A 144,179-nucleotide genomic window follows, 5' to 3' on the forward strand; every position below is an offset into this window, starting at 1 on the left:
ATGGTATGAAGCTATGTAAACTTAAAACAGCTTCAACTTCAACAGGGGCACAGTGGATTTTTTGTCAAGTTTATATTTTGAACTGGCCACCAAATAGGACAAAAAGTAGACAGTAAACAGCACATCAGAGTACTCGGGCTGGCTGTGGCTCCAGTGTTAAGTGTCTGCGTTGCTGCAATACATGACATGCACATGGGGCCTGAGATGATTCCCACCCACATCACATAGACAGGGCATGTGCATGTGGAAGAGGATCTTTTCACATTAATTCCAAACAGAATCAAAATCCCTTTTCACACATGCACTCCTGACAATTTCCCTAACAGCCAGAAGCTCCCAAATCTTTTCATCTCTCTCCAATTTGCAGACATCTTTGTTGTTGTCATCCTTTTTAACCTCATGTTTTCATTCATCCTGCTCTTCTGGTTTCGCACCAGTCACATGATATAAACGTCATCATGGTGAACTATTACCTGCTCCGTTGACACATTAGCTAACCCTGACTTCTTCCTTCTTGTTTGATTTTACTAGGAGGCTTGCAGGCAAAAGCCTGCAAAGTGGGGATGAAAAATCTAGCCGTTTGCCTTCACACACGCAGCCCACCTGGACAATGTCGGGGAATTTTCAGGAGTGCAATGCATGTGTGAAAGGGGCTGTAGTGATAAATCCAACCTAGTTTCAGCTATACGCCTATCTACAGGATCTGCTACAGATTATATGAGTTTATATGAGTCATAGTCTGACATGTCGAGCAGCTCAGTGAGACCTTTACCTGCTTCAATAGTAATGAAAAGATTAGATTTTGTGTCATGCAGGAGCTGAAATTGAATTTAAACTCAAGACTAAGTTCTCAAGCAAAGCTGACCTCTCTCAGTGAGTGTTATTGTGGCCTGAGCTCCCCCAGTCTCACTCTATGTGTCTCTATGTCTATCTATCTCCAGCTGTCTGAAGCAATGAGTTACCCAAGCTCATGTTCCACTTCTCGGGACAGATTCATTATTCACAGATGGCTGCAAGGTTGAGACCTCCAACAACCACATGTCACACTTTTGCAGCAATGTCACACTCAACACATATAAAGAAACTGATGTTTACAACCATCTGCATGTATGCTCAGCAGGGGCAAAAGTCAGTGTAGTCAGTTTCAACTTTAATAACTGATCTGACATCAGATCCCTTTCCTGAGACTTTGCAGACTTTCCTTTAAAAACTACTGTTTAAGTTCTGATTATTATAGATTTTCTTATTCTGTAATCATTCAACTTTGTCTTTTTGGTCATCGTTTTATTTATAAAACCACCTGCACTGTAAAATCACACAAAATTATTTGAAATTAAATCAAAGAGGAGATGTGTTTTCTGAGCTTGCTTTCAACAAGCACCTCTATAAATCCTGTAGGCTCCTAGTGACATAAGCAGACTACACATGTAAAGTAACAAGGCTGCAGACTCACTCAAGTCAAATAAGTTGGCACTAATTATTCTCAAAACCTAATTTGTCCACAGCAAAACATCCAATTTGACCTTGTAGTCCTGTTGAGGCTTTCTTCAGCTCATTTACTGCAATTCATACCATAAGGTTGGATGGATGTCTAATGTTTTATAGGCAGCCATGAAAATCATCCTGTAGAGCATAAAACTTGATTGAAACATTTAATAATCGCAAGAGTTTTTATTTTCACACTGCACTCAAATCAGAGGAAACCAATGGCGAGAAAGAGGTAAAAATAAATAAAAATCAACAGTTATATAAAATGTTCATGACTTGAGTGGATATGCTCATATTTCGGTTGGCCTCAAGGAAGTTCTGGCAAACTGTTAGACAATTCAGGAGGGGGAAGTAGGGATCGGCTGAAGCTGTTTTCAGCAGGGGTGGAGAACTGCTGACCCAGAAAGGTGGAATGAACATTTCCTCTTCTCACGTCCACTCCTCTGATGAGGAGGCAGAGTCTGAAGATCCAGGGGAAGCCTTATCTATATCCTTGGCAGAGGTCGCTATGGTAGTAAAGAAGCTCCTCAGTGGCAAGGCGCCTGGTGTAGATGAGATTCCTATGGAAAAATGGGGGACTGAAGGGTGTTATCAGGGTTACACTTCTCAGCCTCCTGGGTAAAGTTTATTCCAGGGTGCTGAAAAGGAGGCTCTGGCTGATCGTTGCACCTCAGATACAGGAGGAACAATACGGATTCCGACCTGGCCGTGGAACATTGGACCTCTTTAACCCATGCAAGGCAGCTTTGGTGGGCATGGGACTTTGCTCATCAAGTCTCCATGTGTTTGGTGGACCTGGAGAAGACCTATATGATTATGTCCTGTAGCGGGTACTGCAAGAATATTGGGTACCGGGGCCGTTGCATCTGGTCTCTGTATAACCAAAGTGAGAGCTGTGTCGGTATTCTTGGCACAAAGTCAGACAATTTCCTGGTGTGTGTTGACTTCCGCCAGAGTTGTCCCATGCCACCTATTCTGTTTGTGATTTTCATTTGCAGGATCTCAGCATCAGCTGGGGGAAGGAGGGTTTCCTGTTTGTGGACCTCAGAATTTCATCTCTGCTTTTTGCAGATGATGTGATTCTGTTGGCTTGATCAAACTGACCTCCAGCAGGCATTGGGGCGGTTTGCAGCCGAGTTTGAAGCAGTTGGGATGAAGGTCAGCACCTCCAAGTCTGAGTCCATGGTTCTCTGCCCGAAAATGGTGGATTTGGGTGGGGATGGGTATCTGCCTCAAGTGAAAGGCGCTGTACCGGACCATCGTGGTGCAGATTGAGCTGAGCCTGAAGGAAAAGCTTTCGATTTACGTTCCAACCCTCACCTGTGGTCAAGAGCTTTGGGTAGTGACCAAAGGAATGAGATCGCAGATACAAATGACCGAAATGAGTTTCCTCTGAAGGGTGGCTGGGCTCAGCCTTTGAGAAAGGGTAAGGAGCTCTGACATCCGGAAGGAGCTCAAAGTAAAGCCGCTACTCGAAAGGAGCCAGTTGATATGGTTCAGACATCTGATTAGGATGCCTCCTGGGCGCCTACCTTTGGAGGTTTTTTTGGGCACGTCCAACTGTGACGGAAGAGTACTTTCTTGTGATACGCAAAAACAGATGATGAAAATAAACATTGGTAGAGAGTTGTTTTTTTTTTATTACAGTTTCAGGTTACTCAAAGCAAAATCTGTTTTAAAGCAACAACCATAAATCAAAAGGAGAGGGAAATTCCCTGGAGACAGCAACAAAGACAAAGAAAAAACAGAGAGGGTTTGCTGTTGGGTTTTAGTTTTGTTATTTTATAACAAATTGAATATACAGTTTCAAAAACAGCTTGGATGGAGACATTTATTGAAACCATTGCAGAACTTGTCAAGCATATTCACCTGAAGACATGCCTCATCATGGTCAAAATGTCTGTAATGCAACATGTGGATAATATGATAATATGAGAGGGTAGAGACCACATGTATAGACAAACAAGTCCATTAGTTAATAATACATGTTTTATTATGATACTTAAGCTACATTCACCTGCCTTATACCAGATAACAGCTTACATGCCATTCAACTGATCAAACTGTTTCTGTGTAACGCTGCCAGATATACAGATCAGCTGCTGTCATTGTTTTTGGCCAGTTACATTTACTTTCATGCTTTCTTTGGTGAAAAACATCCTTTGTGTTGTAGCAACAGGTCCGGAGGGAATTTACAGTTATGTCATTGATACCGACCACTTTTCCTCAGTAAAGGAGAGTTGAAGCCTCTGTCTTCAAACAACATGATTCAACTTCCACTCCCTTCTGTCTGCGGTCTCTTGCCCTGTCTCTGATCTTCCTCATGGCTAAATAACCCACACTGGCAATGTGTTTGAACTTGTGCAGCTACTTATCTTAACAGCCTTTTTCACAGCATGATTTGATTTATTTTAGTATGAGAGTACTTGCTACTATTAACATCATGAAACACAGGATTATTAAGGAATAGTTGTTTTAAAAAGTGTTTGTTTGGTATTTGTTTGCCTGGATTCTGTAGCTGCAGTGTCATTGCATGCTGTCCACACCCTGACAGTCAGCACCATGGACAGAGCCCTCTGGGGCTTTGACTGCAGTTGGAATTTCCCCAATTTTGGAAATCATCCAACTGACTGTGTGTGATTGCAATTGCTGCCTGCAAAATCATGTCTTCTCAGAATGATTCAATACTTGTTTCCTTTTTTTCTTTGCTTTGTTTTGAGTTACAGAAAAAGGATTAATGTTGATGCTGATTTTGTTCTGTCAAAAATGTAGAGAGCTGTGGGAATCATGTAATGTATATCATGTTTGACTTCCTTTTTCAGAGAAAGGGTATATAAAACATTAATCCAGTGTTATTAATTTGCACCAATTAGATTTTATTATTTATTAAACAAAATCGAAGGCAGGACAGGCTCGTAATAACAAAGTCATTAATTTCTGTAGTTTATAGTACAGTGTTATTCAGACCTCCCAGAAATGGACACCAGGTGTTTTTCACTGGAAACATGTTTCTTTAGGTTTAGTGGGAAAGACATTTTTTATTCAAATATTTATTGTCTCCCACTGTTTCAAAGAAAAAAGATACACATTTCCCACTACTTTAAGATGGAAATCTGAGCGGTTACGATCACATAAGGATCAAGAGCTAAATTAAAAATGGATACCTTTTGATGAACTGTTTTAATTTAAGTATATTCTACTTTTGTTTTAATTCAAATACAAGTTTACAAAGTTACATATTCCCATATGTTAAGAAAATAAAGATCTTGTTGATGTCATGTTGAATTGGACGGAATATAAGGCCCTGTTTACACCTGATATTAACATGCGTTCTGAGTGAACCGATCAAGTTCACAGCTCTAAAGAGAGCTGTTCACACCTTCCATTAAAATACGTCTTCATGTGCGTGTCCAGCTCTCACTTCCCCACTCAAACACCTTCTTTTACGTTCCCCTGAATGGGCTAGAGCATGAGGGGAGTAATAAATTAAAACCCAAAAGACTATAGACAAAAGACTATAAACCAAAACTGCAAATAACAATAAACACTAAGGCCTTAAAGAAACGCCTTCCTTCCACTGAAGGAGTGAACCCAAGCACGAAAATGTCTGTCACACACACAGCCGAATGTCCCACTGGCACTGGCCGTCTCCTCTCTGCTGCTCTTTATACTCTCTCCTGATTGCTGAATGTGAAACAGGTGAGCTTAACCACCTGCAGTGAAGGGAGAGCAGCACCTGAGGAGCACACAGGAGAGAGACACACACACAGAAACTACAACAAAAAACTACGGCATGTAACACCTTCATTAGCCTATACAAACATCAAGTGAGAAAAAAACTTCAATGCAGACAGAGCAGCACAGAGGGGGAGAGAGGAAGCAGGTGAATATGGACAGACGATGTGATATTAATCTTTCTATGAAGCCTGATGCAAGTCAGCTCTAATGCAGACATTACTTTTGCACATGTTGGGAATTGAAAAATTGAAAAATATTAAATCATAAAGATGTTTACAAAACACAACAAAGAAATATTAAATCAGCCCTGATCTGAACTCAGATAACTTTTTTGTTGTAACGAGTAACGTACCGTGTTACTTTTGCAATTCAAGTAATCTGTTACTTAGTTACTTTTTCATCAAAAATAATCTCAACAAGCGAGATGGCAGAGAGGACAGCATTTAGCGTTGTGGAAATATTCCCATTATTTTTAATTTTTGGGGAAGGGCACAAGAACAATATGACGGTGAAATGTAAGTTGTGCCTGGAGGATAAGAGCTTGTCAGCTGTGAAGAGCTCTACTTCAAATGTGAAGGAGCATCTGTAGCTAAACACAGCTCCACAACACTGGTGGAACTAAGAGCCTGTGTTGTATTGTTGTCATGGAAACAGCTTTGCATAATACTGAATGCCTCTGCCCATCTCACTGTCAGATTGTTAGCAGAATATAGAGCTGTAAAGATTAAATTGCATCTGTCATTCCTGTTATTAGGCTGCAGAGTTACAGATTATGGGCTGTAAACAAGGTTATGCAATGACGGTAGTCAAATTATTCAAAGGTTACGTCTACTTGTAGGCTACTCACTGTCCTGATAATATAATCAACCTAAGTAAAGAGTCGCAAAGAGGTCACTTTTAATTATGGGTACAGACACTTGGCAGTCCTTCAATATGGTCCTTGCATACACACTGTCAAACGAGTATGGACAAACATGTCCCAGAACACCTCTGAATGTGGCCTGAGTGATCAGATCTCAGTGCATCCTCAATGTGTCCTGGGTGTGTTTATACCTGTACATATGGCTGTCCACTTGTGATTGTATCATGTTACTGTTGTATCAAGTTAATACCAGTAAACAGGGCCAAATGTCACACCTGTCATCCTGTTGATTAATATAGTGTATAAGTGAACAGCAGTCACTGATCTGGCTTCTCTAATTAGCCCATAAGAAACAGCTTGTGACTTTTTAGTGCACATGAACCAGAACTTTTTTCCTTACTGATTTTCATTAAAGAAAAAGGCTTCTGAGAATGGATGCATGTGTGAGACACGGTTCAACAGTTCTGCCCTGTTCATCACTATTTAAAACTCACTCCTTCTGCTCCCCTAAGGGCAAATTACACACATTTATGCCTGACACATTTTAAGATCACTGGCTAGTTGTCAGTAGACCTGATGATTTTTTATGCATGTGGTTATTTGTTTTTATTTGGTAACTCTTGTGTTACTTGACTGATTTTTAAATTCTGTTTTAGTGCCTCATGAAGATCTGTGTTTGACCTCTGTGCCCCGTGTGAAATATCAGGCCATAATTTCCATTTCCAAGCCCTAGATAATGATGTGGCATTTAATACAGATGGGGCTGCAACTATGCTTGTTTTCATCAAGTAGATCTGTATCTGTAGTTGTCTGTTGTGTTTAGAGCAGCTCTTCTCATAACAGATTTAGAAGGAGCCCTTAGCATCGAGGGAAAGATCGGGGGGGGGCTGGAGCCTATCCCAGCTGACACATGGAGACAACCTTTCACACTCACATTCACACCTACAGGCAATTTAGAGTCACTAATTAACAAGCATGTCTTTGGACTGTGGGACGAAGCCGGAGTATCTGGAGGGAACCCACGCATGCACGGGGAGAACATGCAAACAGAAAGGCCCCCTACGTCCAAACCGGGATTTTAACATGGAATCTTTTAGCTGTGAGGCGACAGTGCTAACCACTCTGAAAGTGTTTAATCAGGAAGGAATTTCTTTTACCACTTTCGTCAGACCTCAATGATACACACAATGTTTCACAAGCAGATTACCTTGAGGAGGCATAGTACATTAAAAGTTTGACTGTTACAAATGTATTTATGCTTGAATTTGCTCTGTTAAGCCACAACAGGAAATGTACTTGCGAAGCTGTTCCGGTGAGCTTATTCTAATATCTGCAGCTCGTTTGTTTTCTGCTACTGAGCCACCATGGCAAATCTCAGCCCTACTGGGATGATCAGAAGCAATTCGGACTTTTTTTTTTCAAAAACACAATGAAACATCTCAGTATAAAACCAAAATCTGGAAGTACAGACAGTCTACTGACTATGATTCAAACTTTTAGCTGGATACCTGTGAGAATACTGTGTACTGAGTTTTTTTTTGTTCTTTACTGGGGTCAAAAGCTGCTGGACGGATCACAGGCAGTCAGTCCTATCAGTGTTTGGCCATCATACTTTCACAGATGTACCCTAAACGAATCAATCATTCCTGTGTTTTGGACCTCCCTAATGTTTTGCGCATGGACCTCAGTGCTCAGGGTCACGAGCACATGTACTGGTGGCAAACAAATTAGGTGATACAGAGTGTGTTCGGGTGCTGGTTTGCTTGAAATATGCTCTAAATGCAGGGGATCAGCTAATAAAATTTATTTTTAACTTCATTCTGAAGGCAGCGAGTTACCCGAAAGGGCTGCAAAGGAATCTGATTTTTTAAATGATTCAATGCTCTCAGCAGTAACCACTTAGCAGGTAATTAGTGGTCTGAAACAGATCAACCTTTGAGGAAAGAATGGCACAATATCTGGTACACTTCTTTTGGCTGAAGGAATGAAAGGTTGACCACCAGTATTTGCTGATCTGCAGAGACTTGTGGTCCCAGAGTTTTTCAAAACCAAAGTCTAAAAATCAAACTTGTTGATGCATAAAATGTTTCTCTGCAGACTGTCTTTTGTTTCAGAGAAGAATTAGTGAGTTGTCCCTCTCTGAGAAATGCAACTGAAAACAGCAGGCCCTGAAGTTGTGTGCCTGTGTGTTGCTTTGACTAGATACATGCGCTCCAAAACACGCTGAGATTGCACCATTTGTCTGACATCAGGAATAAATCACAAGATAAATAATACAGTTAAAGCAACAGGGATGGAACAATATAAGAAAATACTGTTTGTCATCTATACTGCCAGAATACGTGGTGACTATAAAGCCGGAGCCTCTGCTGGTACAGCTTGAGTCACGCAGATTCAGGCCTGAGTCTGGGCTCCGCTTTTATGTGGTTGACATTCTTTTCGTTCTCTTTCAGTCATCATTACGACACCGAGGAGGAGGCCAGATTTTCCCCAGCTGTCAGAGGGCTTTGGAGTAGTGACTCCTCAGAGGAAGTATCCATTTCACTAGATTAAACATAACGCTTCCTCTAACCACAGGCACTTATCAGACTACTATTTTATTTGTCAGGGAATCCGGCAGCTCTCCGTGCATCTGTGTCAGAATGATTTAGAAACATGTAACATGTTGTATTTAAAATGTTTTATTTGATCGTTGTCTTTCTTTCACTGATTTGACTTTGGACTTTAACAGAATTTCCCTTAAATAGCTCTTTGATGTTATCTCCAAGAAAAATTGAAGAAAACACATCATATGTTTTCATTATCTGATTGCTGTGATTTAGAAACTGCTGTGTCTTTGATATTCAGAAAAACTGAATATGTAACATTTTTCCACAAAAACAAACCTTACTCGCCTCGATAAGTTTCCAGACTTTGTTAAGCACTCTCCCTTCAGCATAAATTTCCTCTTTGATCAATTTTCCACGGTCATAAGAGCGTGTGATTAACAATGGCAGAGTCATAAATCTTTTTAATTATTTAACTACTTAAGTTATAACTTACAAGCACATGTTCCCAAAATGTTCATGGAGAGGGTTACGTAAGCATGTTGTAAGAGCATGTACAGAGTTAAAAGAGACACAGCAGCAGCAGCACAGGGTAAAAAAGGCTGTGCTTGGCATAAATTAGTTTTTCAGCTGCAGACAATCAAAACAAGTTTTTCAGAAGTTTTTTTTATTCCTACCAGCTCCTATATGGAAAATAAACGATGTGAATCAGTTAAGAAGCATGGCCGTTCTACTAAAGCACCAAAAATTAAAATGGTTTAAAACTTAAACTTCCTTTGTGCTTAATGATGAAAAGCAACTGTTAGCATGCTAACATGCGAAAATGAGAGCACGGGTTGTGTCCAAAATCTTTCCCATATTCTCTACTCCTTCTCACTATGTAGGCAGGTCTGTGTAGAGCACTATATAGTGAGCTCATCTGCAAAACACAAACACTTTTGGACACTACTCAGTTCATTTTCTCTGCACCTTTAATTACATCATTGCTGTTTTGTCTTTAGGTGCTGTGCACGATGGGAGACAGCATGTCCGTTGATTGCACACTACATTTCATTGCATTGTGGAAAACTTTGAGTCAACTATATTGTATTATATTTGTCACTTAACATTTGGATGGCATTAAAAAATGGCAAACTCAGTATACAGGGAGTGATATCAGACACAGCCTTGGTAAACATACTGTAGCGTTGCGGTGTAGCTAGATGGACAGATAGAGGAATAATGAGGAAGAGACAATGGGCTTCATTTACGAACAGTGTGTACGCACAAATCTGTGCTTGAACTGTGCATACGCACATTTGATGCACAAATCTGGGATTCATCAATTTGTTCTCACCTAAATTTCTTCGTACTCTGTGAACAAATGTAGAACTCAAATCACAAATGATGAAAGAAATGTCCTAGGAAATGTTAACACACACCCTTTTAACTAAATGCATACTATATTAAAACTTCATTTATTGAAAAAAAAGGCTTTAATAGACAACAATAATTGAATTTACTAATGTATGGACCAAACGTAAATGCCGTGTCATCCTCATAATTCATTGTCATATAATTCAAATCTTCAATGATAGCAGTTGAATTAGTTTATTAAGTTTACATTAGAGTAGACCATATGAAAATGTTCATATTGAAATGTAACACTTTTGTCACAATTGTTTCTATTTCTGCTGATGTGAAATTTTTCTCTTTACCTTTTGAGGCCATCTTTCAAGTTCTTTCAGCTTCTCCGTAACACCGCTCTCTTCATGCGGCACCAAACAGATGCCCTTATATAGAGAAAAAGAGGCGTGGCAGTATGCTGATTGCAGATCGCGGACACGCGCCTGTCAATTTAGAATGGTTCTGATTTGCTAACATACGCACGGTGGTGAGAACAAAATTGGCCGGTATGCACGTGTCATAAATCCGGTGATTTTGCGCAAGTACTTATTTTTTGCGGAGAGTAAGAACATTTCTGCGCAGATATTAGTGAATGAGGCCCATTGTGTATTGCTAGCTCAACAGAGCCAAGATTTATTACCTGGTTGCAGCAATAGCTAACCCGAGGTTGAGGTGTCCCTGGAAAAAAACCAACAGGTTAGCTTACTGCTTTTCTTTCTTAGCTCTCGCTTGCTCAACTTGCGTCTATTTTTATAACAATAACTCCCTCTTCCCTCCCCCGGAACTACTCAGCCATTTACACACTGCAGTGGACATCTCTCTCAATAAACAACTGCAAAACAACAGCCTTAAACAGCCTTAGACTTAAACAGTAACTTATACCCAGCGTGACAATACCTTCTAAACGTCATCATTGTTATTGTTAGCATGTTAGCATTTTGAAATGACCTAGCTTAAAGTGGAGCTTCTCAGCCTGGCTAAGGTGGCTTGACTCTCGATCCAAGGTAGCATTTTTAAGTTCTTTTTGTTGATTTGTCCAAAATATGTGCATGGTAACCTAGTAAAGGATGGGGGGGAAATGTGCTCACGGAAAATAAACTATGGTTAAGGTTAGGCAAAAAAACAAAGTCCTGGTAAGGAAAAAAATGGGTCATGGTCAAAATAAAAACATATTAATTATCTATGACAGGACACGACAGGGGCGTTTCAGGAGGCTCTGCCCAGACCATCTGGGCCTGAGGTCAGGGAATTTTTTTGGGTTGGTCCCTGCTGTTTGGCCTGGAAAACTACGGCCTAATTTAATTTTACTGCAGTGCATGACTACTGCATTACATCTTATTTGAAATGTGATGCTTTAACATGTCTTTTCGGTGCCGCACTACACACGTTAGTTAAAGACTAAGCAGGGACAAAAGGGTTAACAAAGCTTTGCCTTAACACAGTTCAGATTGCTACATCGAACATACAGTTCTTTAAAGGTAAACTTGCCCCACATGTGGAAGGTGCTAACAGACCCCAGTAACATTTCAGTATGTTTAATGCACATTTCTGTTCAGCTGGACACCACCATTTTGGACACCACTTACAAGACTTATTCAGCCTTCTCCTAGAGTTACTATTACTGGTTCCTGATGATTTGTCGTTGTTGCCTTTCCCTCTCTGTTCACAGGACGCTCAATTGTATTTATAAGGAATGATGTAACCCCTCCATCGCACAACCAATGGGTGAAAGATGTGATGCACAAAATCAAGCTTGGAAAAAAATGCAACTGGTCCATTTAGAGATTGTACCAAACCTAGGACCAGTTAATAAACTGTGAAGCGTTTACCTGGTATGAACTATGTGGTCACTCCTCTCCATCTTTGTTTGTGTGTGAGACCGGTCTGTTTCGGATGTTGTCAGTTTTGGTTTTTGCGTCCGTATTGTTGATTTCTACCTTGAGGACATACATTATATCACAATGTTTAGTGAAACATGGGACAAATCTCTGTAAATAAAGTGTTGGAAAAAGCGATGTTGCAACGATTCATGACAAACCGCTCAATGTTTTCTTTATTTCACAATGACAAAAGGAAGTTATGATACATCCCTGTAGGGCAGACATATTGATCCCATCAAACCATGTGAGTGCAAAGAGAGCGGGTCAGCAATAATAATACCCCTTTCCCACAGAAAGTAGCGCGTTGACACAGGCTTTTCAGACCTGGGAAGTCCCGCTAATAGATGCCGATTTCCTCTGTTCCCATTGCCAGTGGAGTATACTCCTGTTGGTCTCTTTTCTGCTGCGTGACTGTCTGACGCCACGAACGCGCCCGAAACAGGTTTGGTAAACAGTGAAGATGTTACGGTGGTTAGGTCTTTATTGTATCTACTACTCATTCAGTCTGTTTATGAAACTCGGCGCCGACAAATCTGGTACGGTGTTTGAGTGCTGCTAGGACGGAGACGGGTGGAATTTGTAGCTGAGAAGACGAGGAGTCATAGAAGTTACCGACGGAGCATAGCATCGCACCGGAAAGGGGCCGGAGATTAGCGTTTCCACACAAGTTTTGTGTTCCAATCAATGCCGATCGGAGCTGAGGCGTTATAACCCGGGTCTACTGCAGAGTCATTTGACCCGGGTCTGAATGCCTTTCCCAGTAAGCAAAAAAGCCGGGTGTTTTTTTTTACCAGTGGGAAAGGGGCTAAATACTCTCTCTCTCTCTCTCTCTCTCTTTCACACACACACACACACACACACACACACACCAACACAGAAGTCTCCTCTCATTTCTCAGTTTGTACCTCCTCGACTCCTTTCCCCGACTCCTCTCCTCGCATCTTAGTCCCTCCCACCAGAGATGCGAGCGGAGGAGGCGAGGAAGAGACACGAGGAGAGAGGAGTCGAGGCAACAGACATTTAACAACATGAGACATCCCTGCTTCAGAGCAGTCATTTAAAAGCGACGTCAATTAAATATGATGTTTGGCACAGCTGCATCATCTGTTACAGCCTGCTGTTTTTTATGATCTCTGCCAGCAGAACAGTGTTTATGACAAGTTTAATTCACTTCACAACGTGGCATAATGTCTCGCGGGTGTACGGATGTCATACATGTTTATTTTTTAATTTAACACACACATACTTACACAACGAAGAGGTAAATTTATTATAATCCTCAAGCATAACTACGTGGCAGCAACAATCATGCCCACAGATATTAACTGTCCAGTGTCCATTTTATGCACGCGCGTGAGCATACAGTCTGCAGATTTAAATAATGAATGAGTTATCTGCTGTGCCTCGCGCGAAAATGTTATGTTTTGTTTCTGCTCAAAAACAGTCAATAGAATACCTGCTCAGACGGAACAGGTGTCCCAGGAGCAGAGATATGTAACAAAAGGCTCCCGCCGTGGACAGCCTCTGCAGACGCTGCTCTGTCTGCTCTGTCTGCTCCACCAGCTCCTCTTTTCTCTGCTGGAGTCCTGCTCACCTCCAGCTCAAACAGCGGAGGGCCCAGGATGTCTTTAATGATCCTCTGTGCCCTGTCTGAGCGTGAAAAGAATGATTCACACTCACATCACTGTGCGGTTGTGGTGAACTGTATGTTTGTTGGAATATTCCAGCAACACAGGAAGTGATTCACTTCCGGTGAAATTTGAATCCCCTATTACTGATTTTTTTGTGAAGCTGGTCATTGAGAAATTATAACTAATTCATAAATATCATCACATTTCCCCCCGCATAAATTCCCTCTAAAATTGAATAGTTTTTGTGTTTGCAGCAGACCAAGCTGTAGCCATAACACTGGCATGTTATCATTTACACACACAGCAGATAGAGATAGGTAGCAACATTAGCATTAGCATTATGTGTAGGTGACAAACATAGGTCTGCTATCCAATCTCCTTTTGCCTCTGTTTTCTGCCTTAACCAACTCCTGAGGGAAATGTGTCTAGCTGCTGAATGTTGCAGTCTGTCAGCGCTTTACTGTGTAGTTATCTGATCTGATTTCAATGAAAGCAGCTTCTGGCAGAGTCTGAAAACGTTGCAGATGAGAGTGTTGAGTATGGACCACAACATTAGAGCTGCAGGCTGACACTTAAGGGGGACCTGTTTTACATTGAATGTCCTAAAGTCTCTTAAAGTAAAAAATATAAGGCATTAGTCTAAAATCCAAATTCAAAATCTAGTTATTTCTGTCAACGTTTCTGATACTGGGTTTGAAGCTGTGTTAATACTGCTAAATTTACACAGTAGCTATTCTGCTGTTCACACCAGAAGTTAACCTTGTCTGCAGGCCAAGCATTGACGGCCAAGGGTGATTGCTAACAGCCCTCAGTGTTGAGTGTCGGCTGCGGTGGTCTATTTTCGGCTGTAGGAGTTTACTTCAGGCTGTTGATGATCTGTTTTTGGTAGAGCAGGGTGTTTCCTATGACATGGAAAGCAAAGCATTTTTCACCATTTAGTGACCAGTTGAAATAACACATTTTCAGATGTCAGGGCTTTTTCTTCCTCGTCTGGTTTGCCATTGCTGTGCAGATGATTCAGGCAGTCAGTCAGAGTGGGATCAGCCACGCACACACATCCTTGTGAGATGTTCTAAACTGCAAAATGAGCAAATTTGATCCAGTTATTGATGTTTATTTTCACTCAGACTTCGTGGGATGTTTAATGAAGCTCAACTTTGCTATCATACATGCATTTAAGCCAAATTTCCAAAGTTAAATAAGTATGTGATGTTAGTGTCTTTGGAGAACAAATGTGAGATTTATTGAGCCCTTCCTTAACTTAGAAATCAATGTTGAAGTTAATCCTGTAATGTTTATTTCCTGGTTATCCCTGGTGTTTTTTGGACTTTGTTCTCCTGGCCTGTGTCTGTTTCAGGACTTTTATTTCTTTCCGCCTGTGAAATAAATGTGAAAGTTTCTCTGACTGCACACATCAACTGTCTTATCTGTCTCAGGTCAGACTGCAGGCTGAGCTCAGATCATCTCACTCCACCCGGGAGCTGAAGCCCTTCAGAGGGTCCTGGCTCCTGCCTCCTGCCAGGCCAAGTTATCTTTTCCCACTAAGTCACAGATGCTGAGGGCAGTCAGCCTGCAGAGAGGCCTGTTTTAACTTCGCTGAATGTGTAATAACAATAAGAGCAGAGTAGAGATATGTAGACAGTAACACAGTGATGCTTTGAAAGAAATGCAAGGATGCTCAGAGAACATTTTCTAGAAGTATCTGCCAAGTTGCAAAAAGTTGATACTGAATTTATCAGATGTTCATCAACATTGTTTTTAATTGTTTTCCAACAATAAGGCAACTTTAACTTTCCCCTGACCTTAACTGTTGTGCTTTTTTAACCTAAACCCAATCTCAGAACCTATTGGCTGTCACCTGATGTTCATAGCTTCTGGGAATCACAGACAACTTTTAGCTCCTTTTACACTGCCAGTTCAGGGCGGGATTGTTACGCCTCTCTTACATTTTGTCTTCTATTAAAGGCACAGAGGCGGAATGGTGGGGCGAAGTCGTTCCGCCTCTGAGCCGGCACCGGAGGTAGTAACAGAGGCGAGGGCGGAACAGCGCCGTGTTTGTGTATGTGAAGCTCGCACTGTTTGTTTACACCTTACATTTTGCCTCACACAGTGTAAAAACACACGCTGGGTCGTTGCTTGGTCCAATGTAAAATGGCAAAGGTGGCATAACAGCGAGCTTCGTTACGACATTGTGGCGGAGCTGCAGCGTAAAAAGGGTCATTGGGGCTTCTGGTGTAGCCGGTGGTTAGCAATTAAGGACCTCTGGCCAAGATTGTTCACATTCGGACATGACGTCTAGCAACTGATTTTAGCTGCACTTGCATGCAGATTTCTGTTTATAATTAATGGATGTCCACTCCCCACACCCACTGTTTCGCCTGCACGCAACCAAAGCCATAACATAACCCAGCACATTTACTTTTGTGTGTCATAAGTGTTAATATTACTGCACTCTCTCATCATCAACCCCGACCACCTCTTTATGACTTGCGTGCTGTACATACTCTACATGTATTATGTTTAGCCGCAAAGCATGCAGAAGTCAAACTCCAGACATCGTGTCAGAAGAGACTCTCTTTACACACACTAATGAAGGACATTCAGATGTTTAGTAGATGCATCCTGGAGCATCACTTTAACCTCTTTCACACAGAAAAATAAACCTTAATGGTTTAAACAGATCATGTGTGTGAGTTTGTGTAAACAAATGACCCTGGCATCTCAAACATGCTGCTGTCAGCTTTGAAGTCAGCGTTTCTGCTCAGCTGCCATAAATTGACTTTCACACCTTATTACAAGTGATGGGGTTATGTCACTTTTTACTGCTCGGTTGATGGTTGCATGACGCCATGTATATTCTGACTGAATGAGCAAACACATTCAGATCCAAACCTGATCCCAGCACAGATCTTTGACCCTTGGAGCGGGATGCTGTTCTGATACAATCTGAGAGGAACATTCGTATTTGAAAAAGTAAAGACAAGAACAAATGTTAAAAATCATTGTCTGTCAGTCATGGGGGCGAACCTGTGGAAAACTTGTTCTGAAAATATTAAAACATGCAGAACACTAATCAGGCTCAAAAAACTTTATAAGAACAATTGCATCATGCAATACACTGTAGAAAATTTAAGTTAATGTAAGTATGTTAATGCCAGTAGTGGCCAAAAATGAAAATACTCATTTATCTGCTTTGCTGCTGCCATTCCTTGTTTTTGTGATGATGATGATTTTGTAAGGTAAGAGGGGTAGGTGTTAATAAGCTTTAGCTTCTGCCTACAGCCTTTCGGTTTATCTTTGTATTTTGTTTTGTCTATTGAAAATTAACCAAAACAGAACAGACCAGAATCAGTGTTTCCTCATTAAGGTTACAGGATGCATCATAAAACTTCATAGACTGATATAAGACCAGGATATCTTTGGAAAGTCTCCCCTTGGTTTTACAAACATATTCTTAGTTGTGTTGACAAAATAAAACCTCTGACATGTTCCACATTATTTTATATCAAATTCATAAAACCCTACAACAATATGAGCCAAAGAAGGTCTACAGTTAACAAACATGGATCCTCTTAAAGGAGAAGTTTGGTATTTTTAAACCTGGGCCCAATTTTTTTTTTTTTTTTTACAAATTTGGGTGTTGAAATGACTCATAGGAAGAAAAACTTTTTCAATTGGTCCAGTAGATGTCCTCCGCTGTAGCTGCGATACGGCCGCAATGGCTGCAACATAATCCCCTGGGGCAATTACGGAAATTATCCCCACAAAGATCGTCCTTGTTTTAAAGAGTAAGATCTTTTTTGTGTAACCAGAAACATAAGTCTCGCTCAAGGTGAAGTCTCTGAAATCTCAGGGGGGGTGAGATGTTACTGGAACAGGACGGTGGAAAGTGAGTTGAGTTGGAGAGAGGATTTGTTTACGTAGAGACTGCCGGCAAGAATATATTTCAAAAGCCTTGGCTGAATATTTACCTGTTCGATGATGAAGATGAGGGAAGATGAGAGAGAAAGGCAACAGGCTCAGGATCAAACAAATACACTAACCTACGCTTTCTGTCCAAACACAACGATCTCTACCAAATTCTCTCTCCAACTAAAACTCATGTTTCCACCGTCCTGTTCAGGTAACATCTCACCAGACGATCTTTGTGGGAATCATTTCTGTAATGTTGTCGGACACCTGGAGTAACAATCTGAGCCTGTTGGTGGAAAAAACAAGCACTTTTAGTGGACGTGCTTTAATCGGGCGCAATTGGTTGTTGGGGATTGGATGTTGTAGCCATTGCAGCTACGGCGGAGGCTATCTACAGGACCGATTCCAAAAGTTTTTGTTCCTATGAATCATTTCGACACCCAAATTAGTAAAAATAGGTCCCAGGTTTAAAAATACCAAACTTCTCCTTTGAATAGAAGCTGGAAAGTTTATTTGATAAATGCAGCTCTGTATCCTCCTGTTGACAAAGCATGTCTTGTTACCGGGACATGCAGGGAGGACAGTTAAAGACATGAAGAACACTTGACTCTCTCTCTGTCTCAGAGAACATTTCTGCTATATTTAGACGACTCATTGGATTTTCCTCTTAGCTTTAAGGGTCTCTGCTGCAGTGATCCGATCAGTGTCTTTCATTCATATATGAGCTCACTGCCTGACTTCATTACCAGTGATGTGTGCTGGTTCTCACAAAATAAGTACATGTGAATTCATCAACTTGCTCATGCATTTAACTTTGTATGGATTTAAGACATAAACATCATCATCATCATTATCATCATCACAATTTTGGTCGGTGTGTATTATTTGATGTTTGCACAGGTGCAGGGGTTGGAGGATTGTGGTGTTGATGTGATTGATCAGTAATACAGGAGGGATCACAAAGCTTCCAAAAAACAGCTCATAGAGGAGGATGTACCTGTGCTCGCATCTGAGAAACATTAGACAGTGATTGCCGTATTCCAAAATGGAGTATGGCAGGAAGTTCTGTTGATACTGATAAATAGCTGTGGCTGTCAGAGATATAAAAAACTAACAAGTATGATTAATAATTATTTACTTTTCCTGCTTCTAAAGGGGACCAAAAACGACAAGGCAAATCAGCGACTCTGACTTAGTTATCACTCACAGCAGAATAAAGTTTCCTCAGACTATGAAAGCAGTTGAGGGCAGCCGGAGCGGCTGTGGCTCAGTGGCAGAGTCGATCGTCTCTCAATCGGAAGGTTGGTGGTTTGATCCCTAACTCCTACAGTCACATGTCCAAGTGTCCTTGGGCAAGACACTGAATTGCTCCCTGGTGCATAGCCATCGGGTATGAATGCATAGATCCTGATTGGCACTTAGGCCTTTGCCATCAGTGTGTGAATGGGTGAATGTGACATGTAGTGTAAAAGCAGCTTTGAGTGGTCAGAAGACTAGAAAAGAAATATGTAAGTGCAGTTCATTTTAAGACAAACAGAAAAGTTTCGGCTCATTAAACTCTGTTGTAGAAATAAGAAACACCTAAACGCTTTATTGATGGATTCTGTTCCTTCAGTAACATTAACAAATAATCAAAGAGGAGTTCCTCAATTACAAACAAATGTTTCAGTTTCATCCGGAGGCGATAAACGTGCATTGTGGTAGTTTTGTGCAAGATGACCAGCTAACATATCTATTCAGACTTCACAATCAATAATGTAATGAAGAAGAAGCACTTTATAGCTCGTCCACCCTATAGGCTGCTGTGAAACATGTTTACAGCTGGTGGCTTCACTTTCACCAGAGAAAACCTCATAAAAAGCTTTTAGAAATCATTTGTTCATTTCTGAATGGATATTCTCAGTTTCTTATTCTCGTTCAGTAAATTAGACAAATGTTTTGTTATCCCTCAAAAACCTTTTCAATCCTGGCGACTCTCTCTCAAACCAAACTGCAGTGAATTGCTGTCAGCTGGTTTTACAGGTTTAAAAACTTTGAAAACTTTGTTTCAAAATAGTATTTAGGGTTCACAGTAGATATCAAATCTAGAAAAACAAAACAAAAGCTCCAGGACTCACAGAATCATGGATGACTCAGTTTAATGTGGGTAACGAACGCTTTTCGGCTCTAAGCTATAAAACATGCTTAACTCTCTATTTCAATCAACAAAACACAAATGCAAAGAACAAATACACATTTTTTGTGTGCAAGGCGATATTTGTTTTTTGTAATCTTGCAATCCTGCAAGATGATAAGCACTCAAACAACTCTCTCACATGTACTAAAAACTTGTGGAATTGATTAAATACCTTAGAAAAGTGCCCATGTGTCTGAAAAACAAACTCCTCTTTGTATTTATATGTTTATAAATTATGGTAAACCAAATTCACTGGTTTATAAGTTTTTTAAAATGTTATTACTGAGCCTCCTACAACTTACATCAGTAAATATCTATGTTTAAATCTTTATGAACACTTAGACATTTGGTGATTTAAACTCACGGAGGGCTGAAAAGAAGCTGTTTTAGGACCTGAAGGTGAAAAGCTAACGTGACCTGCTGGCAGTGTTGTGACCAAGTCATCTTTGCTCAAGTCTCAAGTAAGTCTCAAGTCATTTTTTCTTGGGCAAGTCAAGTCAAGTCGAGTTTTTTCCACCCAACATACAGCACTCTTACCTGTAGTATCCGGTCTTATAAAGAGAAAAGACAAGGTATTAGTAGCTCGTCTAATTAGGATATTATTGGCCAAGTTATATAACCTGTTCAAAAAGTATGACAGTGAATTGTATCTGTGTTATTTTGGCACAGACACAGCCATGATGATGGTCTGCTCTGAGACCGTATTGAGTAGTAACGAGTACGACTGATGAGGCTTCTCTTTGGGGTAAAATATCAGGTAGCGGGGTTCTTTGATGTTGTGTGTTGCCATAGCGAGGAGTTTGACTGACAGCCATTCATCCAGTTGTGACAATCACATACTGGGGAGCTTTTTAAGTCGTCCAATCATGATTCCCAGTTTGCGCTGCGTACATACTTGATAGTTAGACAGAAACTTGACAACATTTAATTTGATCATTTTATATTTAACAGCTACCATTAAAACTTATGAACACACGCAAGTCATCCGAGTCATCATGCCTCAAGTCAAGCCAAGTCTCAAGTCATTAACTTGCGAGTCACAACTCACAAGTCGCAAGTCATCAAAACAGTGACTCGAGTCGACTCGAGTCCAAGTCACCAAGTCTCAAGTCCACATCTTTGCCTGCTGTATTGTTTCTTCTTAATTAGTGCACAAGATGCCCAATGAGGAGACAAATCGTGATATGATGGACACACTTGAAGTTTATTAATTCGTAAACAACATGATGTAATTTTCAGACCTCCAACTCTCTACTTTAACATCCTTGACCACATCTTGAGATCCTATGCATGGCAGTCGAGTGATGAGGCACACTGGTGGTGTTGTTGGTGTCAGAACAGATGGTGTTCCTGCAGCTTCCTCCTTAGGGAGTCAGAGGTACAGATAGGGTCATTTGGTCCACAAACACATGTAGACTGGATGTGCATTCTCTCGTGACCCATCCCATGTGTTCAATGAGTAAAACCACCAGCAGGAGTTCTTGTTTCTCCTGTCTCCGGTCTAAAGATCAATAGAGGCTGGAGCATCCTCTTGCAGGCACAATGTTTCTGTCAGGCTGAGAGATGTGACCCTGCAGTCCCAAAAACCGGAAGCTATACGCTGTGAACACCTCTGAGCAAGATGAGCATCCGCTGCAACAGTCCAACTCCATCTGATACCGTCAGCCTATCACCCACCTCTTGCACATTGTCTCTGCAGTGTAACATCCACTTTCAAGAACCCAAGACATCTGGCTCAGCTTCATCCACGAAGGGCTCAGTTCACGTGCTCAGGACTCCTCAGGGTCATTCTGGATTTAATGAAATGCCAAACCAGTGTCACCTGGGAGCAGATCGTGCCTCCTCTCTCAGACTCATCAGATGGATTGCCAAAACCTTTTGGAGGCTGAATCAGAGTCCTTCTCTGTGTTCTTCCTTGAATTCCTCCCACAGCTAACTTTTGAATCTTGCGACCATGGAGGCTGCAGTTGTTTGGGGCCTGGTACCTTTCTTTCGTGTCAGGTCAGTTCTCTGGGTTGTGGAGCCTGAGAGGCCTCCTCTTCAACCTGACGCCTTCCTCCACAATAGATAGTTCACCAGCAACTTCAGCTGCAAAAGCGTCAGGCCGTTGGCTCCGAGCATCTGCTTCAACAATGGTGGAAAATGCATTGAACTATGGATTACACAATGGATTAAACATGGTTCCTGGGGTCTCTGTGTGGCTCACCTGCCCAGGATGGATGCAGGATAGGTGGGATAGGGGAGAAAAAGAGCTCCAAGCATCATGTTCCTAACTGACCATGGCTTCAAGTTTTCCACAGGTGAGGTTTGAATTTGTATTTGTATTATTGAATCAGTTATCCATTAATGAACGCTCCACTACCGAGAATTAAATTGTGTAGCAATCAAAGGGTAGTTTATTGAATTTCAAAACAAAGCCAGTTTCATTAAATCTGTCATCGACTGTCATTTGAACTGGATTTGGAGAAGTGGACCACTTTAAATTCTCTTGGACTTTTTCTATTGAAACCTAAACTTTTCTTTGGAAAACTAGAATTTCAAATGGAAAAATTTCAATAAACAATCAATCAATCAATCAATCAATCAATCAATCAATCAATCAATCAGTTCATTCAAATAACATCACTGTACAGGCAGGCTGGCTGCACAGACTGTGTAACCTCTGAATCATGTTAGAGGGACAGTCAGGAAGCCTGTTGCAAAGAGACACGGTAGATAAAAAAATGATCAATTAACACGGACGATTACACGCACGACTGTGGATAAGATGTGATTTTAAGCTTCTGCGATCCGTCTTCATTAGAAGTGTTACAATGAGCACACTGTGAAAGAGCAATGACATGAAGAAATGAGAAATTAAGTTCATATTTAAAAAGGAATAAAATATTTGTAAATTAAGGATTTCATTGCTAATTGAATTAAAATGTTGTGCTCTAATTACTATGTAGGCTAAAACAATTAGGAGACCATTAACAAAGTTAATGAAAAAATTATGCAGTTAAGATGTAAAAAGTTTATATATAAAAGAAACACAAACAACATAAACAATTAAAGTAAAATACAACATCAGAATAAGCTTAGCTGGAACAAAACCGATCATATATCATTGTAACATTGGTTCAGACAATCTGGAATATAAAACTCAACAGAAAACAAATAAATCGAGGACACATTGCCACGAAATCAACACAGACCTAATAGCAATGTATTTATTGATTGATTAATTGAATTACAAGTTCTGCACATTAAATGTGGTCACTGGTTCTTTGTGTACTCAGCATTGTAGCTAAAATCTGCTTCAGATCGGTTCTGAGGCTGACAGCTTCCTAAAGATTTAAGAGATCTGCTGGGTTTACAGATGTACTAAAGTTACAGTGTTGGCCCAAGGATGAGGTAAAAGGCTGATATTATAGATATGAATCCTGTTTGAGTCCATAAAGACTTCTTGATTTCTGGTTCAGTTTGTGATGTTCAATATTTGGGATCCAAATAATCCAACACATTTCTAACTCATACTTTTTAGTGCAAATGTGTCTGTTCTGTGGATTAGCTTGGCCATTAAATCTCCTGGGTAGCTGGCTATATAATAATACAAACTGCAATAGACAGGCAACCCTCTGATCCTCTAACCTTGTGGGCCGTTGAGACACAACACCTCACCTCGGGGCACTCGTGGCCTTTTTACAGCCCCTAACTTAACACTGTGTTCAAATGTTAAACTCATTTACTTGTTTTTTGCTCACTTTGTGTCTGGTATTTGGTTACCTTTGAAGTGCTTCACTGTAAATATATTATTGCTCCTTGCAGAAAAGACTTAAAGTACTTGAAGTAAGAATAACAGAATGTACTGTCCTCCATGGTGGGTCCAAACATAATCACAACAACACATGACCTCCTCCTTCACAGGCAACAAGACGACCCGGCTGAGCCTTATCCCAAGTCAAACAGCAAATTTCATGTTTTTATTTGCACAATTAAATAATGTTATTGCCAGCAGGAATTAATCCAATAACTGTTTATATTTCCTATTTACTCAAATAAACCAGAGATTTCTACTATTACTTAACGTTCAAACTGTAAATCACATGCTTTTGCCCTGAGATATCTGAACCCACAATTGAATTTTCAGCACAAAGCTCTTTTGTCTTGTTGCTAAAATTAGAGAGCAGAATAAACACATCAGACTGTGTCCTTTTGTTCTTTGGCCTCAAGTACACGCGGAGCTGCTCAAAACAGCAACCAGGTTTGCGAATGTGTGCATTTGCATTTGGTGTGGCTGAAACGAAAAATTTCAAATATGAACACTGAAAACTAAAATCAAAAAGCAGTTTATGAAAAGATAAAATATCATATCTCTCTAAAAGCACACTGACATGCAGGACTCTCTGTAATCTAACAGTGCTTTTGAATCTCTGAATTTCCAGTACAAGCAGCACTAAAGGCCTGCCGGGATGCTGCACGTATGCTGGATGTCCTCAGTGACCTAGATGCTGCCAGGGGGACGTGAGGACAGACCAGTAAAGTCTAACTAAAACTAAACCAGACTGCAAAGCTCCAAGGTGGTCAAACTCTCCCCTCCAGGTCACACACATCATAAACAAGACGTCATTAAGGTGACCTGTCAAAGCACGTTTACGGCAGTGAAAGGTGTCTAAGATTACAGTGAAATCTGATCGGATCGGAAGAGGACATAAATTACGGGTTTCATAGGTGAAATGCTGTTTTAGAGATTGAGTGGGGCTGTTTTAACATGCTGAACTATGGCGCAGTATTTAGCGTGTAGAGACTCTTGTCATTAGAAGGTTGAAGCCCTTGGAGTGCTGTTGTGGCTGTGAATCAAAACATTTTTATTTAAGAATCTAATGTTGCAGTGATCAAGGTGTTATACTGTCTGTGTGTACACTGAGTTTAATAATTCAAGTGGAGTTTTTTTTTCTGTATGGTTCTTATGATTGGTTTGTCTGCTACTGACTAGATTGGCTATATTACAGGCAGAAAAGGTCGAACCTGCAACACTGTTTGGTTACATTATCAGAAGTTAAGGATTTGTTTTGAGGATCTTGACAGGGATTTAAAGCCTGCATATATTTGCCTCTTCTGCTCTGATTGTGGCCACTTTCTCCTTTTTGCCTGTCAATTCCAAGTGCCCCAGCTTAATGTGAATGCAGTACTGAATTTCTATGTCATCATGACCCTGATGAACCCCAAGATCTTTGCACCATGAGGTTAAAATGTCTCATCAACTCTTGGATTGATTGCCTTGACATTCAGTTCAGACATTCGTGTTCTTCCGGTGATAAGTCGTTTGTCCTCCTGTGAACTTCTGACTTAGCGCTGTCGCCTCACAGCTAGAAGGTTCCTGGTTTGCATCCTGGTTCATACATATAGGCCTATAGGGCCTTGGAGTTTGCATGTTCGTGTTGAGTTTGCGTGGGCTCCCTCCCAAAGTCTGAAGACATGCTCATTAGGTTAATTGGTGACTCTAAAATAGCCCCTAAACTTGAGCATGAAAGGTTGTCTCATGTGTTAGCCCTGTGATTGACTGGCTATCAGTCCAGGGTGTACCCCGCCTCTCACTCAATGACAGCTGTGATAGGCTCCACTGATAAGAAGAAACACACATTAGACAAATGGCTTTGTCACCAAAATGGTCCCAAAAACTCAACTTCACACAGTCAAGATGGCAATAAAGCACTAAAGTGCCTCAGAAGCTCCCTCATCTATCACATGGATCAGTGCAGGCTGTGAGGAGCAGTGAGAGGAGGGTGATGGAGATGCAATGGAGATCCTGCTGTGTACATTCAGCTCATGGGGATCACTTTGGTTTTTCAAGTCAAAAGTTCCTCATGTGAGTTATAATCACTCTGCTTTATTGAGAGTTGGAGAAGCCGGTGTCTACAGCTCTGATTAGTCTTGCTATTGAAGTAGTTATTTTTGAAGGAGGCTGCTTATATGCACATTAGTGCTGGCAGGGCAATAAGATGAACAGTATCCATCAAGAAGGGGGAGAGTCAAAATGTTTGGAGCCTAGGATCTTTGTTGGGTGAATGTCAGACAATCACCTGATAAAAAAACATACATTTTCATAACAAAGATGCAAATAGGATCGAAACTTTATGATTATTAAATCATTTTTGTGGCACAGTGTAAGTGTGTGTGTTTGCCTTTTGAAATAAAATCAATTTAAGGGACATGTCATTATCTTCAGTTAATCACTTTTTCTATGTATATCGCCAAATCACAACAAAAAACAAATGTGTCCTTACATTGATTAAATCTTTCATCTTTGTTTAAGTAGGCTAAAAAATTAAAATCCCACCCCCAAATAGCTTATTTATGTCAGTGTCTTGGCAAGCATGTATGGGTGCATCAAGTATCTGCAGAGGCCTAAGGCGTGGTCTATTACCGTATATTGCTAGTCAGTTTCAGATTATTTTTTCATGTTTTATGTCTGATTCAAATGTCGAATGTCTGCTGGGCCTTTTTGATGACTGCAGGTATGTTCCACATCTACATGAGGGTGTCAGGGTGTCAAAAATTCACATTTTTTTTATTCATATAACACAAAATCAGTTATTCACAGAGACCCAACTTAATTCACCATTAGCAAACAGAAGGACGTCCTTTTAACAGGCTGAAAACCTTGAGCAGAAATAGACTCATTGACGAACAGTCAACCGCCCGGACTGGGAGGGCAGAGAAAGTGGGATAGAGGAAGAGGCAGAGAGAGAGATGGATACAGGCAGGCAGGCAAACAGGCAGACAGACAGACAGACTAACTGACAAGAATAATTGCAGCAGCTGAAGTAAAGCAGGTCCATGGCAGCAGTAATCCACAACAATTCACAGGAACCTGTGAGACAAGAGAGCAACTCCAGGGAAGATGTAAAGTTAGTAACATGTAGTCATGGGACATAAATGTATACAGATAACATAAATGTATACAGAGAGAGACAGAGGGAGAGACAGGAGCTGTGTGTCAGGTCCCCCGGCAGTCTAAACCTATAGCAGACAGGTAGATGATTCCAAAGGTATTCCAAAGTACCTCCCATAATACTCTTAGGGCCCTATTTACACTGCGGAAGGTGCACAGTCTGAAGTGCAGGGGGCAAAGGGTTTCAGGGTGTCGTGGCGCAAACCGAGGTGCAAAGAGGTTGGCTTAAGGCCCTGGATTATTCATTGCGGTGTTTTCGGCATAACATAAATCTAACCAATCAGAGTGTCAGCTCTCATTCCCTTTAAGAGTCTGGTGCGCCTGCAGGCAGGTGTGTTGCTATTTGCATGGCTGATTTAAGTCATTCTTCTTATATAAACCGGACTCAGACCGGCATATTTAACTTGTTTCTTTCCACTGTGCCCCTGCACATGCAGAACACACATAGGTAACTGTACACTATATGTCAAAGCACGGAATGATGTTAAAGCCAGTGAAGCAATCCCACTGCCCAGCAGAAACGAAAATGGAGAGAGACGTATGTTTATGCTGTGTACATACAAGCACGAGGCACAGCATTAATTATTTCCGGACGACAGGATCTTATGTTTATTCTATAAAGTTCTGTGTGGTGACCATCAAGGTATTGTTGCTGCTGGATCACATGACTGTATTCTCCATTGCATGCGTAACGGACACTGGACAGTGTATTAATGTCTGTGGGCACGATTATCAGTGCCACAGGTAGTTACGTCTGAGGATTATAATAAATTTACCTCTTAGCTGCGTGTGTGAGTGTGAGAGAACACGCATCAGAATGAAAGCGCAAGATGGAGAGCTTGGTGTGGCATTTTGGCCCGTGCGTAGCTCGAGCAGGAATCTCCCTGAGGTGAAGCCGGTGTGTGAAGCAGGTGAACTTGCCCACGTATTCCGGTGTCACCAGATCGGTAACAAACCGAAAGCAGTATCATGATTTAAGGAGACGAGGAAACAAAAGCTTGACCTCACAGTCCCATAAACAACGTTATTTGATTGTATCTGTGAAAACACTTCTTTTTCTTTATGAGTAAAAGCGCTGCTGTGCATCCCTGTGTTTGTGACAAGCACAGACTTCGCTTTCTGCATCCTCAAGATATATAATGCGCCACCCGTTTGCCTGACCACACCTCATTTCAAAACCAACATGCCCATGGGTGCTAATGGTGGCGCAAGATCACTTGCTATTTACACTATGTGGGCACTGGGTGTGAAAATGACGACTGTGCTGGGTGAAAAATAGTAATGACACTGGCGCCGCGTGCTTTGGCGCTTTGCGCTGGGTGTACAATAGGGCCCTTAAGAGACTTTAGGTATCAAAAGCAGGCCTGCATCCTGGGAGTTCAGTGTTGTTCAGGGGTAATAGGGCACTATGAGCTCTATGAGATATGATGGTGCCTGAACATTAAGAGCTTTGTAGGTGAGAAGAAGGATTTTTAGTTCTATTCTAGATTTTACAGGAAGCCAGTGCAGAGAAGGTAAAACAGGACATCAGATCTGTTTTCCAGTTCTTGTCAGTACACATGCTGCAGAATTTTGTTGCTACATTAAGAACATGTTTTCAGCTTTTCAGTGCAGTGTTTCTATGCTGCTCTGATTGTTTCTGGCCTGGTTGTAAAGGATTCTGTTCTCACTTCCACAGGCCTCTTCCTCCTTCGCCTGACAAAGCCGCCTAAGTTTAGCTCAAACCAGGGTTTGTTTTTGTTGTACATGCAGAAAAATTTGGTTGGCCCACACGTTTTCACCAAAGCTGATATTGAGGTCACAGAGTGAGTGGGTTCATCTCAGTTGGTAGCTGCAGCTTCCTTAAAACACTCCAGTCAGTGCAGTCAAAGCAGGCCTCTAATTCAAGCTTTTCCTCATTAGACCATCCTCTCAAAGTCTTGATCACCACAGGCTCAGCAGATTTATGTTTCTGCATTTAAGTCAGACGGAGATGAACCGGACAGTGATGAGAGTGGGACTGCACCGAGGACAGATAGGCAACCCTTTAATGTGGTGCAGCAATGGTCCAGTGTGTTTTTATCCTGAGTGGGAAACTAAATATGCTGTCTGTGTTTCAGTGCATCATGACTGAGGTTTGCTCTCGGACTGTGGTCGGGTGTAAACAGCGACCAGGATGAAGGAGGAAAACTCCCGCAGTGAGTAATATCTTGTAACTTTTCAGATGGACCGGCCTCAGGGCTGTAACTCCTGCACCGCTGAGGATGCTGAGGTCACATCCCTGGTATTTAGGAATTTGGGGTTTTCTTGTGTAGAAAAGGGAGTTTACATTAAGGAATAAAAGTTTCACTTGGGGATAAATATATATATATATATTTTATAAATTAATACAATTACATTTTAATTCTTTCTGGTCAATTTAAATAAATAAGTATTCTATCATCAATGGCCAATGACCTTTATAACGCTGCCCACACAGACACTGCTACCTGTTTGTTAACCTGTGGTTTCCCCTCACTCATATTCTTAGTCCATGTTTATACAGATTTAAAGTAAAGTTTTTATTTATTGTTTCGTCTCTTTTACATAGAGTTTGTAGTTTTTCTACTCAGTCTATAGTTTATTTATTATAGTATTGTTTTTTTTTTTTTTCTGTTAAAACGGGATCTGAGTTTTGTCCTTTTTTTTATACTAACATGCTCTGGAATGACAATAAACTTTATTGAATCCTTGAACTAAAACTTTATGTATGGGATGCTTTGAACCAGCATGTTGACCTTAAATATATGGACGGTAGGGTGCAAATAAACTTAAGAATATATATATAAAAAAATCATTTAAAAATCTTAATACAATTAAAAATTTGTGTAATGTATACTTTTTGGTGTCTGGATAAATTTAATGGGGATGGAGGTGAAAGGTAGAACTCATGACCTCAACATTGTTCAATTGTTGGCCCTGACTGGCCCCCTATTAACCAACTTTAGCTTTCCCTGCATGGCCTAATAGCTCTGCTATGTACTGTGATGCATTTGTACAAAATCTGGTAATTTGCATTTAATTTGCAATTTTGCTGCATTCAAAGCTATATTAACAAACCTGACCTTACGTTTACTCCTTCCCATTTGACCCAATTCAACCATGACTTCAAATTTAATCAGCTGTCCCCTCACTTTTATTTTATTTTTACTTTGAAGGTGTCCTCTGTTGGGATAACACACATTATCATAGGTTTATAAAGGCTTTATTAATGGTTCATAAACTTTTAGATTAATACTTTATTGATCAGTTATAAGACATTAATATGACAACCATTAGGTTGCCAGGTTCTGAAAATCTGTCTGAACAGTCCACCCAATAATCTAATCAGCTAAAGTTTGTTTTCAGAAACTGCCAACAAAATGTTTCATTTATTAATTAAGAAAACATTTATTAAGCTGTAGTACTATTTTAGCCATTGATAAATCATATGATTTCAATGTATAACCCCTTAATATACATCCTTTTTAGAAAGTGGCATCATTTGAGGCATGAATCAACCACTCTTGTCTACTGTGTACTATTTTTTTTCTTGAAAATAAAACTGTCACGCTTAAAATCTGGTACAAAATGATTTTGAAGGCGGCATCGTGACTAAATGGAAATATCGTGAAAAACCCTGCCGAGCTCAGCTGCCCATACCGCCGCTCTCCTGCGGGCTTCCCCCTCTGAGCTCAGCAGCCAGTCTGGAGCGACACATGCGGTTTGTGGTGGAGGTTTGGCTCTGAGTGATTTGGAGTGTGATCATCTGGCTCTGGTCTGTAATGATGCGTAATGGATGTGAATGCGCGCAACGCAGCACATCCAGCAGCAGTGAAGGTGAATGAAAAAAAAAACCCTGCTTCAGAGCGGCCGACGACCCGCAGGGGTCCAGGCATCATCTGTTGTCTGTTAACGTGTTTTCACCGTTCAGTCAGATGACTTACAGCACCCACATTTCCGGTTGAAACCTTACTTTCAAAGTAAAATTCTAATTGACGGACACCTTGCTTCTTAAATAACAAAATCGCAAAGATATTGAAGGGAAGATGTGAGCGTGGTAAGTAAAAGCACGTGTGTGAGGTGAAGTCAATATGTCCACGACAAAGCCGGGTAAACCCTGATCATTGACAGCCTCACACAGACAGACTGTTCACTGCCAAGTTTATTCCCCCAGGCCTCTAATGACAAAACAGGATTGTCAGGGTAAGAAGGTTATGGCTGAGGTTGGTTAAGTAAACACTGTCTGCAGGTTAAGGTTAGGGTCATTGTTAGAAAAGTAAACAACAACAATGGCGACAAATGGCTGACTACCACCTTCTCCTGTCTTTGTTTCCAAGAGTTGAGTTGAAAAATAAGTTTCTTCTTGTGTAGGTACAGCGGTAATGTTTCATTACAGTATATTTCATTATCATTATTATTATTGTTCGAGAAACTATTTGATCAACTATTTGATTGATTTTTTTTGTTCAAAGGGAGGATATTTTGGTCATGCAAATTGAAATGGTCGATTGAAGTAATTAGCTAAAACTGGAAAGAGAGAGACACTGAGAGAGAGAGAGAGAGAGAGAGAAAGGGGAGGGAGGACTGTTAGACACGCTGTCAGGCATCTTGCTGCGTACTCTTTTATTTTGAAAGCAGGCTGTATTTGTGGCGTGTCTGCGGCTTGAAGTGAACGGGAGGGAGCTGCAGGTCAGCCTGTTGCGCACTTGGCGGCACACACGGACGCAGCGCACCAAAGCGGCGTGAATGGACGGAGCCAGAAATGGACTTTCCCCAAAGACTTTTATGATTGGATTCATATAAGACCTGCCACTTCTCTTACTTAACAAGGACTCATTGCAACGTGCCACCTCTGAGCGGATACAGATTTACGCATCCAAGGAGCCGGGTAAAAGGGACTATCGAGGTGCGTCTGTGCCTTTTTGTGTATGTCAATTTTCCACTTTTCAAACTTTACACTTGGAAACACAGGTGCTTGCTGCTGCTGCTGTTGTTTGTGTGTGATTGTGTTTTTCTGCACTTTTTTGTGCATGCACTAGGTGGCCTTTAAATGTCCAGCGTTACTTTCACTTTCGCAAGGTGCGCTCGATATTTATTGCTGCAGTTGACGCATTACTTCAGACAGCGAACAGTGATGACATGCGCCCGCCCTGCAGATCAGGTTTTCAAGGCAAATATACTTTCTGGCTCAACCTGCATGCAGTTATACAACCAGTCGCTTAAAATGCTCCAGTCAAATCAGCGAGGTGAGACCTTATTGATCCAAAAAAGGCGAACTTGTCTCACAGCAATTTCACAGCCATTTTTACTCCAGAGTAAGTGCAGGAGAAGTGTATGAGTGAAAGGTTGACAAAAGTTCAGCAATGTTACACAACGAAGAAGCAGCCAGGCTGGTTGAACTCAGTGAGACGAGACTGTGAAGCGCAGCATGACACAGGTGAAGACCATACACAGATTAGATTCTCTGATGCGGTTTATAAAGTGTAAATCTACTAAATCAAGATATGAATACAGAAAGCAAGTGTGCAATGTGCATACAGGTTTTATTAAAACTCTCTTCCCCAAACTGGCAATATAAACTTCTGACTGACATTGTGAGAGGTCATGCAGATCAATGCTGCTCCTTTGACCTCTAATCTCAGTTTCTTTGATGCAGTTGAATGCGCAGTATCTTTAGTACCAGCAGGTCTCTCTGCATCATTTCATCTTGGCACAATATAAAGTGGACCGTGATTATTCTCCTCTCAGCCTGCAGGGTCTCTCCATGCAAATTCTGCCGGGAAACAGCATTTTTTTTCTGATTGTTAAATGGGCTGATGAGTTACAGGGAAAATTTACTTTGAAAAATCCAGTGACAACAGAAAAGGATCAGAAGAGGGTAAAAGAAAAAAGAGGAAAGCTGTGGTGATTCAGCCCAGAAGGTTTGTGTGTGTGCTCCTATACTTTTATCCTTGTGAGGTCCGGTCTGAGGTTTGGACCTCCAGTGATGACTCTTTGGGGACAAGTCTCACGTCATCACAGGCTCTTTGAGGGTGGTTTAGTTTAAAGGTTTGGTTAAGAATTTGGATGATGCTTTAACATACTTTGCTGATGGATCAGGTCAAGGTCAGAGTGAATAGATGGGGAAGGAATGTAGTCTGTTGAGGCGCAGGAATACTCGATATACAAACAAGTAAATAAATAGTATGATGGCCCGGGAAATAACAGTCAATAGTTCAGCTTGTATAGGCCTTTATGATCTGGCACATATATTTCTAAAAATATACATATTATGTCGGCCTGTGTCAGTACAGTATGTCATTGAAAGGGAAGAAATCAGAGAGCCTGTAATTTTGTCGGTGCACACTGAGGGCAGTTTATGGATGCAGCGTTTACGCTTCACTGTCTGTGGCTGCACAAAGTTTGGACTAGAGCAAACATGTTGTAACTTTGGGTTTGGTTTCTGGTCATGTGTTCATAATGTCTATTATCATAGTTTATTGTACTGGTCAGCAGATGGTAAACAGCTTTTACTGAATTATTTTTGCTCTGTTTCATGTTCAAACCTGGGATCAGTTTTTAGAGTGGAAGGGTCTGATATGACTGGCCAATGTGCTGCCAACTATAGCATGCAAAGAGAAGCTGCAGGTGACATGAGCAATGTACAGGACACGCCAGTAACATCTGTGAGGGACCATATTCTAAGCAGATGAAATATATTCTTTGAATCTACATCCTAAAATAAGATACATATTTTTAATATATGTGAAATCATTGGATTAAACCCCTCAGAAAATGCCCCAAAAAACCCATCCAAATATATCCTCATTTTCATTCATGAGACATACATGTCTCCATTGTCACACCTCAAGAGAAGTCATTCCCCCGCCCCCCTGCCCAACTAAAAAACAGTTTCCAGTTCAACTTCAGACTATCTCAAAGTAAATATACTTCCCTGCCGCCCCCCTGCTGTCCCAGGGGTGAAACTGTGGGGGTACCAGGTCTTATTAAGGGCTCCATGAGCGGTCAGGGAGAAACTCTTCTTGTGGTTTTGGTCCTGATGGACCGGCCATCTGTTTCATAAAGTTTGCCTCCTTCTTGCTCTCCTCAAGTTCCTGGGAGTGTGCGAGTTGTACAGCCAATCACCTTCTCAGCAGAGTGAATGATGGTGGTTTTCCGCAAACTTAAGAAGATTCATTACTGAAGTTTTTGTTGGAGAAGAGCAGAAGGGAAAGGACACAGCCTTTTGGGATCCGGTGCAGATGGTCAAGGAGTCAGAGTTTGTGATCAACCTGCAGTCAAGTCAGGTACACTCGGCTGGGAGAGCTTGTCCTGCACCACAGCTGAGATGTTGATGAGTCTGTTTGATCGGACGTGGAGATGGTGTGAGGACTGTTTCCTTGTCGTTCAGTTTGTTTGCCTTGTCCAAGTCTTTAACGAAGTGGTGGTTCAGGGTTTGTTATCTGTGTGAAACCCTTCCAGAAAGAACAACACTAGATGGTTGAGAAATCTTTTACTCTTTACGTCCGTCCTATCCCCCCTCCTTCACTCCAAAATAGACTAATTTGCCCTTAAGTACATATGAAAAACCAGTGACTTTTACCAGTGATTAAACAGTTTAGCCTAAAACATTGTCTTGACAGGGCACAGGAAGCAGATGGTGTGTGTGCTGCCCTGATAGTCTCTGAATCAAATAGGGATTGCCTCTGCTCTCCCTGGAATACTTCAGATATCCTGTCCAATATACAAATGATAGAAACACATTTAAATATGTTGCATGCCAGAAAAGAGACAAAACAAACCACAGCCTACACTCGACTCATCGCCTCTCTGACAGTGTGAAGATGTTACACTCTTCTCCATCTTAACATCTTTCTCATCCTTTCTGCTCGTGCTGAAATCCCTCACAGTTTGTCAGAAGATATGAGATTTCCTTAGTGCCTAATTTGAGAAGACAAACAGTTTGTTGTGCTCACAAATAATGATAAATGAAACTGTATTAAGCATAGAGTATTACCATGTGGCAGGCAGGCTGGCAGGCAGGCCAGCGTGACTAAATGAATGAAGAGAAACTATCTGCTGCAGTTAGTGGTCTCTTTGATTCTCTTTGTCAGGCTGGAGTAATAAACAGAGTAATAAAGGGACAATGAGCCAGCTTGGTGTACTTAAAGTGCAGGAGTCACTCTCATAAGCAAGTAGCCTTGCATCTATATGTGCATAAAACATTCATTCTTTGGAAAATTGTAATGAAATGTGAGAAAAATCTAAATTTAAACTATTTTCTAACATTGTATAGATTGACTATTAATCAAAACAGAAATAAGAATCTACAGCCATGCTACTTTAAGACAGCTGTGCTTTGAGCTAAAGGCTAAATATCAGCATGCAGACACATGACACAACAGCAGTGCTAACATGCTGAAATACTTTGCCATTTTCATCACTTTAGTTCAGCATGTGGGCACGCTAATGTTTGCTAATTAGCACTAAACACAAAGTAAGGCCTGAATGTGATATTGGATGTAATGAGTGAACAAACAGTCTGACATAAAAACCTCTTAAGAATTCATGTGGAGAGACAAATATCTGACGAGGAAATGATTTTCCTCCAAGAGACTTTATTTAAATCAAAATGAACACTTCTGTGCAGCTCTCCAGGTCAGATGCTGAATTGTGAGTTTGTAGGGGCTGGTACAGGTCTGATATAACTTCTTATGGACTGCTAAGGTTGTTGGCAATGGTACCATTCGTCTCAATGAGCAGGTTACTGGCTTCCCCAGTATCGATAAATACAGTAGCAGACTATTTTATAATGTCAGAAAAGAGTTCCTATAGATATTTTGTCTCCAGAGATGTGTCTCCATCCTTTCCTGATATGGATATCAATATCATCTGAGACTATAAACTGCATGTAAACAGAATTTCGTGTGAACTTTAAATATTAAATATTTAAATATTTCAGAAGTTTTAACAGATGTTTCAGCTTGAGCTTCTTCTCTGTTTGGATTGACTTCCAGCTCTTCTCCTTGTCAAATCAATCAATCAATTAATCAAATTTTATTTGTATAGCGCCAAATCATAACCAAAGTTATCTCAATACACTTTACAGAAAGAGCAGGTCTAGACTGTACTCTTTGTTATGTTGTTCAGAGAGACCCAACATAAATCCACCATGTGCAGCACTTGTTGGTACAGTAGCAGAAAAACTTCCTCTTAACAGGAAGAAACCTCGAGCAGAACCAGACTCATGTTGAACAGCCATCTGCCTCGACTGGGTGGGCTGAAAATGGGACAGAGGGAGATGCAGGATAGAGACAGGCAAAGAGAGAAACAACAATATATGTTCTTGTTACAACAACAACAGCAACAACTTGTGTCTGTTTCACTGTCGTTTTTCTTGTCTGGCTTCCTGACTGGTTTCTGTCTTATTTTCAGGCTGTCAGCAGCAGGAGGCAACAGAAGAACAAGAGCTATAAAAACCACTATCCGTGTGCAGCATGTTTCAGAAGAGCTCAACAACGCAATGAAGCCTTGAAGACAGTCAGCCTATGTGCGTCCCGCTTAAAACACACTCTGAAAGGTTGCAGTCATAGTTGTTGTAGGACTGTGTGAGAGTGTGTGTTGCCGGCCCTGCGAGTGTGCTTACACACTGTGCCGAGGTTAAAAGCGGAGGACTTCAGCTGAAGAGTATGGTTCACCCGTCCACCTCAGCCTACCTGCTGGGAGGCCTTCTGGGTAAGAGCATCTACACATGTTTGTGTTTGTTTGTGCATGTGTGATCCTTGCTGCGGTTATTGGTGCTGAGATTGTATTTGTTTGTGCCCCAGTGTAAAAAAAAGTTGTGTGTGTGTGTGTGTGTGTGTGTGTGTGTGTGTGTGTGTGTGTGTGTGTGTGCGTGTGTGTGTGTGTGTGTGTGTGTGTGTGTGAAAGAGACTTGATTGTGTGAGATGCAATGATAGTGAAAGATTGAAGCAGAGATGTTCAAGCTATTAACTTTTTTTTAGTTTCATGCCCGACCTTGGCTGATATTTATCATCATGTCCTCGTATTTTGGATTTTCCCATGTTTTCAAACAGGGCCGGCTCAATAGGCCAAATATAATCTGTCTCCTATGGCGCCACATTCTGGGGGGCGCGACTTGAGCCTCACACTTTTTGAATGTAGCTCTGGTATGATGTCGAATATAAGCTGTCTGCCAGATCGACACCTTCACTCCCAGCCTTTCTCCCCACTCACATTTACCATCAGTCAGCCGCTTTCTCTCTCTTACTTGCTTGACCACTCACTCACTGTGCACTGCCACACAAGGTACAAAGAGAGGACAGAAGAAGAATTATTTTACATTTTTGGGGAAACGGACAGGAACAACATGACGGTCAAATGTTGTGCCTCGAGGCTAAGAGCTTGTCAGCTGTGAAGAGCTCGACTTCTGAAGAAGCATCTGCAGCTACTATCTGCAGCTCTGCAACACTGGTGGGACTAAGAGCTTGTGTTGTATTGTTGTCATGGGAACAGCTGTGCCTAATACTGTATGCCTGTGCCCAGTTCACTGTCAGATTGTTAGCATAATAAAGAGCTGTAAAGGTTATATTGCATCTGAAATTTCTGTTATTAGGCTGCAGAGTAGAGGTCTTCACGGGTCCAAAATTTCGTGCCTGAACCCTAACAGACCTGTCTATTATTTGAAAGCTGGGGCGGAGTTATGTCGGACCCGACCCCGGCCGGACGAAACAGACCCGATCAGCACCGACTTCACAGCTGATTAATATTAAGTTGGCATAAGTTGCTGTTAGTCAGCTGTCAAAACAAACCTTTTTGCAACGCGGCCTTCTCCCCTTTGCCTCCATATCCATGTCCTGTTGATAAAAACAGAGATGCTAATCCACTAGTTAATTCAGATTAAAAGTCCACTTGCTGTCAGGCAGACAGATGACAAACGCGCGGCTCGTTATGAAGCTACACGTGTTACACGTAACTGCGCATACTTTCTTCTCGTCTTTGTCCATAATTTACATAAACAAGGTTTTACCTCTTTATATTCATTTTCTTTTAGCTTTTTTGTCCACATCAGCGAGGAAGGTTTCCATCATTACCGGCTTTGGCTTCAACTTTTGTCTGAACCTGCAGTCACATACATGTCACGCAACTCATTGCTGTGCTTTCTTATGTTCTTTTCCACTTTAATTCCCACACGTTTTCATGCAAATGACAGATTGTTGCAAGTTAAAATACACACACAGACACACACAGCACTTTAATCATGAACACTTTCTAATCACGGCCGGGTCTTCCGGGATCCATTCCGGTATTACACATAATGTTGAACAGACCCGGAATCGAGGATTATAGAAGTCCCGACCCGGACCCGTTTGACCACGTAATACGTAGACCCGAACCCGTCCCTGTCCCGGGTAGGGTCCTGGGTCCTTGGGTTCTGGTAGACCCGTGAAGACCTCTACTGCAGAGTAACAGATTATGGGCCATAAACGAGGCTCTGCAATGACCGTAGAGTCAATTCATTGAAAGGTTACGTCTACCAGTAGGCTACACACCGTCCTGATAATATAACCAACATGAGTAAAGACTCGCAAAGGGGTCATGTTTAATGTTTAATGTTGTCACATTTAATGGTCATAACCTCTTGTCTCCGGGCTTAGAAGAGGTTCATCTGATTCAGTTGTCACTTGAATATCCGGCACAAACACTGTTAACACATGAGCTGTCCTTATCAAGGGACCATCAGTCTGCTGTTGATCGTTATCGCACACAGAAATACATGAATGTGAAGCCGTTCTTTGCACATAATCAACCTAAAAAGTGTTTTCTTTTTTAATCAAAGTTTCTTTTAAGATATGAAGAAGCCTGAAGCTTTCACCCTTGTTTTGGCAATAAAACATTTTCTGCAGGCTCCCACGCTTATAAGAGCCATAACAGTTAAAATGAAATTACTGCTACAACAGCTAAGTGGTTAGCAAAGTTGGCAGACGACCTGAGGCCCACCTCAGCTGACATAGGCTCATTAGCTTCAACACATTACAACTTTTGCCCCACGATTTGAAGCGTAATGAGAAACTGTGTTTTCAGAAGTGGACTTTTACACTTTGAATTAAGAGTCACAATGTACTTATTGCTCACCAGGACATCCCTGTCTTACAGAAATACAAGAAATGAGTGTGACCATTTAACGCTGCATGTAATGGTTTTGTCATGGACACAGTCACAATGCCACCGACTGGTGCACATAAGAGAAGAAGAAACTTTTGTTACACGTAGTTAATGTTGAGGAAAGGATGCAGTATGGTTAGGTTTAGGCTCCAAAAGTCCCTTGTCAGTTTTGGTAAGAAGATCGAGGTTAGGGTTGACGTAAGTAACTCTTGCACTTCATGTAGGATTGTTTTGTTGGCAGTTATGGTTTGAAACAACGGTTGAACTCTGATCTTCATGGTGGATGTCCTTTGTTTGTTTGACCCTTCTGTTAGTATTGGCCACCACCCCAAAGTGATATTTTTTTAAGCCTTTTATGCTACTGCACCTGAAAGTCCCAACTGCCTTTTCCATTTGCAGTTAGGTGCAGTGGTCGAGAGGTTAAGAAGCCACCTTATTCTGTGAAACCAACCTGCCGTTATGCATTGCTACACTCATTACTGTTACTTATATAAAACTGAAAGCAAGATGCGTCTGCTCTTAACCTCAAGAAGCCTCACTTGTGTGACACCACCAGCACCTTTTAGCCGCTTGACTCGTCACTAAAGTTGTTCACAAAAGGTGGTTTAAAATACGATTCTCTCTTCCCATGGCCTTTTGGTGGTGCCCTTCATTTGAAAATTGCGTTACAAAAATTGAAAGCAGCATAATTTTTTCAGTAACAATGTCATGGTTAGTAGTTGATTGATTTCAAGTATTATTTAAGCTTTGGACAGCAGTAATACAACACAATTTACCTCTTGTAGTGGAGGCAAAACCTTCAGAGAAAGACATCTGACAATGTATCAGAAAGACAGCAGAAATTGAGTCATCTGGCTTTCTAAATGTTAAACTCAGCATCTGCAGTACTACTGTAACGTATACAACATTCAAATTATATCAAAAATATTGCTAAATGGTGCATCCACTGTTGTACATAGTTCATGACCGTCATTGGCATATATATGCAAAGACAAGCAGTAGCTACATAGAGCCCAGGTCACATGTTCAGAAACATTCCCTGATGGGCTCTTGCTTCACAAGCTGAGCTCATTTTATAACCTTAGGTTTAAATGTCAAACATCTGCAGCCATTTGTACAGCCTGAAGGGAACCATCTTAAAGGTATAATAAGCAGGATTTTTCCTTGCATTTTGTCAACAACAAATTTAAACTGAGCCCCTGCTCCTCGGCTCTTCGTCACCCGAAGCTCATTCTCACTCTCTCGTGCTAGAACACGCCCGCCCCGCCGAGCCAACACCGACAGCATCACAGTTACCTTTGCGCTAGCATGCTAAGCAGCAGTTACCATTGCGCTAGCATGCTAACTGTCGGTTTCCTTTGCGCTAGCCAGTAACAGCCAGTTACTGTTGCGCTAGAATGCTAACTGCGGGTTAGCTTGTCCTACCCAGTTTGAGGCACCTACTTGTCCAACAGAAAGAAGGACAACTCAGCTCAGGATTTACAAAAGTGAAGGCTCTTTCTTTCCTGTTACTCCCATTACGCCACGTGTTTCTACCTACAATACCTTAGATAAACTTTAACAATATAAATCATTATTCTAAGATGTGTTTTTTAAACGCACTTCATTTTGAGAACTTTCCTGATACAAGCCAAAACGTAACTACACCGGCATTGAATTCTTCTAAAAATTGAAAGCCAGTCATTTTCTTAGAAATGTTTTAAATGAACCGAACAAATAGCTATATTGTATTATTTCAAAATTTCAAAGAATCCGGATCAAAGCATTACACTGAGTGGAAAAAAATGCAGACACAGCGTAATTCTACCTCCGCACCAGTGATTGATTTCAAATTTCAAGAAACAGTCAGCTTACCAAAAACGCAGCTTGACATCTGTTATGTGTGTGTGCCAGAAGTCCCTACAGTAACATCAGAATACAGAGGAGTACAAAGAGAATATCCACATGTTTCCTGATCACAGTAAAACACCCCAGTCGAGTGCTGAAGCATATGTGGGCTAATTTGGCACGAATAAACTTCGACCTCAATCCTTGTAAATTGATTTTATACATTATCCAAAGAGAGACGTTTTTAGACCTGCATGTTAAGCTGCCCCTTCTTCTGACTTTGCAGAAATCAGACATTGTGTCTGCTCTTCATGACACCAATGTCCTCTTGGTGTGAGAAGTGTGAGGGCCAGTGTAGCCTGTCAGTTTGTCCTGACACTCAGGAATGCTTTGTGGTGGTAATATACAGTATGGACTGTCAGCAGAGTCAAGAATGTGTGGGTTTTTCCTGAGCAAATGCAAATGTGTTCTCATATATGCAATGTGTTTTTAATGTACACTGTTGCCCATCTGCGTTTAATGCAAAGAACTGTAAAATAAGCTCTTTTTATCATCAGAGAACATGTTGTAAACATTTTTCCTTCCCAGTTTGAATTCTGATACCTAGACTCGAGTTTTGGCTGATACTGATACTACCCTTTAATACTAGCATGGTTAAAACTAATATTGACATATTACAGTCTCTGCTAGGACCAAACTGTTGTTGTTTGTTACTGTGACATGATCATTCCCCTGAAACCAGTTGATTTTTTGGGCTAATTGATTATGGTATCTGATCAGTGTATTGACTCTTATACTTGCAGATACACGATTCTGCAGTTAAGCCGGTATCAGAGGCTCTCTTTGACATCATTATTAAGTGTTGTTACGAAGATGGAATAAGTTGTGAGGTTCAGATTAGATCACATCATGAAAGACAGATGTAACAGGAAAATGGATTTTAAAATGCTAATCTCGAAGATCTCAGTTTTGTTCTCTTTGGCAGCACCTATGGCGATAAACGGTTGGAGCACACTTCCCAGATATCCAGACAGTGTTGCATGTTAGACGTCCACGGTTGGCTCTGGTTGTGCCTCTTGCTTTTCCTCGCTGATGGTCGCTTTCCTTTTTAGAGGAAATTTTCACTTATTTTTGAAGTTGTATCTGTAGTCATCGATCTTTTCTATGTTTGTTCAGCCATAGTAGATTGGGCGCCGCTTGTGATTTTTTCTGTGAAAGTCGGCACAGACACCCAGTCCACAATTCTACAAATGCAAAGGCTTTCATCAGTGGGCCACAGGCTCAATCACCATTGTGTTACCTCATTTGGTGATAGATAGTGATATAACAGACATTTATTTTAAACGAAAATCTTTGAGATTACTATTCTAAGCTAAATCCAAAAGGCAACTGGACTTTGTTGAAGTTCTTGAAGACGTATCACCTCTCATCCAAAAGGCTTCTTCAGTTCTAAACAGTTCTACAGTTGGCTTTTGGATTAAGCTTAGAATTACCATGACCTCGATGACTGAGAACCTTCACAGACACTTCGAGATTATTACTTTAAACTTGACAGGAAATCAAAAGGTTATAGTACTTTCCTACTCACTTGAAGTTGCCTCACAAGAAGAGGGTGCTGAATGAGAACCAGATCTGAACAAAGTGGGGCTTTTCGAGTTTGCATGTTCCCCTTGTGTGTCACAAAGTTTTCCTCCCAGAGTCCAATGACAATGCAGGTTAGTAGAACCGGGAACTCTTGCCTAATATGAGAAAATGAGTGTGAATGTGCTGTCAGTCTTCGTGCGTCATCACTGTGATATATTTATGCGTTTCCTGGCTTCTTTGTTAGTCGGTGCAGCAGCCCTGAATATTACAGTTGTTGTAGGAAATGGACGGTTTAGTAAATATATTATTGTCACAAACTGATAACAACAAGTGTGATGAGGTTGTTTAAGAATATGCCAACCACACATTTGGACTCTTTCAAGTTCAAGATTTTGGCTTCCTCTTAGTGTCTGTCAGCAGCAAAATGAGAAGTATGGAAGCAAGAGGAGATTGAATGTAAATGCATTGGCAGAATGTTGATGTGTAAATAAGTGTTCAAGCATCATACATGAAACAAAATATACGCTCAAAACAAGAAGAATTGGAATGGGATTGGGTTTATTTCTTGGCAGATTACACATAAAGTGATCTGTCTTGCTTGTTTTGAGGCATAATAATGAAACATAGAAATAGTAATAATCATGTGTGCAGGAATTTTGCAAGATATTTCCCAGGGAGTGTGCAGAAGTTTCCAGTTTGGTAACTTAAGTTAAGTTATTACTAATATTTAGCTCGTATTCTCTTTAACATTTTTTTCAAAAAACAACAGCTGCAGTTTACTCTTTTTGGAGGTGTTTCATTGAACATTTGAAGTAATCTTAATTTCAAAGTTTCTAAAGTTGCATATTGATCAGAGATATTGCATATTATTGTGTTAAGTTGTGCTCCTAAAACATATCAAACAGCTGTTGGTATAAAGGAAGTATTTGACACTTAACACTGGTTTATTAACATGCACATACTCTAAATACTTTGGTATAATAATGATGCTCAGGTCCCCAAAGGCCCCCTCCCCTCTCATCAGTATTAATGTAAACACACTGCAGAAGAGACGAAGAGGTCATTCCTCTCTCTTTGTGTACTTTCACTGCAGCTGATCCAAAGGAACATTGTGTTGCAATGAGGTGCTGAAGACAAATGACTGCAGCAGTGTGGCACACACTGCAAGTTCTGTAACATGAGTCAGATGTTTATGCTGAGTAACCACATAGATGGGAACAGATTTTTGGTGAAGGATTGTGAAGCACTTATGTTTACACATACATTTCCACCCTTGGTGTGGGTTTTTTACATTTGAATATTGAACAGTCCACCAGGCTTTGGTTTCTCCTCTGCTCTGCAAATGTAGAGTCACATGTGGCTTGGTACACACTGAGCCTGCTCACTGTCTGACCTGTCTGATGTGTCTGACATTTTATAGATACAGTTTCCTGCAGTGTGCGTGTGCGTCTGCATAAGTTTAGAGGGATTGTTTAATTTAAAGGATTTTGTGAGAATGTGAAGCAGAAACCTGAATCGATGAATAAATCTACAAACAGATTGGTTTGTGTGCAAATCAGAGGAGCTTTAAACTTTCGACAGGCTTTAACAAAGTTGATCCAAAAATCAAAACTCTGCAGTGGCACAACTCAAGGAGCATCCTCCATGTGGTCACCCCACAGTGGCCAAACACATGAGACAAGTGTGGTTGTTTTACCACAGAGGGTTTCATAGATGACACATCAGGGTATGACGCTGTTCATGTTTCCCTCAAAGTATCCACAGTTTACTGGAAGTGCTTGCATACTGAATCACAACTGATCAGATTCACAGAATCCAAACAAATGATGTTCGCCCTTAATAACGTTGATGTTATTAACAAGGCAGATCTCTGCCTTACCACACAAGTTTTCTTCATGTGTCTGTCTGTTACAAACATGCCTGTCAACAGTTGAATTAACCTGCAGTCTCTGTTAGATCTCGCCTTTAATGTCTCACACTCTGATAAAGGAAACTTAAAAGTAATGTAACTCGTGAACACATAATGGAAGAATGAGAGAATTAGTTTAATTTCTGACCAGCTAGCCTTTACTGTCATTGAATGAATTGAGCTCACATAGAGAGCTTTACTTTTCACAATACAGTTCTTGTAGTACTGCCAGGAAATAAAAAAAATGCAAGTATGTTTGATGGTGTTTATCTGGAGAAGCTTGTGTCTGTTAAATGAAAATGACTTTAAAATCCCTCTTTGGATTAGGGTCTGTTTATAGATGGATTGAAGTCAGATTAATCATGTTGAGTGGTAGCAATAGTGATATTAAAGAGTTAGACTTTGGAATAAATAATACGTACTTTTGAAAAATGACAATATTTAGTCCAGCTTTTATCCTGATGAATGTGACAGTGTTCTCTAAGTTCAGTTGTGGGTGCTCAGGATCTTTTACAATGATCAGTGTGGTGAGGCTGTAATTACAGGCTGTAATTGCTTGTAATCAGGCTGTAATCAGAACCCTTCCATCATCAATCTACACTCACACCCCATAAAGACATGAAAAGCATGATTGTGGAAATGTTTGCTAATGTCTGAAAAAGCACATTAAAATAGGTATTCAGAGCCCTGACAACAGCCTGAACTCATGGGTATAACACCAAACGATTTGGATCTTGATTTTGGGATTGTCTTACTTTCTCCTCTGCAGAGCAATCACAATGTCTCTAAGCTACTTTTGCTTTGTCTTGGTTGTGTGCTGAGGGTCATTGCCCTGTTGCTCAGTCTGAGGTTCTGAGCTCTCTGGACCAGATATCTGTAATTTTCTCCATTTTGCTTCCCCTTAAGCCCGATTCATCCACCATATCCCCACAGCTCTTTTACCACCAACAGTGACTCCATCCTCTCTTGGCCTCAGGCAAAAAGAGCTGCCCTTTTCCATCTTCACAGCAGTTGCACCTGTATATGAGAGATAAGATAAGATAACATAACATGACATGACTTAGAATTTACGTTGTCCAGCAAGGAGCTTTTTCTCCTGAGAAAATGCATGCATGTGCTCAATTCTGGCACATTTACACTGTAAATATTGCAAATACATACAAAGTAGTTGCAGCCATGATAACTTTCCAGAGTTAGCTAATTCCATATATTAGTATTACAGCTAACATCACTGACAGACATCTTCGAAAAACAAACCTTTTTCTCAGAATTTGACCTAGCACGATTTCACATATTTGTTCCATTTCCAAAGGCCGGATTCATTTGAATTAAGTAATGTAAATCAAGTCTTCAAAATCAATAAAGTAAAATGTATTTATATAGCACAGATCATCGTCAAATGCAACCCAGAGGGTGAGTCCTTACCTCAGCAGCCTTTTGAGATGTGACTGAATGAATAATTCAGGCCAAGGTTTCTAGGTCAGAGGGGCTTTACACACCTCGCAGGTTAAGACTTAATCTAGGCATATAAATATTGTGCATGCAATGTGGTTATTTCTGTCCTTTTAGTTAGACTAGACCATCATTCTCCTACTTTGGTTTTATATACCTTGTGTAAGGAACATGGCTCTTGTTTATTGTCAAGCAACTATTTTGGGCTGCTTCTGTACGCCAAGCGCTGTCATCTTTCATTAGCTGCATTGGGGGAATAACCCTCTGTGTTTACAACTGGACTTCTGGGGTCTATATGTTTCATAACAATGTGGTCCAATCAGTACCTTGTGCTGTACAGTACCCTCTGCATGTTTGCATGTTCTCAGCTTGTTGATAATGATTACAGTTAATGGAGGCCATTACCTGCAGGCTACCGTTCACTGGATAGGTAGTGTTACATAAAGACTGCTTGATTCCTACTACACCGGGAAAAACCTGGTAAATGAAGCTCCGCTGGCTGCGTGGTTGTGGGCCATTCTCATCCAACAGACTGTGACACACTCTGAAATGCTTTTACAGAGTTTACAACATCACTTATAAACAGATATCTGCATATGAATACAGAATGTGTAGACAAGAGACATGATTTTGGAATTTGTGTTCTGGTTTCTGTTTGGAGTAAAGACTAATCATGTCTGAGTGTGCTTTAGTTGCACGCAGGATAACAGTCCATGGTCAAAGCAGAAGTGATGGGGAATTCGCTGAAATGCAATCTCAGAACCAATCAGCTATTATTGACAGAGATTTTTGCTATATATATTAATTTATTAAACAGATATCTCCAAATTAGTAGAGATAACAATTCCTTATTAGCTGTCAACTCAAACACCTTTCTGCCATCTATTGCTAGCCAGACTGTAAAAAATGATCAATGAACAAAACGCTAAAACGACTTGACTCCGACATGTAACATATCCCTTATCCATGCCTTGACCTTTATTTGTAGGTTCAGAGGCTTACTGGGGTTCCACAAATGCACTTCCCTAACAAAAATGGAACTAAATCTCTGTCACAAATAAATCTTTTCAGTCATTCACAGTTTTTCACAAACAAACACACACAGGCTTTTGCATATGTGCTTAAAACCAGGTTCAGAAACACATTTTATGAAGCATCAAACTCTACCTGAATCTTTCACTTGAATAGTGCGACGTTCGTTTGCAGCCAGCATGATGGACTGTAAAGCTCCCACATCAAAGTCCAGTAATAATGCTATATTGCACTCAAGAGCCGTAATCTAATGTGACTTATACTGTTTTACAGGGCTAATATATTTTGAGTTTTGTGAATCAATCCAATATAACACATCTGAAGTGAACAGCTGTGTCTATTCACACTAAAGTAAAGGATGTTCTTCCCTCTGTGTCTGTTTCATCTTAAAGTGAAGACTGTTGTGAGTGTCCTTTTTACACATAAAGACTTCCAGATGGTGCAGCAGCACTTTCACCTCAATACTCTGAGAGAAGAGACTTCACATTCACATCATGTGGTGGAGATAAAAGGTAGTTTTTTTATAGGAAAGGGGGGGTTTGTAGTCAGTGGTAATTTGTCATATTTTAGACAGTAAAGAATCCCTTTTGTAATGTTGGCAGTGGCCACTTTGAGTTCGATTACCTTGAATGAGCTGTTGTTTCTGCTGTTGTGTTGTTGAACATGACCGTGATACAATGTTTTTCGTGTATGACCTCTGAGTCAGACTGCAGATTGTATGTTTTCATAAGACAATATTTGGGACAGAGTGAGAGCTGCAGTTTAGTCATGGCGGGTGCATTCATTTCCGCTCTACTCCAAGTGTCAAAATAATTAATGAAACACTGTAAGCTCCTTAAAGAAGTGTAGCTACTGTATACTGTGAAAGTGTGATTTTCAGCTGTGATTCATTTAAGATAAGAAGCTGTAGGTGCATCAGGTCATATCAGGAATAAACTTTGGTATGTTAATGAAAAAAATAATTCAATATATATTAGGTAGTATTTGCACGCTTCACAGGATAAAGAAGTTGCATTTGTACCTGAATAATTCTTAAATGGAAAGAAAAGCACATGATGAGTCTGCTGTTGAAATGTAATTTGCTCATCCTCCAGCCCTCATTTCTCAAACCTAAAGTATTCCCAGAGCACAAAATGAACTTTTTCTTTCTACAAGGATCTTTCTCCCTCTCACATGTCAGTGGAGAGCTGTACATTTCTCACCTCATGCTGAGCGCCTCTCTGGGTGTATTACCTAACCTACTGGTTTTCCCACCTAAAGTTTCCTCCCAATATTACCCAATGAAGAGAAATGTTTATTCACCATATTTACATCTGCCGTTTTCCTTTGGTGTTTTGCTCATGGTGGAAAGCTTAAATGTATAATTGTATTTATTTATTTATTTTGGTCAGTATTAACAATAGCTCTCCCCTTTTAAAGAACCACAGAAGTTATGTAAACATTACAAATAAATACATTTGGGGATAAACCAACGGAAAATGTGTAGGCTAAAGCTAGGGCTTAAGTATACTGTTGTAGCCTATTGCTGTATTTTAGGGTGGCAAAAAGTGTAATAAAAAGGAATTTGACTGATCATTTTAAGTGATCAGTAACTGAAATGTCAATGACTTGTTAGGCCATATTTATGGCTAAAACAACATATTTTGTAACATGTTAGCTACCGACAGCTAAGTCACAACATCCAACTGTAGTATTCAGCAAATTCCTAGCTAATATTAGGCTACCGTTAGCAAGCTAACATTATCATTAACATTTATGCCTTTATGCCTATGATTTATGCCTTTCCTATTGTGTTTTGTAACAATATCACAATGGTAATGTAAGCTGAGTGGTTTATTGCTAATGTTAGCTGTTGCCTAACAGTGGCTAACGAGTAATTAAAAATGTCATTTTATCTTGAAAATTGGCCCACTATCCCTCCAGAATTTTTGTCTTTTCAGTTGCTGTAGACTCGATTTGTTGACCTGGAATAAAACAGTACATCTTTATAACTGCATTTGAACTTCCAACCCAGAGATTGAATCTACAGTATCATTAATCCACCAGTCTAACTCCTCAATAAGTTTGCCCCAATGACTGTATATATAGATGGACGACGCGTCTCCATCTGCTGTCATTGTACGAAATTGATGCCAAAATACCCCGGCGCTGCCATCTTGTGATGGTGACGTCATTTGGAGCCAGAGTTGCGTCGTAGAGATCGGCAAAGACACACTTAACTTACCGAAAAAAACAGCAAGGATCCCACATATCGACATGTTACATACAGGTCAACATATTTAACAGCATAACAGCTTCTTTGTGTTGGTCTGAGGTTAACGTTCACAGATATGGGAGCTTCAATGACTGGAGTGATTGTTTTAGTTACGTTTCCTCTCGCCGTTCCTTCTCTACTCCACTAATCCGGAACAGATCGGCTGCAGGAGCCGTATTTGTCAACAGAGCTGTCAATCATCCTTTTTACAGCATCAAATAACTAATTAGAAGTATACTTGTAAGAAAAATAAACACTTGGACATAAATTAGCATGATAAGAACTAACTATAATGACAGAAAACATTTTTGAGAAAAATTTATTTGGCGTGTATTTTCATGTCCAATCTGTTAACATGGAGGAGGCGGGCTTTATGACCTATACTACAGTCAAGTCAAGTCAGCAGGGGGCGCTCGAGATGTTTTGGCTTCACTTTTAGGGAGCTGACATGTCGACCATCTTTTTTATGCAGTCTATGGCTTGTCCTAAAGCGAGAAGATTCAATGACACGGCTCAGCCTTGCTAAGTTTATGCATTCCACCTGTTCTTCCTCCACGTAAGATAAACTTGTTGACAGACTTATCTAAATCCCTCCTGACCAGGTACTTCTCTCTGGGAATTTTCAGCTGTTCCAAGTTAAGAGCTTTCTGACCCTCAAGATGTTTATGGATATATATATCCTGGGGGTTCAAAGTTTCTTTTTTATGGCACAAGTTCAGATTGACAGAAGGATAAATCTCTCAAATTACCGTCTTTTGGTCTCGATTTAGTCTTTTTTCATGCATGATTTCATGCACTACAGTCATTGCTGAGGGGGAATAGAGTCTCTTTGGTGATCAATCCCTCACCTTTTGTTTGGAGAACTCCACTTAGTAGTTGAACCCATGCAGGAATCCCCCTCAAGTCTGACGAATTGCGAGATGGTGACATGATTTGGATTTCTAAAAGATCTCCAAGTTCTTGACCTGGAGCTGGATCCCAGTTTGTGCTGAAATGACAGCAGCGACAGCCTTAATACTGACAGTAATGAGATGCTTGTTTAACAGAAGTCAGACTAAAAACAAAAAAAAGTGAAGTGAAAAATTTAAGCAGCCAAAGACGGCTGATTGAGTCTGCAGGGCAAAGTTTGCGTCTATTAGAAGACAGCATGTAGAAGTAGCTACCTGATTAAAGTACTGAAATGTGCAAGTATTTGTATTTGTTAAACCGACACTTAAATCACATGATTGTACAGTATGTCAGGCAACTGTTAAAATAATGGCTGTTGATTTATCCGCTGGTTGAGTCACCAACACTGGATGTTTGACATATGTTTTTTTCCCTGGGACCTTGTAACAGAAGGTAAAAGAGGCCATACAAATATTCAACAAGCATTAGCCATATGTAAAAACTCCATAAAATAAGCTGTTAATGATTTCCTGTCAAGCAAATATTGTAATGACAAACAAGGTAAATGGTTTTTGTTCTTCAGCAGCACAGGCAGAAGAAACGTGATGATGTTAGAGCCTTAGAAGAAGGGACAGGGTTTTATTTTAGTGTTTCTGATTTAAATAATATCCAAACAATGATGTTGGTTAGACCACCACTTTGGTCCAGACTGGAACAACTGTTGGATCTAATGTTTCCATCAGACCAAAGTTTCCATTTATTCAATTAAATATTTCAACATCGACTTTACTGAATGGCCTCCTTTTTTGTAAAGACAATTGTGGTTGTTGCAGATCTTTTGACTTTTCCTTCATGACCACCATGAAGTTGACATATGTGGTTTTATGTAAAATGTCTCTTCAGCTGATGAATAGATTGCAAATCATTTTGTACATGCTGGCATTTGGATTTAAAGTGCAGCCTCAAAGAACTGATTACGTTTTGGTTTTAACTATTTGTTGTTATTTGCAAGTTTTGAGCTTGAGTTGCATGTTGCATCGTGTTGAACCCTTTTTAGGATAATGAGAATGTGTAACACACAGCTCCAGAAAAAATAAGAGACCACTCCAAATATTCCTTTAATTGGCATCTCTGTCTCTTAATGTCATGGCCAGCCCAATCCATATCTGAGCCCCACTGAAAACCTCCTGAATGTGATCAAGAGGAAGAGGGACGGTCACAAGCCATCAAACAAAGACGAGCTGCTCCAAGAGCGGCCTAGTGTCACCCAACAGCACTGTGACAGACTGGAGGAGAACATGCACAGATGCATGAAAAATCAGGGTTATTACAATAAATAAAACAACATTGATTTATGAACTCTTCCTGAGTGTTAGTCTTAAGATAAGATAAAACATAGTACATGTATCACCTGTTTTATCTGATGTTTAACATGAACATGAACTTGTTTTCTTTGCATTATTTGAGGTCTGAAAAACTACTTTTGTTTTTTTTAATGAGTCGGCACTTTCTGCAGATAAATAAATAGAAACATTTTAAGAATATTTTATTTGGAAGTAGGAGAAATGTTGTTTACAATACAACAAGAGTTCATTTTACACAAACACAAACCTGTAAATATTAAAACCAGAGAAGAACTTTTTATTTTTTGCAGTGGTCTGTTAATTTTTCCCAGAGCTGTATTTATTCTGCTAAAATGCATCTCTATCCAGGAAAAAAAAAGATTCATGTTGCATCTTTGTTAGGTCATAATAGTTTTCATGGTGAACTTTGGTATTCTGGCTCTACTTTAACTTTCAATGGTCATAAATCCATCAGGTGCACTGCAAACACTAAAAGCCTTTACACAGAAACACACACAAATCATCCACACATGTATTTCTGAGTCCGACCCTGTAGAGTAGTTTGGGCAAAGAAGTCAAGTCAGTAACTTCTCTCTCTTTATGTATAGAAGCCAGACAGACTAATGCACATCCTGTACATAGAATTTTTAGTCCTGTGTTCTGTGACACGATCATTTGACATTGTGTCAAAAATGACTGTGCAGCTCTGTGTCTCTGCAGGCCTGTTTCTGCTGGTGCCTGTTCAGGTGACCCCGACACCAGGCAGCATGTGCAGACCCCTGCAGACGTTCAACGAGAAGCTCAATCACAGGCGACGGTACATGGTGAGAGGATGGCGGCACCCTGGCAAGCATGGCTTATAAATATAGAAGCACAAATACAGCTGTTTTGTCTCCAGTAACATTTAAAGAGGCATTTTTAGACTTAATAATGCATTGCATTGCAAGATAATTTGTGGATTTCTTAGATTCTCTCTGTCTTTAAAACTCCGGCCCGATGGATTCTGTTTTTCAAAATTTGTAGTCTCCAAACCAAACTTGAGATAAACCTGACCATCATTTATGGCCTTCTGTGGTATATTATAACAGAGTTGGTTTGCTTTAGATTAATAGTTTTGATAGTAAATATCACAATCTTATCTATATAGTCTATGGTCATAACTAGTTTCTCACATGAACTACTGTTACAGCTCCCTGATTTATGAAATGCACGTGTTTTTCTCTCTCTCTTTTTTTCTCTGCTCTACAGAAGCACAACTTCCCCATCAACTACACGATCAGGGTTCATCATAACGAAATCTTTAAAGTGTCCAGCATCAGCAAAATGGTAAAAGTCACAATATGGCTCTTTATATATCAGCTGAAGGATTCTTTCATGTGCCTCAAATTGCAGACCTCAGGTCTGGGCGGGGCTGGGTTATAAAATGTTGTTGATATGGGATCATGATCAAATTTTACAATAATGATGATAAACCTTTGGATTTCCTAAAAGCAATGATGGTAGATAAAGATGGTCTCAGAAGTTTTTTTCAGTCTTTTAATTGTCTTTTAATTGTCTGTGTGTTACACCTTCAGGGCATGTAACAGCGTTTTCTGCACTGGCAGCAGCTATTTTATAAACAAAACCTATGCAATTTAGTGTCTTCAGTGCTAAAACACCCTCGGCATCAGCTGTATCCTCAGTGTCTCTCTCACAACCAATCAAAATCAAGAAGGGGCAGGACTTACGATATCAACTTTGTGAACAACAATGGCGGAGGAGAAGCTAATCCTTCTATTGCTGCTGCTAATGCCAGGACAAGATACCTTTTTCATTGTTTTATGTTTTCTTTGTTTAATTTCCTTGAATAAAAGCAACTATTAAGCATACAGAGTGACTTAAACGGTCAGGGGAAGCGATACAACTTTCCTATCCCAGCAACAGTAAGTGCCGGTGAGAAACGCTCTGAAATTGAGGTCCTGGGTGCAAAAAATGCCATTGCAGGACACAGACCCTAAACTATATTCTAAAGTTCAGCATGTGAACCCCCTGGTTTTTCATTTATATTATCAGGGTAATTTCCTCAAACTTGCAGCAAGATCAAATTATATATTGTGATAAATATTGATATTGATCAATATAAAATATAAATCATTATTTTGCCATATTGCCCAGCCCTACCTTATGGCACCATTAAGATGTTATCTGTTCCCACTCCTCTTTGTTTTCTTATTTATAAATGTTTAGTACAATATGGTGATATACTGTACATACTCATAAATGTCGAAATCAGTTTGTCAAACTTTGTTCTTGAACATTCCTAATGTTGCACGTCTCTCCTCTCCTCTCCTCTCCTCCATCAGAAGTCATATGTAGAGGGGCTGGATGAGCTGGTTCTCCAGAGGCTGTGGTTCCAGGTCAACCAAGGCGTGTTAAAAAAGGTACAAATATTATCTGCTTTTAGAACAATTCAGTCAGATTTTATTTGCCACGTGTAAACAGTTTTTGTTGTTTGTTTACTATAATCCACTTAAGTTGTCATTTCCGCTCTCTCTGTACTGACTGAACATCTGTGAACTGTCAAAAGGATTGCAAAAATTTGTTTCTGGCAACTCATTTTATTTTCCTTCAGTTTCAATTTCTAAGTTAGGAAATTGGATTCTAATCAGCCACTTATCAGCTACCAGGGCAGAATCACTTTGTCCACTCTGTATTTAAACTTTTTTGGAAACAAGGAGGTATGCAACAAATCACAATGGTCAGACATTTTGTTCCAGCGTGTTCTCGGATTTCAGTAAAGTAATGAAATTCCTAGTGTTTGTGTTGTTATGTGTGACAAGAAACATGTGGTTTTATAAGCAAATCTTTTGGTTTCACTGACAACTGCAGTCAGTTAAATACAGAGTGGACAGTTGGCTTTGGGCAAATCCTTCAGTCTGCAGTAACTGTCAGTACATCAAAGCTAAGTCTGAGCTGAGATACATCCAGTGTCTCACTCTCTTCCAGTCTGTGTTTCACTAATGGAATCTGCCAGCACCACCAAACCGCAAGTGATGTTCACCAAAGTGCTATTAAGAGTTTAGAAGCTCAGTTCATCAAAGTCTATGGCTACACACCAGCACAGGTGTTGGCAGCAGTTAATCTGGTTTGCTAAACAGCAGTAATCAACAAAGAGTTAAAGAGCAACTTGCAGGTTGGAGACCCCAGGGAGTCAGTGCGTAGGAAAATGATGTAGTAATTATATTTTCAACAAAATATTTGAATGAATACACTACAGTGGCTTCTGGAGTCAGTTTTCTTATATTTACGCATCAAAACAGCCGTAACATGAGGGAGTCCCGCCTATAGTGACTTGTTTAACATGAATAAATATGGATCTAAATGCCAGTCTTATCGTTGAAGATGAAGAAATTGTTCATTCATTTGCATACGACTTATGATTCTCATATGATTATGAGCCTGTTAGGCATCAAAGAGACCAGGAACAGGCCAGGATGAAGAGAAATAATGGCCACAGGAGAGACATTGAGCTGTAGTGTGATGAGAATCAGTAGAGAACTGGGCAGGTGCTGGGATGAGGGACCGGTGTTAGCTAGCGATATCTAACGCTGTGCTCACATCACAACATTGAAAAGTTTATCACACACCAAAGGCTATAACAAATCATGAGTAGTAAGTGGGAGCATTAATGCTTACCCATTACAGTTACTAATGGCCGAGTGTCAGCTTGTATCAGTCGTATTTTATATTGCCTTCTTTAACGGTAAAGCTGTACGTTTGACGGTGCCACAGCTTTGTGTCTTGTAAATAATATGAAATTCCACAGCCATTTTCAGACAAGATTGAGTATTTATATAGTAAAAAATGTAATCTACAAGTTGCTCTTTAATATCACCAGATTGTTCATGCCAGCTGCCTTTAATGCAAAAATCACAGCAACTATGAGAGCTTGCTTTGCATAAAGGCATTACTGTGCACAAAGAATATATTAAGCTGATGGGTCAATAAGTATGTAAGGCTGACACCTTTAATGGAATAACATTCATTGAGGACAAAAATCAAGCAAAGGGGCTGGACTTCCTCCTAAATGATGATTTAAGTGTCAGACTCTTAATTTTCTGCATGCTGGTGAATTTTTGTGCAACTTTTTATGCATCCCTGTCAAATCCTGTTCTACTCTCAACATGAATGTAAAAACATTAAGAGTCAGTCAGAGTAAAGCACAGTTGCATAAATTCTATTGTGGATTTACACATCAGATCAAAGCCACAAAAGTGTATATTTGCATAATAAAACAATGCCTAGCCTAGTCTCAGACACTTATGTCTACTCAGTACATATTTATGTATAACATCCCTCAACTTGCGCATCTGGAAAAATGACACAGTGTGGCCTGCCACATGATGGCTTTATACAACATGATCCCAATAACCACAGTAACCACACACATCAGCCAACAAGAACAGAATTCGCCTCTTGGGAAGTCTCAGTATCATAAATTGAGGGACTTTACTCATCAGCCTCTGTCGTTACTTCTGAGCTGCTTGGACAGACGCAGGCTTATGCTGTCTGAGATAATTGAACACATCATATTTTGCAGAGCTGTTGAATAAAGGAGTGAGCCATCTCGCCACAGACTGAATGCATGATCCCCTCTAGGCTTAAACCTTGCAGATATAACAAGGCAAGCATGTCCCATCTCAGGTGTCTTTAATTAGTGGTTAATTCAAAGTCACACTTTAGACAAACACCCTGATTTAACAAAATAAAAGACTGTTCTGAACCGAGTAGGAACTGCTTCTCTTAATCTTTTCATACCAGTAGTAATTTGTATTACTGTAATTTGTTAAAATCTGCAAAGAAAATGTCTGGGACTTGCAAGCTGCACATACTGTACTGACTTACATACAAAAGTTACTCTACAATTTTAGTTCTTTTTCCAACACATTCAGTCTCATCCATGCACAAGAAATCAAGGGTTTGAATGAAGAAAATACTCGAGCTTGTTGTCTGTCCTCTTAAACTAAAGACAAGTTGAACTTTCAGATCATCCGGGTTTTGCCCGAGAGACATCCTTCGCGCCCGTACACCGCTGAGCTGGAGACACGCTTCAGGGATGTGGAGGGAGTCTTTGTACAGTCACATCCTGCTGAGGTAAGATAGAGTTCACACATTTGTACCATAACTGAATTCAGTTCATCTTCAAATGAAGACTCTCTGTTAGTGAGGGAATTTCCATCTGACTGTTAGGGTCAGAGGATACATGGCAGGAGACAGATGTCACATTGATGCAATTGGGAATAAATATCCTGATCATTAGAAAATTAAATATAGCTTCAAGTTACGATCCAACCAGAGTTACGTGACGGTCAAATTGGTTCACTTGTTGATCATTCAGTGCAGTGCGTATGGGGGATTTTCTGTGTAAAGGTTACTAGGGCAGTCTGCTTAACTTAGTTTTGTCTGTAGTGGTGACTAATCCATGTTGGTATTTTATCTACCATCAAACCTTCAGTTCATTAAGTTTGAATATGAGTCCTTGTTGACCTCTGTGCTGCAGTAGCAATAATTCTCCAGTTTTAAGACCGCTTTCTGAATGTCAGACTTCATCTGAAAATGTACCTTCATTTCAATCAGGAGAGACAAGTTGATGAAGCATGGAAAACATGTATATATATATATATATATATATATGTATAACAGTTAGTTCTGACCAAGTAATCAGATTGGACAAGAGGCATTCCATGAGTGGCAATATAGAGAACAACCTCACTGGGACTTTTCACTCTGTATCACTCCGCCTCAGCCAGGTGTTCTGAATATTGTTGATTAACATTACAGCAGACAGTGTATGTTTACATTGATCAAGCTGGTACCTCTGAATCACACAGCAGAATCTTATTTCACTGGTAGCTTTATAAATTACATCAAACAGATAAATATACATCATGCAAAGTAGCTGATCTGTGGTAACCTCAGAAAGTTTGGGTTGCTTGGCAACAACAGTCCTTTTTCAGTCAACAGCCTTCTTTGACATCTAAATATCTAAAAGCATTAAGAGCAACCCATTATAGACCTCGGATCACTATAAGATAAGATAAAATGTTGACTGTTGTTGAACTGTGTCTGTAAATGTAACAGCTGGACTTACATGTAGCATATTGTAGCCATATTTAAAATGAATGTGATTGTGCAACTGAAAAGGGAAAGCAAAGTATGCCGAAAGAACAGCAAAAAATATTAATATACTCACTACATTTTGTGACTCATATGTCTTTTAATTAACGTCCTTGGCTGGGTTGGTGTGGGTTGTGAGCACCCACAGCTGGAATGAGCAGACTTACAAAAAAAAGGAGTCACAAAGAAACACTTGTAAATGCTATGAAATTCCTCCAAATGTGAATGGTGGAAAGATTTTGTTGCTGAGCCACACTGCTTATTTATTCCTTTTGAGAAATTTTTGGATGCGAAGTACCTCAGAGATCCTTTTCCATTAAGCCGCTCACATTGAGCCAACTCCGCTTTCACTCACATGTGTTTCTGTGTGTGTTTTGGGGCTTGTGTAGGCTTTCCAGCAGGAGCTTCCAGAGACCATTCAGGACACGTGGGATCGATTAACAGAAGAGCCTGACAGAGTGCCACCGTCCAGCTGGCGATACGCTTCTCCCAAAACCCTCCTGGACAACCTCTGTCGCACCATGCACTGCCTGTTCAGAGAGTGCTTTGCCAGCACAGAAAGGCAGCAGGACTGTGAGTTTAAAAGCGGTAGATGTGTTCAGACATCCAGTTTCATTGCAGGCTCTAAATAAAAACATGTTCTGTTATCTTTGTAGAAACATTATTACTGTAAAGGAGACAATAGCACAGGCTGTGTAGGCCAAAGAAAAACAGAACTCATTTTAAATAATCATTAAAAAGCCAGATGTAATAAACACATTTGTTAGGATTGTAACTTTAAGATGATAGTAACTCACTAGTCTAAACTCCCCGGGCAGGGCTCCCCAGTATGCAAGATCCTGATGGCAAAAGATCAATTAACATTTGTTTTTCATCCTCATGTTGGATCAGCCAGAAGTACAACAATGAAGTCCAGATCTACCTCATGTCGTAAACAGTGTTCAGTTGACATTCAGAACATTCTTCTGCTGCCTCTCCTGACTTCGGAGGAAGGTGTACCTAAATGGCATTTTAATTATCAGTTCCACAAAAGAGTTGTTAAATAGTTCCAATCTGTCAAAAATCATGGGAATTTAGCGAATCATAATTATGCATAAAAAGAATACTTTTCAAATGAAGACATTACATTTTAGGGCAAAATTTTTCCCTGAAGGATTTGTAGCCGTCCTTGACCAGTGAGATAAACCTGCTTAATTACAGTCCTGAACAGCACTGACAGCATATCAACAAAGATTACTGTGACACACAACTTTGCACTCATAATTATATAAGTATAAGCTGCCTGGGCCATGAGTTTATGTAGCCATGAGTTTGCCCCCCCCCTTTCAGGGTGACCCCGTCAGGGTTCCATTCTGCAATAACGACCTGATCACTATACACTGTCCCGCTTATTACATGGCTACCTACTTATGAAATATATTATTTGAAAACAAATATTGATTTGGAAATTATTTTTTTAATTGAAAAATTATGATATTTCCGTTTTCTGTTTAAAAATTGTCCGTTATACTCGAGGTGCGTCCATAGCAACGGTTCACTCTGTAGCCGTCTTAGCATGAGCTAACCTAGCTGTTTCTATTCTCATTAAATGGAAACATTTCATCTGATGGTGAAGTAAGGCAAGTTGATCCAGACTGCAGGAATCAGCGCAGCTGATTGAGGTTTTCTGTCTCGTCACTGTCAGAGTCTGTCAACATTTTCTTTTCCATTCACCATCTTTAAACAGCGGCGTATCCTGTACTGTGTTTTGTTTCATGTTTACCTCTGACCCATCTTCAGTTTTGTAGATCTCTCTGTCATAGCCTTCAGTTTTTGCATCATTTAATCTTTATTGCTTTCTCTCCGCTGTTTTGTCTCTTTTCTTTTTTTCCCCTCTGTAAACAGACTGACGTCAAATTTAATTTGATTTTTTTTCGGTGGATTGTGTGATTAGAGCCGAATCTTTAGCAACAGTCTGTTCTTCATAGCAACGGTCTGTTATTGAGAGATAGCAGACCTTGGAATACTGTGATTAACCAATCGAAATCAAGTATTTAACACAGTGGCATAATAAAAAAAAAAATCCATTAACGTCTCAATGTTTCAGCATTCAGTGACACTGCTTTGTTTGATAACAGCACCACATTGCTTTGTGTCTTGTGGGTGTTACTGTCTTTTGGGCATCAAATACTCAGCTCAGTGAGGCCCAGAATGATGGTCTTGAAAACTTTATGTTTTTCTCCTTTGCAAAGCTAAAACCCAACTTTTTTACCAGAATAAAGATAAACACACCACCTTTATTACAGTTCTGTAGGGGATTGAATTAAACAGCTGTTTGTCAAAAAGCAAGTGTTTGAGTGATATGCCAGAGGGCCAGTCAGTTAGCCAGTGGAAATTAATGCATACAGCAGGAGAGGTTGGACTATAAATGTTTATTACAACTCAAATGTTTGTTGTGAAAATGACAATTTGCTGGACTATTTCTTGGATGGTAGTTGTAGTAAGACTCAAATTAGTTTCTAGTGAAGAAATAATCATGCACATAAGCGCCCTTTTAAACAGACTCTAAATTTTACACTTTGTTTTAGGGAGTAAAAACATTACATATAATACGTAAAATAGGTAGCATTAGAGGTGAGGATAGGTGGACTTTGACAAAGCCAGGCTAGTTTTTTCCACCTTTTCGAGATGTGTTATTATATGAATAGAGATCAGTTATACAGATCACTTTTATACCAGAATATGCTAGCAGGCTGTAGGAAGTGGCTTTATATTTAACATACAGACATTGGCTTGTCGTCCGTATTGTATTAACCAAAATGTGGAGCTATTCCTTCTAATCCTTTTGCTGCAGCATGCAGAAAAATATACAATTTCGAGTATATTGCAGAGTATCTTTTTAAATATTCTTTATTCTTTATTCTAAACCTCACCCTGCACGTATTTTGCATGAACAAAAATATACTTTACTAGCCAATGAGAATTGTTAATGTGATAAAATGAATGCCTCGCTCTTCCAGAAAGTCTGTGTGGTTTAGAAAATTTGGCTAGTTATTATTAGTTATTATTGCTGCTACAGTGCTACAGTGCTACACTGCTACAGTGTGCTGCAGTCTCTGTGGTTTGCCCACAATCATATACTGTATATAGCACCAATACAGTGCATCTTAAGAAACACACCTGTAACCACTTTGTAGGTGACACCTCAAAAAGGTGAAAGCTGAGAGTGAAGCTGTCCATGAGTTGGCTTGCTCTGGTCCTTGGGCTCACACTGTAGATCCAGTTTCATAATGTGTCAGTAACACAAAAGAAATAACGCAAAAGACACCACATGATGAATGTATACGAGTAACTAAACCACACTCCCAGTGGGTGATGAATGAAGGTTTAATGTTTAATGTGGTTTCTCTTCTCATATTCTTTGCAGACTGTGGAGTTCCCCATCGGAGGAAAGGCAGGAAGAAAGACTTGAAGCTCAAAAGCTGAGAAGAAGCCAGCGGGGTGAAGTTGTCCCTGTTGATACTGATAAGGGATTGGTATCATTATCTCTCCTGAGCTATAGGGAGAAGATTAAAAAGACAGTCCACACTGAAACAAAAGTTCAACTGAAAGTTCAGTCCTGATTTGTGAACATTAATAAGTCTTTCCCAAATCTATGTAACCAAGCCAGGATTGTCTCAAAGATAAGATAAAGACCTAAACCCTGCAGCGCCTCTATCAATCACAGGCTGAAATTGTAAAAACAGTAGCAGTATTTATGGGGATTTCATGAGAATATGAACTAAAATGATGTTTATTTGGGAGTAAACTCCAACTCCTCAGATCATTAAGATGTCCAAAGTATTTGATTCATGAAGGCATCTCAGGCATGCTGAGAAACTTTGGTTTCTGGTTTTGGAAGAGATTTGTTCATGTTCACATATATCGATTTAATTGGTGCAGGATGGATAAAAATAGGTAAAGGTGGATACTTCAAGAAGAAGGGTGTGGTGCAAACTGCTTATTCCTCTTCAGCAAGGGGTTAACTTCACCAGCAGTGAGGACATCATTGTGGCTTTGCTAAATCTCTCCAAAAAGCCCGGGATGTGCTCGAGTTGACCTGCATGCTTCATCTCAGAGACCAACAATAAGAAGCACGAGAGACAATTAGACATTAGACTGATTTTATACTGACAAACTTTAGCTGACTTTGTATCATAGCCGGACTTCTCTTCATGAACGCCTCTTTGAAACTGCAATGAAGGACTGCAGCGATTTACATGAACTGAACTTCAAACTTAAAGGCAAACTGATAACTACTGTTTTCTCTTCCCTCAGTTGTTGGCTATCCATTTTGTACCTACAGGCTACATTTAAAGAGTTATATTTAACTGTGCCATACGCCCAAAATGCAGATTTAGAAGCAGTCAAAACATTTATGTTCCTTTTTGTCCCATTCCTTGTTTTTCTTTCTATATGTTTATCACACACAAAGACAGAGAGTTGAGCATCTGAGCTGCATTTTATATATACTGTAGATTGGTAAAGGATTTTGTCCTCCAAGGAACAATTAAATATTTTCATATCTCAGTTACATGTGCAATGCTTAAACAGTGACCATCAGCATGTTGAAGTATGAAGTAAGATCAAAGTCAGAGTTTGTTTTTACTTCCAAATATTGACATAAAATAAATATTTAATAGTGTTCTACAGACAAAATAATTACAAGAGACGATTTCCTCAAAATGTGCAGGATGATATATTACATTTTGCTGGAGTGATCATAATTGGCATGCAGGGCTGGTTGCCCTTCAGAATTTCAGCTATGGACTCTATACTTGTATAAAGGCTGTAAAAATGAAAACTTAAACTCAACTCCAAACGATCTCAAACTTTGCAAGTTTGGAGTAAATATTCTCCACATTCCAATCGTATAATCATTTTTACTCCAACTAATTTGGACACAGATTACAGCCTACCATAGTTTGTGTCAGTTTAACCATTTTACTTGTTTACACTTCTCACTATCACTATCTGGTGGCTGTTGAATGACAACCATTAACAAGTCCAGTTTTGCAGATTTCAGAAACTATGGTTGTAAGACCCAATGTGTATAGAGGATAATGCAAACCTGTGAAAAAACTCAAAATGAAGGCATGTCAACAGTATTTGTATAATTAAAATCATAAGCAGCAGACACATGGGTTTTACCGTGAGCAAGGGAGTCACCTTGGGAGAGGCATTTTAAATTAACACTGAATGGAAATTTTATGTGGGTCATAAATGTTAAAAACTGCATAAGCCATGGGGTGTAACTATAAAGCTGGAAAATTGAGTCAGCTACTCTCAATTTAGTTGTCAAGAGCTCAGGACATCCAATATGGCTGATGAAGGGTGCAACAGATCAGCTGAATGGCCTTAAAATTGTCAGGTTGGAATTCATTCTTGATCTGTCATTGTTCTTTGACTGAAACTTTCTATTTCATCACATTTATTTCTGATTAAGATGTTCCCTTCGTGATTGTTCAGACCACATTAAGAATAAAACCATGAATAAAGGAACAAATAAACCAATCAAACATACAAGGTAGCACTCCAAAAATGTACGTTTCAGGTATTTATAGCACAGAGTTAAATTACTCCCAAGACTGCACAAAGTATATTTGTCAACGCTGACTGTATGTATGAATATTACAGTTTACAAATGATGCATGTTCAAGCCTCACCCGCCTTATTTTGACACCGTTCTCGATGATGTTCAATTACTATGTTATATATGCAATAAGATGAACCTGAGTCTGATGTAATACGTTTTTTATTGGGCTTAACTTGGTCCTCATGAGAAGCTCTTTAAAGATAGAACAGAAGAACAATAATTATTTGTGTATACTTAATCAATCATATATAACTGTATGGTTGTTTTTTGGAAATGTAAGAGCATTTTAAGGTGTATTAAATGACCCCTTATTGTGAAGATTAAGCAATATTTACCACACCTGCCTGGCAACAACAGAGATGATAACTGCAAACACATGTTGTTTTCAAAACAGATTTTTTTATACACAAGATATTGAATTTATTTATTTTTTGAAATGTATAATGCCACCTGACAGTACTTTTATGAAAGAAATAAAAATTAAATAGCTATTTTTTATCAACTAACCCTGTGTCCAGAGTCCAGTCAATATTAAAGAAAGTCTTCAAACTGCCATTATTTTATCTGTCTTTTCGCATAATATAGACATGAAAATGCATGTAGGTCCTTATGTAGTATGTGTTTTTTGGCATTTTTCCCTGAACCTGAGTAATATAAAGGTTAAAAAGAATAATATTATAATGCAAACTAAACAATTTTTTTTTTAAATGTTATAAAAGAGATTTTTCTTGTTTACCTTAAATCAGAATAAATAAAACGTTTTTATGTTCACTTTCCCCAAATGAAATGTGAGGTAAATTGTTGTTTCTATAGCTTGGTAGATTATTATATTGAAGTAGCAAAAACTTGCACACACAGAAAACAAATGCAAATAGGTTCACATTATGTAGCACAATCTTAACATTTTCAGGGAAAAAGGGGGAGAATAGGGAAAAGAATATTAAGTTAGGTTTTTTACACCATGTTATATACACCTCAACAATTCTGCATTAATAGGAGATTCCAACTATTAAAATGATAGAGAAGAAACTAACAAATACCCAAATGCAGACTCACTGCAACTGTTTTAAAGTTATGCATACGCACATAGTTTGACCCTATGTACTTACCGTAGCTTATCCAGCAAAAACAGGAAGTCAAGAAAATAGTAGCGGAATAAAAAATAATTGGGCTATTTCAAGGAAACGTTGAAGTAAAAATTGATTTGAAAACAGCACTAAACATTCTTTGATTTGAGAAACATTACCTTTAAACACTCGCTCAATTTATTTTTATACTTGAAGCTAATAATATGCTCGGGTCGTTAATGACAATTTTACTTTGAAATGCCACTCGGAAGTGTTATATGTAAGAATTCAGAAGGGCGTGTATGTCAGTAAGACTTGTGTTACAGCAACCTGGTTTGAGACGATATCGGACAATGGCCTCCGGTGCCGGAATTCAGATACCGAGCCGTCTTCCCCTGTTGCTGAGCCATGAAGGGGTGCTCCTCCCGGGCTCCACCGTCAGGTTCAGCGTGGACTCTCCGCGGAACATGCACCTGGTCAGCCAACGGCTGTTGAAGGGGACTTCGCTGAAAAGCACAATCATAGGAGTGATTCCCAACACCAGAGACCCAGAGCACGACACCGACGACCTCCCCACGTTGCACAAGTAATAAACATTTATTAATATAGCTGGATAGACAGTCAAACATTCAATCATTTTCTGAGTTTGATACGGTGTTGTTGTTGTGGAGGTGAGACAAAACAGCTGGCTGTACAGGGACTCCCAAACTGTGGTCGGGTACAAGTTGTCACTAGATAAACCTCAGAGGTCCCGAGGTAATTACAGAATAAAACATAGCTCTGCTGCATCACTTTTTTTTGTTTTCTTTTTGTTTTACATTCTTCAGACTTCACTCAAAAATTTGAACATTTATACAATTTAAGAATGTTAAGTCACCAATTAGGCAAAAAAGGTAGCTTTTGACCACTGTTGGCTAACTTTTAGACAAACGTGGATAACCATTAGGTCATCGGTCATCGCAACAAACCACATATGTATACATTTTTCCTCTCCCAGAAGTATCTGGGGGTTTTTTTAGGTATAGGCATAAACGCAACACTGAAGAGTGACATCTTTTCTACATGGTCACTCAATTTCAAAATATCATTGTGTTTGCTTTTACCGTATTGTGTGTCCCTGGCAATCAGACTCAACTGTGGGAGACAATGACTGACACTTCAATTCAAATTGCATGCAGATTTAGCAGAATTAGGTCCTGTTATTCAGATTCATGGCAAAATATAGGGACTTGGCTTGGGAACCGGAGGGTGGCCAGTTCAAGTCCCAGTTTGGACCAAGCATTGAATTAGGGCTGTTGCTGGAAAGGTGCCAGCTCCTTTCCTGGGCTCCGTCAAGGTGTCTTTGAGCAAGGCATTGAATCCCCTATTGCTCGGGACGCATGCCCATGTGCAGCCACCTCACTCTTAATCTCTCCATTAGTGCATGTCCGTGGGATGCTGTGAGTGCATGTCTGTATTTCGGGCCTTTGTGTGTGAATTTCCCCTCGGAGATTAATAAAGTATACCTTCTTCATATAATCACAATACATTTTTTTTAATTATGCTATCTAAGGGACTGCCATATAGGCCTGGTCATATCTGGCCCAGTTTGTATTTTTGTGTTGTGCACAGTTCATATTTTTTTTTAAAAGATCAGAAGATCTGTTCTAGAAAAGTCCACCGTTTAGCAGAAAAGAAAAAAACACGAGCCAAGCATAGATACATGGACTTTAGCCTTTCACCTGCAGTGTACACGGCCTGTCTGGTTGTTGAGTAGCAGCTGTTTGTATATCTGCCACAGTGGCTGAAAAGTAGTTTTTTCTGAGTTGTTTTTAGGGTTAGAAGATAAGCAGAAGGTGAAAATGTAATTTTTAATACATTAAAAGGAGAGACATGTTCCCCTTGTGATGGCAATTGGGTAAGGCGGTCTACTTTTTAATTTTGCAGTACTTTACTGTGGCCTCTTAATAGCTAGATCAGATTGATTCAAGGATCTTGGATCAAAAGATAATTTTTTTAAATAGAAAAGAAAACGATATGAAATCCCCGCCCGTGTGTTGTTGTAGTAGACCGCAGTAATGTTGTGTTGATTTTGCTTCTGGTTATACAATCTGCTTTTCCCTAAATACACTAAATGTGTCTTTGATTTAGAGCATCTCGAATCACCCACCATCGACATGCACAACTGCAGTCATGCACTTTATGAAGGCTGCAGCTTCACATTAACTCCAGGAATTGCAAGCCCATAATCAGAACCATAATGTGTGTGTGTGTGTGTGTGTGTGTGTGTGTGTGCGTGTGTGTGCGTGTGTGTGCGTGTGTGTGCGTGCGTGCGCGTGCGTGCGTGCGTGCGTGCGTGCGTGTGAGGCAGGCAGAAGCTGCTGATTAGTTTTTTATACTTGATGTATTTGAATATTGCGCAGTTGCTCTCATGCTGCTAGAATTTGTCTTCTTAATGTATGACAGCTCATTACTTAATTTCAATTAAGCTTTGGCAGTAAAATGCTCCCTGTTTGACAGCTGCTCAGCTGTTAAGAAACCATTGGAGCTTTCAGACTAAAAGATCCTTTGTTTGTGTCACTAAATTGGAGAGACCTCATTTTTTGGAGGGGATGAATCTTAATTAAAACGTAGAGGCCTCACACAAGGCATGTTTTGATAAAGCAACCCACACATTATAATGTTATGAGTCCCTAATGACCAGCAAGGGATGGGTATCGTTAGGATTTTATCGATACTGGTATCAACACCGATTCTGCTTAATAATACCAATACTTATTGATACTCTTATCGGTACTACTCTCCATTATTTGGTGCAAAAAAATAAAGAGGTCTTTATTAGGGTGTCTGATAATGTACCTCTGAAAGGGGGCTTGTGGTCCTCTTTCTACAGTAACAACAGTTAACATTAACAGTAAATGTACTAATAGTAACAATCATAAGCGATACAAATTGCTCTGTCTGCCATGTAAACCTATTAGACTTTCTCCAGCACAAGACCACAACAATGCAACGTCACTGCCTGATGCCAGCAGCTTCACCATCATGAGGGGATGGATGCCAGCTACTTCAGACTGAAACGACTGAATCGACACAACATTAAATAAGACAAAATGTTTTTTAAGATTAATTTTGGCTTTTTTGCATTTATCTGACAGGACAGCTGAAGATAGACAGGAAATGTTGGGAATAGAGTGTGGGGGATGACATGCAACAAATGATCGGCAGATCGGGAGTTGCACCTGCAATCAGTGCGACGAGGACTATGGCCTCTGTACATGGGGCGCCTGCTCTACCAACTGAGCTAAACCAGCGCACCATTCATGAGTTTATCGGTAAAGCATTATTGTTCAAAAATGAACACGGGAATCATCTTTTCTCACTTAGGCAAATGTTTTGCAACAGTTTTATGACTGTTTAAAGTTTATTGGGTCTTAATACACCATGTAGCAGCAACGTTAAGTGGCTGTTGGCATTTGGTGTTTGTAAAGATTATATCCAAACAAACTTGAGACAGTCCTTGATTATGACCCCTGTGTTTGTCTGGCGGACTCACTCTTACTTTCTCTCTCCCTGTGTCCCTGCAGAATTGGTACCGCAGGGATAGCAGTGCAGGTGGTGGGCAGTAACTGGCCGAAGCCCCACTACACCCTCCTCATCACTGGATTGTGCCGTTTCAGTGTGACAAGTCTGCTTAAGGAGCGACCCTTTGTTCTGGCAGAGGTAAAACGTATTTAATATCAGACTGCAGATTATTGAGTTAAAAGATGTCATAATTCTCTGAATGTCTCATTGTTAAAGGTACTTTCTGGAGATTTCTCTATAAAACAGAATGTATGTTTTTGTATTCTTTGTTATTCACCAAAACACATGGAGTGTATCCTTGAGCTCTAACAAGTGTGTTAGATGTTTTCTTCAAAAATTGGCACTGAGACAACTTTTAAAGTGTTTGAAGTCCTGCATTGTTTACATGCATGTTTATTTGGTTGCGTCTTGGAGCATTGCAGCCACATGTTTCTCAGGGGAATAGTGAGATACTAGTGGCAGGACTGTGTTTTGAAATCACACATGCAAACATGTTCATGTGCATGTGTGTGTCAACGTGTGCGTGCATGAGAGGGATTATATTCACAGCAATTTACAGACCATTGAACAGCTCCTTTAGCATCACTCTTTCTCTGTCTCAGCGAAATACTGTGTGAAACACAACACAGACATTAAGAGAGTAACACGGTCTTTAAATCACAACATCCTCAAGTGGAGAGATTGGTCTTTCTTGATGTAAAAAAAGAGTGAAAAGCTGCCTGCTGCTTTGGGAGGAAGTCCAGTATTTGTCAGTGAGAGTTTTCTAACTGTTTGCCAGTACTTTCAGATGTCCTGTGGAATTTTCTGCTCAACAAAGTTATGTTTTTATGTTTCTCTGAGATAACTGTGTTTCATACTGTGACAACGAAATAAAAGAATAGTTTAAAACCAGGAATATGCAAGGGTTGCTTGCGTGCTTCCCTGCGGGAGCTAAAAACACAAACAAATCATTTGTAAAAACATCGCCTCATAGTTCTTGGAGTTAAATACTTTGCAGGGGAACCTTTAATATCTGAAACCTTATTTCTTTTAAGACATTGTCAATGTCGTATTACAGATTGGCTTGCACCATTACTAATAGCTCCTTTTAAGAGTCAACAAAGGGCAAAAACAAGTGCATTAGTGTGTCAGAAACAGAAATACAAAGCACATATGTGTGACTGCAGCTTGTTCCACTCTCTCTACTTGCAGGTGGAGCAGTTGGATAAACTGGAGCAGTACACGACCCCAGCATCAGAGAGTGTCACAGCAGAGGATGGGGAGCTGGGGGAGCTGTCTCAGAAGTTTTACCACGCTGCTGTCCAGGTGTGTGTGTGTGTGTGTAATATGTATGTCTACTCTGTATTTGTGACTAATAAGAAAAACGGACAAAACCTGAGTGTGTGATAAAGTTAAAGAGTTTGGCTTCATGAAGGGTAAACAACAGTTTTACAGTTTTATATTGCTTCATGCTACTGTTAACATCAAACCACATCAAATACAGTCAAGAAGAGAGGTTATTTTTGGGCCTCATAGAAATAATATGTAACTTAATTAAAACAATCTTAAAGCATCCTTTTCTCAAGTGTTACACACTTCACTACAGACTTTTAAATCAATTAGTAAATCAATCAATTTATATTTATATAGCACCAGATCATAACAAAAAGTTATCTCAAGACACTTTGTAAATATAGCAGTAATATTATTTACAGAGACCCAACATTAATCCAGCATGAACAAGTACTTGGAAACAGTGGCAAGAAAAAATGTCCTTTTAAACCTCGAGCAGAACCAGACTCATGTTGAACAGCCATCTGCTGCGACCGGATGGGCCAAGAAAGTGGGATAGAGGGAGAGGCAGAAAGAGAGACATGGATGGAGACAGACAGACAAGGATACAGGGGGCGTACACACCGCAACAAATACCACAACAGATACAGACTTATGGTTTCAATGCCAATAATAATAGTAGAAATACCTAATGAGGCTTTGAGGCTTTATACATGCTTTCTGTGGGTTTTTTTAATCATCTCAGGAATTTGCCATAGATTTTTACACACACTTAAGTCAATTTGGGGAATGCTTTTTGAGGAAAGGAAAACGTCCTTATTTATTTATTTTTTTTATAAATTAACATTTGAAAAGTCTCATTAGGCCATTAGCTTAGTTTAGCGTTGAGACCAGAAACACATGGAAGGTAAAAAAATATCTGCCTACTAGCACATACATGACTTCTTAACGTTATAATTGGGTGGTTTAAGTGTAAAGATGACACTTCAGATAGCTGTTTCCAGTCTTTAGTCTAAGCTAAGCTAACTAGCTGCATGCACTGGCCTCTTAATTTAAGAGAAAGACATGTAAGCGGCATAGCCTTCTAACTACTGACTCTCACCAAGTATGCAAATAACTGTGCTTCCAAAGGTTTTTAACAATCTCTAGGACATTGAATTGGAAATTAAACACAAAACCAAATAAAGTCACTAAATATGAAAAATCAGGGCACCCCAGTTCTTCATCGCTGGAGCATGCGTCCCATCTGTTTAGTTTGAGTCCTTGAAACAGAGGTTTAACACTATAGTGTTTTCTAAAGGAACTAATTGGAAGTGATATACAACCTAGACCAAGAAAGCTCTTGTTGTTCCTGTTTTGTCCTTGTAAATATAACACTTTTTTTTGTTGTTTTTCATTTCAGTAGCCACAAAAAGTAGTTTGTTTAATGCAGTGACCTGCTTATCTACATTTTGTATGCTATGCTGTGTTAAATTCAGTTTAATTCAGCCATTTATACAGTTTAAAGTGTTTTAGCTCTCATTTATATTCATGCTTTATACTTATCATTAATAGTCATTTGTGCCCAATCGTTACCTTGTTGTCAGGCTCGTTAAAATTCTTTATAGATGAATTAGGTCCTCTCTTATCTTATCTTATCTTGCTGTAGAAGCACCTGCAGGTGGCAGTTATTTACAAAATATCGGAGGTTGCAAACCTATAAACCAAAATACTTTCTAGCTCACTAATTAATCAAATAGCGTCAAGTTGCTTCTTGTCTGTCTTGACTAACAATTTATGCCAGAGATGGTTTTGTTGGAACGCTCTCAAATGTTTACCTTTATCTTTTTTTCTATAACAAGAAACAGACAGCATTCATATAAAACCAGTTAAGCAACAAACGTGATTTGTCATTACAGCAACACGCTGTGAGGGATTACACATAAACCTGGAAAATCTGCCTGCCAACACATCCAAAGACCATTGATTAATATGTTGTATTTTGACAAAGTGTTAAAATGTCAGTTCAAATAGCTTTCCCATTCTTTATGCTAAGCTAAACTAACTGGTGGTCTACTGAGCAGACAGGCATGAGAGTGGTATCTATCTTCTGCCTTTCAGCAAGACTGCTTCAATCTTTTTTAGCATAAATTAAGTTCTTATCTTAGACTTAGACTTAGACTTAGACTCAACTTTATTGATCCCTTTGGGATGACTCCCTCTGGGAAATTCAGTCTTCAGCAGCTTATACAGTACAATACAATAGGAAAGAATCAGCACACAGAGGGTAAAAAATAAAGATCAAAATATATATATCTATCTATAGATATATATATATAAAAAGTACAAAATTAGATAACAAAATATATAAAATATACACTCTTAGAAAATATACAAGTAAACAGTGGGTAATTGACCTGGTATTTAGTTCGATTAAACTAAATTAGGTTATTGCACTGTGGTTGAGAGATTATCCTATCTTATCCTATCTCATGTCATCAAGCTATGCAGGTCGCAAACCTATAACTCAAATTATCACACGCTCATTCAACAATTAATCAAACGGCATCAAGATGCTTCTTCTCTGGCAATGCATCCACAATTTATGCCATAAATTGTTTAACTCGGTTTGAATACCTGGAAAGAATTCAGTGTGTTGAAATGTATCTTTTTAACAAGGAGCAGGCAACACGTGTGTTATACATTTTAGCAGTAAACATGGGATTTACCATGACAGTGACTGTGAGGAATTCCACTTGGTAGTGTCGGTAAATCAAACCGTGCTGTGTCTCTATTTGTGTGTATGTTTGTGTGGTAGTTGTTAGGTATGTTGGACATGTCCGTTCCAGTGGTGGCTAAGTTCAGACGTCTGTTGGACAGTCTTCCCAGAGAAACTCTTCCTGATGTTGTAGCCTCGATGATCCGCACCTCAAACAGGGAGAAACTTCAGGTGAAGTGACTGATGGTTAGAGAGCCACACTTTCTTCAAATTCATCATACATTAGAGTGGGTTTTAAGTAAAGATTTTCTTCGATGAATGTGTTTTTACATCATTTTTTTGTATTGCATTGTATGCTGTGAAGGTCCTGGATGCGGTGAGCCTGGAGGAGCGATTTAAGAAGGCTCTGCCCATGTTGACCAGGCAGATCGATGGACTCAAACTGCTGCAGAAAACCAGGAAGAAAAGTCCTGACAATGAGAAGAGGGTAACAGACATCTTCATTCCTCCTTTTCCTTTTAATAATGTCTGTATTTATGCCTATTCACCCCTCTGTGTCTCACCTGTTCAGGTGTTATCGGTGCGTAAAGGTGGAGCGCTCCCAGGCAGGCAGTTCAATCTGGATGAGGAGGATGAAGATGAGGATGGTAATGACACTGCAGCCTTGGAGAGGAAGGTTCACGGGGCCAACATGCCTGAAGCTGCACTCAAAGTTTGCCTCAAAGAGCTCAAGAGGTGAACTTTTGCCCAGATTTAAACCATCACTTTCTCATTTGTGACAAAACATTCTGCATCAACCTTACTTATCTGTGTACGCTCTGTTACCTGTGAAACATATTTATCTGGCCCACTGCTAAATAGGCTTTTATCAGCACCTTTTTTTCTTGGTCAAAGTCCTTTGGGTGCACAGATCAAAAAAGTAAATCCTTTGGATGAAATATTGGCACATGCTGTTACTTTTCTGCGACAAATTATTTTAATTCAAAAAAGACTTCCGGTAAACATCGTACTTCTTTTAATATTTGATTTCACTGATAAGTCCCAGTGAACAATCAGCCCGGTTTTACATTTCATCTAATTAATCTGTTTCCAGATTGAAGAAGATGCCTCAGTCCATGCCTGAGTACGCTCTGACCAGAAACTACCTGGACCTGATGGTAGAGTTGCCATGGAGCAAAAGCACCAAAGGTAAATAAAGCTAAAGGGGGCCCAGCAGAGATATAAAAAAAATACAGATGCATCAGGTACTGTTTCAGATGTTTAATACTCTTCGGCTTTGACTTTGCAAAACAGTTCAAAGTGATGAGATGTGTGATAATTTGGACCATGGAGCGATGGAAGAAGGCGGCCTGGTCTGATCAGTCACGTTTTCTCATACATCATGTGGCTGGCCGGGTGCGTGTGCGTCTCTTAACTGGATAAGGCATGTGACTATGATGCACGATGGGAAGAAGGCAAGCTGGCAGAAGCAGTATGATGCTTTGGGCAATGTTCTTCTGGGAAACCCTGGGTTCTGCCATTCATGTGGATGTTACTTCGACCCGTCCCACCTACCTAAATACTGTTGCAGAAATACACCCCTTCTTAAAAAAGGTATTCTCTAATGACAGCGGCCTCTTTCAGCAGGATAATGCGCCCTGCCACACTGCATAAATGGTTCAGGAGTGGTTTGAGGAATATGACAACGAGTTCAAGGTGACTTAGCCTCCAGATCCCTTAGATCTCGATCCAATGGAGCATCTGTGGGATGTGCTGGATAAACAAGTCCGATCCATGGAGGCCTCACCTCGCAACTTACAGGACTTAAAGGATCTGCTGCTAATTTTTTGGTGCCAGATACCTCAGCACACCTTTAGAGGACTAGTGAAGTCCATGCGTCGATGGGTCAGGGCTGTTTTGGCAGCAAAAGGGGGACCCACACAATGTTAGGCAGGTGGTCATAATGTTATGGCTGATCTGTGTATGAACCCAGACTCATTTCATTCAAATTTGTGAGGCGATAATCCGACCCAAACCGAAAAGACCGTGTAGCATGCAAAGATGTAATTTGTTTGTGGTGGATCAGGCCGTCTGCCAGTACTGCTTACAAACCGACCTGTTGACACTTTTTTTAGACAAACAGGCTTTGGCACTGCTTTGTTAGGTCTCTGCTGCTGACCACAGTCTGCCTCTATAACCATAACCTCAGCTCAGTGGGTTATGATCCCAAGGTCAGAGGTCATAGCCAAAGCATGTGCTGCAAATAAATCTGAAGTATCTTTTTATCAAACAATGTGGCAAGATTTTCTGGCCTTGATCGACCAGTGAAATCTGCCAAACCACACTGGGAAACTTTTTCAAATCCTTCAAGCAAACTTGTTTTGTATTGTCCTCTCTCCACACTCACTTTAGCAAATTACTCAGTCACTCATTCCTCTGTTCCTGCAACTGCTTCACTAACTAGAATGTTTTTTTATTTCTGTCTGGGATCCATCCATCTCATCCACATACTCCCCTCCCAAAACACACACACACACACACACACACCCACACACACACACACACTCTGCAGACTGCCTGGACATCGGAGCTGCTCGTACTCTGTTGGACAACGATCACTACGCCATGGACAAGCTGAAGAGACGCGTGCTGGAGTACCTGGCTGTTAGACAGCTGAAGACTACACTGAAGGTGCTTCTTATAGATCCCTCAGTCCATTCAAGTAATGGACTGAGGGAAGTAATTTATCGTATGAAGCAGGAATCCATTATTTAAATTACAAATAACATACTTGTTTGTACATTTCTTGGCTTCCTGTGTCCTTAGGGCCCCATCCTCTGCTTTGTCGGGCCCCCAGGAGTCGGTAAGACCAGTGTGGGACGGTCCATAGCCCGGACTCTGGGAAGAGAGTTTCACCGCATCGCTTTGGGAGGAGTCTGTGACCAGTCTGACATCCGAGGACACAGGTACACTTTGAAGATAGAAACTCAACTGGAGGTTCTTTAATAATGTATGTTTTATGACTACAGATTGTAAGTTTTCTGGAGAAGAGGGGAGAGTGTACTTTTAATATTGGAGATTGGAGGTAATTTACATAAATGTACATACGTCCTGAGACATTATTAATGGACTGAAATATGTGACTTTTCATCTCCTGAAAATGTAATATTTACTGGGTAGCTTTTGGTAGCTATATGTAAATAGGCAATTGTTTGCCAACACATTAGCAATAACAACTTTAAAAAGGTGATAAGTCAGTGTTGTGAACATAGTTTGGTTGGTCTTTGTTCTTGAGCTGCACATCATTAATATTCTTGACTTTATAACAATGTACCTCAGCAGTACGAGTGTATTGCGTCGAGGGCAGAGCTTTCCTTGGCTCTGTGGATGTTTACTGGAGCACAGCGCTCTCTACTGCTGAGTGCAACATGATCCTCATCATGAGTGAAGTATTCAGAGAACAGTCAACACACTGTCATCAGGCTGAACAAAACAAGAAAAATGAAGCTTTTTTGGAAAAAGAATCTGTTTTCTCTTTAGTTTTCTTTAAACTTAAGAGAAAACAGTTTTCCCGTCTCAAAGGAGTAATGAAATTATCTTTCATTCAGTCCATTTGGAGCTCACTGGTTCAAGATGCATCCCGACCTCTTGGAAAGTCCTGCCAATTTGTCATTTAAGCATACCTGGAAGTCTGCGTGTGCGATATACAAGTTTTATGATTACAGTGCACTTGTGTATGTTGAGGTCCTGCAGATGAAAGGCAGGTTTTATGATGTTTTCAGAGGGCATTTATAGGATTGGACAGCACATCGAGGATGGGACCTCCACAATCGACATGATTTAGAAACACCAATTTAGACACAAATCTGTCTTGGACTGTACTTCAGTTGTGTCAGGAACACACACATTAGCTGTGAAACAGAGGAAGGTCATTAATAATGATCATAATAATTTTTTTGTGAATCATACAACATTGTTAGTCCTTGTGAAAGAATCAGAATCAGCTTTATTGGCCAGGTTCATACAAATACAAGGAATCTGACTTCGCTCTATATGTACAAGCATTAAATATTAAACTAAAAGCTACAAGCCTACCTTAGACATTAAACATTAAACTAATATGTACATGCTACGAGAGACAGTAGTGCAAGACAGAACATCAGTTATAGAAATAGAAGGGTACTGTTGTGTTCCTCTAACATCAGAGAAGGATTACTGCAACTCAAACAAGAGAATCCTAACAACTCATGCTGACTCGCACTTATCTCTTCTGACCGGGATCGGTGAATAAATCATTGAGTTGAGCACTGACTCAAGGTTCTTCATTGTGACGTGAAGCTGCAGCAAGTACAAGCACAGTGAAATAAATTTGCCTTCATCCACTAGCTGCGCTGATACAAGAATAAATTGACGCAATAAGAAAAATTCTTATAAAAGAGGACAGATTAACTTACACTGAAAACGTACACTAAAGTATATAACTGAGCAGGTACGACTTAGGCATTCCTGAGCTCGCCTGTGATCAGTCTGTTAACAGCCTCAGTCAGGAATAAGTCTGACTCTATCCAAACACACAGACAGAACATAGGCTCTCTGTTGTGTTTGTAAGATATATGGTGTTCGGTCCGTGAAACGTGTTGTGGCTTCTGCCTCTGAGAGCTCATCTCACTCTGCAGGTTCTGCAAACTGAAAGAACAATAGAGAGAGTTGAGACAGCTTCTCGCAGCCAGATGTGAAACATGTGCCCAGCATATCAACAGCAGGACTGCAGGAGATTAAGATTAAAGTCCCTTAGTGGTCATTTTGATCAATCATTTGTTCGACTTTTCAAACCAATTCTCAGAAAGGTGGACACTCTCTGTTTCTTATTAGACTTTATGGTTATTTTATTTGGTTCTTTATTTGTCTTTTTACAACACCAGACACTGCACATTTCATGCTTCCAGCTTGTACTCATTTAAGAGTGGCTGTAAGTTATTTGTCACGGACATCATTGTGTCTGCATTGATCTTTTCAAGTTTGATTGTAGTTGGGTGGTAAAGCATGATTTTCTTATTAGCATGACCATGCAATGATAACATGACAAGACAAAAATGAAAGTGCACAAAACATTATCTTCATGTTTATGCTGTCAGCAGTAGAATAAAGATCTTTGTGAGTTTCTGTGAGATTGAGTGGAAAAACTTGCATAGCAGGTCAGTAGTTCAATTCCTGCCTGTCTTCCAGACGTACATATGTAGGGAGCATGCCCGGTCGCATCATCAACGGTTTGAAGACAGTGGGCGTCAATAATCCTGTCTTTCTCCTGGATGAGGTGGACAAACTGGGGAAGAGCCTGCAAGGAGACCCTGCAGCTGCTCTGCTAGAGGTCAGCTCTGTTTCTGTCCCTCAGATTACCTGTCAGTTATCATTATTACTTGCGTGACCTAACCTGCGATAAACCTTAATCTTAGATGACCATGGTAATGAACATTTCTTCTGCTTCCTAAAGTCTCCTTTTAATTGTTTTTGTATGTTTGAGTGCCTGTGTTTGTTCTCTACACAAACTCTTGGGAAACTCAAATATCCTTCCTGCTAGATTGTTTTTACTAAAAACACACTGAAATAATTTCTAAATGTTCCCTCAGGTCCTGGACCCAGAGCAGAATCACAGCTTCACAGATCACTACCTCAACGTGGCCTTCGACCTCTCCCAAGTGCTTTTTATCGCCACCGCAAACAACACAGCCACCATTCCCCCCGCCCTGCTGGACCGCATGGAGGTGCTGCAGGTACCAGGTGGGTTAAGTCGCAGAGACTCATTTTGATTTTGAGGCCAAACTCCTTTGCTCTGGAAACTAATTCCAAGCATCTGCATGATTTAATTTGCTGCAGTGTAGTATGAGAGAAAACAAAACAAACATCTGCATGTCCAAGCACAATTGGACACATACAAATGTGCACGCACACACATTACCCCTAAAGATGCATTACTATTAGATATAAAGATAACATGTTATAAATGAATGCATTCAGATGATAGACATAATTTGTTATGTAATGCTCCTACTCTGCATTTAGGTAAACTCCATCAATTATACACAATAAAGTCTTTGTGAGGACTTCATATGTGGAAAAAGTTGTTAACGCGTAGCGGAGTAAGCTGTGAAAAATCTGTTTAATGTGTTTATATGTGTTTAGGCTACACTCAGGAGGAGAAGGTGGAGATAGCTCACCGTCACCTGATCCCAAACCAGCTGGAGCAGCATGGATTAACACCTCAACAGCTGCATATACCGCAGGACACCACACAGAACATAATCAGCAGGTACACACACACACATAAACAACATACACACATCACTCCCATGGAAATCATTAAGAAAACAAAATCCATAAAACATATCACAGGGCCGACACATAGACAAACAGCTTTTCATGCTCACACTCACACCTACAGGCAATTTTAGAGTCACCAATGAACCTAACGAGCATGTCTTTGGACTGTGTGAGGCAGCTGGAGGGCCTTTAGGGAACCTGCGCATGCACAGGGAAACTTCACCCGGAAAGGTCCCCCTACGACAGAACCAGCATTGGAACTAGGAACTTTCTAGCTGTGAGGCAACATTGTTAACCAATGCACCCCCATTCAGCCCCACTATTGTCATTACTTTTTTTAATTAATGGATAATAAATGACAAAAAAACAATTCACACTCACATCTAAATACTGTCCAGTGTTAAGTTTGTGGTAAGTTTGGCCCATAATGGCCATTGCATTTAAAATAACAGTTTAAATGATGTGCTGTGCAGCCTCCTCAATCTGCTCTTCATATTCATGATTTGTAGTGACATGAATCTGTATTATGTTACTGTACTCACATATATTAGATTCTAAGTCAGTTCTTTCCTGCTGCACTTCAGCAGATAAGCTCATACAGCGTGTTGATCCATAGACAAGGGGAAATATTTGAATTGAATAAGAAATTTCCCAGATGTGGACATTGTTGCATGTTCACTGCTGAGCAGATCAGACATTTCTCCTGTGAAGGACAGATCCAGTGTTTGATGTGTGGAGCAGGGGGTTCAGACCACTGGCAGCTCACATCTGAGACTAATTTTGTGTATAATAATGTTGTCAAGATGTGTATTGTATATATATGTGTAGTGACTGCTCATATGGACTTCTACGTTACCAGCCTCCTGTATGTGCACGCTGCTGTCTGACACACAGTTTGCTCTTCACAGAGTGGAGTTCGGAACAGTGTTGTCCTGTGTTTGTGGTAAATGTTTGCACCATGCTCAGATTTTAATTACAGTTTGAATCTCTTCATTTTTTTGAGTGAGTTGGAAGCTGCAACTAGTAATTGTTTTCATCATCAGGTAGTCTGTTGATGTATCTATAATATCAGAAAATAGTGAGAAATATAGATCACATTTTTTAAGCCTGTTGTGCCATCTTTGAATTGTGTCTTTGATCCCATTAACTAGTCTATAAATAAACAAATTGTAACAGCACTATTTTAACTGTAATTTTTCTAATTACAAGCTGCACAACTGATGACATGATCTGTCTGGCAGATTTAAAAGGACATCAACAGACATGAAGCTACTGATGCAGAAACTCTTTTCATATGCTAAACAGCACGCTGCCTGCAGACCTGTACAACACTCTGCACTCCAGTCTGGTTACTATAGAAACGGCCAACAGCACACAGCATCCTTTTAAAAATACTCGTGATTTTACAAGCTGTTAAACAACAGAACAGGCTGGTGTGGTGTGGGGTTCAGATTCAGTAGCAAACAGGCAGGTTAATGAAAGTGTCGGACTGCTCTTACATACAGTCAGAGATGTCATCCTCGATGAGACAGCCTGTATTTGAGCTTATGAATACATTTCATTTCAAATGGGTCATTCTTATCTTTCTTTTTTCCTCACATCTGTGATGGTTTGTTCATTTATTATGCAGAACTTATTCCGATATTCAGGACTTCCAGGAGTCGAATGCGGCACTACAGTAAAACAAAGATGAAGTGTTTTTCCTGATTGCCAGTAACAGCTTAAGAATAAGAATTAAGAATAGACTGGTTTGTGATCAAATCTCTGACACACTGACTGTTTATTGGGCTACTTCATTCAAGCTACTTTACTAACGTTATTCATCTGTTGTTTGTCTGTTATGGTGTGTTTTTCTCTCTTAGGTACACCCGTGAGGCAGGAGTGCGCTCCCTGGAGAGGAAGATCGGGGCGATCTGCAGAGCTGTGGCTGTGAAGGTCGCTGAAGGTCACAGAGTCGCCAAGACGGAGGATGCTTTGACCACTGAGGGCCCGACACAGCAGCGTGGTAAGCACCCTCATTCACAATAGACACATCTCTCTTCCTCTTTACAAACTTTAATACAGTATAGTATATTAAACAGTTAGCTACTGTGAGACACTTTTAGTCCTGGTGACCCAAAGCGCTACATCTGTTTGCTGACCTTGTCCTGAACATGTGTAAGAAAACAACAAACAAAAATCCTGCTATCTTTAATAAACTCCTCAAAGGAGCTTTTAACAAGGATCAAATTATGCTCATATTATCTACTTTAAAACATGAGCTTTTACTAGAGAATTGCTCTTGACGGAAAATACTCCAACACCTTATTGGAACCATCCGATCAGATACAAAAGGTAAAACAGACAAAATGTAGAACTTGTTTATCAGCTTAAAATACTCATGAGGGAATATTTAAGAGAGCTTGTCAGTACAAACTGTGTAACAATCTTCTGTTGGTCAAACTGTTCTTTCATAGACTGTTAATATATCATGTCATATTACAGTAAATTAAACACAGTGTTTCCTGTCTGCTGCTGAAGCATCTGAAGTCAGTCTGAAGTATACTAATAAGTGCAACATGACGTCTCAGTAGTCGTGCAATGAGCTGCATAATGCGCAGCCAGCTGGTCTTTATTAGTAAATAAACTGTCTGCACAGATTGGCTCATTACACCTGTGACTCATGTTGTAAAGACGTTAGAAAGTCATAAGCTGTTTAATTTGTCTGCAGAATTCCCACTAGATTGGAAATGTTAGCAGACATTAAAATTACAAATGTAATGATTGAAGTGAGAGAAAGAGGGAACGGGAATGAAAGGTGGGGATAAACCGAGGACATCAGCAGGTGTTTGGAGCTGCTTTGTAGAAAGCCCTCTGTGCTGCCAGGTAACTGATGTCACCGCCCGCAGCGGAAACGGTGCTCTTTGTGTGTGTGTGTGTGTGTGTGTGTGTGTGTGTGTGTGTGTGTGTGTGTGTGTAGGTGTGTCTGTGTGTGTAGGTGTGTCTGTGTGTGTAGGTGTGTCTGGTGTGTAGGTGTGTAGGTGTGTCTGGTGTGTCTGGTGTGTGTGTTTGTGTGTGTGTGTGTGTGTGTGTGTGTGTGTGTGTGTAGGTGTGTCTGGTGTGTAGGTGTGTCTAGTGTGTCTGGTGTGTGTGTGTGTGTGTGTTTGCAAATGATGGCGGCAGTGGCTCAGCGGTAGAGTCGGTCGTCTTTCAATCGGAAGGTCGGAGGTTTGATCCCCAGCTCCCTCAGGCTACATGTCGAAGTGTCCTTGGGCAAGACACTGAACCCCAAATTGCTCCCGGTGGCATAGCCAACGGGTATGAATGTGATATCTGATTGACAGTTGGGCACTTTACGTAGCAGCCTCTATCATCGGTGTATAAATGTGTGTATGAATGGGTGAATGTGACATGTAGTGTAAAAGCAGCTTTGAGTGGTCGCAAAGATTAGAAAAGCGCTATATAAGTACAGTCCTTTTACCATTTACCATTCTTGTGCATGTATTTTGCATTTTTTCCCCTGTTTGATCATTTATGTCCCAGCTAAATATGCAGTCTCAGTTGCAGCTGCTGTAACCTCCCCTTTTTTCTGCCTCCCTCTCTGATTCACTGAGGCCTTACTTCTAAAGATTTGTTTCTCTATATGTACGATGTGTGAATAGTTACAGCATGCAGTGTGCTTTGATGCACAAAACAAATCTTCACACTCTGCAGTCGACGGATTCCAGAAGAATTTATGTAAATCATTTTCCGAGATAAACTCACATTTAAAATGTGAAACAAAATGTATTTAGCATATTTTTTATGCTTTATAATGACTTAACTGTATGTACAACTTCCAGCAGCACTTCTTAATTGGATTAATTTTATTTCATGTGTGTTCAGACAAGGCAGCGCCTCCAGAGATGCCGATAGTGATCGACCACATCGCCCTGAAAGACATCCTGGGCCCTCCGCTGTTTGAGATGGAGGTGAGCAGGACTCCAGCAGAGAGAAAAGGAGCTGGGAGGTGGAGACAGAGCAGCGTCTTCAAAGGCTGTCTGTCTGAGCGCTCTGTATCTCTCACACAGCTCATGAATATAAATACAGCCTGCTCCACAGCAGCTGCTGCTCATAAAGTCAGAACAGTTGAAAACAATAACATATATCATACAGAATAATGGGAAACACAATACAGTTTGCCTTCTCGCAGGCGTTTTCTGTCATGTCTTGTCTTTTTCATCTCTCTTTTCTTTGTTCTCCTCCTTCTACACCCTCTCCCTCCTTCTGTTCCACTCTCACTCCTCTCTCTCCATCCTTCACTGAGGTCATGTAGGTCTTCTGTTTCACATTGATCATTGAAATTTAAAGTCTCATAAACCCTACATGGAGTCTTTCTTTCTATCCTCTGATAATTCCATCAGCTGTACAGATCTTTTGTGTGTGTGTGTGTGTGTGTGTGTGTGTGTGTGTGTGTGTGTGTGTGTGTGTGTGTGTGTGTGTGTGTGTGTGTGTGTGTCTGAAGGTGTCTGAGCGGCTCACCTTGCCTGGTGTGGCTCTGGGGCTGGCTTGGACCCCCCTGGGCGGGGAGATCATGTTTGTGGAGGCCAGTCGAACTGAGGGAGAAGGTCAGCTCACCCTGACGGGGCAGCTGGGAGACGTCATGAAAGAATCTGCCCATCTGGCTATCAGCTGGCTCAGAGCGAATGCTAAGACCTACCAGCTCACCAACAGTGAGTTCACTCAGTACATACAGTACATACAGTACACAGTATTTACAGTACATGCCTTTAAAGGAATACATGTGCTGTGTATTAAGCTAATGAACGTGCAGTTAAACTTGATGTTTTTGAACAGTGGTGGGAGGTCCAGATCCGTTAGAGGGGACAGACATCCATCTCCACTTCCCCGCTGGAGCTGTCACCAAGGATGGCCCCTCTGCAGGTGTTACCATAGTAACCTGCCTCGCCTCGCTGTTTAGCGGAAGATTGGTCAGATCAGACGTTGCCATGACAGGAGAGATCACGCTAAGAGGGCTGGTGCTGCCGGTGGGTTTCACACATTCAACACAGATGAACATGTTAGGGTTTGTTCTGGCTGAGTCGGTCATACCTGAACAGTTGTATAAAATATGTGTAAAAAAAAAAATACATCTCAGAGTGCAGTTTATGATACAAAGGCAGTTGGCAATATACTGAATTCAAATCGTCTGGCAGTATTTTTTAGAGCTTCATCCCAGCTCCCTGCTTTTGTGCACACAGATTCTTAATCTATTCTCTGTTTTAACTGATTGTCTGTCCTCCTCAGGTGGGTGGGATCAAGGACAAAGTCCTGGCAGCCCACAGAGCAGGAGTGAAGCGTGTCATTCTCCCTAAACGCAACGAGAAGGACCTCGAGGAGCTTCCAGCCAACGTCCGAGCCGACCTCGACTTTGTCATGGCAGGAAACCTGGATGAGGTGTTGAACGCCGCCTTCGATGGAGGGTTTCCAGGGACAACCAGCACCTGCACACAGCCACAGCTGAGCAGCAAACTGTAACAAGCAGGGAGAAATACATATGCAGCAAAGCAAGAAAACAGTTCCTGAATAGACCTTACAGAGGATGTCAGGTTTCAGCTTGGACATCTTAGAGTCTAATTAGTTTTATTCTGATGAAAAGCTGCAGGAAATCAGTCTGACATGTCCTGTTATTGATCTCTAACCATGTTTCTTTGCTGTTGAGATTTTCATTTTCCAATTTCAGAGAGAGAGTCAAACTCAGAAAGCGTGCACAACAACCCTTTACTATGAATTTGTTATTATGAGCAGCCAACACGAGCTAGGTGAAGCTAACATCAGTTCTGAGTGTTACCATGTCAGTGCCTTTTAGGGTTCAGGCTCAGCTTTTCTAGTCTGACTGCAGTTTTTTGTTGGATATTTACAAAATGTTCATAGCACTGCTTTAGCAATTAAAGAGGATGTGAGCTGATGGCACTTATTGATTAATACAGTTTGTGTTAAAAATGGGGGCAGAGCAGTTTTCTAAGACTGTTTGTGTATGTGAGGACGGACGCTGATAAGAAAGGTTGTTTCTCTACCAGCAGCTTGTTCGGATCACTATGTTTAATCACATAATGTTATCCAATGTAGCCGGATTTCACCTGTTTGGTGGATGTACTTTTTTGTAAATGCAGATTTTTAAATTTATAAGCTGTGCACATTCTGTTGTCTTTCATTTTAACAATGTAAGACTACAGTTAGTGTGATCACAGGGTGTGGGTCTGATCATATTCTCAGGCCTGCATGAGGCGTTGGAACAAATCGACACAGGGGTCAGAGGTCAGCGAGAGGCAGAAGTCACTGCTGTTGGTCTGTAACCACTTGAACTTCTACTGGGGCACTGACTGAAGAATGGGTTGATACTTTTGATTTAAACACGAGATGCACAAAGGATGGGTGATGTAGTACTAATTCAGAGATGTTGATACACACAAGTCTAATTTCAAACTTAACAAAGATGCACTTTGTCCTGTTGAATATGTTTAATTAAAGATGCTTACATTCATGAGGAAGTGCTTTATTTATTTCCTTTATATGTTTATGTCTTTAAACATCTACACAATACACAGAAACAAACTTACATCCATATGTGCCTTTTTGCACGTTTACCACGGCTGAATTTACCCCGAAGCAGAAAAAATATATTTTAAACTCTGCACCCCAGATGTGACTTTCTTTCTCTCCCCTGTAGTGAAGTAATGTGAAACACCAGCCGCAAAGGCTTTATTCTATATTTAGACAACCATGAAAGGATGAATGCATGGAGCAGAACACTTTGAACAGATAGGTTTATAAAAATCAAACACATCAAAGAATTGTGTGGGAAAAAACAAGTGCATAAAATACTGTAAAGATTCTGGAAATTAACTTTTTTGGAAAAAAATATGCAAATATCAGTGATGTGACCATCAAAGTAAGATATTGATGTTAGAACATTATGTTCGTAGCTGTGTGTCTCAGAGGTTACTCTGGTTTTTGTCCCATAATCACATTTAAAAAACAGCATCAACTACATGAAACCTGCAACTGCTGATTTTGGTCACTTGGGGGCGGCTGTAAGACGCTCTGAACTCATCACTGACATCACTTCTGTAGTTGTTAAAGGGCACTTGTAACAAGCAGTTGCTTATTGTTCATCGTTAAAATTTGGAACAAAGCAGATTTAAGTTTCATAAATGCTGTTTTTGTGAGAGATAGATGTTTTAGGGCTGAACGATTTTTAAAAAAATGTCTTATTGCAATTATTTTGACTTGTATTGCAATTTTGATTTGATTTGCAATATTAAAGGGAATGATCATCATTCTCATTTCCATTGAAAACCATACTAAAATGATTATGGTGTGATTTTTGCGGGGATCTGTACCAAACAAAGATACTTTTTACTTACGTCTGTGTATGATGTGTAGGCCAGAACATCTCTGCAGTACAATATTTAAATTTAAATGCTTTTTCGACACACTTTTCACCTTTTATAAATATTGGACCTCCTGTGATTTGAAACTTGCAGAAGGCCATATTGCGATTTTGATAAAGTAATTGTTCAGCCCTAGATGGTTGTAGAAAAGGCATATTCTATCGCTTTTCTAGAAGGGCCAGATTTGAAAATGAATACAGTTCTCAGGGGCTGAGAGATTCTCTATGTCAGACCTGTAAAGCTTGGAACTTAAATGTCCTAACAAGGCAAGAAGAGGCGTAGGTTGTTCTTTTAATGAGTACAGTGCTGCTTTTAACACACTTTTTTTCAGTTTGATGCGTTAATCACCTTTGATGTGCCTTTCTTTGCTTAGTAACAGCCATAACGATTCATTTGGTTAAATCGCCTTCTAACAAAGTAATAATCTTCTTTTAATCAAATAATGAACTGACAAAACGTACATTAGCTCTGTATGGCTGAATCAATAGCAGAAGGATGTCTCTCTGTTTTTCAAAACACTTCTAAACTGTCAAAGAGACAGATTGAGGCCTGATTTTGCTCTTCTTCCAGGAGGCTCTGGCTGCTTCTCATGTCTCTTAAATTGCATCCATGCATCCCTCACTTGCGTCTTTCACTTGTGTCTTAGTCCCTCCCACCAGAGATGCACGGAAAGACGAGAGGAAACCGAGAGAGGAGAGAGGAAACGAGGGAAAGTTTTTTAAGAGACATGAGAAGCAGCCTGTTTGTCAGACAGGCCTGAGACTGATGTTTCAGCCATTTAACTTGACCAGCACTCTTTGTTGGCTGACGACATGCAGCTGTTTGACAAGAGACAGTGGAAAAAACCTCGAACCACTGCAGCAGCTTTTTACCTCGGGGTGTTTGAAAGCAGAGCCTGAAGTTTTGTCAGGGATGATGTGAGACTGAGTGGTGGGTCTGTTAGACTGTCCCAGGGTCAGGTATTTTTTAACGAGCTGGTGAAGACAACAGTGGAGAAGGAAGACGTAATCAACTCTACAGCTGTACATTCATCTGACAGACCCTAGCTAATAGTTGAACTTTTAGATAAGTGTACATTCACATGTCCCTACGTGCTGACTCACATACTGTCTGTACTCACTCTGTTCACCTCTATTTATACGACACTTTTATTTTGGTGAGTGGTGGGGAGCTTCATTAGTCACAGCCTGTAAATACTTCATTAAGGTCCTCTTTAATGAGTAATGTACAGAGGTAGACAAAGCATGAGCACTTTACAACATGATGCAGTCCAGCAGAAAAACACTGCAGCTTCTGTTCTGCTGAAATCTAGGAAACTGCAGTAATCTCACAAACAGGGTTAAAATAAGATTCAGACACAAAAATTATATTGTAATGAATGGGATTTTTTTTTCAGTTACAGTGAGGGAATTAGATTCGATCTAACATGTGCTTTGTAAAAATACAAATGTATTCTTGGTTTCAGCCTCATGGTGGTGCTGTTTAGTCTTTAAGTAAAGAACTGGAGACGCGGTGCAGTGGTCTCGTCTTTCCCACACCATATATAACCTGAACTTCTGGGCTTTAATTCATCAAACCGCTCCCTCTCAGTCACAACGTGAAAAACACTTAAGCTGGAGTATTACAGTGTTTATATGAGGCTCTTTTATGATACATGTGTACATGTATATATGTGCAATGTATGTGTGTCACAGCAAGTCCCCTGCAGACACACCCAGTCTCAGTTAGACCCACTATTAGGACTCCCTCTAAGCCCTCTGGATTTAACATCCCCCCTAACCACAAGCACACATTTCCCCCTCCGGTAAATGGGGGACCTTACTCTATAACATAATTACCCAGAGGCCCTTGGGGTGTGCTTAGCGTACTGGCAGCTTGCCCACTTCACATGGCAGAGCAGCCCCACACACAGAGCTCGTACTGTACGCTCTTACATCAGCACATGTTAGGTGTGGTCTGTGCAGACAGGCTGGACCCCTGTGACCACACGATGCCAGGAGAGAGGAACCCAAATTCAGACAACCCTGCCCAGTTGTTAATATTCAAGTGTTTTCTAGAGTCTTGTACCATTGTGAAATACTTCAACTAATATGAGTTAGTGCAGGACTAAAGGCAACATGTGCTCCTTTTTTTGGAATCACTAGGGGCTGTAGGAAAATGATTTGTGTGAGGAGGGGGATGAACCTTATGTTTGACTTCATGAAAAAAATATTGTTTATTTTTTTATTCAACAGGACAAAAACAAATCTTCTGCGTCACCAGTTTGCACAATTAAAGACAATTTAGCAACTGTCAAATTTATGTGAGCAAAAACACACACAAAAATCATATTTACTCATTTTTCCAGCCACTTTCTATCCTGATTCCATAATTAACTACAGATATGTATATTAAGCTTTTGATTAGATAAATATTGAGGCTGATCTTGCTCAGATAGCTCATGGATTAGACACAATGCATGGGAAGAAGTGATCAGATTGGCAATGCTCCAATCTGTTAACAATCAACGTCAACATGATCATTCCACTGCTCTGATTCTTGTGATGTAATGTGCTCTAAATGTGTGAATACTCACTGTTTACAATGGAAAACAAAAGGGCGACTGTATATCGGCTGGTGGAATAATTTGCTAGATACATTTGAGTCCTGTAACACCCTGATGTCTCTGCTGGTCACCTGGCAAAAAGTCCCAGCTAAGAAATAATCATAAACCCCCAATGAACAGCAAATTGTGTTTTTCTTGCACTTTTGTTTTTGCACAGATTACACAAACAATATAACATGTTAATAAGCATGCTTTAGACATGCTGGTAGGAAGATTGTGTTGCTTTTTATCACTGCCATGCTGCTGTTTCCCCGTTTCTTGTCTAATTCTAAGTAAAGCTAAACCAGCTGCATGTTTTGACTGCAGACAAGAGAGATATGACCTTCTCTTCTAACTTTCAATGGCAGCACAAGTGATCATATTTCTTGAAATGCTTCCACTTGTAACTTAGCACAGCTATGATACACATTTATATCTCCCTTTAAAATATAACGAACCAAACTGCCTCAACTCCCTCAGAAACTGTCTCAAAGCCATGAAATGCTTTTGGCCGCCAAAATGCCAAAAAAATGTTAAAGGACCTAGGTGATTCATCATGTTACGTAGTGCCAGAAATCTAGGTGTCATTTTTGACAGTCAGCTGACCTTTGATGAGCAGGTGAGATCATCTGATCAGAAACATCAAAAATCACACTGAGTTAGAGAAGATTATTCATGCTTTCATTTAATCTCATTTAGACAACTGCAACTCTCTTTCCACCTGCCTCAGCCAGAAATCCATCAAACGTCTTCAGCTCGTCTAAAATGCAGCAGCAAGAATTTAAACATGGCACAAAACGTAGAGACCATATCACTCCTGTTTTAGCACACCTGCACTGGTTCCCAGTACGTTTCAGAATTGATTCTACTGAATGCTTTTAAGGCACAGAAAGGTCTGGCCCGTGGCTATATTTCTGACCTTTTCACTTTTTATGAGTCCAAAAAATACTTCAGAAAAATTAAACTTAATAGATAGTCCCTTAAATACAGTAACACACAGACGACTACTTGGAATAACCTTTAGATACAAAGCCTTAACTGTTGTAAGAAGTAATAATGGTCTTATTATGTTCTTAATAATCATGAAGCCATCTTGGAGCATGATTAAAGATCAGTCCACTATATATGAAGGTGCAGGAGCACACTAACATATCAAAGGGAGCTGTAAAGCAGTATCTGCACCTGTGACATTGTTTAGATAAGATAAGATAAGATAAACTTTAAATTTAACCCTTGGATGCATGACCTACCAATACCTACACTCTTCCATGAGTGGGGTCAAAAATGACCCCAATTAGAATCAATGCGTTTTTGCAATAAACTTAACACATTTCTTTAATTTTGGTTAAAGATGATGATTTTCATTATATTTTGGTCAACAAAAGAGTGATTTCATTTTTGACATGTTCATTTATCACTTTTTATCACATAACAATCAATCAATCAGGTATCAAAAAATGTCAAAATCCATTGTTTGTGTGTCCGTCTGTCTGTTTGACTATGGAGGACGAACAGAGAACATTCAGTAGGTCCGGGGACCATAACACTTTCCACGCATATGTACACACACAAACATCTTCTCTCTTCTCACTGTGTGCGGCTGTCACAAACTATTTGCTTCTGGCTGTGACCATTGCACACAGGGGTACTGCATTTCCAACAGCAAGTGGTAGCTTCGTGCACACACACATAATCATTGAATAATCAATAATCGTACAGTAGGCTACCTAACGGGTTAGCTTTTATTACAAGGAAGTTATAAATATAGTAAGAGTCTCAGTCTCTACACAACAAATGCAGTAATGTTACCTTACTAAACTAGCTAACATTAAAGTACTAACATTACTTTGTAGTTAGCTAACTAGTGCCTAATTGTAGTTAGCTAACACTAGTGTGATAGTATTATACTCTATCACAGAAAAGTCATGGATGTGGAAAATAAGTTCATAAATGAAGATAATATTTACATGTATGTTGCTGTGTAAAAATGACCTCCTGGGTGGTGACACTGCTGACATCAGATGTGTAAGTGGGACAGTAAATGTATACTGACAGTCAGAGTTGATAAGAATCAAAGGTTCCTAGGAGATTCCATAGGAAATGCTTGGGGTCATTTTTGACCCCGCTCATGGAAAAGTGGGGTAGTGATACAAAAACTGCAATTTCTTAAAATTAATGAATTATTTTTTTAAATGCAAATGGCCTCATGTCACAAACATGTTTTATGAGGAATACCTGGAATATGAAAATATAAATACTTTTAATTTCAAAGATTTTGAAGAATAACAACCCATGGGGTCATTTTTGACCCCACTTATGCATCTAAGGGTTAATGTAATTAATTTAACGTTTCATTAAAAAATGATGAGACATGTCCCACATCACAACCTCTGACAGCCGGAGGGCTGGTAGCTTTTGCCGCTCGGCAGACACGCTGTCCTGAGTGACTTTGAGCAAAACTTGTGCTCCTGCAGCTGCACAGAACTATTCCTGTGTTCCTGCTGCTGGTCTGATCTACCTGTGTGACCTCACAGGCTGCCCCACATCCACAGACCTACTTCACTATGAGAAGCTCTGGAGGCGGACAGATGCATAGAGGACAGTGTCACAGGGATGTGTTTAACAGCAACACATCAGACACAGCAGAAGTCTTTTAGTGACTGTATCATGCAGCAGAAATTACTGCAACAGCAAACATCATTGATCAGGGTTGAGTCTGGTATTGAGCTGTTTTCTGACCTTAGTAACAGGCTGAAGTATTGCATGTGCTTCATGATGAATGGCCTTGAAACATGAATTAGCAGTGTCGACATATTCAGCTAAAGATTTGCTGAGACTGTGTTTTGTCCTGATGCATAAGACGATTCACACATGGGAGTCGCCCTGCAGAATCACACAGCCCGACTGTCCTGAGCAGAGGAATGCCGGGAAATTAACCACCTCACTCCTGACTCATTTATATTTCTTCTGACTGGGATGTTTCAGTGTCTTACGGCTCAGGTATAATGCTCTGCAGTGTCTTATAGCAGTCTGCCCCCTGCTGCTTGTCCCTCTCACTGACCATTGACCTTCTGTGACCGGAGGCAAGCGATTTAATTCATAAATCAATTGTAGTTCCAAACAATTTGAAATAAGGGAATTTCAATACATATCAAAGTGCTCTGCACCCCAAAGGTCCATTAGTTTACTCTTCTGGGGCTTTTGTGTGACATTACCTTATCTTCAGCAGCACTTGAGTTGCGCAGCTGTCATGAAACTTTAAGCCAACATGGAAGAGATGACCTTAAAGTGATCATTCTTTGTGCCTTCATGGCCAGAGACTTCTGTGCACACATACTGTTCTTCTATTACCCGACTCCTCAGGACACCTGAAAGACACCTGGTGGGAACTCATGGATAAACTGCTAAGATTTTGGTGGTCAGAGGTCAAGATCCCTGTGACTCCACAGCCATCCCATTCTCATTTACATGTTATGCAATGCTTGGAGGCACTCTATTCAAATCTGCCAGAAACGACCACTTGCAATCCAGCATGAAATGCTTAGATTTTGGTGGTCAAGGTCACATTAACCTCAGTTTGGACCAGTTCTGATGTGCAGAATATCAGTGACGCCTGGAGGGAATTTTGTTACAGTCTGTGTATTTTATATCTTCATATGTACGAGAGCTCTCCTCACTCTAACTCTTTTGTATCTGTTTTCTGCTGTTGCAAGAACCGACAGTCAGGCTTTGCAGAGAGACAGGAGACAGTCTTTGGTATTATGTTCCTGCCATTAATTATTGTGGTGTACTTCTACTGTTAACAGTTGCCCTACTTAAGATATTTCTTTTGCTTTAACCTAATTTATTCTTTGAAATATTTTAAACATACTAATCTTTACATATTAAGATTTACAAGATGAACAATTGCAGGACATTTTTAGTACACTATATCTGCTGTGGAAGGTCATGTCATATGATCAAGACCAGAAGGGCTCCTAACTGGACCTTGATGTGAAATTGTTTTGGACATTTTGTATATTAAACGTGCAGATTTATTGAGCTCATTGCAGCTCTGGACACTGTAGAGATTATCTGTCTACAAAACTATGAAGGATGCCCTGTGGGGTTTTCTTGTAAACAATTCAGCATTTCTCATGGAGTAGTGTATCCAAGAGGTCTCACAAAAATGCGGAATGCATTTCCTTTCTTAGAAAAACATTTACAGGGTTGTTTTTTTATTTTGCATCGTTTACATCTGAAGTACACCAGGGGTCCGTTTCACAAAGCAGGTTTATTGAAAACTCTGAGTCTGTTAACCCTGAAATGAGGGAAACTCTGAGTTTTCCGTTTCACAAGGGAGGTAACTTAAGCTCTCGGTCAGTTACCGTAGTAACAGACTCTATGAACCTAACCTGGTCGCGAGCAGGTTTTCTTCAGGAAACTCAGAGTTTCGCTCCGTCTCCTCCCTCTAGAATATAAAACCCTCATTCTACTTCCTCATTCATTCAGCCCGTCTCACGCGTGTTCGAGCGGTTACCGAATTAAAAGAAGAAACGTCGCGTCTCTGTGCTGCTATGACCGCTTTGCAAAAGTCTTTTATAATTATGATAAAAAAAAATCAAGAGACAAATCTGTGTCAAAGTCATCATTTTTAGATTTTCCACCACCACTGCCGAGAGCACTCCGATAAGACGCCGTAAGTTATTGGATTTTTTTTTTTATAACTAACACATTCAGTTTAATCAACATGAATTATAATGTATGTGAAGTCAGCATCATGTTAGGGATAAAGCTAATGCTCATTAAAACTGCCACTGAATGATATTTAATTAGTTTAATATTTAAAATATGATTGAAGTGCTTCCATGTACATTTTTTTCTCCCGCTGGATTGCTCCTAAATTAATATACATTTTAGCTTCCGGTCGTGATTAAGTATTAAATAAATAGACCAGTTCAAACTTGCGCATTAACTCGAGCAGCAGTTTCTTCCCACGCCGCTTCTCTCTCTTTTGCAGCTGCAGCCGTGTTACTTTGTTTTTCTAAAAACATGCTCGTATTCGCTGAACATCCGCATGAGGATTTCGAGCTCAACTGGTGTGACGTAGGAGGACCTCTTTTTGTGTACCGTTGCCATGGTGAATCATGGTATCAGGGTTCCATTAATGCTGGCTTTTTACAGTCAGCGTGCACGCACTTAACTCCAGCTGAACCTACTCAGTTCATTGAACTAACTCTGATCAGCTGTTCTGGAACCGAAAACTCAGAGTTTCCTATCTCAGAGTAGATCAACTCAGAGTTCAGGGTTAGACTCAGAGTTTGTTGAACCTTCTTTGTGAAACGGACCCCAGTATGAGAATTTCCCAGCGCTCGTCTTCTTCTGTGCTGCGTTTGTTTTAGGATACACTGGCAGTCTTATTCATGAAAAACTTTAATCTTAGCACTACCAGCAGTCAAAACTCTGCAGGGTACTTCTAAGTAAGGAGACAAAGAAGAACACAGCCGTAATCAGGATCTGAGGCTTCAATAAAAGAAAAAAGAAAGAGGCATCAAGTATGAAAAAGATAGATTTATTTAATGACAAATTAAAACAGAAAAAGTCAAGGAGTTGAGGGGGAGCAGCAACATTACTGAGACTCCACATGAAGAGAAAGGGAGAGATGATTGGCTTGACCTCCCTCCCTCCTCAGAGACAGAAAAAGGAAAAGAAAAGACTTACCACACAAACAAGAGGACGGAGAGACGAATAGATGAGGAAAACAATCCAACGGGGAAAAAACAAACCTTCAGAAGAACGACACAACTTGCTTTTTAACTACAAACACTGAAGTTTAGCCACAAGTTTTACAACTGCCTTTTAATTTTTGTTTTTAAAAGTCATTACAAAAAATGATAATTATGATAATCTCCATTTAATAATAACAATAGCAACATTGTAACGGTAGAAACTGTCCCTCATTCCTGGTTGGGTCATCAGTCAATCAGTGGTTGAGGCTGACACTGGCAGACAGAGCGAGACGGACGCAGAGTAGAAATGAAAGAAGAAGAGTGAGAAGAGGAGAGGGGAGGAAGTGAGTAGGCTTTTGCCACATGTCCATCTCGCATGCACGCTCGCACACATTCACAGACATACACACACACACACACACACACACACAAATATCAGGAGTTCTTCTCTCCTCTCATTAAAAAAACAACTAAAATAATTAAAAAGAAACAACATACTTAAGAAATAAACCCAAGAGAAAACTGTGACTCAACTGAAATGCAGTGTATTTTTTTCCTCGCTCTGAAAAACAAACACAAAAAGGGTGAAAATGCTCTGACGTATACTTAATTCATCCACTTTTACACCTGCACACACTGCCTGTAATGCAAAGAACAGGTGTGTGTTAAGAGTGAGAGAGACTTCCACTATTTGTGTCCACTCCTTGAAAATGAAATAAAAAAAAACATCCAGGGCCGACGTAGCTGCGGGCCTCCTTAAATCCATACAGTATGAGAGCAGAGTCTGTTCTAAGAACTATCAAAGACGACGGTCAACTATTTAAAGAGCGTCCGATGCACAATCTTCAGCCTTGGGTGAACCGATGTGGACCAGATGTGGGCCGGAAGGAAACCAGATGTACGGATGTTCTATAGACCGAGATCATTAATGCAGCCCTCCTGGACATGACTGGGTGTCTGTGGTTATGTGGGTGCTACAGCCGCCCATGCCTTCGGGTGACAGTTCCAGTCACAGCCATGGAAAGCCACATCTGTCACAGGTGAAGATCATTTTCCTAATCCGCCGTCAGGAACTTCGTGGGCTCTGGGTTCCAGTTTGAGCTAGCTAATACATGAAGACGCCCACTGTGGTGAAACCAGGCCACAGCCACGTGGAGCCCTGCAAGAGTGTGAACCGTTCAATCCAGGAGGTCCAAAGGGTTCTGAGGTGGATTACAAGCAGCAGGGAATTGGGGGGTGTGCTAAATAGCTGGCTAGCTACCCCGCACTGACCAGGAGTCCGTGTTGAGATATAGCTTAAGTAACCAGCCTCCTTTCTGAGAGAGGAGGTACGAGAGCTGTACTGTGAAACGTGAGGATGACTGAGGGCAAGAGAGACACTGAAATAAGAAGGGGGGGAAGGGGGGCAAGTTTGACTGAACAGCTTTTCAGTTTGTTTCCGAGTTTATGACCAAGAGACAGCGAGACTGCATGTGCGTGCATGAGTCTCACATATATACGTTTGTGTGTGTTAGGAAGTCTATCGCCAGCACTACACAGTTAAGTCCTTGTGTATATTTTTTCCTCCACTCATCCATCCATTCATCCATCCATCCATCCCACCCCCTGGGTCTCCACAGCTGCCTGATCAGACAGTCCAGTTCCACGTCTCAAGGGGTGAGGCAGAGAGGGGGCGGGGCGCTGTGAGGTCACAACTGATTTGACCCCCTAAAAACGGCCCCCTGACACAATCTGTAACTTTTTGACCCTCTTCTCTTGAAAAGTTCTTAGCACATGGAGATGGTGACGTTGATGCCCAGGTTTCCGTTCTCGGCGAACAGCTGTGCGATAGACGTGTCGAACACCAGGCAGTCGCTGTTCATAATGGCTGTGGCGATGCCCTCGTGGATTGAGCGTGGCGTGGCCTCCCAAGTCAAGCGACGCCGGTGCCCGTTGAGCTCCAGCCGGTAGGCGAAGTTCTCGGCCTGCTTGCGAGTCCCGATGAGCTGCACGATGGCGAAGAACTGCTGGTGGCCGTCGTACTTCTCCTGCTTCTCCAGAACCAGCATGAAGTGGAAGCCGAAGCAGGACTGCATCATGACCCAGTCCACTGCGCCGGGCAGGTTGATGTCTGTGGCCAGGAACACAATGTCCTCCCCCTGAACAGAAACACACACGTACACACACACACACAGGGTTCAAGAGGGTGAGTTAAGGTTGAATTATAAATTATTCAAGTGGAGATACGTTTGTAAAAAACAGGGAAACCTAAATATGCCTATTTTCATACCCACACATTAACATTGTATATCACACACAATGTGCATCCACACACATTTTATTAAGGGCTGGCAATGTGGTGATGAATGTTTAGTGCAGGTCTGATGGAAAATGCCAACTGTCGTGCGCCTGTGGAGTCACATATTTAGGATTCTGAACATTCAGCAGGCAACAGTTGCCTCTTTTAAACAGATGATAATGAGCAGGAGCCTGAATGTTGTTAAATGGGGCGTGATCATAAAAGATTGGCAAGAATAGATTTTCATGTTCTGGAAGAACAAAGATGATTCATCTTTGCTTTGACAACTATCTCTGTTCACCCTTATTAAGCTGAATTCATAAAAAAAGAGGGCAATTAAGTCCCACCAACACTGCATGGGGAACAGATGTGTGGCTTTCTATTGACTTTGTATAATGTGGAGGTACCAAGCAGCTAATTTAACATTTTGAAGTTGTGAAACAGAAGATATTGCTACTGTAAACGGACAAAATATGTGGTCTTGATGAGTTCTTTGTGATTTCTGTTGCATGATGATATCACTGGTGATTTAATCAAATAGTTGTAAGTATTTCACTTCTGGTCATTCAGTCGGATCGAAAGCAAGGTAAGGAGAAAGTGAGACAGACCAAACATATCAAGTTACATTTTTCCTCTCCGGTAGACACAGGGCACTAAAATGCTCCTTTTAGATGCTGTAGCTTGTGTTTTTCAGCCATTATGTTAGTATTTCAGCAGATCTTTCCCCTCCAGAGGGCGTGGTTTCGAAATTGTGATGCATTGCTTTCTGTCTCTATGGATGACGCTGCAAAGACGAGTCAGTGTCTGACCTGCAGTGTGGTGATGGACTTGTGCTGATGCATCAGGTGTGGCATGACAGCGTCCAAAGAGCCCTGCCACTTGCAGGAGGCGCCAGGGCAGGGGCAGGAGTACGGCCGGAACTCGCACAGCTCTTCGTGCTCCGTCTTGTCGGTGTGAGGCAGGGTGACTTCGCAGCCCGACGAGGCATACTTGCAGGGGAAGAGGACTGAGTTTGCCACCTTCTCCATGGCCAGATTCCTGATGGAGCCCAGAGGCCCTCGGCAGGTGGGACAGCAGGTGAGCTTGGGCCGGCAGTTGGAGCATACCTGGGAACGGACACACAACAAAGGTGTTGTTAGGGTTTTCCCCCACGAAGATGTTCTTCTTAACAGCTTTGCCTTGTCATAATGAAACCTATTCAGCAGCTTGAGGACAAAAATAAAGGCCTGCAGGAAACTTTTAACAGTTTGTTCTGTGTTCTACAAGAATAAAGTTTTGGCCTTTAAGCTTTAAACTCTTTCACATATTAACAAACAAAATATCAATTTCAAACCTTGAATAATACTTTAGGTGAGAGAGGATGTGATGTTTAGAAAGGACGCTGTTGTGTTTCCCTGAGCCAATCACAGCGTATAGGTGAGCGTGGGAGTGGTTCAAATTAGCAAATGGGCCCCATTCAGAGCGGCGAACATGGCGAAAGGGATGCAGAGTTGGCCTTCTTTCTGTTGGACAGGTAGGTACCTCAAACCGGGTAGGACAAGCTAACCGGCGGTTAGCATGCTAGCGCAAAAGGTAACAGTGACGCTGTCGGTGTTAGCTCAGCGGGGCGGGCGTGTTCTCACACGAGAGAGTGAGAGTGAGCTTCTGGTGACAAAGAGCCCAGGAGGAGGGGCCCAGTTTGAATGTGTTGTTGTTATTAAACCTGTAACTAACTTCAAAGAGACAGAATTACACTCAAACTTAAGAATCCTCATACAGCTGTTTTCTTGATCTCTGATTGAACCACAACCTTATAAAAATGTTCATTTCCACTGTTTATACTGGCGCATAGCAAAAACACACTGCAAGTGATCTGCATTGGCGCAATGCACTGGTGAACAGTTTCATTACCAGCCCAAAATACTTTTTTTTTGGTATTGAAAAACCATGGTAACACATTTTTTTTTCTAAATAAACAACTGTACTATTCATGACTATTAATAGTTTTATGACTATTATGTAAGCACTGTAATAAAGACTGACTTGTTCAGCAAGGTTATAAAACTTTTCTCATGAAGGAAAAGGTTTGGTAAAATATTGATTACTTCTTACAAAAAACTTTATGCAGTACACAAACAGTATTTAACCATCTAAGAAGGTGCATGTGAGACCCTAGAAATGACATGTAAAAACACACTGCATACAGCAGGTTGGAGTGTACATACCAGGTGTCCGGACTGGCACTGCAGGATGGGGGGTAGGACATAGTCAAAGCAGACAGGGCACTCGAACAGGCTGGCCAGGTCACTGTTGGAGGCTGTGGTGCCTGACAGGGTGGGCACGCGCTGAGAGGGGGGGCACTTGGAGGTTCCTGTGGGCAGCGCGGTGGCAGTCTGGCGACTCATTTCTGATAAACACAGAGAGGGAGAGAGGCCATGATAAAACTTTCAGCACATTATACGGCACTCTATCAGGGACACAGAGTCTGTGTGTCAGAGAGAAGTATGGACAATTTTCTACACATCACCTTGTTCTTACTGACTGCACATCTACAGGTTAAAAGCTCTAAGTGCCTGTATACCTCTGAATCCTCCACATCAAAGCTGACGGCAATCCACTACATAGACATCAGGGCAAGAGAGGGATGATGATACAGAGAGAGTGACACACTGCTGAGTTCACAGATACGTTATATCATTAAATCTTATTTGTCATCTAATATTGTTCAGCAAATAGAAAGTCTTTTATACCTTTTAACTTGGTGAACAAATCTTGTCAGCGTAATCCTGGAGGGTTTTTTTCTACATCCATTGCATAGAAATGTTCACGAGTTCAATCTGGTTTTCGTGTTTAAAAATATTGTGTCAGATTCAACAACCAAAGCCGTGAGAAAGCTTTCATCATCTACATCATGTTCTAATTTGTCCTCCAATAACAAGTCTTGTACTGCTTCCCTCCTCCTTATTTCAGTGTGTGTCATCTGAAGTCATGTAGTCATCCTACAACACTTTCCAATGTGCCTGCAGTAGGCTGCGTAATATCCATCACCACTGGGGTTTTGAACCAATATGACTGAACCCTTCTGCAGTTAAGACTCTGGTACCTGCAGCCATTTGGATTTCATTTGACACATCTTTCTACGGCCCAGTTTGAGGGATGAGCAGAGAACTGGATCCTGTCTTTTACTGCCCGTCAGTGTCAGTCTGAGCCCACCATGTTCAACATGTTTATTATAGTCCAAGCAACGAATCAGAACAGGGCACATTTTCTGGTTTACATACATAAAAAAAGAACCAGCAGGCAGTAAACTAAACTCAGATGTGGTGTATGTGTGTGTCTGTGTATCTGCTGTTTCCTATCACGCTGTGCAGTTGCCATGGTCACTGGTTTGCGGTTAATTATGGGATGGCCTGTGGAGCTTAGAAATGGAGAGAATAGAGAAGAGGAGAGTCAAAGTGACAGGCAGGGGAAAGGGTATGTGTGGAGGAAAAGGGGTAGAAAAGAGGAACTAAGGAGGAGATAGATGTTAATAAAAGAAAGAGCAGGGGGAGAGGAGGAGTTAGACAGCAAAGTTTAGAATGAGGCTGGGCGAGAACATCACATGAGGACAGAAAGAGCAACCAACTTAATGGAAACAGAGGGAAAAAAAGATGAGCACAGAGGACAATAGAGAAACGAAGCAGCGAGAAGGAATGAAAGATGAGCAACTATGCAAAGAGAGGACACAGCAGTGTGGGTGTGGAGATACAAAAAGGAGTGAAGGACGGGAGGATAAAGAGGATGTTTCTTATGTCAGGTCTTTTCTGGGTAGAACAGGGTTTGGGTGGGATGACTGTGCATGCCTGTGTCCCCACCTACCCTGCTCCCTAGCATAGTTCATCCTTTTTATAGCCCTTCCCACAGACAGACGCAGCACAGGGAGATCCAGAACAGAGAGGAGAAGAAGAGGATAGTATGTGTGGGAGGTAAAGACAGAAAAAGAGAGTCAGGTGGTGCAGCAGTATGTAGACAGACAGTACAACAGCTGGGAAATTAACACCCACAAGCAAAATGCTGCCAAAGCTTTAGTCATGGCTGCACAATTTGCTTAACCCAGCAGCTTATTTTGAATTTTAAAAGGTGTTAAATAGAAAATACTGCTAAAGTCAGGGAACACCATATGTGGTCTGAAATTTTCCTTGGCATCTTTTCACTGCAAATAGCTATCCGGATCTTTGTGGTAATGCAGCATTTGATGATGGCTACCTATCTGATAAGCAATTAAGTAAAAAGCCTAAAATGTTGGATTAGTTTCAGTTTTCTAAACAGCACTATAAAGCAATAACTTAGTTCCAGAGCTCCTACTGAGAAAGCCTTTTAACATTTCAGTAATTTTTGATTTCCTGTTGACATTTTTGTCCACTAACCCAATAACATCAAATAGAGAGAGTGGGATGCTTTTATCCACATCATCACTACTTGCATAAGCTACGCTTTTACGTCGAGCTTGGTAGTTGGCAGCAGCGCCAGCAGGCAGTCCGCTTCTGTAAGTGCATCTGTTGGGGTAAAGCTTCTGTGCATGCACTCGCATGCCAACTGCAGAGGTAAGGCTGGACCTAATGACAGACAGTATTAGCTGGCTGCAACTGTGCCCGTCAGCTTGTAAACACATCTGCTGTGATGGAGATAATGCCTTAGCGGCTATTAATAGAACTTCTTAGCCGGCTAGCATGCTAGCAGCAGCACTAACAGCAGTGGGACAAAATTAGCTGTGGACATTCAGCTCGGCCAAGGCCAGGGTCGGAGTCAGCTGGCATGCAATGACTGTCAGAGGTTGTACAGGCCGTCAGTGACTTGGCAGATTGACAGCTTAAAGACAAAAGTAAAACCAGAACTGGTTGCAAAGAGTTACATACTGTAGCCTCATGAGATCCTGAGTATTTCATAATTTAAAATAGTTGGTTTTTTTATAGCGTATAGATACCTCAACACTGGAAACTTGGAATGTGTTTTTGTTAAACACTAGAGCAAACTCAATATCTCACTTATTTAATTGGTTTCAGCATAAATTTGGAAAAATGTTAAATGTGGTTGCTTGATACTCCTGTTTAACAAGTGAAACATTGGAGTCCCATCTCGTGATGTGTGTGTGTGACCACTGGAGAGGACAAGTGTCAACTAAAGCTGAAACCATGATTATAATTGTAACAAAAAGAGGACATGTTCTTTCTTAAGCAGGCAAACGTAGCATAGGAACCATAAAGGAGTTCCAGCTGATATAACACAAGGTTAGTCAGTCAGAGTTACTGTATGGCTATACATACATACTGAAATAGATCAACACAGGCCCTCAACAAGGGGGCCAGGGAAGGGGGCGGGTTTTATAGTGGCAGAGTTGCCACACCCAATCCTAGATTGTGTGAATGTAAGTATTTTTTCTCTTTGATTATGTATGTTTCATCTGTTTATTGATCATGTTACAATGTTAACTGATTTGAATTCTGACAAGAGATTAGCACTCGCTGCTTGACACTGGTTTATTGCAATCTTTGAAAAAGACAGCTCGGTTGTGATGTGATTAACACATTGCTACAGACTGGCTGAGTTATGCAAACGCACGCTGCTGCTGCTGCTTAGTGACAGTGCGAGGTGATACGAGGCTGGACAGAGAGGGGTAGAAGGTTTTGCATTTTGTACTTTGCGTCTGATGACTGATGAAGAAATTCATGGTAATTAGACTTCATTTTAACTAGCATTCAGTTACAGTTACAGTTTAACACTTAATGCTAACGTTCGTGCTAACTTGTGTCAGGTCTGCTGCATGAACTAGATGCATAGACCGAATGCTTTCTCCTGAGATGCTGAGGCATTGACGTTGTGCTTTGGTGATAGGCTATTTGTATTTAACAAAAGACAGCGCAGAGTTTCAGTTGGTTGTCAGCTTGAGATGATCACAAACTGTGGGCCTGTTTATTTCTGTGGCCTGTATCGTCTTTTCAACCTTCACTATTTTCTTCCACTACTTTGCAATCCAAGCTGGCCGCACATCTTCTCGTGTCACCTGTTCAAACATAAGCTCGTGTTACTGTAATAATCCAACGTGCAACAGAGTACTGTACACACTCAAATTGATGTAATAAGGCTTGATGACATTTATAAACCAAGTTATTTAAGATCCTAAAGGACAGGCCTACTTTATACACAACTTCTGACTCACTCGGCTGGCTAACTGCAGCTAGTTTGCAGCACATAAGAAGAAGCAACAAGCCAAACTAAAGAGAGCCAATGTGAGCATACACATAGAATCACTTGTTTATGCGACACACACGACACATTACGCGGGGTAACAAGTGACATTGCCAAAATAAAGGCAAAAAATGGGCAAAAAGGCCCATCGCCCTTTTGTTGTTGTTAGCAGGTGGTCTTGCAAAGGCTTTTACAGTCTGCATTTACAGTTTATAAGGCTTCTGGATTTCAGTTTTTACAATGTGGACATTAAAAAAGGAGCAGCAGCTCATTAGGAATGATACTTCTCCAGAGACACTTTATACCAAAATTAAACATTCAATAAAAAGTGTGAGAGAAGGAGGCGAAAACTGGAGCTGAGAGGGACTGGGAAGACAGAGAGAGTGAGTCAGCTAACCAGATAGAGAGGGCGATGATCACATACTGCTGTGTCGAGAAGGTGGAGGGGAGGAGGATGACAGAAAGAAGGGCAGACACAAACAATGACTAGGCACACAGACCTCAGCATTCAGAGGAAGCAATATAAAGGCAAAGAACAAAGGACTGATCACAAAGTGCTTTCTTCCTACATCGAGTCCTGTGGCAAAATAAAAAGCTAGTAGCAGACAGAGACGCTGTGTGCATTGCCTCCATCTGCGTTAAAGATTGAGTAAATGGGGCAACATGCTGCCGAAGTGGAGCAAACTGGAAGCTCCAAATGCTCAAACACGGAACAACTCAACAAACAGCTTGGACTACAAGAGAATCACAGGCCTGCACTACAAAGCAGGATTTGTGGTAAAGTTTAACACAGGGGCTGGTACAGTGGTTTACTTCTTACCATAGGATATAACAAAGGTAACTTGTGCTACACACCTAACCTGCTTCAGAGGAGGTTATGCTCAAGGTGACAGATCAACCCGAATAAAAGCACCGCCTACAGACCGATCAAGTCTCTTAATCCCAGAGCTCAGTGCACAGAAAGTCAGAGGGGGTGCAGCAAGAGCGTTCAGCGTTGGTAGAGTTATTCTTTGTGCTTTTGTTTTTTATCCTACATCAGAGACTGATCGAAGCACTAAATCCTTGTACTAGGTGCACTAACAAGATGTAAAAGTAGGCCTACTCAATACTTAAGGGCTGAACATTATGGCAAAAAATAAGACCAGGATAATATTTTCTATATTGATCAACATACTAATTATATATTACTTACACAGTATATTAGTAATATATATAATTAGTAGGGCTGTCAAAGTAAACACGTTAATAACGCGTTAACGCACATTTCCTTTAACACAACTAATTATTTTAATGCGTGATTAACGTACGCACGTTCTATTATCATGACTCCGCCCTCGCTGTAGTTTGGGAAATCAGGAAGCGATGCAGCCGCAATGTTGTGGATGGCATGCAGAAACAAACCTCAGTGAGCAGAAATTGATAAAGAAAAGGGTCTTTTAAATGACAAATTCAGCCGCAAAGCCCTGCTAGATGCTTCTCTGGACAAGACAAAAGTTATTTGTTTAAACTGGCGATGTGAACTGAGTTACCACCGGCAGTGTTTCCGCTACATACATGTTGCAGTGGTGCCGCCGCTGCTTCAGGTTTCTGTGCAATTAAATGACTCCGCTCCAAATGAACGGTCATTCGCCTGCTCTCCTTGTTGAGGAAGAGCACTGAAACAGTGACAGGAGTCACCGGACATCAGAACGTTCTCTGTCCGCACACAATCATGTGCAGTTCTGTAACGCAATGTGAACATTCCTACTGTGTATCTCCGTATGTCCCTAAGGTAAATGCATTGATTTACGCTGTTTAAAAAGCTTATAAAAAAGGTGCAGATGTCATTCGGTAACGATCGATCGTTTTGATCGCTACGTCATTAATAACGTCCCTCGTGCACACACATCTCACGTGCTGTGAGAATTGAATTGCGAGAGAAAATATTTAACTTTTGTGACTTAATTAAACAGACTGCTGATGAAGACAGTCAACAAAGCAGACAGACACAGACAGAAAGAGGGGGCGGGGCCAGAAGCTATGCAGAGGTACAGGTGTGTTGGGACCTAAGCAAAGCAAAGTGATCACATTAAAGTAGTTTGTGAATTAAAACGTGAATTAAGGTGAGGAAGAGAGAACAATTAAAGTGTGGAAGGAAGAAACAAGCACCTAGAAAGAGGGTAATCCAGAGCAAGTCTACATGTGATGTGCTTCTCACAGAAATCACTGATATATGACATGAATGCCGCGAGCGTGCAGTACCTTTGAGGTTATTCTGTAGAATATTCTGGACAGTATTTGTCTTTGTTTTGGAATGTTGCAGTAATAATAAACATACATTTGCATAAAGGAAGCATATTTGTCCATTCCTAGGATTAAGAGGATTAAAAACTAAAAAAAAAGTCTCTCTTTAAAGGTACATTTACAACAGGTAAAAAATGTGCGATTAAATTGTGATTAATCGCGAGTTAGCTATGGACAACCATGCGATTAAATATTTTAATCGATTGACAGCCCTAATAATTAGTAATATATAATATATATTTTGGATATGCTGACAGTTTGAAGAGTATCCTGATAATGATGGAAATCTAAAGAAACCACAGGGTCTATTAGTTAATCATTAGAATTGCATTATGTAATTTATTTCCTTGTCTTCTTGTAGACAGACTTGACAAAGCGTTTTTCTTTTAACAAATCTGAAACATTATTTAATTATTTAATCATCCTTTTGACCCGTGTTTGGCATACCGCTGTACTCCTTTCGGCCTCTCTTCTGCTGCGTTGCCGTCTGACGTCACAAACGCGCCGGAGACAAGGTTAGCAAACAGTGAAGATGTTACGGCGGTTAGATCTTTATTGTATCTATTACTCAGTCTATTTATCAAACACGGCGCCGACAAATTTGGAACGATGTTCAGGCACTGCTTGGATGGAGACGAGCAGAATTTGTAGCCAAGATGACGAGTTGCAGAAGTTACCGACAGAGCATAGCATCGCGCCGGAAAGGGGTAGGAGATTAGCGTGTCGACACTGGTTTCGTGTTCCCATCTATACCGATTGTAGCCTTTCCCACTTCCCAAAAGCAGAGTGTTAGCGAGTGTTAGTGGTTTTTCTGACCAGTGAGAAGGGGGCTTAAAGCTGCCAGTTAACAGAGACAGCTGAACAAGCGCTCCTAAGCAAACTTGAATGCCCTACGTTAGTTTCCATCTAAAAAATACTCTTATTAAGCAGAGACATGCCTGACCTAGCCAACAGGACATCAAACTGTGGTGCTCTGCTTAAAGTAACTGAAATCGGCAGTAAAGTTTACCCACACAGTTCCTGCAGTGAAACTTACAGAGCTAAGTGGATGTCTCCAGGCATCTGGAGACATACAGTTACAATGTAAACTGTAACAACTGCTGGAACATTTGTCATTAAATAACTGTAGATTGACTGTGAGACAGATGAAGAAGGAGGAAAGAATACTAACAGAAACATAAATACCCACCTTCGTCCATAAGATTTCCAAATAAGGCTTTCGTCTTCTCTTGAAATGTGGGGACCTCTGGAAAGAGAGAAAAGAGAAACAGAATGTAAACAAACATGTACTGAGAAAAAAAAAGGTAGAAAACACTCACTGGGAATAACACCAACTATTAACACCACAATAGTAAAACTACAACAAGCATTACGTAACTGACAGTGAGTTATGTCATAGTACCGTCTGATTTACATGATGATTCACAACCTCGTGCTTGTAGGACACATTCTGCTATGCAAATAAGCAACCAGGAAGAGCACTGCCAGCGTTGTGTACTTCCAAAGACCAGCCATTTCTGAATCCAACGATGCTGTAGCCAATTTGACATCTAACATTCAGAGGCTCACCCAAACCTCAAATCACACAACTCTGATAGATCCCTTCGATTATCTAATATTTCCCTACATTTTTTTATTATTTTATGCATTGTATGCAAAAGTTAGCTGAAGACTGTTCAGGACAAATAAATAATCTATGCACAACGACAACAATCTGCAAAGGGACAAAATAAGTGCAAATAGGAAAATGTAAAAATGGGGCCACAGCCCACACTTTGGGAAGCACTGCCCAAGGCTAAGCAGTGCTCTTCCAGGGCATTTAAGCCACTTACTGTGCTGCTAATGCAATGTAGATTAGACTAGACTACAATCATTGATTCCCACTGTGCTCCCTGTTGTCTCCACACTGTTTTCCCAGCACCGTTAATTCATATTTCATAAAGCAGATAAAGCTCCATCAGTGAGTTTAAGTCTGTGTCAGGAGGATCATAAGATGCTGATTCAGCTACCACTTTACAGAAATGACAGCCAGCTGGCTAAACTCTGATCACCAACACAAAAGAACTCTCACTTTATGTGAAGTCATTACAAGGACATATTTGATTTTTGCATAGTATTTTGGCTAAGAAGGGCACATTTTCCACATCGCTGCCAATACTCCAAGAAGATCTTAGTCTGACTTTGGTACATTGCATATCCGTCACTGATGCTCTGACTTCAAAATGATGTGTTAATGAGCCAAGCTTTAGCACACTGTCAGATCTAATGACAACTTTTGCAGCCAGTGCAACATACAACTGCTGCAGACAAGGTGTCCTCTGCTGAAACAGTCTTTATTTCATTTGAAAAACAACACACACTGATTAAAACACATTAACAGAACAATGAAACACCTTTACTGGGATTCTTTTCAGAAGTCACAACACAATAATGATGCATCTTAATTCAGAATCTGGCCCTGATATTAAAAGCATAGCCTACATACTTTAATTGAAAAGTAGTAATCCAATATAATATGTTGATGTGTGTTCAACATCAACAGCAAAATACCACCAGTTGTCTCTCTCCACTGCAACATTGCTTAACAACAACACTGCAGGCAATTTAAGCAGATTAACAATGTTTTTAAAACAGTGCGTGTCTGCATGCTGTTTTAAGTAATTTTGCGGTTCGAAGAACCACAATGATGTCATGACATTCACTGAAGAAGCGCTGGGAAATATCCTGTGTTACTAAAATTCAAGCTCAAGATCAACAACTGCACTGTCTAAGTACACAAATATCATCACGACTAAGGTCATAGGAGTAAGGTGGAGCCTATGTAAACATGACACTCTCATTAAGTAAAACAACTTTGCTTACAGAGTAACAGCTTCAAAGATTAGCAGATTTTCTGGGTGTTATGCAACAAACATGGCAAACAAACGATTTGCCAACACAGGCCGTTGGTTAATTGAATATAAGACACACAGGACTGTAAGCTTGACAATCTCATTCATTTTACAATAACTTGCATCACTAGAAGCTGGCTTGTATATTTTTTTAACCATATACGTAAATGCAGTCCTATACCATATAACCTCCAACGGGTAGCTCAGGAGCAACAGGAGCTACCAGAAGCTCGCGGCCTGGATTTTAGTAGCTCGCCAAGAGGTACACAGACTCTGTAAAAAAAACCTCACAACAATTATGCACCTTGAAAGCCTCTTCTTACTTCAATTCAATCACATACACAGATGTCCCACCCCTAATACACGTGGAAAATTTGAGCATATAAAATACTCAAATATTAACACTTGTAATTTCAGAGTTTGGCTTGTGTATGCCAAACTTTCTGTGTCGTTCAAGGCTGCATTTCATATTTGATTTACTGGGCTGTGACTGTAAATGAAACTTTCACAGCATCAGTAGGCATAAAAAAGGCTGATGTGTACAACTGTAGCCTCTTTGATGAGAAAAATAAAATATATAAATGAAAAACAGGTGAGGGGGAACAAGAGGGAGAAATACATGTTTGAGATGTTTCCGTTTTGTATAAACTTTAAAAATACATTTTCAAAACATGGACTGTGAACTTCAAACAGCAGGAATGTTTACAGCAACCATGTTTAGTAAACCCACATAAACAACCTTACTGGAGAACTAGATTATTGCATGTATGGACATGTAGCATAGGCTGTGTTGAGCTAATGGAACAACACACATTAAAGCATCTGTCCTGCAGGGAGATAAGCACTGATGTAGATGCATTAAATTTAGAAAGAGAAGTTAGACAGAAAGGTTAGTAGTAACGTACCAACGTAACGTAGTACTCTATTTTTCCTTAAAAAACAGTAGTCAAATATACTTTACGGTATGTAGACATTTTCATCAAACACTAAATTTACTCTGAGTCAGCCAGGTCAACCTGCGGCGGGCTCCAACTTGCCTCAGACAAAACATAAACACATAAGCTCAGATACAACAAAAAGACTGCCATACAGATGCCTTTAGGACAACAGACAGATGGAAAATGAATACAATAAGCAAATATTCTGAGCGCCTGAGAGACTGCTGATCGTACACGAAGCAAAGAAAAGTTAGAAAAAGAACACAGAAAACACACAGACACAAAGGGAAGGGAACAAGTTGTAAGGAAGGAAGAATAGCCAACAACTGGGGGAGAAGATAAAGATACAGAACAGAGGATGTGGAACAAGACACAAGAGAGAGCAGAGAAAACATGAACAGAGCACGAGGAGAGGGGGAGGCAGAAAACAAGCCGGGCTTCAACACTAACATGCCATTCTTTGTTCTCAACTCATGGCCCACTCTTTTCTCAGTCACACACACATTGTACAGTGCTCACACACTCCGCCACATAGACTCCACAATGCACACAGGCACGCTTGCTTGAAGCATCTTCTGTACTCACCCACACACACAAGCTATTGAGCATACAATCAGTCCCAACATACAGCCCCAACACTTTTGTTAGCCAAGCTCCTTTTACTGCGAGTATCAATTTATCAACCTGACACACACAAACACACACAGCTACAGCTGGACTGAGCACAGGAATTTATGACATTTTACAACACTTTGGCTGCAGCTACAAGGACAGCTGCTCGTAACACATTAAGCTGATGAGGAGAAAGGTGTAAATGTAAGGAGTAAGTGTGTGATCAAGTGCATTAGCCTTTAAAAGCTCATTCACCTTCAGTCCTGTGCAAGTTCCTTGTGGTTACACACGAGAAGAGTCTGAACAAGGAGTTCCAGGGCGGAGCTTGCAATGCTACGCAAGCCGGCTTCGATTTCACTTGGACCAGAGACATAGGGTTAAAGCATTCACACAGCCCCTCGACTCCATTTTTCTTTGGCTTTTTCCATGGAAACCACACACTGCTGCTGCTGCCCGAAACACACCACAAAACAGAGGATCACATTTCTTCCACCTGGTCCCCCTTTAGGGAGCATGAGCTCATGAGGGTCCAGGGAAAGATGTAATGAAAGAATGAGGTCTGTGTTCAGACAACACACACAGAAATGCTTCAAAGCCTGAAAAATAACAACCCAAGAGGGGATGGAACTGCAACTGGTCAATGACTGTGTCCGGGGGGAATCACACTTTAAACTCCAAAGTCAGCCAGTCGCTGCTACAGCAAGAAAACCAGGTATCCATCTGACCTTCCTATCAGGCCAAACTAAAAGGGAGCACTAGGCGGGTTGCTAGGCGCTAATGCTGCAGCACAGAGAAACAGACAAACAATGATTGCTTTCTGTTACACTGAAAGCCTTGCACATTTAGCCAACAGTCTGTAAGCAGTCTGTCAGTGTGTGGTCAAGCTGCCACTCCCTGGCTGCTCCCAATCAGCCACTAGGAACGAAAGGCAACATGAGGCAGTTCAGCAAAGTCCCTGTAGATTCTCTCTCCAACACTGGATAATTATCCTTTGACAAGTTCAACCTTTGTTTTTCGTTTTGCCAGATCTTCAGGGACTGTTCGGTGCTGTACCACTGCGGCTTTAAACATGAACCACAACCATTTTCCAAAATTGCAGCACCAAGAACAATTTCCAAAGCAGAAGAGCTGGTTTCTATGAAAGTTGCTGGAACAATAATCCTCTGCTGACTGCAAAAAAATCCCTCCTCTCTACTGGTTCCCTGGCACGAGAGGAGAAGGCTTTAGATAAAAAAAGGGAAAGTCCCAAACATAGATTATCTTCCTCTGACTTGCTCTCCTCTGCGCTCTTTTACTCCAACCATGTTCTTTCTGTCCCCTGGAGTGTGGTAGGTGACACTGCTGCTGGGTGTGTTTGTGTGTGAGACGGAGAGGAGCAAAGCCGGCATCCAATGTCAGTCCAAACAGAGCATGCTCACACACTCCCTTCCCCTTTCTCCCTTACCCACTCCCTACACAAACACATAACCCCTTCTTCTCCACAACACGTCATCTCTTTCACACAGACTTCATTCTTACAAATTTGCCACTCTGCACTTCATCTTTCATGTTACTATCTCACTGATTTTCCTCTTTTGGACAGCACTTTGTCTCATGCTTACTCTGCCTCAAGCCTGCATATTTTTGACTTCTTTTTCCTCGATGGACATTCTTTCTCTCTCACTGCTTCTCTTACTTGTGTTTCTTTCTTTCTGCCCCCTCCCTCTGCCCGGCTCGCTCCGTGGTTGTGCAAGTCTCAGATTTCAGCCTTGTCTGGCTGCTGTACCAGCAGCTGCCCTCATTGACACCATACCTCACTTTCTCACTGCCTTTTCTTTTCTTCTTTTCCTCTATAACTCTGTTTCACCGTTTACCACAATTCAATAAGTATATGTATCACATTCAGTAACCTGCTGTTTGAAACATTTGTTAAAACTCGGGGAGGGTTGTGTGTGTTACCACTGAGTTCTGGCATTTGCAGTATTAAAGATTTGCCCAAAAGCCACAAATTCCAGATCAAAACAAAGTCATGTATTTGTTAGATCAGGGGACAGCGCCCCTCGTGATGATTGAAATGTCAACCTATGTCTTAATAAAATAAGTTTCTTTGATATACACTCCCCCAGACTCATTATCCTGCATACACTCGGGCTGCCTAGAATCTGTCCATTAGCAGGAGAGAAAGTGATAGCTAGCTCAGAGAACACAGAAAGCGTGTTGTTGACCTTGTTCACACTTAACACTTGAGTGATTTAATCACACAAAGACAAAGAAAACAGTAAAATACTATTATTTAAAGTGTGAAATAGCTGGCATGTGTTTTACATTTAGTTTTACATAATGCTTTAATATGTGGTATTTCATTCTAGGGCATAATCGTACATTTTAAAACAAAAGTTTAGGGCTTGAAAGCTGAACTTATACATCACGATGACCCCAATATTCACTCGGCCCATTGTTTTTCGATTCATCAAATCCTTTAACTAATATAACGAGTAATAATATGCAAATTACAGTCCAAGGTGATTTCCTCTTACAGAGGTCTTCTTGCAGAAGAAATCGTGACATTGACACTAATAAATAAATCTATTTAGCCATATCACAATATCATTTTATCTGTCCTTTCATTTGCTAAAAATGCCTCTGATAATATACCTAAGACAGACTTCCAAGCTGTACAGTAGTTTCTCTGGAACAGGCGTTAACAATGCCATTTTTTAGAGGAACTGATTGAAACTAGACTGGCAGTGTGAAAGCACCTTCACTTTTCTTTCAGCTTTAAGAGAAGACAAGAGGCACACTGCTGGACTCCCTCCCCATCGTTTCACCACATCTGCTCACATTATCACCAGACAATATGAACATAATGCAGTCAGAGATTCAGCGGCACAAAGAATACGGGCACAAAGCGATCCCGCTGTTACACACTTGCACATGGTGAGCTATAAAACAGCACTACTGACACTAGCCAATGCCAAAAGTGTGTTATTAAAGGGGCAGGGCAACAGATACAACAATGAGCCATCTGGACCGGGCAGCAGTTCACCAACAGGGACCCAAACACTTCATCACCCACAGCCAGGAGTTTACAAAGGAGAAGAGGGTGGGAGGGAGGGGGAGACACGGATTATTTATGTCTTAAGCACACTTTGGTGATACAAATGTCAATTTTTCATGCCAATAAAGCATCACTGAATTGAAATTAAGGGAGTTACAGAAAAATAAGACAAGTTAGTTGGAGATAAAAGGAACATTGGCAGCAGTGTTGAAAATTAGCAACAACAAAATGCAGCCAAAGTATGAAAGAGGCTTGTTGATTCAGACATAAAATAATGAATTTGAACTTTTTATGTCAGTGGCTGGTAGATGTTCACGTTTTAAAAAGTTAATTTCCCATCCTGCTTGGCATGGAGGTTGTAAAACAAGATTTGAGTACAAGCCCACATTTCCATATGAAATCCCTTCTACTGTCATTTCCATTGAGATTTTACTAACCTGATCCAAGTCCCTGAAGCTAGGCCGAAGAAAGCAAAGGCATATTTATTTTAGTACTACATTTTACAAAGGAACTGCTTCAATTACATTAAGCCTCTTTTAGCATTTAAAAGTATTATCACTTTAAAACCTTTAAGAGATTATCTTAACAATGCCTTGGGAGATCTAATCATCACACTTACGATGTCACTCGTCTCATTCCGTTCACTACTGCTGAGTGCACCCTGAAGCTAAATTCTGAAGCTAATGTGTATACACAATAACACCTGCATTACAAGTAGGAAGGGAGGAAAACACTAAGTCCAAATAAAATCTTAGCGAAGACTTAAGTGTGGTAAAAATGTCTAGACTGATGACAATCTGTAGTCAGAGTGAAGATCCACATTCGAACAGTCCTTACACCTGTGTTTGGTGACAGACTGAAGGCTTGGTGTACAGGCTGAAAGAGTTTCCTCACTGACTGTGCAAAAAGTTCTTCAAGAGTTAGTGGGACAGCAAACCAAAGGCTCAATCTGTTTCAATTCATGACATTTAAATCTGAAGCAAAAAAAGTAATACTGAGGATATTTAGTTTGCTTCTTGTGCAAAATATAATCTCTGGGAATTTGTGTAGCAGTCAGCCCTGGCCCTAAGTTTGACTCCTGAAGACACAAAAACAACAACATGTGAACATTTCCGTCACCTTTTTTCAGTGCAGCTAAGCAGCTTATTACCATGGAGAATTCACCTGACACAACCCCACACACACTCCCCTTGTGTTTTAATATGCAGACATAGATATGTGTCACGCGTACACACACACAGACGGGTGCACACAAAGAGAATGATACAGCAAGCGGGGACTCCCTTTGGCATTAGTAACAGATCTAGAATTACCTCACTTTTAGATTCTGTGAGTCACTCTCCGTCTCTCTCACTCACTCATTCACTGACGCATACACACACATACACATACACATACACACACCCCACTCATGCATTAGCCCGACAGCTGCCATTCTTCTGAGGAAGAGCTGAACTCCATTCACTTGACATGTGTTGCAGATGTTTTGTCAGGACGGTAAAAAGCCAACAGACAAGGTAAGTCATGGATGAAGATGCACACGCATACACGCGCACACACACACACACACACACACACACACACACACACACACACAAACATACAACTTGATCAATAAATGTCACCTGTAAACACCAATAGAGTTGCAAAGAGGGAGGAGTTATTTTTCCTCTAGAAGTAAAAGTCCTGTTTAATTTTTAACGGTGAAGGTTAAGTAGCTCACACATTTGGAGCTCCTCTATGGCCTCTGATGGAGCACATGAAATTAAACACAATAAGCTAACCTGATGCTGAAAAAAGGTGCACTGTCAATTTGGTAGCACCTTTTCAGATTCAAATATTGGCATCAATTAAGAACAAGCTTTATCCATGCAGTGTATTCCAGGAAAGACAGCACTGCAGGCCATCATGGCAATAAATACTGATGAATCGAAATAGACAGTAAAATAATTGTATTGTTTTTTTGCCATACACTGTTGCTTCAGGACTAACTACTGCAATGTTTATCAAGATAGGGTCTATGCCAATATGTAGAAATTCCCCCCCAAAAAGACTGAAATACCTATAATGTTGAAGAATCAAAATCCAAATTGGAAGTGAACCACACATAATTCCCATTTATGCCATAATTTGTGAAGCCCTGCGCTACATGTCCCATTGTTAAAACTCAAAAATGAAAAGAAAACCTACTTTCTTTTCTTGCATTTAAGTGAGTATAAGGATTGCATGAGGATAAGTTGTTCCTATCCATGACATAAATCCCTGTCATCTTGGCATCTGTCAACATCAGTCCACATATGAAAACCAACCTGCTGGCTACATTATCAAACGACTAAGCCTCTCTAAAAGCTACGGAAAACCCTCGGGTCAAAGCGAGTTCATCTCTGTTGCTGCATTACAGGCGGCCAACGCTGTACAACGGAGAGTCAGCATAAATACAAGAGGCCAATTTCTTGCTCAGGATTGTGAGCGCGTTTTTACTCATTTTTAACCAACCGGACCTGAAGTTGAGACTGGGAGGGAGTTCGCGAACTGACGTATCGACAATCCTGACTCATCTGTTAGATCTGTTGCACCTGTTACAAACTGTGTTAACTACTTTCTTAAGCTTATACAGTAGTGTAGACCAGCGTTAGGAGGACCAAATCACTGAAAGGACAGGAGCCCCTGCTGCTGAGCCAATTGATGACCGTTGTGTTATCTCCCTGCAGAAAGTCAAACTGTCAAAGCCCAAGCCTTTGGCATTGCTACACTAGACTTAATCCATCACTGGAGAGAACAGCAGTCATAATGTTCTCTCGTCCAGTGTTTGTGGTTGAATGCAATCTTAGAGGAAACATCTATATGTACAGACACAAGGGCTCCAAATTTACTTCAGGGACTGTAAAGAAAATACTGGAGTATCATCAGCCATGTATCCTGGTAATTACATTTATATACAACTAATTTATAACAGCAAATATGTATGCCTAATGCCAGTCAAATAAAGTTGACTATAAACATAATGAACAAATGTTGTTAATTAACCTTCAAATCAAGTTTTAGATGTACAGACTGAATGTATCAGAATAATGTTTGATGACGCATTTCATTTCATTTCTGCAAAAATGAGCGGTATGTTATGGTCATGACTTGAGACCTTTTCAGAAGACCTTTTGTTGCCCTATCACAACAGACCAGACATATTTGACAAAGATTGACTCAGGTTCTCCCAAGGGAAAACTGGTTTGCAGAGCCTAACATCACTATAAGGTTGGACCTTCCCTTTAATGCAATCCTGACAAATGGCTATGTTTTAAGCACAGCACTGATTGCATGTGTTTGTGTAATATATTAAAGGCAAAGTTAACCAACATTTGTGTATTTATCATTGATAAGAGGCAGCCAGTGAGACACCTGAAATCACATTCAAATACAGGACACGCACATCTACATGTCTCAGCCACAAATGCGACGCAACACTACACTGTGGCCGTACTTATGAGTACTCCAGCTTTCTCAACAAACACCACATCTCTCTCATTGTAATTTCTGGTCAATTCAAACATTTGCAGACAGGTTCACCAGCATGTCCTCTGATTACCTCAACACTATCACTCTTGTATTTTGCATTAGAATATCTCTCTGGTCAATTATGTGTACTCTATAGGGGAGAGAAAAAAAACAATGGATAGCATTATTTTGTGTGGCAATATTGTATCAATACAGGGGAAAGTATTGATATTTTATCATATAAATTATTTAGGGTAAAAGAAAACACAAATTACACTTTCTAAAACATTGACAGTGATTTGCCGTCCAAAAAAAGGGGGCTGCAAAACTTTCTTGGTCATGTTGTCGCAATGTCATTTTACAGTAATGTACACATTTTTGCATTCAGTTTAGCTGGACACTATGAACTGCGAGCAACATTAAAGACAATTTCAAATGATTGCCACATTAAAAATGCAGTTAATAAATGCATTATTGTCTTCCCAATATTTTGCATATTGCAAAATGTTTCAGTTCCCCTTAGAGTAAAATCTGAAAATATTTGGCTGCAAGGTGCAGACCAATATCAGGAGCTTTTAAGCCGACAAATCTGACATATAGGCCCAGTGTGTGCATTTCATGTTACAGCATCTGTATAGAAGATGACACTAGTGTCATGTAAAAGCTCATGTTGTGTAGTCCGGACAACTCACTCTACACCTCATCATTCTTTGGTGATTATCAGGTTTAGTCCCTGAACATAATTCCCACCTAACATGCATCCCATCTCAACAAGAGAATGGTAGAAAGATAAACAAAAGTGATTAGCAATGAGGATCCCTTAAGTGAAGTTACTTAATCATAAGGTCACACTGTGATACCCAGCAGAGTTTTGTTTCTGACAGCATAGTTCATAACACATCGACAGGTGCGCGATCTGCTCAGCCGCTGCAATAGCAATACAACCGGAGATTAATGTGTAATAGGACTTTTTCACAGCGGACATGTTTACATCCAACAGGAGGAAAAGCACAGGTGTTTATAATAGCATTAATGATGGCTGTATTCCATTTAGCTGCTTCAATTTCATGGTCCTGGTTGTGTGCATGCTGACTGCCAGTCATGGCTTTCTCGACCACCTGAACAGAACAGAACCATTGTTAAAGTTATTATTAACACCTGTGCTTTTCCTCTTGTTGGATTTAAAAATGTCCGCTGTGACAAAAAGCCCATAAAGCAGATCACAGCCACTCAAGATACATTAACAAGTAAAAGCTGACATTCACTCGTCCTCCCCTTAGAGACGGGTCAAACACACACTCAGTTACACTCAGTAACGATGACAGCAGCTACACTCGTTTCTTTAAGTAAACATTAGTCATCACTTCCTTTACAGCCATCACCAAACCAGGTTGTGCCAGTTAGACTCCCACACAAAACAATGCCATGATGGGTTTCTGTTGACCTGAACTAACCTGCTTTGAAAGCAAAATGGCCTTGTCTGGCAAGGCAGACAACGGCAAAGCCCAGCTAGCATCCACTGTTAAAGACATACAGGGCCTTGTCTTGCCGTAAAGCAGTAACCCGTAGCATATAGCTAGCTGAATCGGGTACTTGTTAGCATAGCAAGTGTGTGAACAAGCTGAGAAACCGATGCCTTAACATTTTTCATGAACAGTTCAGTCACTTTTGCTCACCAGGAATGCCAGTCGACTGCACACCACAGACAAGTGTGCATTTTCAATCGTCAACATAACAAACAAGCCACCGACACGACTAGCCAGCTTTTTGCCAAGCACAGCTAGCTAACGGGCAACATTAGCACCGCGCTAATGAAGGAAGCTAACGTCTGCTACGCTACAGCAGTGCTGTTGTTTTTCCCCAGCACACACACTACGCTCGAAAATCCGATGTTTCACTCGTCACGGCACACCCGCTTACCTCGGACAAAATATCCTTCAGCTCACTGCAGATATATGGGTGAATGTATGGCGAGGTGATGGGCACAATATCCCACTTTATCGTATTTCATTCGTTCGCTCGGTGTACACATTCGCACTTCTCCTGTAGCAGAGACGAGACGCCAGGCGTTAAGTACCAGCCGCTCCGGAGCGCGCACAGTTGTTGAAGTTTAGCCGCGGGAGCGCGCTCTGCACGAATCACAGATAGTAGAAATCGGTCCACATTTTAAATGAGAAATCATTTCTAAATACATGTATACAAAAAAACATGAATTACAGTTGATTTTGTATTTCCATATTGTTTAAACGTATTCCATGCAACTGAATTATTTCATTATCATCATTTATTAAATAATCCTAACCTCCCCAACTCACTCACCTCCGGACACCTGCACTATCCACAGATATTCAAGCTTTACAGACTGAAGTGCCGTTTGATTTTTATTTACTTTCCCTTTATTTTGCTTTTGCATGTCCTATTGGTGGTCATGTTCATTATCCTTATCATAAGTGCATATGCGGATGTCTCTGCGTTTTATTGAAAGTATAGGCATAAGGCATGTGGGGCTTTATAATTTAAAAAGTCTTCTAAAACAACTCTGGTTACCCTTAGATGTGTGTATTTACATATCATAAAGCCTTCTGTGAGAATCTTCATTGGCATTTCTTAGGGTGCATTGAAAAAAGTTTAATTTTAAATGTAATGTTAATTTAAACAGGAGAATTTGAGCAGCATTCATTATTAACAGCAACCTACTCTTATTAACAGCAAAGCAGTGTAAAACTGTCACATGTGATATTAAACATGTATGTGGCTCAGCATTGAGAATGAAGCCCTGTCATTCAGTTTTGATACTGAGCATACATGTAACTGGGTGAGATAAAGATTAAGAGGTCATGACGCTTCTTCTATAGTAATCTGGATACCAGGGAGTCCCCCCACCACCAGCAGCAGCATCAGGAAGGGCAGAGATTGGACTAGACACAGAGGAGAGACAGACGGCAGTGTGGGGTGGGGTGGGAGGGGCCACACAGGCTGGGATTATAGAGAGGGATTGGTTATGTAAGTGCATTGTCCCGGCAGGCTAGCAGCAGCCTGAGTGCATGGGAGGGCGACAGAGCCTCAGACAGCAAGAAAAGTGAGAAAAAGAACAGACTTTTGTGAATGTAATCCTATTGTCCCGGCCTTAACAAAGGCTTAGCTGCTGTAAGTATGCTTTTGAAAAAATCATACAGAGAGGAACTGTATCTCCTTCTTACTTCTTTCTCTGAACATACAGTACAAAGAAAACCACTTCCGTCCCATGTCGAGTTGTCCACTTTATGGATGGATAGAGCATGTTCTTTTATCATCCTTACTTATAGAGAGAGTATGCCACCTCCTCATCCAAAATTTTAATGTACAATTGATTTTAGTTGAGGTACAGAACAGGTAACAACTTATTTTTTCTGGACATATTGCATATACCAGTTCCAATGTAAATGTATTATGTCTATTATTAAATGGATTTCCATTAAAGTACAGATGTTCATGGTCTCCAGAGGATGAGGTGTAACGAACTGCGAATGCCACTATGAGGTTGGTGATTGTGGTGTTTTATTAGAGAAATGTCTTGACAGCTGCTAGAAGATTACTTTGAAATTTTGTACATATTTAAATGATGCACAGACGATTATGCTGCGTTTCAGACAACTGGGAACTCGAGAACTTTCCAGTAGAAATTTCCGACTTACGAACTCAGAGCGTTCAAGGTGCACAATGCCAAATGTAAATAAAAAACCTGGCCGACTGTAATAAACTGTCGTTTCTTTGGCAAGTCTTTAGCCGGTTTAACATTCAGCAGTTCAGTTTACTTGCCTAAGTAAACAAAACTGATGAGAAAAAACGACACGAGTTAACGCTAGGTAATCTGAATAAGTGTAAATTTTATCCAAATGTTGTAACTTGTTTTTTTTGCATTTTTAACAAATTTTCCAGAATAACTTTAGTGGAGAAAAGATGACTTTCAGAGATTATTTACAGTAACCAGCTACCTTATCACATTGGTGACATCTCTTGTCAGTGTAATGCAGAACATGTGTTACTATATGATAGTAGTTGTATTTCAATTAAATGCAGCCTAATATATATTACGTTGCTTTTCAGTTAATAGTTTACCATTAACGATGTGCCTCTTCACGGGTGCAGCCATTGTTGTGTGACGTCAGACATCTAAGTCTCTGTGAAGTCGGGGTAGATGAATCTGCTCCGAGTTCACAGGTAGGAACTCCGACTTTGAATGGCGTTCCAGAGCAATTTTTCCTGTGGGAGGTCAGAAAACCTCGACTTTCCAGTTGTCTGGAACGCAGCATTAGTCCTGGTGACTTTGGTGGTACCTCTGACTCTTCCTCTTGCACCTTATTCTGAGATATCGTTCAACATCTACTGAATGGACTGCTACAAACTGTGTTACAAATATTCATTGTGCTCAGACGATGTAGCATGTAACTCTAGTTTCCCCTGACTTTTCATATAGCTGCAACATGAGATGGACATTTGTGGTTTTAGCGGAAAGTCTTGATTATTGGATGAATTACAATTAAAGTCGGTTCAATTATACGCCCCCTTAGAATGTAACACAATATTCATGACTTTGGTGATCCCTTAACGTCAAGCATGATCATTTGGCGTTTCCATTTGTCTAAATGCTTTGGTTTATAGCTTAATACTTGCAAAATCTGCTTGCTTATGACTTTCCCATTAGCTTCAGCTGTATCTTATGTGCTAATCAGCAAATTTTAGTATGCTGCCATCCTTAACAATAATAGTGAGAGTGGAAAACATGATACCTGCTAAAGATCAGCTTATCAGCATTGTTGTTATTAGCATGTTAGCATGCTGATGTTGACATTTATCTCAAGCACTGTTGTTTCTGATAAAAGAGTGAGCTGGGGCATATGGACCTGGATGACACAGATAGACTCTCAAATTAAAATACAGATAACTAGCATGAATTTTCCGTTATTTGAGGAAGGGAAATATTAAAAAATGCAGGTTTATCAGGAGAATGATGCTTTCAAAGCAAATAAGGATGTAAAATGCATGTTGTCAGAGCAGACTGAGGTGATTACAAGTTTTCTACTCCACCAATCTACAGCAATTGTAGGATGTTGCTGTTTTCATTATTGAGCCAGGGATTTTTTTTACAGTGGCCAAACAAAGAAGGAATGAAACTACAGAGAGAGCATCAAGAAGTATGTGGGAGAGGGGTTTGGGGGAAGGAATGGGGAGGAAGTGGGGAGATCCAAACCCAAGGGAATGTTAAGCTGTGCTGGTATGCTGTTGGAATTTGAATTCCTGGTCGGCCATAACAACATAGATATTGCCCAAGATAAAGGGGACAAGGAAAGGACACTGCAAGGAGAAAAATTATGAAGGAAGAGGTCAAGGGAGAGAGTTGAGGAGGAGAGGGGAGGCTGAGAGAGAGTTTGAGAGAAAGGGAGGAAGGAAGTAAGGAGACGGCTGTGAGGGGTTTAAGGAAGAGGTGAGAGTGTAGAGAGTTTGGGTGAGTCTGAAAAGACATGTTAAAAGAAAGAAGAGGGCGAGGAAAACGGTGGATGTGTACAAAACTGGTCATCAGCAAATTCCAGACATGGCAGCAAATTCTAATACTGAAACCACTGCAAATTCTGAGCTGTGGATTTCTCCTGCTTCCTCTCTGAGAGTTGTTTACTGCTGAGATTCTTGTGGAAAATTCTGGGCCCCTGCATGTTTTGAACCCCCGTCCTATAAACTCCAGCTGATGTTGGCTGACTGCGACTGGGGGAGTACAGTATGGGAAATAGCAGAGTGTTAGGGAGGCAGCTGGTTGGACTAGGAGTCCTCATGGTTTCTGAAGCATTGCTGGTTTTATTCTGCTGCTGCTGATGTGCTACTGTGCAGAGCATCTAAGACTATATTTGTCCATCCATCCATTATCTATACCGCTTATCCTGATAAGAGTTGCAGCGGGGCTGGAGCCTATCCTAGCTGCCATTGGGCGAGAGGCGGGGTACACCCTGGACTGATGGCAGTCATACATAGAGACAGACAACCTTTCACGCTCACACTCACACCTACGGACAATTTAGAGTCACCAGTGAACCTAATGAGCATGTCTTTGGACTGTGGGAGGAAGCCGATGGAGTAACAATTCATACTAGTAACCTTCTCGCTGTGAGGCGGCAGCGCTAAACACTGAACCACCGTGCAGCCCCTCTATTTGTCTAAAAATGTATTTATTATCCAACACTATAATATTTGTTTGTCGTTATGATATGCCTATTGTGGCTGCTTGTATAGTGAGACTGTTTAAAGACCAGTGAAAATCAAGTGTTTAACCTTGTAAACATCTCCATGTGCTGTTTCTCATGTGCTACAAGACATATCAGGGACAACATCAGCAGTTATCTCCATGGCTGGGCCTGTCTGCTTTTAAACTGAAGTGTACCAAGGACATGCTGAACAACACGCTTTCAGATTGGCAGGTTTGAGACGTCACAAACCTCAGGAGCCAATCCTGTTAATGGATGGGGTGACGCTATGCATATCATTATGTGCAACCTATAGCAACCACTTTGGCAATGCGCGAGCCAGCTGTAACCGCCATCGTATTTCTTTCAAACTCACTATTGACTACTAACATTAACCTTACTACTACTAATTGCTAAATTTCAAGCTAGCTAACTTTCAATAAGTTGCCACTAAACGATGGCAGAGACGTGTTTTGTTTTCGGCTGTAATTTTATGGAGCAACATAGCACATAGTGGGCGGGGCCTGTGCAGATTCAAGCATTTTTAATGAGGGAGGAGGATGAGTTGGGGGGATTTCTACAAGGTAATTAAACGTATTTTGCAAAAAAACATATCAGACACAGTTTATTATTTCAAGCAGAACATTTTATATGTCTTAAAACATGACTGAAGCTGGTCTTTAAAGGATATCTCTCTAATATCTTGAATCTGAAGCTACATCAAGCTGCTAATTAGCCTAGCATGGTATAAAGCCAGGAGTCAAGGGAAAACCAGCTAACCTGGCTGTTTCCAAAGCTAATAAAGCACCTCTAAATGTTGCTTATTAATGGATAATATCTAGTTCGTTTCATCTGTAGTTTACAAGAGCGTTCTGGCAAGAACTCTGCGACTATAAATTCTAAAGCCCTTAAAAAATGTTGTTTGAACAGTTCAATGTTTTGTAGAAATTAAACAAATACCATGATGTGCTCTGTCCAAAGGTAAGCCATACACAAGCACCTCCTCCTGTTCCTTGTCTTCATGCTAAGCTAGGGCTAACCTGCTGGTGGCTTCTTATTATATAGGAATAGCGTCATACACACAAATGAGAACGTATAACTCTCCTCATGTTACTTCCAGCATAAGCACATCAGTGTTAAACTGTTACTCTAAGTGTGACTTTTGTGCCTGTGACAGTCTTGAGGCTGCTCTATTAAAATATTACAGCATGCACCAAAGTCCAAAAAGTGGTCACATGACAGGGCTGTTACATGTGGGTTCCCAGCGATGACAAGAGAATTATGAAATACAAGAAGGGGATGTTTCTTTGTTATTAATAAACTGTGTGTCACTTTACATCTTGTATTTCCTCTCACCAGCTCAGCTACAGTCCTCTGGCCACCGAATAACTCTACGCTGGATTAATGTCATTATGTGATTATGATATCCAGTTATTAAACTACGGTCTGAGGGCAGTGATCAAAGCACAAGAGAAGCAAAACCAGCTTTGTTTATGTCTTCATAACCATAACTACAGGGCCGTGAGTGACACACACAGAAGCACAGAGCAGCAAGACAGGAGATTAAGGAGTGTGACTCAGAAAATTTGAGATTTGGGGAATCTGGAGTGTGTAAAAAACCACAAGACTATGATGGGCGTGCAACATTTCCCTGTTTTCTGTGAGAAGTGGAGGTGGGAGGCAAAACCAAATCCTGCGCCCACAGGCCTGAGTGAGTCCTGTTTCTGTTTAAAGGGCTTCAGACAGATTACCAGTTTGGTAATAAGGTTTGACATCAAAAAATATTTGCAAATGTAAATATAAGCCAAGGACTCAGAACAAGCACAGGTAAGTGTTATAATGTAGACACCAAAAGCAGGGTGAGGATGAATTCAGTTAATAAATTAGCTGTAGTTTTATTGAGCTAATTAATATTTGTTCTGCCAGTGTGTATACATGTGTATCAATGCTGCAAAGGATGCGCTGTTGCTCTTTTTTGTGTTTAAAGTGAATCAAAATTTTGATTTAAACAACCAACCAATACCTGAAAAAACACACGGGTTCATTATAAAGATTTGCAAAGGTACCATACGCGCCTTTGGGTTTATTTATAACTGATAGAAATGGTTCTATGTTGTCCTGTTGAGGGTGTCATATATGTACCAAGATATAGAACCTAAAATGTACAATATGAAACTACTTGGGAGACAGTTAGAAATCACAGGGGGATAAATATATCAGGTTCTCATTTTTTTTGGTAACCATAGTGACCCAACCTTTGGGCAACCAGAGCAACCTTTTTCATACAGAGGCTTCGTACTGTAAAAAGAGGAAGCCCAATCTGTCCCAAATTAGTCTGTCAGGTCTGTGGGGAGTTACTTTTGGCCGAGGCAGACCTGTGTGTGATAAGCATCGGTATTTTCCACTGCAGTCGAGGAATAGTCTCAGGACACACATGCTGTCAGTGTTGGAAGTCACTTTGCCTGAAACCCAAGCCACACGCATTTGCATAATGAGAGCCAGGTTGCATGAAGCATGTAGCTTATGTAACGTTGCACCTGAGATGTATTAGTACATGAGTGTTTGTTGTGACTCCAGGGCCTGGGAAATAGAATAAAATGAAGAAATAAGAGCTTGAATGGTAATGTAATCTACTCTGTGTATTACACTCACTATTGATGAGTACCTCATACAACCCTACTTTTAATACCTCGAACTATCCCTTTAATGTAAAGCCAGACTGGACTGATTTCCTCTTTGCATCCATCTCATCTTTCTAACAGGACTTTAAAGCTGTACTTTCAGATCTAAAGCCAAAAATGTGACAAAAGTGTGTGTGTTGAAGCCATGTGTGTGCTTAGCAGGGATCAGGCTGACCACACACACATTTGCATGGCAAAGTGAGTGAAAGCATCATGCCTCCTCATGTAAGCATTTACCTCTCACATGTGTGTGATCCCTGCACCTACAGGGCCTCCCAAAATCCTTCCATATCCAATATCAGGAAGTACGGTATTACGTTTCTCTTTGGCTGGATTGATTCCTTTTGGCTTCTGCCCTGTCCACATGGATGTAACCTTTGACCCTGATATTCTGAGCAGCCCACACAGGCTTATTTAGGGTGTTGAGTGTGTATTTTTGTTTTTATATTCAAGTTTAAAAGTGAAAATGCTTCTGCGACCCTTCGAACAAACCACCTGAATGCTTCACTTTCACTTTTGTACGACACAAGGCAAAAGGAGGCAGTGTGAGGGATGATGGGAGTGTTCGACACATTCCTCTCACAACCAAACAGATGTTTTCAGTTACTCTGCCTCATTAGACCTCTGCTCAGGTTGAAGATGGGTGGAGCTCAGAGTTCACCGAGGTCACCGAACTAGATGTGTTGAAAAAAGAGGAACGATAAGGGTAAAGGTTGTCCTCCTCCAGGTGTGACAGACCTGACAGGAGAGTCAGGAACATTGTCAAGCATGGTGTGTTCATGGCTCGCCCACACCGTCCTGAGGAAAGGTTTAGTTTCAATGTTTTTATTAGAAGCATTTGTGCAATCAATTTTTGACATTCATACATCGTAGAAAATGCTTCAGATTTTCACATTTTTTATAGAATGACAATTGTAAAGGAAAGAAAAAGACATTGAGAAAATATACAAATGAACAAACACAAAGTAAGGGGAAACATTCACATCAACCCACCCAACCACCCAGCACTACATGTATTTATAGGTTAGAGCTCAATTTGTGAGTTGTTCGAGAAAAGAAATAAAGGGTGACCATATTTGCAAAAGTTTATCGTTCAGGACAAATCTAATCCTCTCTAGATGCAACATGTCGGTTAGTTCACAGTTTCGTCGGAGGGACTTCAGTTTTTTTCCAGAATTTAAGTATGAGTTTTTTTTTGCAGAGATTAGACCATAGGAGATAAAGCGTTGTTGGGGAATAGATAATTTATTGAGTGCCTCTGATATTCCTAGAATAATCAATTTCGAGTCTGGCTCTAGCTGGATTTTCAGTATATCAGAGAAGACACTCAATATTTCAGTCCAAAAATGAGTAAGTTTGGGGCAAAATACAAAACTGTGGATCTGTGATTTGTCACAGAGAGGGGAAACATTGGGAAAGATTTTATTCAGTTTGGATTTTGAATAGTATAACCTATGCAACACTTTAAACTGTATCAAGCAATGTCGGGCATTTATAGAACAGGTATATTGTAAGCTGAGGAAAGGTTTAGAAAGGAAACAAAAGTGTTTCATGAATGTGTCTGTGCTTCAAAAGCATGTTTAAAGGGACAAATGTGGACAGAAGGATGGTGAATGCACTGTGCACTGAATGAGTGGATGGAATGAATGAAACGCTTCTAAAATATGCCTCCCTCTGCTGTCAGATCTGACTGTTTCATTCTCTGTGAAAATGAGCCAAATGGATGTGACCGGGACTCAGATTTAAATACAATATGATAATATAAAATCTGCTTCCATGTGATTCATAGAAACCTCCCTCACTCATAACGGATTGAAATACTTTTTACTGCACAATTTCACAAGGATGCATGTTTGGTTCACTGTGTCTTTACATCTCCTGATGACACAGGGCCAATTGATACCCTTTTAAACTGTATTTTAGATATTAAGTCATGGATGGCAGAGAATTTCCTACAGCTCAACCAGGACAAAACAGAAGTTTTAATCATTGGTCCTGAGGGCAAGAGAGAAACTTTTACTAAAACTGCAGGATTTTAAACCATCACAACACGTAAAGAATCTGGGCGTCATTTTTGACTCTGACCTCACTTTTATCCCACACATTAAAAACGTAACAAAAACAGGTTTTTATCATCTTAAGAATATTGCCAGAGTCCGCCCGTTTCTCTCTCAGGCTAACACGGAGGTGCTGATGCATGCTTTTATCTCTTGTTGTTTAGACTATTGTAATGCCCTGCTCTCTGGTCTTCCCAAAAAGACTATCTCTTACTTACTTAAAAAGAAGCTCAAGACTCACATTTTCAACTTGGCTTTTAACTGATTTATCCTATTCTTTTAACTATTTTATTCTATTTTTAATATCTAATATTTTTATTGATTTATTTTTAATTCTTTTTGCACTTTATTATCATTAAATCTTCTAAGCCTTAGTTTTATTTTTATTTATTTATTTATTCTTAAATCTTTCTACCTCAAAGTTTAATGCATTTTATTTTATTTTTTCAATTTTTATCATTTTATTTCTTACATTTATCTCAGCCTTTCTTATTGTCTTTTAGCCTTTTACGTTTTAGCTACAGTGTTTCCTCATGGGAGCCCTCCACACTTGGAGTCGTGTCTGGTCTGCCCGCGGGGACGTCGTCCTGGAGATCCCTCAGGCCCGGAGGACCGTGGGGCTCTGCACCTTGTGCGGAGTCTATCCCGGTCTTTCCAGGTAGGGGTGGTCTCTGTGGGTGGCACTCCCTGCAGGCATAGACTGTGACCCCTCCCAGTGCGGATGGCTCCCATAGGTGGCGTTTTCCTGTTCCTCAGTGTCCTGCCATGTCTCTTTACCATGTTTTATCCTGAGTGCGTGCGTGTGTGTGGGTGTATGTGTGTGAGTGTGTATGTGCATACGTGTACATGTGTGTCTGTCTGTATCTGTGTGTGATAAAGTGTATGTGTGCCTCTGCGGGTGGGTCGGGAGGGGCAAGTTTCCAGTATTTGTATTATTGTGATATGTTTTTTAATTCTTGTGATATGTTTTTAATTTTTCAGTGAAGCACTTTGTGTTGCATTCTTTTTGCATGAAAGGTGCTATATAAATAAAGTTTGATTTGATTTGATTTGATTTGATCTCATTGTCTGAGGTCCCACAGACATTAATGCTGTATGTCTAAAAGTTACAATAAAAAAATAATTAATAAATCAACCCTATTTTTCCTCTTGGTGTTTGTTATTGTGCTTTGGAAAGAAGAGATGTGGAGCACAAAGTCAGATAAAGGTTCAAGGTTTTAAAGACTATTGATTAAATTGTAACTGGCATAGAAACAGTCTTGCTGTTACCGAGTGCTCCAGATGTCCTCTTCTTGATTTTGTCTATTGAGACCCCCTTTGAGCTCAGAGTTGGCTGATGTATCCCCTCATTTTTTATTAAAACCCTCAAAATATTGACCAAATAGGGAATTGACCAAAAAAACATTTTATTTGTACATGCAGGTTTTATTCTCTATGCATGAAAAACATGTCCTTTACAGGGTTCAGGGTCCTTTATATGATGTCATTTGTTTTTCTTTTTATAAAAGCTGTTGGAAAACTCCAACAATGTACCACCAATCACATGAGCAAACTAAAGAGCATACTCAAATGTGTTGCTACATATTTTAAAGCTGGGGTCTCAAACTTTCTGGAGCGGACGTGTCATCAGCCCGAAATCAGGTTTACATTATTGCATTATAAGGAAAAGTTGTATCAGTGAGAAAAAACAAGGGTCTATAGAACCCCAAACCAACCCCAGGGTCTATAGAACCACAGACCAACCCCAGGGTTTATAGAACCCCAAACCAACCCCAGGGTCTATAGAACCACAAACCAACGTCAGGGTTTATAGAACCCCAAACCAACCTCAGGGTCTATAGAACCACAAACCAACGTCAGGGTTTATAGAACCCCAAACCAACCCCAGGGTCTATAGAACCACAAACCAACGTCAGGGTTTATAGAACCCCAAACCAACCCCAGGGTCTATAGGACCACAGACCAACCCCAGGGTCTATAGAACCACAGACCAACCCCAGGGTCTATAGAACCACAAACCAACGTCAGGGTTTATAGAACCCCAAACCAACCCCAGGGTCTATAGAACCCCAAACCAACCTCAGGGTCTATAGAACCCCAAACCAACCTCAGGGTCTATAGAACCACAAACCAACCCCAGGGTCTATAGAACCCCAAACCAACCTCAGGGTTTATAGAACCCCAAACCAACCCCAGGGTCTATAGAACCACAAACCAACGTCAGGGTTTATAGAACCCCAAACCAACCCCAGGGTCTATAGAACCACAGACCAACCCCAGGGTCTATAGAACCACAGACCAACCCCAGGGTCTATAGAACCACAGACCAACCCCAGGGTCTATAGAACCACAAACCAACCTCAGGGTTTATAGAACCCCAAACCAACCTCAGGGTTTATAGAACCCCAAACCAACCCCAGGGTCTATAGAACCCCAAACCAACCTCAGGGTCTATAGAACCCCAAACCAACTCCAGGGTCTATAGAACCCCAAACCAACCTCAGGGTCTATAGAACCCCAAACCAACCTCAGGGTCTATAGAACCCCAAACCAACCTCAGGGTTTATAGAACCCCAAACCAACCCCAGGGTGTATAGAACCCCAAACCAACCTCAGGGTCTATAGAACCACAAACCAACCTCAGGGTCTATAGAACCCCAAACCAACCCCAGGGTCTATAGAACCCCAAACCAACCTCAGGGTCTATAGAACCACAAACCAACCCCAGGGTCTACAGAACCCAAACCAACCGCAGGGTCCATAGAACCCCAAACCAACCCCAGGGTCTATAGAACCACAAACCAACCTCAGGGTCTATAGAACCCCAAACCAACCCCAGGGTCTATAGAACCCCAAACCAATCCCAGGGTCTATAGAACCCCAAACCAACCTCAGGGTCTATAGAACCCCAAACCAACCCCAGGGTCTATAGAACCCCAAACCAACCTCAGGGTCTATAGAACCACAAACCAACCTCAGGGTCTATAGAACCCCAAACCAATCCCAGGGTCTATAGAACCCCAAACCAACCTCAGGGTCTATAGAACCCCAAACCAATCCCAGGGTCTATAGAACCCCAAACCAACCCCAGGGACTATAGAACACAAACCAACCTCAGGGTCTATAGAACCCCAAATCAACCTCAGGGTCTATAGAACCCCAAACCAATCCCAGGGTTTATAGAACCCCAAACCAACCCCAGGGTCTATAGAACCCCAAACCAACCTCAGGGTCTATAGAACCCCAAATGGGGTGTGTTAATAAAGAGAAAAAGGACATATGTGACAACAAGGCCTTCTTTACACGATGAACATATTACATGAAGTTTGGCCTTACGAGGAACCAGTGTTTTAGTTTAAACTGCTTTATCCCTATAACCCAAGAAAAAAAAAACTTTGAACTTTGGCTTTTTAAGAAAATATCACTGTCCGTTGTTTCTTTGCACTCTTAAACTCAAACAGATTGCAAACAATGTTTTAATATATTTTAACAGTGTATAAACACTGCTCACAAAGATGTGTTGGTGTAATAAACTTAATTGAAAAACAAGGCTTGTAAAAGGGCTTAAAAAGATGGCAGCCTGCAGAGTCAGAGATAAAATAAAAGGTCAGTCTTGTTTATTACAACACATGGTCTTAATCACAATAAACAGCCTGTGTTCAGCCTGTCTGACAGTCAGCTGGTGGTGTCAGTAGAACGGAGGCCAAAGAGTTAAAGCAATATGAAAAACATGTATCAAACCAATCAAGAATACAGGAGACTACATCAATACCTTTAGAAAAAGTTTGTTTGTTAAATAATTCAGGCTTCAATCATTTGGTTTAAAGAGTTTTGCCAAGAGTTGATAGACTGCTCTTTTTGTAAAGTGTCTTGAGATAACTTTGGTTAAGATGATTTCACTGACAAAGTTGGCTAGCTAATGCTAATCTTTGCAATAATGTCATCGTCAAGTGCATGTCTCTTTTCCTCATGAATCCCTGCTCTGAATAACCCTGGACAAATATGAATTAATAAAAAGGAAAACTTCAATGGTAAAAAGAACAAATGATTAAGGAGTCGAAAAATGACAGAACAATGAAGTTTGAATCACAAAAATACTGAAAGAACTGAAATAAAAGTTTTTAACCATGTGAACAGTTGTAAAAGGAAGAGTACAAAACGTCCTTTCCCTTTTCACTCTGTTGTCATTAATTTAAACAAGTGATAATTAATAAACTAAGGCTACAGCAGTCAGTGTGAGTCTGCTGTAACTGGAAATAGTTTAAAAACAGGTACTGAAACTTTCAAGGAAACTAAATATAGACAGCTGTACCGTTGTTGACAAGCCACAGTCACCCACTGCTGGAGCAAGGATTCTATCTGGGACAAACCAAAATGCTAAACTTCCAATAAAAACAAACCATCCATCAGAAGTGAGTGGACCCTAACCCAAACAATAAAATATTTACTGATGGCAAAAAAACAGAGTTGGCTCACCGGGGCTACAAATGTACAGAGCACATGTGTGGATGCAGCCTGCATGATTGCCCTCTGTGTGCAGGGTCCTGGTTTCAACCTTGTACATATTTCACTTCAAATATTATTTAAAGATGTATTCAGTTATTTTTAAAACATGCATGACAACACGTTTCTCCATTTTGTCAGTTTTGGGACTACATACTGAATGAAAATGACTCTGTACAGTATATTATGTTATATTCTGTTCAGATTAAATAGTTTTAGATATTCATACATGTTTAATTTTGTCATTTGCTGTAGAGAAAAATGTAGTAATAAAAAATGTAGTTGTTTATTTTGATTGCCTGCTGTGATGTGACATCACAAGCAGATCCATTATCTCTGCTGAGCCTGTACAGTCTGTCCAAATGAATGCACCGTTCTGCCTCAAATATGTTGTCACGGATGGTCTACGGTACGTATATGACATCTGGTGGAGCCTGAAGCAGTAAACAAAAAGCAGCGCTCCTGTGGCCACAGCTTAATGCACACTGACCCCTAGCGATTACTCTGCAGAAGTGATTCAGACCTGCTGTGGAACCAAAGCATGTAAACACTGTTTTTCTGGATAACTTCAGTCTGTTCCTGAAGCATTGACAAATACAGAGCCAATATGTAAAAAAGCACAAACAGAAGCACATGCAGTGACATCTGGTGCCCTCTATGGCAGAGCCTGACAGGATTAATGGGGCTGTAAATTCACGTTATAAAATGTAATACACACTGATGATAACCCACCATCAATAATGCAAAAAAAGTTTATGTTCTGAGTAAAATGGTCATGTTATATATTTTGTGCAGTGATAGCTCTGTAAATGCATAATTGATCAGTTTTATTACATTTTCCACTCTGCATCCTGAAGGCACTTTTGGGTTTCTCCAACTAAAACTCCAGCAGTGGGGTCTCCAGTATGACCAGGATTCATGAGAATTTGTGAACCTGAATCAGCAAATAAAGAAGAGAGTCCGCGTCAAAAAGGCTCCCCAAGTTCTACTCCCTGCACCAAGACTCTCAAGACCCTCCCAGGAGGACTGTCATACTTTACGAAAGAGTGACTGTAGATGATGATGAGTTAAGAACAAAGGGATGACTGTACAGTAGCTTGCATTTTTCACACATAATCTTATGTTCCATTCATGCGACCTAGTGCGTGTCTGAGCGGAGAAAGAGATCTGGTGCATGATCCTGTAATAACATGGCTGTTTTTTTTCTTATTTCCTTTTGTGTGACATTGTGTCTGTTTCTATCAACCCTTCTGCCGCCTGACTGTAAACGACCATCTGCCGACATTGCACGTGGGGTCAATCGCAGTGGTTTCATATGGAGGCCAGGAGAGAGAGGATCTTAAGTTGTCTGAAAGATTCTTATCGTGATTCTATGAGTCTGAATATGCATTAACCAGGACGTTAATTGTTACTTCCAGTAGAGGTAGTGGAGATATTAGCAATAAAATTTGTGATGAGCTCTTTTAACATATCATATAATGCTTATAGAGTGACTGGAGAGCAGTGTGTGTCTAGTTTCTTCTGTCCTTTTCTTGCTTTTCGAACACAAACAGAAAATAATGAAAGCTAAATTGGATGTTCTTAACATGAAACACATGACAAAACACAAAAACACACATCTGTTTCTATTTTTTTGTTTTGGCATTCTTTATTTCTTTGATGTATTTGAAAAAATACCAATATAAATGTGTATTTTTCTTGTTAGTATGACCAAATATTTACCACCACACACACAACTGCAGCCATTCAGTCACACTTTTCAATCAATGATTATCGTTGCTTTCTTGTTTAACGTTTTTGGAACTGGCACAAATGAATTATGTTCAGGGCACTTTTAGGTAATAAATCCTTTTAGTAACAGACCATCCTTATTGTGACAGTTAAGGACAGTTAGTCATTAACTTCATATGAGAAAAGTATTCCTTTATATTCACCAATCAGTGATATGCATGACAATGGCAACAGCAGTTTTAGTTTTTCAGAGTTTCTTCCCAATAACAAATTAAAGGAACAAAAAACTTTTTCAGTGGAAAAGCTGAAGCCGTCACACAAACATCTCAGACAATAAAAACATCTGAAGGTTCTGTGTAAAATGCTGCCAACAGCATTTGTGGCTTACTGTTACTGTGCTGGTTGTAGGTCAGCCTCACCTGAAATCTGCTTGGTAGCAATCTTTGGCAATACCAGCAGGTCAATGTTCATGCTTTTGAGAGGACTTTCGTGTGTACATTCATGCATAGCTTCATGATGAGTCGAAACAGCTTAGTCCATCTCTTGACCTTTCATCTAGCGCCATCATCAGGTCAAATATAAGATTTGTCCAATATAAAACACATTATGTATTTAATGTTAATTGGCAAATGTTAGATCCCCCAAATGCCTTAATCTTAACAAAAACAAACATCATCCAAATACTTCAAACCTTCTTAACATCAGTTTGTTAGCATACTGCCATTGGCATTAAACTCCAAGCACAGCTGTGTGCAAATAAAGCCTCAAACGCTTGCATGCCTGTAGGGTCCCAGTCTTGTTTCTATTGAAACAAAATCCCTTGCGTCTCAGGAATTGGGTATCTTGCTGTCATTTTTTTCAAATAAAGTCAAATATTGTTCATAGCTTATGGCAAACAGCTGCCAATTATTTTAAGGAAAACATATTTACCTCCTGAACTTGAAAGACATCAGAAAGTTCAGGAAGTACGGGGAGGAGAGAGAGGGGAATGACATGCATCAAATGTCTGGCAAGACCGGGAGTCGAACCGGCAATCAGTGTGTCAAGGGCTGTAGCTTCTGTTCATGGGGCACCTGCTCTACCAAATGGGCTAAACCAGCAACCCTTAACTTATTGTTTTATTAGATACACAAGTTTGTATACAATGACTTCATGTAACTACTGTAAAAAAAATAAAAATGAAAGGAATAGTTTAATATTTGGAAAATAGACTATATTAATTTCCTTGCCAAGAGATGAGTCTGTGTTAGAAATACAAAGCTGATAGTTGTTAGCATAGCTTTGCATAATAATTATGCTGAACCTTTTGCCATCACAGTCATGTTGTCAAATTATTGAAACATCTGTGGATTGGATAACAGGTAAATAAGGAGTAAGCACTATAGTCGTGCAAGTTTTATGGAGACTGCCGCATTTATTTCGTTTGACCACATACATAAAACCATATGTGCACTGTAGCCAAAAATGTTTGTATTTACAAAAAAATAAAAATATACACAAAAAATTATAATACAACAAAAGAGAAAAAAATCCTTCAGTAACCGTTACAACAATAACAGAGCAAATACGAACAAAACTTATTTTTTGACAACTCGTAAAGTTTTTGTGCAGATGTTCGTTTATTACAAGGAAATAAAGTGTAATATCTTACAAAAATCAGATGCACATCAAATATGCAAGCTGCGGCCCACATTCTCCGGGTGTATGAGGGTAAAAAAAACACAAGAAGCTTCTCTGAAGATTCATCAATGAAACCTTGTTTTAAGCCATTACTTACCTTCAGTGCATTTAAATTATCTATTTAACAATATTTACAAATGTAATGTAAAAGTTGTTATCTGGAAAGGAAACGTATGGCATGTAATTTCAAATGTGTGTCATGTAAGTCAATTAACAAAGCACAGTTTTAACTCTTGTAGTGTTTGTGTCCGGTTGAAGCCAGACGGACTGAGATGCATGTTGTCTAACGACCGAGGCGGAAACTCACAACTTGTCTCAGAACAAAACAATGATGTAGAACTACGACTGCATCCTCCTGAAGTCACGGTTTAAAAGTGCATCTAACTGGAAGTGATGAACTGATGCAGGGAACAGATTCAACCAGAAGTCATATATTCTTCTCAAACAGAGGTCAGATCAGCAGAATCAGTTTCAGCACCTGGTTTCTTTCACAGACTTTAAGAGATCATTTATAATCAGCAGGTAATGAAGCAACACGGAGCTCCAACAGGATGTCTCTGATGACGGAGAACATGGGGGCAAGGGTCGTGTTATTGTGGCAATACTCAGATTGCCCTCCGATTATGGAGCCAATTACTCCAAAACAAATGAATCCTTGTAAACAATAAATACAAATGCAAGTTTTCTTTTTAAAGACTGCTTAAAAACAGGTTGTTTGACTCAACCAGGAAATAATTTGGAGTAAGGGCCATGAAGTACAGGGAACATTTTGAAGGGATAGAGATGAGCAGTGATGCTTTAATAAAGGGGCATAGGTTGTTAAATGAGATTAATTTAGTCAGCATATATACACATAGTGAGCTACAACTGAAACAATAAGAAAACTACATGTTGTCATAACTGCCCATCTAAACAGCCTCAAAATATCAGCCTTGCACACGCCTTCTTTGATGCGGTTAGCTGCATAACTGCAACTTAAACTGTATCTACAATCCAAAAAACGGCCTTTTGGGATTTCTGTCCGACAGAATCAGTCAGAAATAATGATCTCATGATGCTTCCTAAAAATTCACAAATGGGAACTAGTCTGCACTGCTCAGCTCTGCCTGATGATGTTGAATGACTCCAAAGTGCTGAAACTGCTCACTGACATTGAGTTCAATAACCTGTTATTAAAAGACAGTCACTTCACTCTGTCCCTGAACATATAGTGTATAATAAGTGATACGTTGAAAAAATAAAAAAAACATGCAAATCTGTAAATGTCCCAAAGAGTATCCAGAAAAAGCTCAGTTTGTATATTCAGAGAGACGTTGTGAGTCTGATGGTAAACAGAGTTTTGTAGAAGAAACCCATCATGTGACAGGTTCACTGTTCATGGTCTGAGATATTTTCTCCCAGTGCTGGTCCCACATCAGAGGAACCTCCGGACTGTCAGGATCAGCAGGGTTTATGAGCATCGGATTTATAAAGACCTCGCTGCTTAAATACAGTATGTTCTTTACATCTTGCTTCTGCAGACACCAGTGTTGTTCACCTTAATCAATTTGAGAGCACAAGAGGAAAAGCAGAACAAAAATATCATTCAAAAAATACTTTTCCTGAAAGCAGCTAGTTTGATGATCAATCTTTGTGTAAAAGAAAATTAAAGGACACCTTCCATGTCCTCCAGGCTGGACAAAATGGGAAAATAAATTACTCTTATGCTGACTCGTTTACAGATATTCTTTTTATATACTGTGTGTGTCTGCTGTTATTCATCCCAGCAGCAGCCCAGAGAGGGCGTTCAGGTCTCTCATGTACGGGTTGTCACTGAGGATCCGGTCGATTCGTTGCTTCTGGTCGGGAAAGATGTCGTACAGCTTTCTCTTCAGCTCTGACGTCTCCCCCGGGGACCGCTGCGGAGGGGGGGAAGGGGAGGGGGAAGGGGAACGGCGGGGCGGGTGCCATTCGGGTGGACCAGAGTGGGGCCAGTGTGCAGTGGGGTGGGGCGTCAGGGAGGGAGGGGGCCGGGGTGTGGAGGCGGGGGTCCGAGGAGCAGAGTGGACGGCCTGGACGTAAACCGGCTGCTGCTGCTGGGAGGACGGCCGCAAGTCTGGAGGTCTCAGAGGGGGAGGAGTGACGACAGCCCTCCTGACAGGAAGAGAGAGAGAGAGTGTGAAGGGATGCAATGGAGAACAGGTCATAGGGCTGGGTTTAAAAAAACTAATTTTCCGATTCAAATCGATTCTTAATGAACCAATAACGATTAATAAATCCTGAGTTCGATCTTTAAAAATATGTGTAGAAACGTGTCTGATTACTCACGTTTCTGAGCACTCCTGAACGCATCCCCCCGAAACATCACAGTGAGGGAGACATGCCCGGACTTGTTTACTGCAGGTTCTAGGCTACGGAGACATCAGTGACCTCTGACGGACTCTTTTTATCGTGTGTGCCTCCATGAATATGTTAGTTAGTTTTGCACTGATGTTTATGTTACGCTCTGTTAGTGTTAGCTTTGGCCGCGAGCCTATTTTTGGCCTGTTGTTACACAGTATGCCCCTCCCTATAACTCTCATGTGGTTTTGTTCTTTGCGCTGTGAGATCTCGTGGCCAAATCTCACGCAAGTTGAAGCCCAGTTTGTTTAATCAAAACATGAGCCAGATGTACAAGAAAAAATCTGAACTGGAAAAAAGTTCATAAGCTGTTTTATTCATAACATTGTTAATATTGTGTTGACTTATGTTTGCCATGTTTAATAAAAAGTACATGATGTAACTTCTTCAGAGTCAAATCTTATTGTAAACATTAAAAATGTTGATAATGTACCAGGGTAGGGGTGCATTGATACTGTAACTGAAAAACCAAATCGAATCAAATCGGGACCTTGTGAATCGGAATCGAATCGAATTGAGAAATCCTTATCGATACCCAGCCCTAACAGGTCAACCTGTCCCAATAAGTATAAATACAAATATTCAAGTGTAAAAAGAAATTAGAGGTTCCCTTGACATCTGCAGACAAAACATACCTGTTGTTTTTACGCAGGAAGATGTCTAGATGAGGTCCGTCTTTCCCCAGAGGGTCATCAGGGATCATGAAGTGGTCCTCAACAAAAGTAAACTGAAGCAACCTGTCAGGGAAAAGGACAACAATGCATTCATAAAGGAAATATGATTTATTTGTCATTATTACATTTTCTAAAAAATAAACGCCATAGATGCGTGGGCACATTACATATTAGGGCGAACTCGGACTTTCCACCTTGTTACCTTGCTTCTGTCAATCACAAGGCAATCACACACAGCTTCTGCCTTAACTTCTATAACATTACACATTATTGTAACATATATTAATACAATGAAAGTTACTATTTGATGTGTCATACCAGGATCTGTACAGTATTATATTTGCATAATTTAGAGCAAAATAGTCTCGGAGAAATATTCTATAATAAAACATTACCTGATACAGGTATGCTCAAGCCCCACCCACATTTATCTACTAATTAAAACCATCTGCAATCAAGTTTTGAAAGCAAGTTCTAAACCTACAGTTTGCACTTTAAATGCAGTTTTTCCATAAACTGCCTTAAAACATTGTATATGCAAAGCATTTAACTAATAGATAAGTAGCTACACAGTGTGATTACTGGTGAAATCTTTGTATTATATTCTCATATTATTAGTTTTTCCTGTACAAATGGGTTTTCAGTTTGTGGGAAGTGATTTAAGATCTTTGCGCAGAACAACCATCAGGGGGCGACACACTGTCAAAAACAACTACCAAAGACACCCTTCACAATCTCTGTTAATACTGTCAGTGGTGGTGAAGGCTGTTTATAATACCAGTTTATCCAAAAAAAAAAAATGCTTTTAACAATAACAATCCAGACTTTCTTCATCATTGTTAATCAAGATTAGGATGTTATTGCATTTACTAAAGGATAAAAACACCATAATTATCACCAATGCTATTGTAAAGCACAAATCTATAATTCTGAATCAAACTGGTCAGAACAATACAAAGATCCTGTTAATTAACCCTATCAAAGACATTTATCTAAAATGAGCTGGTAGTAAGTTGCTGTAATTGTCCTAGCATGTTAAAGACACATCAAAATAACTTTATGTTGTGATTTAGTAATTATATACATATTAATTAGCTTTCAGTAATTATTTATTTTACTGTAAATCAAACAAAATAAAGGTATTTCTTACCCTACGTGTTTCTTCCTTCATTTCGAGTCAAACTATGTTTTAGTCTGCTGTAATCCTTTCCTCTGGAATGCTTTGCTCTTTAAGTTCAGTTAGTTCTTCCTTTTAAGTGCCACAAGATTGTTGTAAACATTAAGAAACTGTCAGTGAATAAAAGCTAAATCCTTCTTGTACCATTCAGCTGGCAGTCTGCCTCGCTGGACATTCCACAAGCATAGTGGGGAATGGAGCGTATGACTGAGATAAGTACACATTAAACACAATCACCTCTCTTGAATGATCTTGCGCCAGGTGTCCGAGGTGTCGACAAAGTCCCTCAGGTTGTCGTTGGTTACAATGATCCCCTCTGTTTTTTCTGCTAGGTGGAGCAGGAACCTGACGGAGAGACAGACAGAGAGAGGGGATTAAACACTCAGGATTTTCCATGAGTTCAAAGGTCAGAATCTCCTTTCAAGCAGGGAATCCACCAGTAGTGGGACACTTTGTGAGTCAGAATAAGTTTCAAAGTGAATTTTAGTTGAACAAAATAACCTTATATATCTGGGAGTACCAACATAGATGCTGATCACAAGTTGCTGAAAGACAAAGACAAATCTGACCCTTCTTTAACCCTTCTTAAAACCAAAAACCACAACAATTATTGCATAATCTTAAATTATAATACACCACATTCTACAAAATGTCTGTTGGATTTGTTCTCTTATGTGAGCTCACTCATTTCTCTTTTGTTGATGTGATGGGTGGGGTTAGAGTAGCGAGAATGTTTGATATTAGAGTGGGAGGGGATAAGGTCATAATGGAACCAAAATGCCCCTAAAAACCCGAGTGATTCAGCCCCCTGCTCTGGAGAAGCATGTGCTCTTGTGTCAAGAGATGAAGAACTTGTGCACTTTGTGTGTGTGTGTGTGTGTGTGTGTGTGTGTGTGTGTGTGTGTGTGTGTGTATGAGCACGTGTGTGTGCATGTATACCTGTCGTCATGTGAGGATATCCTCTGGCCACACACCTCTCTAGATGGAGTGAAGGAGAGCAGTCTGAGGTCTTCTAGCTGGTTTAGAAAATGTTGCTCTGCAATTACATAACAACAGCTGCATTAATATTACATGATAAGAACATGGAAAAGCAGATCCATGAAAAACATGCACACATAATAATTGGCTGAAAGGTTGGTTCAATGGTTTAACATTCATAGTTTTTATTACCAGGAAGTCTGAAATGAAAAAAATATATATATTTGCAGGATACAGCTCATTTAAGACGATGTTTAAGGGCTGTTTGTTTCTGGCCCTGAACACTGATCTTGAGGTTATAGCCAGAAGCTATAACATGAAGACTACCATGTTTACACATGCATACATGTACCTGTTGTGAGTCTGTCTCTCTTCTGACGCCACTGAGGAACGAATACTGTGATCTCCCTGTGGCCCCGCCTCCAAAACGTCTCCACAGCCAGAGCGATTCCTCGACAGGAGAAGAACCGATGCAGACCATGACTGGAGAAATGGGGGTGAGAAGAAGGGGGAAACCGTGAGGAGGAGGAACATGACGATTAATCAGAAAGAGTTTGTGGAAGTTTGTTGTGTCTTAACCACTGAGATCATATGGTCTAAAAGTAAAGAAAATCTTTGTATGGCTCACGGGGTTTCCAGTGTTATGACCTGATATAGGAGGAGGAAGAGGAGGAGAAACTAAATGTTATGCACTTTCTAAAGAATTCTAGGAGGAAGCAACAACACTTAATAGGAACTTAGGCTCTGAGAACTGGAACATCGCTAATAAAAATAGGAAGCGGCAACGTGCTTCAAGAAATGCACACTCCTCATACACTGGTCAAGTATCAGTCTAAGTATTGACTCTATACCTAATACTTTTAATAGAACTAGACACAGACACTGCACATCACATCCTCAGCTGACTCAGACCGTCGGTGTTGACGTGCATGGTCTTTGCACGTCAGACAGCTGTGAGACAACAAATGGGTAGCTAGGACAGAAACCCACATAGCAAAACAACAACAAACACAAGCAGAGGTGAGAAACTCCCTGAGAGCAGCCAACCCCCTGAGCAGGAAGCTGGCTGCTGCTGCAAGCCGCACGCACACAACACCAGTGACATCCTTTGCAAGGACATGTTTTCAAAGTATGTATTTTTACATGGGGCAATCCCGTACTTTGTTCGACAGCATCAGGTTTATGTTTTAAAGGACATTTTGACTCAAAAGCTTCACATTTAGGTTGTGAACTTCCAAGTTAAACTGCACACCAATAAGAACAGGAATCAAAAAAGTCAGACCAGTGCCGGAAGAGTGTAATTCAAACTTTCCTGAATGGTCAAATAGTAAACTTTATGAATGGAGCTTCTGTTCATTCATCTCTCTTTTTCCTTGTCATGTCACTACCGGTGACTTCCCTGTGTACCAGGTCACTTATCTAATCAGCGATCTGAGCCTCACATGTGAGCTGTGGTAAATAAGAGACGCACAACAAACAGTCTGTGTGGCTGCTTCAAATACCCGCTGGTGTCACAGGAAATATTAAGCAGGGCTCAAGCTGCATGATGTTTATCTGGCCACATAAAACGTTTCATGCAACCCCTGCCACAAATAGTCCGGCAATGAGCTGAAGTTAGTCTGTTTCCTGCTGATGCAGCTACAGCTAAATGTGGACTAGGATTGCAACTAGCTATTATTTTCAGATTATATCTGACTGATGAGTTGTCAATATTTCATGAACCCCAAGATGACATCCTCAAGTGTCTTGTTTTGTCCGCAACCAAAGATAATCAGTTCACCATCAGAAAGGAATAACGAAACACAAAATGTTCACATTAAAGAAGCTGGAATGGGACAATTTTTACATATTTTTCCTTAAAATATATCATATATATATATATATATAACATAACTGTCGAAACAGTTGGCAACAAATGCATTTATTGACAACTAATCAATTAATCTTTGCAGCTCTAATGTGGTTGTGGTAGAAAAACAGAACACAAACTTAACTTATTAGACTTAACATGATTCCATATTATGATTTTTCTTGCATGTTGATCACAAATAAGAGTGAATACAGAGTCAGTCTCTCTGAAACAAGAAATTGTTCACTATGAAGTTTTACAACCCTCAGTCTCAAGTGTCTGACCTGCAGTTACCGTTAACAGTGATGGTACAGGAGTGTTTAGAATATAGGACACATAGCAATATACAGAAACACACTAACTACAGAACAAGATCATTCTCTACTTGTGGTAAGAGCTGCGGTGCGAACTCAAGGGAAGTTCCACCGAATGTTGAAAGAGAAAGTGATGAATGACACCACAGCAGGAAGAGGTTATGCAAACAGTAAAATCAATAGGGAGACCTGGTTGAAACTTGATAGGGGAAAACATCCCTGAGCTCATTAGTTTTTTAGGTTCATAACCTAATAATCCCCTTTCTCGATTACGACATTAAAAGGTTCAGTAGGTAACATTATTAAAACTAACTTTTTGTCATATTTGCTCAAACTGTCACTTTGAACATGCAGTAGTACATGAGAGAGATAATCTGAAAAAATCACGTTCCTCTGGCTCCTCCTACTGCTCCTAATGGCATTTGCAAGAATCCACCACTCCCGGACCACAACAACCAATCAGAGCCAAGCAGTCTCTCAGGCTGCTGTCAATCACACGCTCGCATGCTCACACGGTCAAGCTCAATTACTTCTGTGTGCGCAACGTCAGCCGGTTTGTGTCCACAAAGGCTTAAAATACTGCCCATCCCTTCATTGCCAACTACGGCTTACACTACAAAGACCTTCAAACTGAAGAAGAGAAATGAGGAAAAGCAAGCTGAAAAGGAAGAGTTGGACCGAGACTGAAACAAAACAAGAGTAAACATTGGAGCGGCAAATCCGAGGTGGAGAGAGCTACGGGACCTGAAAGGATTAAAAAGCAATGCTGAGTTAGACAGTTTTGCTTGACAGGTAATTACCCCAGCTTAACTTCTGCTGTAATTGTTTCAAAAAATGTCTCCAAATTGCCAAGATGTCTGCAGTTACTGTGAAACTGTTTTACGTTGGTGTTACAGTCGGGCTAACGTTAGCTTGTTCTCAATGGGGCTGCTGTTTGTCGTTGTTTCATGGCGGTGTCGCTGAAAATATGTTTGCGAAGTGCCCAGACAGTGTTACCGTATCTGACTTTCTCGTGATAGTTCTGCGTGCCTGTGCTCTCACGGCTAAATCAAATCAAATTTCATATGTATAGCACCAAATCATAACCAGAGTTATCTCGAGACACTTTACAAAAAGAGCAGGTCTAGATCTTACTCTTTGTTATGTTATTTAAAGAGAGGCCCAACATGAATCACCATGAGTAGCACTTAGCAACAATTGGCATATTGGCGAGGAAAGACTTCCTTTTAACAGGCAGAAACCTCGAGCAGAACCAGACTCATGTTGAACAGCCATCTGCCTCGACTGGATGGGCCGAAAAATGGGATAGAAGGAGATGCAGGATAGAGACAGGCAAAGAGAGCAACAACAACATATGTCCTTGTTACATCAACAGTTAATACATACTTATGGTTATAATGCCAATAATAGAGGTACACTAGTGTAAAAATTAGCAAATAATGAATTAGCAAGAACAGCACAGTAATGATAAAGGCTGTAGTGATAGTAATTGTAATAACAGTTGGAGTTAACAGGTCTACTATTAGCATTAGCAGCAACAATAATAATACTATGGGGATACTAAATGTTCTCAACATCAGTGTGTTTCTGCTTAGTTGGCGCTGTTTTTTCCAGAGTCTCTGTTAGCAAACTAAGTGCTAGTGGTTTTGCCAAATAGAATGAACTGTAGATTAACGTTCACAGTAAAAACACTGATTTCCGCTGGTTTGATGTGCATCTGCTTCGATAGTGTTGGTGGTGTAATACAACGGCTGCGGTTGTTGTCATTTCATGTTGTGTCCGCCATATTCTATATCTGGCTCCTTCAGTTGCTGTGGTTACTAGCCTGCGCGCGCATTACAGCCTCCTCTGCTGGGGGGACTTTGGAGGCAGGACTGAGCGCTGCGGATAGAGAGGGGTGGGGGGGGGGGGGGGGGGGGGGGGGGTTGTAATCTTACAATTTTTGAAGCAAAGTCTGCTCTCTTCTCCATCGTACCTACTGCAGCCTTAAACCTGCACAAGACATCATCATCATCAATTTGTTGCTGTAGTTTTCAATAAAAGTTTTGTTTTTAAAATGTGCTTTATAAATACATTTGGATTCGATAAATAGACAAAAGAATAACCAAACGCTCAATCCGTAACAATAGGTTTTAAATTTGTTTGTCTTTTCTTTGTTCTTACAGGGTAGAAAAGGTGTGGTAATTTGGTTTAAACAGACTTCTAACTATAATCTCACTTCACAGTAACTAAAAAATACAACAATGATGAATTATTTTCTTTCGTCCTGTTTGACATATGTTGAGTCAGAGTTAATCGTACTTTTCTGTTTAGGCACACTTCTGGTAAGGAGCGAGGGAGGACTAAGATTAGTGTGACACAGAACGTGAAAGGAAGTGGTTGTAAAAGTGATAAGTGAAGACAAGGTCATACGAGATGAACTCTGACAACACAGCAGCTGAGAGTAAGAAAAAACGCACATACTGCACTCCATCCTTCTTTATGTGATAGACACAAAAAGCAGAGTCAGTCTTTGTAGCACAAGTTCTGCACTAAACTGAAACTACACTCAGATTTTTACTAGAAAAGGCCTTCCTTCTCAAAAACACCCCCGTAGTACACCCCCACTCATTACTATCGTGATGTTACACATGCCTTTTTCGATCTGCTGGGCGCACACACACACACACACACACACACACACCTGCGCGCGCACACACACAAAGGTGATGAGTAACGACATTAAATGAATGCGTGGGTTACGTTTTGGTGCACCTACACAACAAGGCTTGTAGCTGTAACCATCACAGATGGTTCTTTTAGTTTGAGTTTATGACTGTGTGATCTTTACTGATGATGATGGTAGTGTTGA

The 144,179-nt window shown here is 40.5% G+C and overlaps 4 protein-coding genes across 6 annotated transcripts in view; 2 read left to right on the forward strand and 2 right to left on the reverse strand.

The window, feature by feature from the left end:
- The first annotated feature begins 31,307 nt into the window (after nt 1–31,307).
- On the forward strand, nt 31,308–63,262 carry il34 (interleukin 34). 2 transcript variants are annotated; one of them, XM_069686561.1, is made up of 8 exons: nt 31,308–31,479; nt 35,968–36,267; nt 51,707–51,810; nt 52,235–52,312; nt 53,329–53,406; nt 56,012–56,119; nt 57,532–57,715; nt 60,549–63,262. In XM_069686561.1, exons 2-8 carry the CDS (start codon nt 36,222–36,224, stop codon nt 60,605–60,607), a joined length of 657 nt encoding a protein of 218 aa, XP_069542662.1. In that variant the 5' UTR covers nt 31,308–31,479; nt 35,968–36,221; the 3' UTR covers nt 60,608–63,262. The 2 variants fall into 2 exon arrangements, with proteins under 2 accessions (XP_069542662.1, XP_069542661.1); XM_069686560.1 differs by having other exon boundaries at nt 31,308–31,459.
- An 896-nt stretch (nt 63,263–64,158) lies between these two features.
- lonp2 (lon peptidase 2, peroxisomal) lies at nt 64,159–84,156 on the forward strand. The gene is made up of 17 exons (XM_069686917.1): nt 64,159–64,409; nt 67,390–67,525; nt 68,579–68,692; nt 71,457–71,588; nt 71,722–71,844; nt 71,929–72,092; nt 72,451–72,545; nt 73,909–74,027; nt 74,163–74,302; nt 76,563–76,704; nt 76,964–77,114; nt 77,517–77,643; nt 79,517–79,659; nt 81,519–81,604; nt 82,138–82,345; nt 82,470–82,660; nt 82,920–84,156. Exons 1-17 carry the CDS (start codon nt 64,177–64,179, stop codon nt 83,148–83,150), a joined length of 2,535 nt encoding a protein of 844 aa, XP_069543018.1. The 5' UTR covers nt 64,159–64,176; the 3' UTR covers nt 83,151–84,156.
- Nucleotides 84,157–93,185: 9,029 nt separating this feature from the next.
- On the reverse strand, nt 93,186–117,155 carry siah1 (siah E3 ubiquitin protein ligase 1). 2 transcript variants are annotated; one of them, XM_069686930.1, is made up of 6 exons: nt 117,014–117,155; nt 108,820–109,013; nt 105,313–105,369; nt 97,841–98,022; nt 96,446–96,742; nt 93,186–95,496 (listed from the first exon to the last, which is right to left on the reverse strand). In XM_069686930.1, the coding sequence occupies exons 2-6, from the start codon at nt 108,935–108,937 to the stop codon at nt 95,125–95,127; spliced, it is 1,026 nt and encodes a 341-aa protein (XP_069543031.1). In that variant the 5' UTR covers nt 108,938–109,013; nt 117,014–117,155; the 3' UTR covers nt 93,186–95,124. The 2 variants fall into 2 exon arrangements, with proteins under 2 accessions (XP_069543031.1, XP_069543032.1); XM_069686931.1 differs by lacking the exon at nt 108,820–109,013.
- Nucleotides 117,156–133,659: 16,504 nt separating this feature from the next.
- n4bp1 (nedd4 binding protein 1) overlaps nt 133,660–144,179 on the reverse strand; it is a 21,083-nt gene continuing 10,563 nt past the window's right edge. The window contains exons 8-12 of the mRNA XM_069687085.1: nt 139,518–139,648; nt 139,127–139,223; nt 138,425–138,532; nt 136,972–137,073; nt 133,660–136,090 (exon numbers count right to left, since the gene is read on the reverse strand). Coding sequence (XP_069543186.1) covers nt 135,715–136,090; nt 136,972–137,073; nt 138,425–138,532; nt 139,127–139,223; nt 139,518–139,648 — 814 coding nt within the window. The 3' untranslated portion in view covers nt 133,660–135,714. The remainder of the gene's footprint in view (nt 136,091–136,971; nt 137,074–138,424; nt 138,533–139,126; nt 139,224–139,517; nt 139,649–144,179) is intronic.

This window comes from Semicossyphus pulcher, unplaced genomic scaffold (assembly GCF_022749685.1).
Source record: "Semicossyphus pulcher isolate SPU_LCO1_2020_fin unplaced genomic scaffold, fSemPul1.0.p SCAF_8, whole genome shotgun sequence".
Classification (NCBI taxonomy): Eukaryota; Metazoa; Chordata; class Actinopteri; order Labriformes; family Labridae; genus Semicossyphus; species Semicossyphus pulcher.

Coding starts and splice junctions, on each gene's coding strand:
- il34 (XM_069686561.1), top strand. CDS start 36,222: ATGGTTCACCCGTCCACCTCAGCCTACCTGCTGGGAGGCCTTCTGG. Junction 36,268..51,706: donor CCTGCTGGGAGGCCTTCTGG/GTAAGAGCATCT, acceptor GTGTCTCTGCAG/GCCTGTTTCTGCTGGTGCCT. Junction 56,120..57,531: donor TACAGTCACATCCTGCTGAG/GTAAGATAGAGT, acceptor GGGCTTGTGTAG/GCTTTCCAGCAGGAGCTTCC.
- lonp2 (XM_069686917.1), top strand. CDS start 64,177: ATGGCCTCCGGTGCCGGAATTCAGATACCGAGCCGTCTTCCCCTGTTG. Junction 74,028..74,162: donor AGCTGAAGACTACACTGAAG/GTGCTTCTTATA, acceptor CTGTGTCCTTAG/GGCCCCATCCTCTGCTTTGT. Junction 82,661..82,919: donor TAAGAGGGCTGGTGCTGCCG/GTGGGTTTCACA, acceptor TGTCCTCCTCAG/GTGGGTGGGATCAAGGACAA.
- siah1 (XM_069686930.1), bottom strand. CDS start 108,937: ATGTCTCTGGTCCAAGTGAAATCGAAGCCGGCTTGCGTAGCATTGCAA. Junction 98,023..105,312: donor TGGAAATCTTATGGACGAAG/GTGGGTATTTAT, acceptor TGTGTTTATCAG/AAATGAGTCGCCAGACTGCC. Junction 96,743..97,840: donor AGTGCCAGTCCGGACACCTG/GTATGTACACTC, acceptor GTCCGTTCCCAG/GTATGCTCCAACTGCCGGCC.